Genomic DNA, 144,179 nt, shown 5'->3' on the forward strand with positions numbered 1-144,179 from the left:
CTACACTTCAAGCCAGATACTCAGTCCCACATAAATCCGCCACATAGGTGCAGCTTTCATGCCAAACCAAAACCGCAGGCCAAGCTGAAAAGGACTGAGAAAGGCTGGGTCATACGAAAAGTCTCCCATCACACGGCGGACGGGTGCAGCTCTATCACAGTTAAAGACGGCCCGTTCAGGATGTGTCCGGATCCCAAGCAGCTAAGCACATAATGTTTTCTAAAGATCCCCACTCTTGAGGAGCTCAAGCCAGAATTTGCACTGGAAAGGTTCTCCTCCAAGCTAGACGTCAACAGCAGAGTATTGGTCTGCTCACCTAGGGCAGTCTGAAAAAACTGACAACATACAATTTGGTTGTTAACAGCTTTCGTCGCCCATTCATCGGCTTATCAGTAAGCCAAGATAATGGTCCCAAAAAATATTGATGGCAAAATAAGCTAGATGCCTTGATGCATTGGAACAATCACCGGGACGACATTGCAGTGTTCGGTCTCCCTTGAAGAGCATGACGAGCGGGCCGAATGTCTCATAGCCCTGATGGAAACTGCTGGTTCCTTAGCATAGTCAACAATGTCTCACACTGTACACCCCAAATTGCGCAGACAAAGTTACTCCCTTCAGCGATCTTCTTCGAAAAGATGTACCATTTCTCTGGGAAGAGGACCATCAAGCTTCTTTTACAACCTTAAACACTCCATCTGAACTCAGTCCTGGCTACGATTCTCCCGACACACAGGTATAGAAACAATCCTCAAAGTAGATGCATCTGAAAGAGGATTGGGCAACACCCAGGAAAGTAAACCCATCACATTTTCCTCGAAGAGCCTATAGATCCTCTTCCCAGAGCATATTCTCGAATATCGAGAGGGAAGCTGTGGCACTGCTGCAACTTCATTCGGCTCCAACTTCATTGTTGTCACTGACCATTAAAACCATTGGTTACGATCTGGCGCAAAATCCTAGCCAGTACACCACACCGCTTGCAGCGTCTTAAGCTACAAGGATACAACTTCGACGATGTCTACAAACCTGGTGCTATGATGGTGATCGCAGATGCACCCGGCAGATTGCCCAACCCCTCCAAGCTCGACAACGAGACATGTGATGAATCTGTAACTGAGATCCACTGGAATGGGCACCCGACTGTAACTTATGTTACATTTTTTTGTCCACCTATCTTTGGAATAAGTTTAAACATTTAAGATACCAATAATCAATTACGAAAACTCTTTTGGCATAGTATTTGAACCATTCTCTCTGACTTAAGAACCAAAACTCACAATACCACTTACGGTTTGCATGTTAAAACAAGGTGCCAAAATGATTACCCCAAATCCATGATTTAAGCACCAATTTTGTTTTTGTTTTACCAAAAAGGGTACTTTTGGGCAAAAAAACACCCTGTACTACATTCCATCCCACTGACATACCACTCAAATGAAAGATCTTGTTGTTCCCTTTAATTTGATACCACATTTGTTGTTGTAATGCTTGTCGTTCTGAAGATATTATCAATTTATATGTTTTTCAAGTGTACGCATTTAAGATACTAATAATCAATTAAAAAAATAATAATCAATTGCAAAAACTCTTTTTGCATAGAATTTGAACCTTTTCCTCTGACTTCAAAACAAAATCTCACAATAACACATACGGTTTGCATGTTAAACAAGGTGCCAAACAAAAATACATGAATTTAGCCAAAATCAGGGTTTTTTTACCAAAAAAGTGCTTTTTGGCCCCCAAAACCACCCTTTACTACATTCCACACCCCTGACATACCACTCAAATGAAAGATCTTGTTGTTCCCTTTTATTTGATGCGACTTTTGTTGTTGTGATGGTTGTAGTTCAGAAGATATTATCAATTTATATATATTTTCATGTAATAATTAGCTGATGAAGTCATAATGACGTCATACATGCCCTTCCCATCATCCAATTTTTTGCGTCCGTCTTTTTTTCGATAAGGTATACCATGGAGATGCTTTGGTGAAAAAAATGGTGCTTTTGTCCACCGTGTCACGATCCTTGGCATTTTTGTCACTAAGGTACCTCACTAAACCCACAATGCTACAAACTCACCAAGACGAACAATTATCGTTGACGGTATGAATAATAGCTATAATAGTTAAAGTCGTACTTTAACCACCATAAAACAACTATAATTACAACTATAACTCCAACTAACTATAATTACAATAACAATAATGCTAACTAGACATATGTGGCAAACACAGGGCTGTTTCAGTTAACTTTTTGTGACAGGTCACCAGTAAAGTTTCAAGTATAAGTTCCATCCAGGAAGGATATGTACTTCTGTTTTTAATAACTGGTAGCATATAATATGTGATTACATTCTCATAGGGCTTTGAATTATGACATCATAATGACATCAATATCAATTTTCATCTATAATTATTTTTGTTGTTGTTAAATAACAACTTTAAGCATACATCGTTGAAAGCAAGTTCACATCTTTCACCAATTTTTAATTATAAGGCACTTCCGGTTTCAACCGGAAGCAAGGGTCACATGATTTTACACATATCAAAAATGAAAACCCTGGATTATTCTATCAATTCCCGCAAAAATCATGTGCAAGTCTCTCACGGTTGATTTATATTGATTTTTAAAGATTAAATCTATTAATCATTAACCTGATGTCACGTAACCCATGATGCCGTCATCATGGTGCACTTCTATTTTCATCTATAACACATCCCAGTCTAGGTACATACCAACTTTCAACCCAATCAGACCTGTAGTTTTGTAGATATTGGCCGTTAGAATGTGCACATTAAATATGACGTCACTTGTCAACTGATGACGTCATCGTGACGTCACGTAAATTTTCATCTATAACACATCCCGGTTTACGTACATGTACATACCAAGTTTCAACCCAATCGAACCTGTAGTTATGAAAATATCAGCCTTCAAAATATGCACCTATATTGTGACGCTTGAGTTACCTGATGACGTCATGATGACGTCAATGTTCAGCGCACATCTTCAGATGCTGGTGTAAGTGTGTGCCGAGTATAAAGTCAACCGGATTGAATTTAGTGCCCAAAGTGCCTTCTACTGTGAAAACATGTACGAATGCTATGGGGAATGGCTGAAAAAGAAGAATAAAATTTTTTTAAAAATTAACGAAAACAAAGAAGGCTGTTTCGGCTGGTTGCTGAAACAGCCAATAATTACCCTGGATTGGACATTTGGGAGACATCCCCATAGACTTGTGCACAAAATTTTTCAAACTTAAATGTGCCCTAACCCAATATTCCCTTGTCCTTTTCCATGAATTTCGGTATTTTTACTAAACAATATAACCTAATTGCAACGATAAATTTGTGCCTCTAAAGGGGGCTGTGACATTAGGGAGATGAGATTTGAAGGTTTGCATGTTGGAAAGATACTAAGACGAGATAAGTTTGCGTTAGCACCATGTGAATAAATCTCTTTTGTGAGTATATGTGGTTCTGAAGAGAACCGGAGGAACTCAACGTTTCGAACAGTATGCTCTGCCCGTCGTCAGGAGAATGAGGGATTGGAACGATGATGCGATGTTATAAGGATGGGTGTGGTGAGGCGTGGGAAGGATGCAAACTGGTGAAGCTCGAAACCGGTAAAGCTGAGAAGGATGCAAGTTGACTGAGGGATGCTGGATGATCATTGGAGCGTGTCAGTACACAGTGAGGGGGCAAAGGGAAGGAGCTCAGCATATAGGTGACCCATAGGCGAGAACTGAAACTAAGTTGTCCTAGGGTATAGGAGACCCATCGGACTTGGACTTCAGGATGGGCCGCCAGATGGGAAACCGATGTGTTGGGGAACATGAGGAACATATGCTTGATGATCTCGATGGCTTCTCTAATGCATCGGGGGTACCAGTTCTGCTTGGCTCCAGTTGATCGGGTGGTCCTCAGTGTGGGAGTGTTTGACGATGGAAGATTTCTCGAAGTCTCCCTTCCTGCCATGGACTTTGTGCTCATTGAGTATGGTGGGGAGGTCCCTGCCAGTCACGCCGATATACACTTTGCCACATTGACATGGAATCTTGTACACCCCTGGTCTGCATTCTGGGTCACACCGATCCTTGTGTGAAGTCAGCAGGTTCTACGTCTTCAGAGGGGCTGTGTGGAATTCCATGCTTTTGGAGGATGTGTTGGATGTGATAAGAAGTGGTGCCTAAGTAGGGAGGGTGATGGAACTATGGGCCCTAACTAACATCAAGAAATGAGATGTTGCCATCTCTTTCTTGTTCCATGGTGAACTGGATCCTGCTGTGAAGAAGTGGTGCCCGCCCGACGCTCACACAGAGACGCTATGGCTTTGTGCATATTAACAAATATACATGTATATATACGTGTTTGAACCAGTACGTACACATGGTGTGTCCCATCCACGGGGCTTTCAAAAGTGGTAAAAAAGCACCCTCTCTTGCTGGCACACAGAGACCATAGACCTTATTCATGAGGAAGCCTTTTATAACTATTTTACTATTTTAATTGGAGTGCATTCCAAACCTCACTTTCAATATTTTTTAACTGTGGCTTAAAACATTAGGTATGTTTAATCACAAATTTAAGTTATTCGTCAAAGCAGACTGGTACATGTATTAATGTGTACTGAACTTTTATTTCATTGCTTTTGTTTCTTCTCACAAGTTTCAAAAATGAAGACTTTACCGCGTTTTCAATTTGATATGGCTGATCCGTAAATGAAGTCTATATTAACATCTAATTCTGAAAAGTCCTCGGGCAAAATTTTGAGTGTTTTTCTGCATGAAAACCAAATCCTGACACTTAAAGAATATTTACAGAATATTTTGCTTTTAAAACTTCAAACAATGTTGAAATAAATTTCGCAAATGGTGACCCTCATGAAAAGAGGGTCGAAATTGTGCCCTCAAGTGTCCGCTTTCCGGTTATGAAAGAATTATTGCTGTAATAAACCAGTCTCTAGCGACTGGTTAGCGCACAGAAGGGTTGATTGTCACTGTTTGTGCTTGTCATAGGCTGTCACTGCAATTATCTGGTATTCGATTCATATCAAGATGGCATAAATTATTTCTCTTTTACATGGATTCAACAGGGATGCATTCTTCATGGGAGCAGACATGGAGATAGAGTCTCTCCAAGACGATACAGAAAACAGACAGGTAAAAAGTTGATTTTCTATTTATTTATATACATTTACATTTTTTGTTTCTCTTGCCATTTAAAAAAAAAAAAATACCCAGAGGGAAGAAATTGCATGCATAAATTGGTATGCATGATAATTAGTATACATTTTCTGAAGTAGGGGATGGTATTAGAATTAGTTGGCCCTCTAAAAACCAATGGTAATTGTATGTTCCATTTTTAGGTCCCTTACAATTGGTCTTAAAACAAAACTATTACTTCAAGTCATAAAAGATGTACTGTACATGCTATTTTTAACTTTTAATTCAAAGAAATAGATAATGGGTCGTATGTATAAAAACTAGCGAATGCTAGGAAGTTAAAGCAAAAAGTAAAAGCATTTACTGTGGAGTATAAGCATTAAGTAAAAATCAATGCTTGATTCTGTATGAATAAAACTTTTCCTTTAGTGTTCAGCATTTACTAGACAACAGGTAGCACATGCTTCTTACTGTAGGATTGCTTTCATGGACGAATGGTTGTCAACAATAGGGTCTCTTTTTTTTTGAAGGAACTGCCACACACACGTAGGGTTTACATGCAGGGTAATAGTCCAATTCAAGGTGATGCATACAGTACATGTAGTATAGGTTTTCCCGCACATTTTAAAACTGTTTTCATTCAAATTCATAAACGGTTTACTTCAAATTCGTCTTGAAAATTCATGATCTTACATACCCCATGTTCAATTTTGTCTTTGGTCGCTCATTTTAGACAATTCAGTTTCGTCGTCTGCAGTTGTCGAACGTACGAATCAATTTCGTCGTTTTGCAATCAATGTTATATACATTTCATTCAAATTCGTCTCATGATTGTATGCTATCAATTTTAGAGGGGGGTGGGGGTTATTGGTAATGGGCAAATGATGATTCTTTGAGTCAAAACAATTAATACATATATTTCTTGGAAATAACAGATTTCCTTTCTCAATATTACTCCAGATTCTCCTGGTGAGGTGATTCATTTGGACTTTTCCCCCTTTGGTTTGCCATGTTTTTTGGTAGGTATATATCAGAAGAGCTTTTTAATACCACTTTTACTAACTGTTTTCCTGTGGAGGAGATTTTATGTGGTGTACGATACGTAAAAAGTAATATATGTAATGTATGGATAGACAAAAAAATGGTAGTACAGGTAGTCATTACCTCAGCCGAGAGGCTCGAAGGGTATTGTCATCACCTACGGCGTCTGTCCGTATGTCTGTCCGTTCTGACCAGACCACCCTTGTGGGGTGATGTTCCTTTCAGAACACATCACCCCACTTTTTTACACAATGGAAAAACATCACCCCAGAAGGGAATCTTTAGAAAAAGGGACAATGGGAACACAATGCTATCACCCCACAAGTCCGTCTGGCTAGAACGCCCGTCCTGACCATACCACCCTTGTGGGATGATGTTCCTTTCAGGACACATCACCCCACTATTTTTAAAATAGAAAAACATCACCCCAGAAGAGAATCTTTAGAAAAAGGGATAATGGGAACACAATGCTATCACCCCACAATTCCGTCTGGCTAGACCGTCCGTCCGTCCGTCCGTCCGTCCGGGCAGCTTAGTTTGCGGATGATAACTTAAGTTAGAAATGTTGTTTGGGATTGTAACTTCGGTAGGGGGTTGCCCTTAGGAGTAGGCAAGTTGGGAATGGTTTTGAGGTCAAAAGGTCAAAGTTCAAGGTCACCGTGGTGAGTTAAAGGTAAATGGTTTCCGGATGATAACTTGAGTTAGAAATGAGATTTTGGTGTCTAACATTGGTAGGGGTTGCCCTTGGGAGTAGGCAAGTTGGGATTGGTTTTGGGGTCAAAGGGTCAAAGGTCAAGGTCACCGTGGTGAGTTAAAGGTAAATGGTTTCCGGATGATAACTTGAGTTAGAATTGAGATTTTGGTGTTTAACTTTGGTAGGGGGTTGCCCATTGCTACAGGCATGTTGGGATTGGTTCTGGGGTCAAAGGTCAAGGTCACCATGTTGAGTTAAAGGTTAATGGTTTCCGGATGATAACTTGACACTCTGGTTGAGGGGTTTCAACAGCAATGCTGTTATTTTCTGATTTTTATTTTTGGCTTTTTCACATAGTTGAGAAAAAGCCTTTGCTTTTGTTAAGATTTTCTTTTACTTCTTCTTTTGTTCATTCCAAATCCCATAGAATGTATACACTTTTTTCTGATCAGGACTTGGGACATAAAACACAGTCATGTCTTTGCCTTAATGTAAAAACAATTCTTATCCCTCTGGCTGTAAGCCAGAGGGGGATATTGCGATAGCAGATTTCTTCTGTGTGTATGTATAGTGGTGTTCCCCAGGCGCGGTTCTACGGGGGGGCTTTAGCCCCCCCAAAATAAATTCCGTAAAAAAAAAAAATTGCATTAGCAAAAAGAAGGATTGTGATGTACATGCGAACGGTCTCCCTAAAAAAAATAGTCGTGACAAGGGTGCATTAGTTAATATAGTGTCAATGATTTTAGGATTTTATGGGCGCTCCCCATTGAAAATGGCATGAGGCCTCTCCCCCCCCCCCCCCCCCCAAGTGTCTGGAAAAAATAACCGGTCTACATTTCAGCACGCCTCCCTGAAAAAAATTCTGGATCCACCCTGCTAGCCCCCCCAAAATATTGGTTCTAGAACCGTGCCTGGTGTTCCCTAACATGGCGCACTTCGACATTTACACTGACATTTCTCATGTACTGCTGCAAAACTTCATTGACAAACTTAAAATTCATGCAGTGAAATACTGGTACTTTTACCTTATTAATGCTTGTTATTTAGTCTCTGTCGGCTGAGTGTTCCCCAACGTGGCGCACTTGAATAAATCTCGGAAAATTCCAAATTAACATTTGAGAATTTCTGTAAAGTTGATAAATTCTGATGAACCAATACCTCTTCTTACATGACCAACTAGAAGTTTGTCAGAAAATTATTTGCTTATTTTTGGGGGACGTTTTTAAAGGGTTCACTGTGCACTTCGAAATAAAATTGGAAAATCACGCCGAAATATATTTTTGAAACGGATATGATATATATGATATATATATGAAACGGATAGATAAACTCGTGATTTGTGAACGGGAGTGTTTAGAAATTGAAATGTCACTTTCTGTGAAATTTTAGTTCAAACTTTTGCTGTAGGTAGGCGCTACAGGGGAAAAATCAAAGTGCGCCACGTTAGGGGCCGTGCCAAGTTAGGGTACATTAACAATATGTTACTGTGTATGGGTGTCTGTATGCATGTATGTGTTCATCTTTTCAAACCGCGGACGACAAATACCAGAGAACAAAAGAGAACAATATCGTTCACGATTCCCAGCATACGTCCACGATTAGGGTCTTGTACAAACAAAAGAGGGACAATAGGACGTCCACGATCAATGGTGAATACACATTTGTGTGTATACATGTTCTACATAACCTCCGAGGACAGACACACAAAGGGAGAAGAAAGGATCCTTTCAGTCTTCGGGTGTTAGGTCTTTGGTTTTAAACGGTCCTCTGTTGTAGGTTCGTGTGCTTAGTCTATGTTACAGGGTTATATTAAAGGGACAAAGGGAAACACAAAGCATTGTCCTCAGGAGAATAGTTTTCAAGAGTAAGTTTGGGTGGGTGAGTTTGTCTTACATACGCAGTGTGGACTTCCGAACAAAAGACGTCCACATAATGTAGGTAGCACCGACGTTGTGTGGACTTGCCCCACGTCCACACAGTGTTTCCCCATTTCTGGAAAACAGGTTTAGAGGCATTTTTGGGTTAGGTTTATCTGTAGCAGAATGAAGAGAAACACTAAAGGAATCATAGAAAAAAATTGGGTTGAAAGAGTTTTCACAGTTTGAGAAAAATGAGTTTTTTCACTGGTTTTTCTTAACTACACGAAAGCAATGGAAAGTCCACACTAGTCATGTGAAACAAGTATGGGTGAGTTTGTGTGAGTTTGTCTTACATTCCCTATGTGGACTTGTGAACAAAAGATGTCCACATAATGCAGGTTGTGTTAACGTTATGTGGACTATGCCGTGTCCACATAACGTTTTGCCCTTTTCTGGAAAACAGTTTAGAGGCATTTTTGGGTTAGGTTTATCGGTAGCAGAATGAAGAGAAACACTATAGGGAATCATAGAAAAAAAATTGGGTTAAAAGAGTTTTCACAGTTTAAGTAAAGTTATTTTTTGTACCGAGTTTTCTTAACTACACGAAAACAAAGGAATGTCCACATAGCGTATGTAAAACAAGTGTGTGTGGGGGCTCTTGTATTGTATTACAGACAACAAAAGGACAGACAACAAAAGGAGCACAAAGGAGCCTTTGACCCTCGGACGACGGTGCCTATTGTTAAAACCGGTCCTCGATCGTACGGTTATGTGCTTAGTCTATGGGAATGTGTTATATTAGAGGGACAAAGGAAAACACAATAGTTGACCTCAGGCGTATAGTAAAAAAAAGACTGGGGGTGGGTGTGTGTTCCTGCATGGCATTACGCCTGAGGACAGACAACAAAAGGAGCACAAAGGGGCCATTGATCCTTGAAGGAAGGTGCCTATTGTCCTCGAACGCAGGTTTGTGTGCTTAGTCTATGGGAGAGTGTTATATTACAGGGACAAAGGAAAACACAAAGCCAATCCTCGGAAGCATAGCAAAAAACGACTGGGTGTGTGTGTGTGTGTGTGTCCGGACAAATCTTGTCAGCGCGATAACTTGAGAAATACTTAACATATGAACTTCAAATTTGGTTTGTGTATTGTTCTTGGTAATCCTAAGAAGCCTATTGCATTTGGGGCCAAAACGTCAAGGGTCAACGTCACAGTGGCTGAAACGATAATTTTGTCAGCGCGATAACTTGAGAAATACTTTACATATGAACTTCAAATTTGGTTTGTGGATTGTTCTTGGCAATCCTAAGAAGCCTATTTCACTTGGGGCCAAAAGGTCAAGAGTCAAGGTGACAGTGGCTAAAACAAAAGAAATTTTGTCAGCGTGATAACTTGAGAAATACTTTACATGTGAACTTCAAATTTGGTTTGTGGATCGTTCTTGGTAATCCAAATAGGCCTATTGCATTGGGGGTCGAAAGGTCAAGGGTCAAGGTCACAGTGGCTAAAACAATAGAAATCTTGTATTTTTTCTAAGATCACAGGGATTAATTCATATAAACCCTACAGAAGACACTAATGCTGTCAATGAACGTTCCATGTGACCAAGGTATACATGTAAGTTGATGTTAAAAGAGTGGTGTTATGTCATGGGAACAGTCACGGTTGCAGGGCATTTGTGTTTGTAAACACACCTGACTTGTTTCCAATAGGTTTTGTACACGTTTTTCTTCAAACCATACACTTTGGCACTTTCATATGCCTGAAACTTCAGATATATAACTTCAGACTTGGGACACACTAAGACCAGCAGCCGAAGATGGTCCTTGATGATGTGTTACAGATGGAAATTGAAGTAACGTCATCATGACGTCATCACATTTCATTTGACATCACATTGAAAGAGCATTTTCTAAGGCCTATATCTACAGAACCATAGGTCTGATTGGATTGTTACCCATACCTGGATGTGTGACAGATGAAAATTCAAGTGATGGCATCATCAAATGTCATGTGACGTCCATTAAATGGGCACTTTTCTATTAAAGGCCTACCAGTATATCTACAGAACTATAATGCTTGATTTGGTTGTAACTTGATATGTACGTATAATGTGCTGTTATAGATGACATTTGTAGTGACGTCACTAATTGTTCATCATGTGCACGGAATATTTCAAATATCCGAAACAGCTTGTGTTTGTCCACAAACACATTTCTAGTTTTGTTTGTTTGTTTTTTTGCTGCGTGGCAACCCGTGGTCCGAATGTTATGTTTTGGGTATTAAAAGATGCGCAAGACTCAAGGCTAAAAAAAGTCAGAACAGCTCAGGTCGCAAAACAAATCTACAGTTTGTGTGGGAATGAGAAAATCTGGGATAAAAACTCCAAAAATTCTGCATGAGAAAAAAAACATAAGAAACAGCCCCCTCTATTGACACAGTCAGCAACCTTTTCGTACTCAATGATTCGCTCGTACCCCCACCCTGCAAACAGGTTGAAACACAAGGAGTGCTTGCCAGATGATACTTCTTTCAAGCTTCATATTACATGCATGTATTATATTTTTGTCATTATTTCTCATCCGGGTGTCAAAACCTTTCATTACAGTTTGTCCGAATTGAAATGATCAAGTTTTAAGATCGAATGTTATTAACTAAATTAAAACATAGTTAAACCGTACTCCAGATGAGAATCTCATGGTTCATCACATCTTTCAGTTTGTCTTAAAGAAAAATTGTCATAAGTGAAGTTTTTTTTAAACAGACTCCCTCTCCCCCCTTAAGTAGCAGCGACGCAGAATTTTAATAAGGGATTATGTACATGTATCAGATAAGTTGAAGCCTCTTATTACAAAACCACTCAAAAATGATACTCAAGTTCTCATACAGGTCAGGTTGGTTATATTTTTTATTACACTTTCCTATTAAAAAAAAATGACTCAAAAAATAAAGACGGCAATAACTGCAAAAACTGTTTTGGTGATTTTTTTTTATATTCCAGGTGCAATGTGGTTTAAGTAATCACCAAAAAATTTCAAATTTATTTAATATAATATTTTTGTTTCATTTATTTATTAATTTATTTTTGTGGGGGCCCGGCAAGTTTAACCTTCACAGTTTTTGTCCACACAAGAAGAATGGTATTTAGATGACATAAGTTTGTTCAATCTGTACTGAACGAAGTTACTCGTTTATTTTCAACTGACAAAACGAGCTAAGCGCCTGTTTGCATAATTGTTGTAACATGCATTGAAAGTCTCATCAAATTGAAGGACCCACTTTCTGTTTGCTAACTTTTTCAAGAAGAGAAAAATAATTTATATTCCCCTATTTGGAAGCTATGAGTGGCAACATTACAACTGCAATTTGTTTCAGCCGAAACCGTCTTACCGTTTTTATTATTTTGAATATTGTTTTAAGAACTGATTCATGTTTTGTCCATCCATTCCGTGAAAACCACCAATAAACCGCAACGGCCCACCCGCTTCCTTTTTTGAGGCTGCATCAAATTTGTATTACTTTCTTTTTTTTTAATTCAGGCAAAACATTTTTTAAAAGATGTTTCAGAAGTTTAGATGCTTTACCAGATGCTATGCGTGCACTTCTATTATTATTGAAAATATGTTACTCTGAGATTCAAAATTATTTACAAAATTAGTTCACAAAATTATACTGATCTGGGGATTAAGGGAATGTACATCGTTTGCCTTTGCTGTAATTTTCAGAAATGGATGGAATTGGGGGGTTGGAAATATATAGCAAATATAGTTACACTGACTTTTTTGAGGTTTTGGGTTCGAAAATGCTATAAAAACCAAGAAAAACCAAGAAAAACGATCATTTTCCTGTAGTCTGGTTCCCTGACTCCATATAAGAAGAATCCATTGATCTCCATATACACATATATGGAGATCAATGGAAGAATCAGAGCAGTTTACATACATTGGGGAATTGTAAGGTCAGGGAACCAGTCTAGCTGGCTCGTACCCGTTCATAAGTTTGTAATCGATTCAAACAAGTGCGATGGTCAATTGGGGCCAGTATTTGAAAAAAAAGCCAGTTGTTTCCAACGCTGATCGGCCGATCAGCATTGGAAATTGATACAAAAATACCACTTTTCTTGAAAATGACAGTATACCAGGTGCCATGATTTTACAGGATGCTTTACACTGTCATTCACTAACAGTCCAGCAAGGTATTTCAAAATGCTTTGGTAGTTTTATTTTTTGATGTTTGCAAATGTTGTATTTTCCCTTTAATATACCAATCGATGAATATGTAGCTAATCTTAAATTGAAAACTTAATCATTTCATGTTCAACAAAATTATAACAAAGATATTTTGGCATTCCGATGAGAAATAACAAAAAAATCTAGAATATAATATGAAAGAAGTATCATCTAGCAACTAGCAAGCACTCATTGGCCGAGTTCGGGCTGGTCTTGTTCTTGACACGGGTATATCATTTTTGCACAAACCCCAACGGGAAGGTGGTGTGAGATCCTGTTCCGAGTGCAGTGTTCGTGAGTCGTGTTCCCGCCGTTCGAGCGCGAGAACAATGAAAATACTCGTGTCAAGAACAGACCGCCCGGACTCAGACAAACGTGAGAAAAGGTTTCTGACTATGTCAATAGAGGGCGCTGTTTCTTATGTTTGTTTCTCATGTAGAATTTTCGGCAATTTAATCCCTGATTTTCTCATTCTCAAACAAACTGTGGATCGGGGAACAAAGTTTTTTCGATATGGTACACCATAATCTACATGTTTGTGAAGTTTTATAAAATTTGGCGAACCAGATGTCCCACGGACTAAGTTCTGCATCATCTGTCATAAACAGTTGATGACATGCAAAAGTTATTTTTCCCTGAAATCTCAGGATAGACTCTCTTTAGTTGAGGAGGTTGGAAACATAACAAGGCATGTTCCTGCAGTTGAGGGAGTAGTCGTGTCAATAAGTGCACAGTGAATACTTAGTCAGGATTGTGTCCATCCTTTAATTTTTGGAAGATGTTCATAAGAAGACACAAAATCATTTATGTGATGCTGAAGTTGGCATAAGTAGAAAGGATGATCAGGTCTTGATCCCAAGACAAAAAAAAAAAACAACTATGGCACAACCCGACCACTGTCTGGAATTGTTCTCATAAATCTTCTTTCTTTCCTTTTTTTTCCGGACAATACTTCTCCGCGGGTTTTCTCCTAAACGGTATATGGTATGAACTTGTAAGTTTCAGCATATATCAACCCTCATCCATAGTGGTGCATATTACTCTGACGTCATGATGACGTCATCGGGTGTCAATTACACTCGATTTTAGCTGAAAAAAGTGACCAAATACTTTCACCTATAACTATAGAACAAAATAGTCATTGATGTTTGTATTCTGTAATCAGATAGACCATTAATTGATAAACATTTTTTGTCGTGTACGTGAACTCGCTTGGCCTTTACTTCCGGGTCTACCGGAAGGTCAAATCAGGTGAATTCAAAATGAAGACTTTAGCCTAAAATCAAAACAAAGCAAAATTTCTTCCAAACGGTATGATCATAAAACCTAGTGTGAACATATACCATGGTACAAAAATGTCATAAATTTTGTTACGTCATCATGACGTCATCAAGTATCAAATTACAAGCAATTTAAGGGCAAATTTTGACAAAATAGTTTGTGCTATATCTTTTGAACCAAATAGAGTATCGTGTTCATTTTTTTTGATGCTGTAGACTATGCCGTGAGAAACATTTCTTGTTCCCGGACACAAAACTGCTTGACCTTCACTTGCGGTGTTACCGGAAGTGCAATAAAAACGGCATATAACTGAAAAGCGGGAGCATCTTACTACACACATATAAATTATGAAAGTGTTAAGTGAGGAATATCAGACACACAAAAAAAACAGTGTGATGACGTCATCATTCGAAAGGGCGCCCTCTAGCGGCACATAAAATAGTGTTTTCTTTTTTAATTTGAAAACGATTGGTTCAAATTTTTGCAAATCGCCCCTTGATATTCTTTGATTAGCCACAGATAATTTGGCAAGGTTCCAAATTCATGACGTCATCGGACCGGAAGTTACTTCTATGACAATTTGAAAATATTAATATAATATTTTAGATTTAATTCTATCATTTGATTCATGTCGTATATCTTTGTAGCCCATATAACGATATCCCTTACAATGTTCACGTTTTGCTTCCAAATACTGTGACGTCATCAAACCGGAAGTTAGGTGTTATGAATACATACAGTTATATTTTCCATATTTTCATACGTTATTTAACTTCTCAGCGAACATTTATCCACTCCGAACTAAATCGATATCCACTTCCCATTTTTTGAATAATGACGCCATCAAGCCAGAAATAACTTGTATGAGTACAGAGAATGTTTACTAAAATGTATCACACTGTTAAAGATGCATTTTTTGAAACAAAATAATTGATTGTACTGGAAAGGATTTACTTCGCGATCCTTTGTTCTTACATGAACATATTCATAACTCAACGTGTTTGTAACAACAAACGAGAACCTCTAGTTGTAATTAATCTTTGTTTGTTTGTTTCTTTCTTTTGTTATCGACAATATTTCTCTGTGGGTTTTCTCCTCAATAGTTTATGGTATGAACTTGTAGCTTTCAACGTATAACGATCCTCATCCCAAGTGGTGCATATTGACATGATGACATAATCGGGTGTCAAATTACAAGCGATTTTTGCTTAATAAAATGACCAACTTCTTTCACTTATATCTCTTGAACAAAAATGATCAATTGTTTTCAAACTGTGTAATTAGATATTAAAGATATAGTCCATCATTTGTAATTTGTGCATTTTGTTAGTTTGAAGCAACAAAAGTGCTCAAAATCTAAAGACGGGTACTGAATAACTAACTTGATGAAGTTTCAGCTCAGCTTCAGCTGTATAATCAGAGAAAAACAGCATTCTAGGATCTCAATTTCAAATCAAAAGTTGCTGAATCATGTTTTGAATTGGGCCTGAATTCAGCGTCTGAGACACGTTCTCACTTAGCCAATTGCAGCTGCGCAATGTCACGCACTGATCCGACGAATTACAGCAACCGAGCGTGCGTGTGCGTCATGCCAATGCTTGCGTGCGTTTCGCCGAATATCAAAACAAACTACTAATTTAAATTTCCTACGGTGCGTCTTAAGAAGCACCGTTAGAAAAAGACCTTCTTTCGTTGATTACTTCTAAGTGATAGCTTGCCAAAAAGAATAATTTCACAGGGAGTTTGGTCCCCTTACTATCTTTCAACCAAGTATATTTTTCAACAATAATTACTCCAGTTACTTTTAGCTGCAAATGATGGACTATAGCTTTAATAGATAAACATTTTTTGTCATGTACGTGAACTCGCTTGACCTTTAATTCCAGGTCTACTATAAGGCCAAAGATTGGTGAATATAAAATACAGATAGAATCCTAAAAAATAACAAACCAAATTTCTTCCAAACAATTTTACAGGATTATGATAAAACCTAGTATGAACTTGGAACCCGGTACGAAAATGTTAACAATTTTGTGATGTCATCATGACGTCACCAGGTATTTAAAGGCGAAATTTGACAAAATAGTTTCAGCTATATCTTTTGAACCAAATAAAGTATTATGTTCACTTTTTTTGTGAGGTTGTAGCAGATGCCTTGAGCAACATTTCTTATTCCTGGGCACAAAACTGACCTTTACTTCCGGTGTTACCGGAAGTGCAGTAGAAGTTGAATTTAATTTTAAAACGGAAGCATTTCACTGCAGCCAAATCATTATGGAAGTGTTAATTGAGGAATGCCCAACTTGAAAAATAAAGGGCGCCCTCTAAGCGGCATGCAAAAGAATGTGTTTTTTTTTTATTATTATTTTGAAATCAGAGGTCTTTTGTTTTTAGCAAAGTGCCCATTAATATTCTTCAGACAATAAGTTGTCTTTGTTTCAGGAGAATTCTGAAATGCCTTATTTTTTTAGTGAAAAACCCAAATGTACTTTTTGAACTCGTGGTGATATGATCTCTGCTGCAATAATATCAGTCACAGTTGTCGATGCTTTTGTCTGGGTACGGTAATTATCTAACACGAAGTGATGGTGTAATCAATCCGTAGACTTTTATCTTGTTGTATTTTGTTTATAATTGGAAGTCTGTGTGACCCGGTAAAGTGCAGCATCATTTGACGTAACAGGAAATGATGTGCCTATAATGGAAGTTTGGAACATAAAACAGATACATTGTTATTACTTAACTATTGGCAAGTTCATGGGAAAGAATATCCAGTGAAATACTGTATATAGTTTCATTCTTAATCATCCTGCATTGTTGCTGCAGGCGCATTTATGCATGTTTAATCGATCTACATACTCTCTGAAGCAGAATGCTGATGAGTATTAAATCATTCATATCATAACAGTAAATCATTCATAAAATCCAGGTGTGAAAAACATCATTGTTGGTGTTATTATATTGAGCAGATGAACTGTTGTTCATAAAACATGGACACCAACATTTCAGTTGTGACAGGGATGCAATTATTTTTTTGTGACTTGAGAAATGTATAGCTATAGTGTTTTACTTTATCACATTAAGATGCATGTCTAGAAAACTGCTGTTGAAGTTGAAAAATAAAAAGACCACAAAAAATTGTATATGTACACCATGGATTATTAACAACAGATGAAATGAATTACAACAGCTTAAAAATATTCATCACATGGTATGACAGCCTCATCTTTGAAAGTAACGGAAGGGTTGGAGGTCCAATTATGAGTTTTTACTACATTATTGGAATTCTTTCATAGGGTAATAAGGCCCCCCAAAAAAGGCTCCGGTTTCTGGTATAAAGCTTGCCCAAAAAGTGGTGTGGTTTTTTTTGTACCTGATTTTTTTGCTTCAAATGTCGGGTGATGACTGCAAATGGTGCCCGACTAAACTTAGTGCAAATATATGGGAGTCCAGAGGCCACATAAAGCTTATTCTCGACCATAACCCGATCTAAAAACACGTTAAAATTGTGCAGCAGCAGGATTCCAGTCAAACCAGTGAGTTTGGCGGTTTTGAGACATCATCTTTCATTGAAAAAAAAACTTTTTCATTTTGCCGGTGCGCGCATACCAGAAACCGGAGACTTTTTTTTTTTGGCCTAAACAATTTAAATTTGTGTATGCATGTGTATAAAATTTAAAATCTTAAATTTTTTTCATGTTTTTTCCCCAAAATCCCACTGAAACAGCAAAAGTATTGTGCTATGCCTAGAGCTTCTGCGACATTTACATGTACACAATGTACGCATAATTTTGAAACAACAGATCTGAAACTTACACAAATTTTAATCCTTAAACATTTTCAACAATTAAGATCAAACTAATAACCATCCTTAATCTATGATAATTAAGTGAAAACATGACAATAAAAATATCAACCTTTGAACATACCTCTGACAGAATAACACGGCTGTCTTGGCTAACCCTTCTGCCTTTACCCAAGTTGATCCGGGTGAGCTACTTGAACGCACCTTTAATTGAGTGCACTGCCAACAGCGCCCTCTAGCTCTGTTATCCTGGCAACATTCATAACATTTTAACTTCATTCAAGAAAAAAAATCCTGAAAATGAGAATATTTTTTTTGTATTGGACAATGCATCAACGATGAACATTTGGCAAGAACAATTTTTAAATATTTAAAGAACAATATTTCTGGCCATAATCAAATTTTCTTGATTAATTTCTTTTAAAAACAATTATATTAGGCATCTTTTAAAAATTAGAAATTGTGCTTTTGAAACAGGAAAAGTTTTCTTGTGCTAAGAAAAACCTTACACAAGAAAATCATTTTTGGCATTGCTTGAAATTGTGTTCTCACTATAGAAAAATATTCTTAAAATAAGAAAAATATTCTTGCAATTGGAATTTGACTAAAAAAAATAGAACTCACGCAAGAACAATTTTCTTATATCTAAAATTTTAGGCACATGTACCTTTCCAAAACAAAACTTGACATGTTTCTCAGAACAAGAATTATTTTGTTTACTCAAGAATATTTTTCTTGCTTAAGAAAGTCATTTTTGGCTGGGCAGAATGAATACAGAGGAATTGTTACACAAATTATTATTAATACACCATGAACAGGGACAAATTGGTTGACCTTATTATAAATAAGCATCATATAGGCAACTGGAGACTTCCAGTGAAATACAGAATTAGGTGGCATTGAGTTATCAAGTGCGTGTATTCAGTGCCAACTTGATCAGGGTAATAGAGCACTATATGACAAGGCCACCAGTGCAGTATACTTCAACGGCAGCACAGGGGACTGGTTCAGGACGAGAGTTATTCAGTGCTGTGGTCCAATGGTTACGGTGTTCGAATCGTGTGCCGTGGTACATGGGTTCGAATCCTGACCGTGGGAACATGGTGCTTGTGCTCTTGAGCAAGGCACCTTACCATTATTGCTTCGTCCTTTGGATGGGACGTAAAGCCGTAGGTCCCGTGTGTTGTGTAATGCACGTTAAAGAACCCAGTAACACTCATCGCTAAGAGAAGGGGTTTGCCCCGGTGACTACAAATTCGTATCCTTGTGGAGACACACACAATAGGGAACAAAACATTGTAAAGGTCTCCACAGGGCAATTTCTATAGATGAATAGGTCTCCACAAGGTTTTCACGAAATAGATATATGGGTTTTACTCAAAAACTAGGAATTTCCAAGGTGGGTTGATCTGTCGCAAATGGAAGAGTTTTAGAAAAGGGATATTAAGTCCAAATTTCAGCCAAGGAAACTAATTCTGGTTAAAATAAGAGCATTTTGAAACTTCACTTTCAAAATTGAACACTTTACTACACGAGAACAAAGGAATGTCTCCACAAGGATACAAATTTGAGAATGGGTGTTCCTGGCAGTGGCTGCAATGTGCGCCGCAGCACCTTGTAAACCCTTATAAGGTGCTACATAATGGGTCTCATATTTCTCATGAACTTTATTTACCTTTCCTTAATAATAGACATATCTCCAGTGCCTTGAGTACCTAATAGTTGGTAGATACGTGCGCTATATAAGACTCCGATATTATTATTATAATACAGCCAGTCCCATTTTACTCAGGTAGGATGACCATTTAAATCATCCAGAAAGTAACCAACCAAGTTATTGTAAAAAAAAACTAACTTGGTTTAGAGATGTTAATGGCACTAAAACTCCCTGTGAAATTGTCCTTCTGGCATGCTGTCATTTAAAAAAATAATAATAATAATAAAAGGCCATTCCAAAGTTTTGTCAAGTGAAGAACTTTTTGAAATTTCGATTGACAGTTACAGTTTGTAAATGGGCAATTCCGTGAATGGGTGGATTGCAATTATTAGCGAGAATTGTTGGTTCAGTGTGTGACATCACATAGCTACAATGGGCTGATTGAGAATCATGTCTCAAATGCTGATTTTGGGATTGTGTCATGACTCATCTACTGTTGAATTGAGATCAAGAACCAAAATATTGTGTTTTCTCGAAATATACAGCCTTCATAGAGCTAATGTGTCATTAGGTTAGTTGTTAAACACCCCGTCTTTAGATTTTGAGCACTCTCGACGCTTCAAACGATATAAACGCACTAGTGACTAATGGTCTACTGTATTTTTCTCCCGTGAGGATTGGATTACTCGGGCATCATATTAAACGAGAGTTGCTCAGCAGAATTAAAAGATCTGGATCTGCGGTGGCGGCAACTATCTTAATGTAGGGGGATTTCCCCCAATATTGGACACTTATTGTTATAAAGACACCAAGCAGGTCACACATGGAATGCTCATGGGATGGAAACATTATCATTTGAAGTGGTTTTGGCACCTTTATAGCTCAAAATTTGTATCAAGTTAAAAAAAATTTATCTGCAAACAAGTACAATTAAATTGATGATTTGAAAATCTATTGAACTGGATGACATTTGCTATTAAGAAATGTACCAAGAAGTGAAGGGATTGGTGGGTGGCAGTTTAAACAACTAACACTCAGACAACAGATTAAAAGATGAGATTAAAACCTTCAATTATCAAGACCTTAACAATGCTGAAAGTGTTCTTAAATGATGCAACAATCAGATCTGTTCCAAATCCAAACCACAATCACTTTACAGTAATTTTGAAATGAAACAAGTTGGCATTGTGTTTTCTTCTCTTAACTGTTGAATTGGTTGTTTTTTTTCCATTTGTGTGTGTTTAGGCAGGAAGCAGTGATGGTTCCATATGCTTGTACGGCCTGACTCAAGGTAAGGGTCCATTTCACTAAACCTTGTAAGTGTATATATCTGGTGACATAAATTTCACGTACTTCGTCCATACTTAGCTACAACCAGTTTGATTTTCTACATTAATTGCTTCGATATGTCGACCAAGAAAGGGAAAGTCAACGATAAGCAGGCTAAAGACATGCCTGCTCACCTGAGAGCTTCGTCCACAGCCTCGGGATTGTCTGCCTGGTACACTTCGCCTAGGGTTGAACAAGTGCAAATAAGTCACAGGCCCCAGCCTCGCCTTGAGCTGATGTGCCATGTGCAGAAAAAATTGAAAGTGGGCTGCCTTGCTCAATTTCCGTCACCAACAAGGGAGTGTCTTCTCACCACATTTCGAAGAAAATACCGCAAGTATCCAGAGCACCACAGGCTGTACATGTGGTAGAAAATGAGCCCTGACAGACCTCACCAAGGTCAGCAGTCAGCAAGGGCCGTCTTTCTTCCCTGGTCAACAATGGAATTTCCCCTCTACAGCAAGCGATGCAAGCAGGCAGCAGTCATTCAATATGAAGGCGCCCATGGCTCCACCGTATGGGTCATTTCCGTGGTTTCAATCTGCACTGCAGGGGCCTTCTAACGCTACCCAGCAGATGTATCATCAACATTGGGGAAATCAACCCCAAGACAACTCTCACTTCCTCTGCCAGCGAGTCCGATCATTTGGGGCAGTAAATTCTGGCCCTGGTGAGAGCACGAATTTGCACTATCGGAGATTGGCAGCAATGCAGAAACTGAATTGGATTTCCTCAATCCGAGTGGATTTTGTAACTCCATGGCAAGGGATCAGTTTTTCCAGTGACGGATCTTAAGTCTTTTAAAAGACTCTCATAATCGCCTGCTCAAAGCAGTTTTGCATCTGACCAAAAGTCGATTTTGGTTACTTGCTCCCCAAGTCCTTTCATCCCACAAAGTATGAACAAATTCGATTTTTTGAGCGTGGACACTTATATGAAGTATTTACACGAAACGACTCTTAAGACTCTCATAATCGCCTGCTCAAAGCAGTTTTGCCTCTGACCCATCTTTTTGATGCTTTGGCGGATTCTTCCTGCCGAGAGACAGTCGACACTCAGTATAGTTAAAGATCATGTCACCTCGGCATTGATAAGCCAGAGTCTGGCTCTGTCAAGACAACATGCCTTTGATGAGCTGCTTGACAAAAGATATTGAAAGCTTCAAATGAAGTTCACCATTGATGAGGTCATCTTTTTTTGTGGAAATTTAGTCAAGGACATAGAGGATGCAGAGAAAGGAAATAAACTGGCAAACAAAGTGACCAAGACTGCAACATCTACTGCAGGGCCATACAAGGGGAATAAGTTTTCTCATTATTCTGCTCTAAACAGAAGATTTTGGGGCAACAAATCTTTTCAAGGGTGATCATCTGGCTATGCTACCGAGCAAAAGTATGCAGCCTATAAATCTGCATCCTCAAGTCATGGTAAATTCAGATTGGAGCAAGGTTTGTTTGATCAGAAAACAAAAAAGTGGATACTACATGTATTCCTTTCAGTTTCAAGACAAGTTGTCCTGAATATTTTGTTTGCAACTGGAAACCCCTTACAAGAGACAGGTGGATACTTCAGTCAGTTGTTCATAAAATAAAATTTGTAGAAGTTCCATTTCAATTATAGCACAGAATACCTCTAACAGAAATGAATTCTTAATCTCAAGTGGAGATTGTTCAGAAGGAAGTTCAAAAGCTAGTTATTAAAGGGGCAGTCACCGTGGAAGAACCGGTGATTGGACAATTTATTTCATCTTTGTTTTCGGTCCCAAAAAAGTTGGGAGAGCTCCCCCAGTGATAAATCTTCGTTCCTTGAATAAGTTTGTTTAAATACAGTAAAGTCTGGCTAAGTGGGCACTCTCGGGACCCCAGAATTTGTGACGACTTACGCCAATGCCGACATCTGCTGTAAGTCGTCATTTTGCCGACTTATGAATGGCTTTTTGGACACATGATTCATTGCACTAATTGGCTTTGATTTACCCTGGTTTATCTCATTAATGCTTGAGTTGAATCCAGCAAATTAATCCTCGAATTGTATCATGACGTTTGATAGTGGAGACCACGTGTACAAAAAAGTAATACAGATGTACATGCACAGTAGGGAATTAAATGCGTGCGTGGTCTGCGCGCACGCATTGACTGCAGCGCTAGTGCTAGTCATTCAATAAGACGACCCCCAAAATGGACAGAGCACATGCGAACAGACGAGAGGGGGTACTGGTATTGATATGCTCACGATGCATATGCAATGTATGCAGTATGACACTCTTTTGAGACACCGGTGCATGCAGCAATCACGTGCGTGCCAAACCACTTTTCACTCGACACTTCTTGCCAACTGCAGTACAGGAAGTCGATGCCTATGCGTGATTTTTTTGAATGCCGACTTACACAAAGGATTTTGTAATGCTTTTTATGGAAAGGGGACCGAGAGTAACATGACGACTTGAGTGAAATGGCGACTTATAAAAAGCCGACTTTGAAATAAAAAATTTAATGGAAATGCGTTACGGACAATCGGGACTTTAGTCAGACGGCTGACTTGAGTGATTTAACGAGTTGTACGATGTCGATTTAGCCGGAGTTTACTGTATCAACACTTCAAGATGGAAGGAATACAATTAGTAAAACATTTACTCATACCAGGAGATTTTTTTAGGTTCCATTGATTTCAAAGATGCTTATTTTATGATTCCTATTTATCAGGGTCATCAGAAGTATCTTTGTTTCATATTTGCATGCCTCCCATTTGGGCTGTCAAGCCAGTGGCATCGCTGCTCCGAGCAAAGGGAATTCGTTGCGTGTTTTATCTAGACGATATAAACTCATACTGGGCAGGTCTGCGGAAGAGTGCACCAAAAATCTCCAGTTCACGGCAACTACACTTCAGGAACTAGAATTCAGTATGAATCAGGAAAAAAATCATAATTCCAACCTAGACAGCAAATCACATACTTCTGGTTTCACATCGCTATTGGTACATAATCTACACATCAACCACCTAGAACTGTTGTTTAGTGGACTATACCCTTGGGGCATTGCTGAACCATCGACGCAATCCGACTACAGAAAGACAACATGACAGTCATGTCATACATCAGCCACAAAGAGGGGACTCATTCTTGGGAACTGTCATCCTTTGTAGAAAAGGTCTGGACATGGTGACTGCACAGACAAATAACATTGTCATAAAGTACCTTGACCGGGATATGTTATGGATGAAAATTGAAGGGACGTGTTGATGACACCATCACATGACGTGAGACTTCACATTAAAAGTGCCTTTTTCTCTACAGACCTGTATGCCTGTTTTGGTCATAACTTGGTGTGTACCTAGATAGGGATTTTTTTTATAAGATTGGAGTGACATTATGATGACGTAATCGATTGTCACATGATGTCGCATTAAATTGGCAATTTTGAAAGTCCTATCTCCAATACACCAAGCCGCATTGGCTTTTGACTTTGCATGTACACAGACAGGGATCTGTTAGGAACATTTTAGTGATGTCATGATCAATTGTCATGGAACATCACATCAGAGGTGCCATTTTATAGGCTTGCTTATTTTAATGCCGTGTTTACAAATCCTTGTCTCATCTTCATGTAGCTTCACACAAGTCCACAAATCAAAACAACCCTGTTTGTAACATGACAAAGGCATATCTAGTCTGTATTTTATCATGTTCAATGGGATTATAAACTGTTGACTTTTTTACTCTTTCCTTACTCCCTTTCCCCTTTTCCTTTTCTTTTTCTCTCCAAGTGCCTTGTGTCATTATAATAATGATTATTATAGCTATAAATAAAGGGTATTTCAATTTAATTTTTATTTATCATGTTTGGACATCACAGAAGCACCATTATTCACTTGGAATAATTCCACCAGCAACATGCCCATTGTGTCCATGATGTGGTCACGCAGTCGGCCTTCTGTTTTCTATGTAGCTGATGTGACATCCAAAGTGTATGTGTGGGAGCTGTTGACTAGTCAGGAAGGGCCAGTGGACATTGAACACTTTACAGATGGCAGGTAATTGTAGTGTGTTTTAATTTTGTCTTAATATCCTAACTCCCAAAGGGGGTATGCAAAATCGTTAATATTTGGAGGATTCAGGACTGTTCGGGCTATCAAGGAATTATTGAAAGTTGGAGGAGTTGCACGTGCATACCCCACGTCCATCCACTTGTCCAAGATTTTGGTAGGTAATTAGTTTTAAGTAAATACCAGTGTTGTAGTCAAGTGCTTTTTTCCGAGTACCAAGTACTGCCTAGTACTTAAGTTACTGAGTACAAGTACTTGGTACTTCCGAGTACAAGTACTTGGTACTTCCGAGTACAAGTACAGGTCTCCGAGTACGAATACTTCCGAGTATGAGTACGAGTACTTGTATTACGAGTACGAGTATGAGTATTTCCTTTTCAGAATACGGCCATATGGCAAATGGTTCATTGTGCGTAACTGGCCCAGGCCCAGTCAGAACTGATATGCAGACCCACTCACGGCTAACTGTTAAATGTGTTTGTAAGGGCATGCACAGGGGAAAATCAGGAAACTTTTATTTCTCCGCAAGCCAATCAACCATTTCAAACTGAAAGTATCAATAAAATAAGGCCATGGTAAGTCAAGCTATTCGAGTACTGCTATTCCAGTAAAAGTAGCTTTGATGATCGAGCACAATTTTGACATGTTGAGTACGAGTTCTTTGCTGCCCGATTACGAGTACTTTGCTGCCCAATACGAGTACCGTCATTTTGAGTATAAATACGAGTACTCTAACACTGAGTCCAGTTGTCAATGAATTTTGTTTGGAAAAGTCTCCATTAAGATTGTGTAATGGTATGTTGATAAAAGGGTTGTGAAGGGTACTATTTCAAATCCCAATTAGAGGTTGTAGGAACAACCACACGGTGTTGGGCTAACATGTTTGAGTTGATGGCAAAAAGCAAACCAAAAGTTTGCCAAAAACACTGACAGTCCAGAATGACAGATATTGTCAAAGGCAAGTGTGTAGTGAAAGTGTACCCATGTAGATCAAAAACACAAAATACTTTTTGGGGGGATAGTCTCAGCTCTCTCAGGTGATAAACGAGTACTGTTGAGTATATAAATGTTCAAAATTATATCTCTCCGGGTTGATTTTCCCGGAATTTTCAAAGGAATTAAGTCTTTTTATTTTAACTTCCGGTCTGATGACGTCATCAATTTGTTTTTGTGCACAGGTTTTGTCTGCTTAAAGGTCATCATATGTATTCATTTTGAAGCAATTACCCCAAACTTCGCCACACACATCAACTGAAAATTCATTTTTGACATTTTTTAACCTGCCGCTAGAGGGCGCTCTAACATTTTATGACATCGGTATTTTTTGTAAAGTATAACCTCGCCGGGAACCAGTGTTGTAGTACTTGTACTCGAGTACTACTTGAGTACTTTTTTTGGAGTACTCATACTCGTACTCGTACTCGAATGTCAAAGTACTTGTACTCGAAATGACGGTACTCGTACTCGGGCAGCAAAGTACTCGTACTTGACATGTCGAAATTGTACTCGTTCATCAAAGTACTCGTACTCGAATAGCAGTACTCGGAGGAAAAATGGTATAGCTTGACTTCATATACCACGGCCTTATTTTATGGATACTTTCAGTTTGAAATAGTTGATTGGCTTGAGGAGAAATCGAGTTTCCTGATATTCCTCTGTGCACATCTGGACAAGCACATTTAACAGCTAGCCATGAGTGGGTCTGTATATCGGTCTGACTGGGCCTGGGTTTGGGCCAATTACACACAATGAACCATTTGCCGTATGGTTGTATTTGGAAAAACAAGTACTCCTACTCGTACTCGTACTCAGAAGTACAGCAGGGGTGTGATTTTTCCGGATTTTTCCAGATTTCCGGATTTTTAATCTAACGTCTGCGGACTTTTTTTGCGGACTCCGGATTTTTAACGTTTTATGTTTCCGTAATAATATCGCCCAAAAACCTCCGGCGAAATATAGGCTCTAATTTACGATAATGGATAATGGACTGGTGACAAGTCTAATGCAGTGCGGTCAAGAACCTAATAGACATTAATGCAGTATGCGCAGTGGAGTACTTGAGGACCAGACTAAAAATAATTTTCAATGGGTTTGCAGCACCTCGTGTTTGTATATCGCGTGTGGATGTGTGTGTGTACGTGTATTGTGCATGTATTGTGCAGTGACGATCGTGTGCTAGCAATTCGCAAACACATTGGTGTCAATATTGCCGCGATTTTGTTAAGGAATTCAAGAGTATGGCTGGAAGAACTGGTAATAAAGTGTCACTGTGGATGGAAATCAGTTTGAGCTGCAGTAGTGCTTTGAAAAATAGCCACCACCAACACAAAATTTCTAAAATGTTTTGGAAGCCTAGCTTGGACTGGAGTTTTAAGTAAGATTAAACTTTTCAGCACCGTTCATATTGTTTTGTGTGAATCGTTTCTCTCTGCAACATGCAAAAGTAATAACATCACACACAGAAAAAGCCTTTATGAATCAATCACATATGGATTATATTATTTAATGACCAGACGTTTTTTCTTATTTTTTCCCCCATTGTTTTCTTTACTGAAGTGACAAAATTTGCTAACATTACAGAAATTACAGTACAAAAAATGTACATGCCCGCCCCTAGGCCTATATATGGACATACGTGCATGCATATGTATACATGTACATCTATAAAAGTACATGTACAATAATACATGTACATGTTCATGTACATGTACATATACATGTACATGAACATGTACATGTACATGTATATTACATGTCAACCGAAGTTCATGGATTTTTCATTTTTGTCCAATCACACCCCTGGTACAGTACTTGTACTCGTACTCGTACTCGGAAGTACAAGTACTGGTACTCGGAGACCTTTTCTTGTACTCGGAGGTACAAGTACAAGTACAAGTACTCGTACTCGGCAACCTAAGTACTCGGCAGTACTCGGTTCTCGGAAAAAAGTACTCGACCCACAACACTGCCGGGAACTAACATTATTGAAAGCAAGTTCACATCTTTTTCCACTTTCAAATTATAAGGCACTTCCAGTTTGGAGTGAAAGGAAGGGTCACGTGATTTGGCATGCATGAGATACAATGACGGTCCTGGATTATTCTCACAGTTGATTTTATATTGATTTCAAAAGATTAATCACGTGGTCTCAACATAATATGCATGGCTATGCCACTGTATTGTAAATTTATCAAGTACAATCGTTAAAAACAAGTATTCAAAAAGCTCATATCTCTAAAAGTAAAGGTCACACACCATTGCAATACAAAATATTGCTCGCCATACCATTTCACCCCAATGCGCATGTTTTTAGAGAGGAAAAAAAAACAATTAATAGTCGGGGACTAGAATGCCAAATTTGCTTTAAAAAAGTTTGACCCTACACCATCTCCTCCCCTTAATTTCTTGTTTGTATACGATTTTTGTATTTTGTCTTATTAACAACTGGGATGGTGGAAGAAAAATAAGCCCAGCGAAAGTGTTGTTTTAGGGCAATATTGTTGTAAAAATCCAACGTAAAATATCAGGAAATAAATTGGTCTGGTACCCCTCTCACGAGGCTTGTTTAAAAAAGCTTATTTTTGGGTACCAGTACATCTCTTTAAGGCATGCGGCCAACCTCGTTGCCATGGTCAGCTTGGAGAGCGCACCGCACGTATCACTTCCCAACTGAGTAGCGTAGTGGAGTAAAACGAGTATGGGACAGAGGTTAATTTGTAAAATGGCGTTGAAGCAGAAGCAGAAACAGGCGAATCGCGAGCAGACAGTCAAGAGAATTTTAAATTTTTACTTGTTTTTTTTAGAGTAAGTTGAACCAGTGTTATGTCACATGAATGTTGCCAGAATAAATGAAATTAAATCTTCAAAAAATATCCTTTGTATGTAAACTGTGTCGAGAATACACAACAGATGAATAAAAATTGATCCGCGTACGGTCTTCTGACCGTGAATCCGTCAATTCTGGTCGGGATTTCCGTAGCAACAATCGGTATGGTTATGCGTGTTAACACAGCATGTGCAGAGCTAGTGTCGCACTTTGAATCATATCATCTTGTGATTGCCGAACTCAACTTTTTGTCTCAAGTGTTAACACAACTTCCTTTGAAGAGTGAAGGACGGCTGAACAACAAACGTGGTAAGAAATTATTTTCACTTTTTACTCAAACATGTCAAAGCCTTCGGTAACTAGCAGGCCTAGATTCTCGAGGTGAGTCTGTAGGACTTACGGGAGTGACAAGCATTTGGGTGAGACTTCTTTTCCACAAATTTAAAATAAAATAAAATAAAACTAGAGGTTGTAGGAACAACCACACGGTGTTGGGCCATGGATTACAGCAAACTTTGCCACACACATCAACTCAAAATATGCATGTTTAAATCCATGTTTGACTTTTTCAACATTCCGCCAGAGGGCGCTCTAACATTTGATGACGTCACCTGTAAAATTTTTGTACAGTACTGCGTAGGCAGACACTCAAAAAAAAAAAAAATTTGTTTTTTTCATGTTTTTTAACCTGCCGCTAGAAGGCGCTCCAACTCTTCATAGCGTCACCCATTATTTTTATTATTATTAGGCACTTCCGGTTTCGACCGGAAGGAAGGGTCACGTGATTTGACGCACACAGGATAAAAGGAAGAGCATGTATTATCATGTCGATTCCTGCAAAATTCAAGTTCCGGTCTCTCACGGTTGATTTTATATTGAATTCCACAGATTAAATTTATTATATTTTGAAGTGACGTCACGTACGTGACCCCACGTACGTGACCCATGATGACGTCATGATGACGTAATTACAAAAAAAATACATCTGCAGTGGGTTGGGCATTCGTGTATTGACAATTGAAGTTCATATCACTTTTCTTTTTGACAAACAGTTCCGGAGAAGAATGTGTCTAGGAGAAATAACAAAAATATTGATTTTCAAAGATTAAATCTAAAATTCTTTGGTTACTTGTAATATGATACTTGACGACGTCTAAGTGGTGTCATTACCAGAAAGCTCAAGAGCTATGTTAACTGTGCTATATAATACTGATAGCCAAATCTTGATTTTATCTATCATGGTTAATTTTTTAGCAATTTTTTAAGGTTTAAAGGTCTTTTTATTGTAAATTCTGGTCTGATGACGTAATCTTTTTTTTTTCGCGCACAGGTCCGTCTGCATTATGGTCATGATGTACATTAATTTTGAAGAGGGCGCTCCAACACTTCATGGCGTCACCGATCATTTTTTTGTAAGGTCAATCCAAGCAGACACTAACAGCGTTGAAAGCAAGTTCATATCTTTTTCCACTTTCAAATTATTAGGCACTTCTGGTTTTGACCGGAAGGAAGGGTCATGTGATTTGACGCGCACGTTGGATTTTATATTGAATTTCAGAGATTAAACTTGCTATTTTTTGGAGTGACGTCACGTGACCCACGATGACGTCATGATGACGTAATTGCAAAAAACTACATCTTCAGTGGGTTGTGCATTTATGCATTGACAATTGAAGTTCATATATATTTACATTTTGACAAACAGTTTTGGAAAAGAATTTGTCTTGAAGAATAAATAAAACAAAAACAAGAATATTGAATTCATAGAATAACAGTAGGTTTTGGGCTAAAGCCCAAAACCTAATAAGAAGTTGTAAGCCAGCCTTTACATTAATGTGTACAGTGTAAGTTTGACAATATATGACTGATTTTTTTTTTCATTGCTCCATCAATCCAATAATGGTAGTCCCTTATTTCAGAACAATTCTTTTGGCAAATAGGGACCTGATTTAAAAAAACAAAATGAACATAATGGTTGAGTACTAAAAAGGGTTTCACCTATCATTCTCACTAAGACTGAGTGGGGGAGGGGGGTAGATAGATTGTGGTTTAATTTTCGTTATTCAGGTCTTTGTTGTTAGTGGGTTAATCGCCCACAGAGGAATGCCTGGCCATTTTTTTCATGGTGATGTACACGCATGCAAAAATCTATCTCAGTGAAAGAGGCCTTCGTTTTTGTGTATTTTGCGAAAATAAATACATCGCATTTAAAATATTCAATGTAGATGCTAAGGATATATAGTTTTTAACCTTCTTTGGGACAAATCTGTTGGCTTCAATACATATTTCGTGCATTTATGAGCAGTTTTTTGTAAGGCCGTTCTCAGCGACTTGTTTTTATGAACGAGCTCATGAATATCCATTTTACAGCACAGCCTGGAAAAACTGGTGCATGCGCATAAACCTCATGTCGCCCTGTGAGCCTCTGGAACAGCGGTGACCCATAACCCCTGGCCATTTTTTTTTATGGTAATGTAAACAGTAGCCTTATCTCTATTTTTCAACTGGTACGGTCATAACAAGTAATACCTGAGATGCAAGAAGCTAACATAGGTCTCGTACTAGCTATTTGTAAAATAAACACAGAAGAAACGCAGAAACCAAACACAGGTATAGTAAGTCATAATCACGTTTTACCCTGCCAATATTAGCTTTTGTCCTTCTCCTACCTCCCAAGTGAAATAAAAAATACGATGTTAATTAGATTGTGCAAGAGGATACCCACAATTTTGTGATTCTATTAACATGGTATCCTAGAGGTTTGTTTTTAGTTAGGTCAGAGGCAGTTAAATATAGGTAGAGGCATTGTTTTTACCTTGCAGCGACTAGTTACCCATTCCAAATCTATTCACACTGTGAACAGAATACAGATTATATATGGCTTGTTTTGTTTCAGTGTAAGGTGCTGGCTCTTCCATACTTTCCTCTGTTGCCCACACCTTGAGTGGCCTTTGGCCTTGTGATGGGCGATTTGCATAAAGCACAAAGCGGTATAATGTTCAACTTATGAATGTTATCAGTCTTACTGTTGTTATTGTCCTAGAGATTAAAAAAATGCCATCTTTTCTTTTCAATTTATGTTTTTAAATCATGCACAGGTTTTAAGTAGCTATTATTTTTCGTTTTTATCTTTCAGGTATGAAGTCAAACTGCGGGGTAACCTGAAAAAATGAATGTCAACAATGGCCAAGTCTATCAAGCTTTTGCAAAGTCCCTCGGAAAAACCATGAGTAGAAACAGACTTTAATAAATGTATCATATGCCAAGAGGAAACCAATGAAATTCCGAACAATTTTACTGAGGCCAGTTTTGAAACCATATCTACTGTGACAGATGTTAGATTAGACTCGACATCTTATCGTTTACGGACAGAGATTGACTCCAAAGAGGATTTCCTCAAGAAGCAACCAAAATGGCATCGTTCATGTTGTGGCAAATGGACAAGAATCAGTATTCTCAATAGGGCCAACAACACTAGTTCAACATCACCTTCATCTGTATCGACAAGACAATCAGTGCCATATTTTGGCATACAGCAGATGTACGTAATATGTGAAAGAGAGGGTTTGACAGGTAAAAGAAAGCATGAGAAACTAAGACGAGTGGAAAGTGGCTCAGTCCATCAACTGATTTACACACAAGTGGTTGATGCTGATGATCAACTCCTACTACTACGCATACATGGTGCAGAGAAAGGAAAGCCCCTTGACATGATTTCAGCAAAAGTAAGATACCACAAGCATTGCTGTGATACTCTAAGACTGCGCCAAGATAAGATGGGTCCTTATGATGATTATTATTATAATTATTATTATTATTATTTGGGTTTATTATCACCATTTAGCAGCCTAACAGCTGAATTGCACAGTGATTTACAATAAAAAGTTAAATGAATTAAAAATAAACGCATTTCACGAGAAATTAAAACACATGCAAAATCCACAACAATCCATTATTCTGACAAAAAAAACATGCTTGGATAATAGTAATTAAAAATTTATACATTTAAAAATCCTATCAGGGTCCCGGGCTGTTTCTAAATCCTGTGGATGAACTGGGATACTCCTCAAGTGTTCTACTCGATCTAAGATTCATAGTGTGTGAACTTTTTGATTTAGGGAACCACTCATTGAATCTACCGGATTAAAAAGCACTTAGAGCAAAGTTTGTACACATAGCGGTTCTTCTATCATAAAGGTGATCCAAACACAGAGTAGATAGAGCATGTTCGTAATCAATGTATTGACTTTCTAGAATAATACGGCAAACTTGTTTTTGGAACGACTCAATTTGATTGGTCTGTTTGAGTGTAATGCTTGAGTGCCAAACTGGCGATGCGTATTCTAGGACTGGTCTAACATAGCATATATGATCCTTAATGTAGAGTAGTACACCACCGCCACTCCTGTTCATTCGACATTGTAGCCCTCTACATGATACTGCTCGGGTGCTGTATTGGGTGTTATCTGGGATTCTGTGATTACAGCTACCCCCGTTTGTTGATTGGTGAGGAGCAATTTCAGTTCGTCCAGTTTGTTAAGTACCGAGCAAGCATTGGTCAACAGGAATCTCGGCAAGGCAGGAGTCTTCGAAGTTCGATGATTAACACAGGGGTGTGTGGGGAGATCCATAATATTTGTTCTAGGCAGCTGTTGGAGAACTGAATGTAGTCATGGTTGGATGGGACAGGTACTCAGTCCTCTTCTTCCAATTACCACTTGAATAGTGCAGGTTTGCATCATCATCTGTACCGGTATGCTACACTCAGCAGTAAGAGTTGATTTCTTGCTTCTTCTGCCTGATCTTCTGCCTCTGAATTCAAACAAGCCATTCAGTTTGATAGAGTTGGCTTGTTGTGGCTCAAGCTGGTAGGATGTTGAACGTAAGGCAACGAGCTGGTCCTGTGTGAACTTAATGTAGACTGGTTTAGCAGGGAATACAGACTGTGTTGTTACATTCACGTCATTCACATTAGTCAATTCATCATGCAGCTCATGGAAATTGGTGTCATCATTGGGGCCTGGATTAATTGATACATCCACATATATAGTTATGTCAACTGGAGGATCATGTCCTGGTACAAAGATGCATGTTGCCCCACGTTTCTCCCATTTAACAAGTGCAAATTTCGATGACCACCAGCAATAACCACGCTTAGGCCTAATTGTGATAGCAGCTACAATCGTCCTCATTACTGGAACAGTTAAATGGCTTACGTGGGGTTTTTGCAGGCATCCGAATCATGTATGTTTTAGTTCAACTGTTTGAAGGAATGACTGAATAATAAGAAGAACAACCAACATCGAAGTACAGGCAACGGCAGCCATGTTGAAATGATTTGGCTATCCAGACTAGATTAAAAGATCGTCTACAGTTTCGCAATTAGTTGTTAAAAACACTAGGAAAACGAAGACTAAGACGTATACTTGATAAGAAGACAGATCACATGAAGAAATCAAACTAGATTTATGTTTGTGGACAAATACAGGGCTGTTTCGGTAACACTGTGACATTTTGTGACATATATGTGACATAGTTTCAAGTATAGGTTCCATCCAGGAAGGATGTGTAGTTTATGTATATATTAAATGGTGGCATATAAATATGTGATTACATTCTCATAGGGCTTTGAATTATGACGTCCCATGTCATATAAGGCTGATAGGACAACATGTGCGGTAGAGTGGACCAATTCCAATACAGTTCTGTAGATATTGGCCTTCAAAATATGCACTTTCAATATGACGTCATATGTCATGTGATGATGTCATCATGACGTCACTTCAATTTTCATCTTTAACACATCCCGGTCTAGGTACGTTAGTTTCAACCCAATCGGACCTGTAGTTCTGTAGATATTGGCTTTCAAAATATGCACTATTAATATGACGTCACATGTCACGTGATTACGTCATCGTGACGTCACTTCAATTTTCATCTATAACACATCCTGGTTTAATAGCATACCAAGTTTCAACCAAATCAGACCTGTAGTTCTGTAGATATATGCCTTCAAAATATGCTCTTTCAATATGATGTCACATGTCACGTGATGGCGTCATCGTGACGTCACTTCAATTTTCATCTATAACACATCCCGGTCTAGGTATGTACCAAGTTTCAACCCAATCAGACCTGTAGTTATGGAGATGTAGGCCTTCAAGATATGCACCTATATTGTGATGTCAATGGTCACATGATGATGTCATTGGACGTCACTAAAATTGTCATCTATAACACATCCTGGTCTAGGTACATACCAAGTTTCAACCCAATCGGGTATGTAGTTATGGAGATATTGGCCTTCAAAATATGCACCTATAATGTGACGTCACGGGTCACGTGAAGACGTCACGATGACGTCAATATTCGGCGCACATGCTGGTCTAAGTGTGTGCCAAGTATAAGTCAATCGGATTTATTTTAATTTTCAAAGTGCCTTCCATGATGAAAAGGTGTACAAATGCTATGGGGAATGGCTGAAAAAGAAGAAAAACTAGAGCTGTATGTCTGTTTGAAAACAGAACACAGGGCTTTTTCGCAGTTAACAAATTGTTGGTCATTTCGCATTTACTTTTTAGAGTGCTTCATGTAGTTAAAGGTTGTTCAAAATGCTTAGAATAATTCCTAAAATGTAAATTCATCACATGACGCCAAAAGCCCTGCAATGACGTCATCTTGACAACACTTGTCAATGCACATTTTGTCATTGAGGTCTTGGTTTGAACCAAGTTTAAAGTCAATCCAATAGAAGGGAAGTGTGCGATTTTGGAAGCAGAATAAAATTATAAATATTAAAAAAAAAATAGAAAATCAAACGATGACGTCATCGTGACGTCATTTCTACCCATTATCTACCTATCACCATTATCTACCTACCCACAAAGTTTCATGACGATCGGACCCTTCCTTATATGTGTTTTGAAAAATCGCATTTTTGATGATGTCAAGATGACGTCACACTTTTTTTCTTTTTTTGTGTGCAAATACCTATTAACTAACGAACCAAATACAAAAAGAATTTCGAATTTTGCATGTTGCGTTCATGAGATATGGCTAAAAGGTCCAAAATTTCAAATATTCATATAAAATCGCATGATGACGTCATCATGACGTCACCATTTCTTACCTACAACACATCCCGGTCTACCCACATACCAAGTTTCAACCCAATCAAACTTGCAGTTCTGTAGATATAGGACTTCAAAATATGCACGTTTGTGATGACGTCACGTGACCCCTGATGACGTAATCATGACGTCACTCTTCGGGACACAACTTTGCCATAAGGACAATGCATTTGCTTAATTTGAATGATGTATGACAAAGTTCAATGCCAAAACTGTCGTGTACTAAAATCGTGCACAAAGTCTATGGGTTTTTTGGAACAAAAAGAAGGGAGAAAAAAAAAAAATTAGAACAAAAACAAGACTTTTTAGCAAATTTGCGAAAAGCCAAACTAGATTTATGTTTGTGGACAAACACAGGGCTGTTTCGATATTTTTTTGTGACGTGTGACATATAAAGTTTTAAGCATAAGTTCCATCAAGGAAGGATGTGTAGCTATGTTTATAATAAATGGTGGCATATTATATGTGATTACATTCTCATAGGGCTTTGAATTATGATGTCACATACACGTGATGACGTCATGATGACGTCACATCAATTTTATGTATGACTGTAATTTTATAGTAAAGAACAACTTAGCCAGAGCATACATCGTTGAAAGCAAGTTCACATCTTTCACCAATTTTAAATTACGAGGCACTTCCGGTTTCAATCGGAAGGAAGGGTCACGTGATTTTGCACATAATATAAAAAAATTAAGACCCTGGATTATTCTATCCATTCCTGCAATCGTCAAGTTCAGGTCGCTCACGTTTGATTTTATAGTGATTTTGAAAGATTAAATCTAATCATCTTTAACATGAAGACACGTGACCCATGATGACGTCATCGTGACGTCACTTCAATTTTCATCCATAACACATCCCTGTCTAGGTACATACCAACTTTCAACCCAATCGGACCTGAAGTTCTGTAGATATAGGTCTCAAAAATCTGCACTTTCAATGTGACGTCACATGTCGCGTGATGACATCATTGTGACGTCACTTCAATTTTCATCTATAACACATCCCGGCTTAGGTACATACCAACTTTCAACCCAATCGGACCTGAAGTTCTGTAGATATAGGTCTTAAAAATCTGCACTTTCAATGTGACGTCACATGTCGTGTGATGACATCATCGTGACGTCACTTCAATTTTCATCTATAACACATCCCGGTCTAGGTACGTACCATTTTTCCACCCAATCGGACCTGTAGTTCTGGAGATATAGCCCAATCTGTCAGATCTAGCCGAATTCTGCTAGAAAATGGTCACAATGAAAAATTGCATATATTGTGACGTCACGTGACTCGTGATGAAGTCATGATCAAGGGCGGATCCAGAACACACTTTTGGAGGGGGCCAAAAAAAATTTGGTCCCCCAAAAAAGTGGGTCAAAAAAATTACGGCGTGGGGTTCGGGGCCCGCTTAAGGGCCCCGAAAAAAATTTGGATTCTAGATGCTCTGTGGTGCGATCTGAGGCAATTTCTGACCACTTTAACCAATGTTTTTTGAGGAAAAGATGGTGGTGTACTCATTGCCTGCCTTTATTGCGATGTCACATAAAAAAAAAAAAAAATTGATTTCGTTTTGGGGGGGGGCCATGGCCCCCATTGGCCCCCCCCTGGATCCGCCCTTGGTCATGATAACGTCAATGTTCGGCACACAACTTCAGATGCTGGTCTAAGTGTGTTCCAAGTGTAAAGTCAATCGGATTGATTTTATTGCCCATAGTGCCTTCCACTGTAAAAACGTGTACAAATGCTATGAGGAATGGCTGAAAAGAAGAAAAAAAACAACAACTAGAGCTATGTCTGTTTGATAAACAGAACATAGGGCTTTTCCGTATTTCTTTTTTCTTGTGTCCATATGCAAGAACATACCGTAGTTACAGAACTATCTTCTCCACATATAGGATTTTAAAATATACACCTTTTAACCTGATCCACGTCACATGTCCCGCGATGACGTCATCGTAACAAAACTTGTCAATGCACGTTTTCATTGTGGTCTTGATGTGCACCAAGTGACGTCAATCCCATGAAAGAAAGTGTAAAATTTTGTAAGCGGAATAAAATATTAAATATTAAAAAAATCATAAAATATCAACCAATCACGTCAGGGTGACATCATTTCAAATTCTGCATACTTGTGACATTATCTACCTATCCACAAAGTTTCATAACGAAGGGACCTTCTGTTATATGTGTTTGGGAAAATCGCGTTTTTGATGACGTCATCGTGACGTCACACATTTTAAAAAATTTGTGCACATATCTATTACCTGACAAACCTACTACAAAAGCATTTTTGAAATTTGCATGTTGCGTTCGTGAGATACGGCTTAAAGGTCCAAACATTCAAAAATTCATATAAAATCACACGATTACGTCATCATGACGTCATCTCAATTTTTACCTTTAAAAATGGGGGGGGGGCCCTCATGCCATATTTTCAATGGGGAGCGTCAATAAAATCCTAAAATCATTCACACTATATTAACTACAAATGCACCCTTGTCATGACTATTTCTTTAGGGGGAGACCGTTTGCATGTACATCACAATCCTTCTTTTGCTAATGCAATTTTTTTTTAACGGAATTTATTTTGGAGGGGGGCTTGACAAAATTTGGGGGGCTAAAGTCCCCCCTAGCAGCCCCCCCCCCCCCCCCCCCCCCGTAGAACCGCGCCTCAACGTCACATACGACAGAGCTTTGTCAATGGTGCCATCAAGCCTTTACAATATCCTGGCTTGTGTACTGTCTGACAATGCAGCCTTTGATAAAAGAGATGAAAAGGGCAGAATTCTCCTGGATGAAGATGGCACCAGAATGAATTTGCAAATGAGCACTCATAAGAAGGTTTTGAATCATGCCCAAGATATTCTATTCACAGCGACAGGCTTGCAAACTCCACAACATGTTGGTTTGGCAGTCTATGTGTACCATAAGACAAGAAGTAAAGATATTATCAACGTACTAAACAGGCTTGGCTTGTGCATCAGTTAGGCTGAACTGCAACATCTTTTAACCTCAGTTGCAAATCAGATCACTGACGAAGCCAGAGATGACAACGTGTTCATTCCCTCCAACATAATACCCAGGAATTTCACACAGTTCGCCATTGATAACCTTGACTTCTCAGAATCAACATTGGATGGATCAAGTATGCATGTAACAAGCATGGTGATGTACCAGCCATCGTCACGAGACACAGTACGAGAAGCATTATTTGGTGCAATTCCAGCGTGCATTGGCAGGGAAACAAGTCTCCGTGGTAACAAGTAGAACAACTTCAATCTGAAGATAGTCACCAGAGTCCTTACATGAAAACGCAGAATGCACTCTGGCGACGAGCTTCACATTGACTCATTGCTACAGATGGATGCTTTTGAATGGGAATGAAATAGTCCTTTATTTGCACATACAGTTCCTGGCAACCTTCATCGGCAAGTCTTTGATAGAAATACACTGCCATCACCACAGTATCTGTATCAGATGCTCTTATAACAACCCGTGTATTTTTACACACCGCCGCTTGCATACACAGAGGATGTACTCGGGTTGTTATAAGAGCATCTGATACCGATATTGTGGTGATGGCGGTGTATTTCTATCAAAGACTTGCTGATGAAGGTTGCCAGGAACTGTATGTATGTGCAAACAAAGGACTATTTCATTCCCATTATGATGGTGTCACCTCTTTCAGTGTGAATGAAGCAAAGATGTTGCCTCTTCTTCATGCAATCAGCGGCTGTGACACAAACAGCTTTTTCTTTGGTAAAGGCAAATTAAAATTTGTCAAGGCTTCACCCAGTGTCGCTGCTGACTTCGTTAACATATGTGACCAGCTGGAACAGCAGAGCAATGTTTCTGAGGACTTTGTTGTGCACATTACAACAGTTGCTACCGATCTTCTAACTAAGGTGTATGGGCATAGTGATTTCTCCAGTTTGGACATGTTAAGACGCCACCTTTACGCAAGGGTCCAAGACATAAAGTCATTGCCTCCGACAAATGATGCCTTCCAATAACATGTCCTACGTGCCATTTTCCAAACGAGTGTATGGGTTAAGGCTATGCAGGCAAGACCGTCCCTTCCTGACCCCTTCAAATTCCGATAGAGAGCAACATCTTCTGGGGTTGAACCTGTGCTGATGCAATGTAGTTATCTTCCACCCCACCTTCGAAACAAGCTATTCTGCATCTGGGTCATTCCATGTCAGACCAACGCACTTTTTTACCTCATGTCTTCCGATTTTGATAAAAATTGCTGTGCTTGTAGGTCCTGATGAGCAATGAATTGCACACCAATTTTTAGCCCGATCCGACCTACCATGTGGTCTGGGCAGAAACCACAAAAAACAGACATTTTTAGAGTAAAATACCACCCTTTTGGTAGAAATATGTCAAAACCGTGTCAATTTTCATCAAATATATGCAAATTTGGTATTAAAATAATAAGCATGCATGCTCAAATCAACTCTTTTGTCAAAATTAAATTTTGTGAAAAGGAGGTCATGTGACCTTTAATATGTTATTGTGACCTTTGACCCAATTTATGTAATAATGTATCATTTCGAAAATCAACGAATTAAAAATGACTTGATAGAGCATGTCTTCCTCTATCAGAATCCACTAAAAATCAATTGGGGTCTTTAAAATTTACAACTTTATGACTATTTTTGTACAGTTGTTAGGTTACAAATTAGTCAATTTATAGACTTTACATTAGAAATCCACCCACCCAACTTACTATTCTGTTTGTAAAGGTACTTAAATTAATCTTGGTTTGGGAATTTCTCATTTTTAGAGCTGATGAGGTATAACCAGACTCATAATATAAATTATCAGCAGTGGCGCACCCAGGATTTTGCTTTGGGGGGGGGGGGGGGGGGCTCAAAGCTTTTTGTTGTCAAATTTCTGTAGAAGATTGAAAAAAAAATCAAACAAACAAATTGACAACCTTGGAGGGGGGTGGGTTCAATTAAGCCCCTCGATCCACCCCCCCCCATCCCCCCCCCCCCCCCCCCCCGGTGCCACTGATAATTAGTTATCCCACGAGTGTGCTTGGAAAATTGGAATATGGAACAATGCAATGCTGCTGTGACCCATATGCCACCCGACGCACTACATTATTCCGTGTTCCACGAGCCATAACGAATTTATCTTCAAGGAAACTTGACGTCGAATGCGTACATTGCACGTGGCGAGGGATGTAGTTGCATAGTAGATCGGACCGTTCACCAGCAAATAAAAAGAACACAATAGATACATGTACATGTACATTCGATATCTGGGGCGAAATATAGCTGTGCAGTATTATATCAAATCAAACTGTTGTTGCTATAGATGGACTAATCAGGATCTAGGATTCAAAGTTACCTTACTCATTCATCACTACGCTTCTTGAAATTTAATGAGTCTCACAGAATTTCAACTGGATGTGTGTCCACTGTACTGGGTCCGGGTAGAAAGCATAGAGCTGTTGCGTACCCTAAACAGTAACGGGGGGGGGGGGGGGGGGGGGGGGGGGGGGGGGGGGGGGGGGGGGGGGGGGGGGGGGAATCCACCACCCCCCCCCAATCTTTTACAGAAATTTGAAAACAAACAAATTATGAGCCCCCCTCCCCCACACAAAAAAGCAAAATCCTGGGTGCGCCACTGCTGATGATTTATATTATGAGTCTACTCATCAGCCCTCAACATGAGAAATTCCAAAACCAAGATTAATTTAAGTACCTTTAGAAACAGAATAGTAAGCTGTGTGGGTGGATTTCTAATGTAAAGTCTATAAATTGACTAATTTGTAACCTACCAACTGTACAAAAATAGTCATAAAGTTGTAAATTTTAAAGACCCCAATTGCTTTTTAGTGGATTCTGATAGAAGAAGACATGCTCTATTAAGTCATTTTCATTTCGTTGATTTTCGGAATGATACATTAGTACATAAATTGGGTCAAATGTCACGATAACATATTAAAGGTCACATGACCTCCTTTTCACAAAATTTAATTTTGACAAAAGAGTTGATTTTAGCATGCAATTCTTATTATTTTAATACCAAATTCGCATATATTCGATGAAAATTGACACGGTTTTGACATGTTTCTACCGCACAATCATGCATTCTCACACACAATCATGGGTTGGGGATAACCTGAATTAACTGACACAACACTCTTTGTTTAGTGAACTGGGATATTATATTTTTAAAAAAAACCTGGGATATTCCAATACAAATGCTATGAAGCCAACATAGGCGCATAACAAACTAGTCAGTGAACTGCCGGTTTAGCTGCCACTTGGGCAACATTCATCAAATTATCCTATTCTTTCTAAAATAAGTCAAGACTGTACTTGAGGAGGGTTTGCAATGTAGACTTAATTCACTATTGGCCACATTTCACTTAAATATGCGGTGAACCCCGAAATCATTAAATGTTATTAAGCAAAAAATAAACATATTTGCTTTTTTTAAAATAACATTTGGACAGTGAATACAGAAAATTATGTTTGAGCAAAATGGGAAAGAAGTATTGGATTTTACAAATTTTGTTGTGGCCATTATGTAGATTTTGGTGAAAGAAACATGCAGGCAAAAATTTAGGAAAATCAGCCGTAAACATTAAAAATACATAGGGGTTTCTCCTACCTTCTTAGCTATGAGACAAAGCCATAATGCGGTTAAGATTTAAATAGGAGTGTTTTTTCCCTTGTGTAAAGGGGGGGGGGCAATGTTAATATCTGAAAATCATTTGGGGCCAAGTTTGAAAAAAAAATATACCGTTTATGAAAAGAAAAATAATTAAAACTATGTTTTCTCGTTTTTATTACGCAAAAATGGCCGCCATTTTGGATTTTGTCGAAATCGTAAAATAGCCCGAATGTGAACTTTTGCTCACATGCTTATCTATCGCCAGTCACATTCTGAGCCAAATTTCGGTTCAAACGGTCGATTAATGTTGAATTTATTCAAAAGTTCATAGTTAATATGTTTTTTTGGGGGGGAAAATGGCGGCCATTTTGGATTTTGACCTAAAAATGCATTTTCGCCGGGTTAAATTTTAATCCACCGTCCAGATTCTGAATCAGCAGGTCTTACTGCGTAAAAAAATGTAAAAATTTTGTGGGGAGGGAATTGTGTAGGGTTAACTCATTTTTAGGGGTCTGGATCCCAGACTATAAAAAAAAAAGCCCATTTGGGCTCTTTTGCCAGCCCAACTGTTGAGTCTCATATGACATCATCCAAAATCAAAAATGTGCTTCCGTCAACAAGTTGTCATATGTACAAAACACTAGTAAACACTTAATAATTTGATTGGTTCATCAAACAGCCGTTACATGCGACTCAAAAGTAAATATGAAACAGTCGTAAAACCAGACACACACAATAGGCACTTCCTGTTTCGACCAGAAGGAAGGGTCTTGTGATTTTGCACTTAATACCAAAAATGAAGACCCTGCAATATTGTATCGATTGCCATACAAAACAACAACAAAGCTTTAAAAACAGTTGATTTTATATTGATTTTCAAAGATGAAATCTAGAAATCTTTGGTTGCTTGTATTATGATACTTGATGACGTCATCATGACGGCATTGCCAGAAAGCTCAAGATCCATGTTAAATGTGCTATTTATAGCCAAACCTTCATTACATCTGTCAGGGTTGATTTTCAGCAATTTGTTTAAGTTGAAAGGGTCTTTTTATTATAACTTTTGGTCTGATGACTTCATCAAGTTTTTTTGCGCTCAGGTGTTGTCTGCATTAAGGTCATCATATATACGAATTGGAAGCAATAACCGCAAATTTCGCCACACACATCAACTGAAAATGTGTTTTTGACATTTGTAACCTGTCGCTAGAGGGCGCTCGAACATCTCATAATCGATAATGTTTTGGTGAATTTCAACATTGGCAGAGACTAACATTGTTGAAAGCAAGTTCACGTCTTTTTACAATTTTAAATTATTATGCACTTCCGGTTTCGACCAGAAGGACGTGTCACATGATTTGATGCGCACAAGATAAAATGAAGATAATGTATTATCATATTAATTCCATTAAATTCAAGTTCCGGCCTCTCATGGTTGATTTTATATTGAATTTCAGTGATTAAATCTAGAAATCTTTAATTGCTTGTAATTTGATACTTGATGACGTTGTCATGACGTTATAACAAAAAAGTACATCTTAAGTGGGCTGTGCATTCATGTATTGACAATTAAAGTTCATAGGTTTTTATTTTGACAAACAGTTCTGGAGAAGAATTTGTCTTGAAGAATAACAAAAACAAACTAGAGGTCTATGTCTGTTTCCAACAGAATATACGGCTTTTTCCGCATTATGTTTTTTTTTTAAACTGAGGTCATGTTTTTCTGTTTTGTGCAAAACTGTGTGCATTTACCTTTTGTCTAACAAACCTAATCCAAAAAGAATTTTAATTTTGGAATATTGCGTTTGTGAGATACGACAAAAGTCTTAAAAATTTTAAAATATATATATATAGCCAATGTATATAAAATCACAAGATGACGTCATGATGATGTCACGTCAATATTTATTTGTAACACATCCCAGCGTACCCCCATACCAAGTTTCAACCAAATCTGACTGTTCATGAGATATATAAGAACTTAAAATATACAAGTTAACAATGACGCCTTATGTCTAATGATGACGTCATCGTAACAATACTTGGCAGTGCTCATTATTTTAGTGTGGTTTTAGTCTGTACCAAGTTTGTAAACAATCGGATTGATAAAGTGTTAAATTTTGTAAGCAGAAAAAAATTGGCAATATTAAAAAAATCGTAAAAAAATCTACCGATGACGTCATTATGACGTCATTCAAGATTTTGTGTACTAGTATTATTATCTACCCACCCACCAAGTCTAATGACGATCAGACGTTCCCTTATATGTTTCAAAAAAGCGCATTTATGATGACGTCATCATGACGTCAGACATTTTTCAAAATGTTGTACATATCCCTGTTACCTAAAAAACCTAATACAAAAAGAATTTTGAATTTAACATATTGGGTTCGTGAGATATGGCTTAAAGATCCAAAGCTTCAAAAAATCTATATAAAATCACACAATGACGTCATGATGACGTCACCTCAATTTTCGTCTATAACACATCCCGGTCTACCTACCGAGTTTCAACCCAATTGGACTTACGGTTCTCTAGATATAGGGTCTTAAAGTTTGCACATTTAAGATGACGTCACGTGACCCATGATGACGTCATCGTTATGTCACTCTTTGGGACACAATGTCACTATGGGGTCTTTACATGGGACAAGTTTCATTAGAATACGAGTTTGTTTTAGGTCCAAAATGCCGCAGTGAATAAACGTGTACAAAGTCTATGGGATTTGGGGTAGGAACAAAAGGTAAAAAAAAGAAGAAAAAAAAATCAGAACAAGAACAATGCTTTTCCGCTTTTAAGTGGAAAAGCAATTAGTAAATTCGTACAATAGCAATAGGTGCCCAATAGCAATAGCCCAACACCTAATTATAGACAGTCAAAATTGGGAAGTGTTAATTGTTAAAGGCAATATACAACATTTGCAAATCTAAAAATTAATGTGGCCTGACGTTGCAAACTTAGCAAGTTCTTCTTCAGAGGCTAAAACAGAAATGACAGAGGTACCTACATTAACATGGGGGTGTACTCAAATATGCAGGGCTGAAAGAAGAAACACAAAAGGAGGATTAGGTGGGAAAGGTGTGGAAAGATGCAGGGGCCACTCTTCTGTCACTACCCACAGAACCATTGGTAACATCACTTGTAACACCTCTAATGTCATATATCTCATTTCTTGCAGGGTCTGTGGAGTGCAGTATGTAGGTGAGACTAAGAATACGCTCAAGAAGCGTTTCTATGCCCACCGGTCAACGGTCAACACCAAGAAACTAGACACCCCTGTTGGTCATCACTTCAACCTGCCTAACCACTTCATTTCTTATATGATTTTGCAGGGCATTGAATCTCTTGGCCATCGCAAGGACTCAATTCGCCTCAGCAGAGAGAAAGTGTGGATGAATCGTCTTCGAACTATTCAACCACATGGTCTCAACATCCAACTTGGAAATGATTAATCCTTTTCTTCCTCCATTGTCTTCTGTTACAGATAATCCTCCTGGTCTTCCTTGTTTGTGTTTACCCATCTTCCCCCACCTTTCATCCCTTTCCACCTCCATACTGTTCCCCCCCCCCCCCCCCCCCCCCGCATCATCCCCTTCACTCTCACACTCTTTTGTCCGTTCCCACTCCATGTGACCTTTGATCCTTCCCCTTTCTGGTCCCTCCCCTGTCTATACCAGACCCCTTGTGGTTTGCCATCTCCCTTTGTTTCTTTGTTCTCTCATCCACCCTCCCCTGCATCTTTCCACACCTTTCCCAACTAATCCTCCTTTTGTGTTTCTTCTTTCAGCCCTGCATGTTTGTGTACACCCCCATGTTAATGTATGTACCTCTGTCATTTCTGTTTTAGCCTCTGAAGAAGAACTTGCTTAGTTCGCAACGTCAGGCCACATTAATTTTAAGATTTATATATTTCAGGTCCATCCAGTCAGTAAGCAGTTTGCAGTAGTCTTACTTTTTTCATTTTTAACATTGGCAAATGTTAAAAAATACACACCAAATCATTGTGAAATAACCTTACTGGACTGTTAGTGAATGACAGTCTGAAGCATCCAGTTAAATCATGGCACCAGGTGTGCTGTCATTTTCACGAAAGGTGACATTTTTGTATCAATTTCAAATGATGGTCAGTCGACCAGTGTTGGATAAAGGTGGCTTTTTTTTCAAATACTGCCTCCAATTAACCAAATTTAGTCCACATTTTGTCTACCATCAGTTTTGTATTTGTTTTGTATTTGTATGTGCCAGCTAGACCGGTTCCCTAACTTTACAATTTTCCTGCGTCCACAAGACAACTTTTACAAGAACATAAGTTTTGTTCTTGGTTTTTCTAGCATCTACGAACACAAAACTTTAAACAGGTCAGTGTAAAAATATTTGCTGTAAGAATACTAACCCCAAAATCCATGAATTTCTGAAAATTACAGCAAAAGTAAATGTTGTATCTTCCCTAAATACAGCATCTGCTAGTTTTTGTTTGTACTCATTAAAACCCTTTTAATGTTGTCATTTTGTTCCTTCAAGGCTAATGACAATGCATTTGTCACATGATCACACAACGTCACGCAGTGGATTGCAAGGGAGACCACCAGAAATGGTAAGTTTGCTCTTGAGAAAACCTTCAATGTATTCCGAAGGACTATGAAATCAAACTTAAATGTTTGGGTATTGTGGTAGTAGACTAAGGACTTTGTGCCTGGATGATATGATATATACACACTTTCAAGGCAATTCTTAGCTTTGTTGCAAAAGGTCCAAATACCTTTTCTATTGCACTTGTCTCACCCGTACAGAATTACTACATATGCATTATTCCCTTGAGGGTGTTAACCATTTGCTAAGATTTAATTACCACAGTACAGGGTTCTCCCTAGGATTTTTTCAAACCTGTGGGGGAAGTTTTGTTGTGATTCACCAACCTGCGAAGCCACGGCGTGGGGTTCGGGCCCGCTTAAGGGCCCCGAAAAATTTTGAACTTTAGAGGCTCTCTGGTGCATTTTAGAGCAAATCTGGGGAGTCTTTAAGGAATATTTTTCCTTAAAATTTAGAGGAGATCTTGTGATATTTTTTGTAATTAGAGAAAAAAAAATCAACGTTTTTAACTTAAAAAAAAAAATCAACATTTCAAAACCTGTGTTAAACCTTCTTGATCTAGAAAGTATGGATTATATTTACAAGCAAGTTTCAAATTAAGAAATTAAGGTGAAGAAAAAAATCACTTTTGCTTCCGACTACATGGCTTTCAAAATAGCGTCGGTAGGTCGGAAAAATTATTTCGCCATTTTTTTGGGCTGCTGATTGAATCATGGAGGAATAAAAACACATGATTGAATGGAGCATATTGAACAAGGAATCATGTAGTTTTGTGCATGGATTATTTTCCTTTGCACCACGAAAATTATCAAGACTGACCATCAGAAGTGATTAAAACTTGCCTCACCTAATTAAAAATATATTTGAGGAGGTTGATTCCACTATGCTTAACGTACATCGATCACGGCCCCTGGCACTGCCAACATTCAGTCTGGCCGGCCGTGCATCGCGCAGTATCAGTGTGAATTACTGCACTGTGTACGGCCCTACTGCTTCTAAGAAGCACGCTACGATGTTTCGCCACAAGTTTGAGCTTTGCAATCTCGTCATTTTAATGGAAAATACATACACAGAAAATAAAGATCACGTTCTGTGAATTAATTTGCAGAAATTCTCTTTCTCCATCGATGTTTGTTTGGTGTTTTTACGATCCAACTTCGGCCGACATCATCATCATGTATGCACGCACGAGGCAGTAGTCACTGGTTCCGGTCCTTCATCATAGCATTGATACTGTTAGCACGCGAAGGGAACCAGTGTACCGTGCTGTATGCGCTAATATATAGCTGGCGGTTGACGCGAAAGACCCGTCATCGTGTGCATTTTGATCACGCATGCATCAGAAATGCGGGATTTTTGTCAAGATTTTGCATGTCAAGATGAAATAATGGTGTATGAAACGATTATGTTGTGCATTTTAATGGCTTGTATAATAATTATATTGTGCGTATCGGGGGCTGAAAAATGTGATCGGCATTTTTGTCGGCGTGTCGGGCCGCAATTCCAGCGTATCGGGCCGATACGCACGTTTGTACGTGGGGAGAACCCTGACAGTACCTTGCTAGCCATTAATTTTTGGTCAGATTTTATTTCCCACAGTATAATGGTGGGCAGGCCGCCCACCATTATACTCCCAATTTCTCTCAGCCTGCACTACAGGAAAAATATGTGTTTTTCTCTGCTAAGTTCTACTAATAAAACTACCATCTGTTTGTTTCCCCAATTTGCTGAGTTTTGGTTGGTTGTCAGTACTTACGGCTCTAGCTGAGTGAGGTTTTGCCCAGACTGCAAATTGCAGACTTCCGTTACGTGGCTATTTACCCAGCCGTTTGCATGAGGCTTTGCACAGGCTGCAAGTAACTCACGCCATACCGAACAAGTGGGGATTGGCATTTGCTGCAGGCTGCTAGCACCCAAACACAACTATAACATGGCTATGAGAAAGTGACTTGTGCCGTACCGAGCGAGTGACACTTTGCACTGGCTGCAAATTGATCACTCCTTATGTTAGAATTTACCTGTCCGCTAGTGTGACACTTCGCATGGGTTGCAAGTAGATCACGCACAAGTTCGCATTGACTGCATGTTGCTAACGTATGGAGGACCAAAAGTGGACAACTCATTTTCTCAAAAATCTGCTAGAACAAAAACAGAATTATGGTTGAAATGGAGTCCTCTTTCTGAATTTTCATTTTTCCGTTATCAACGAATAAGATTTGGATTTTTATTTTTGTTGTACAAAGGTGGTCAAGAAGTGTACAAACTGTGAATTTCTACTAGCAGAAAACTGGAATTACGTTAACGACTAAACCAAAATTTCGAATTTATCCTAGTAGAATATATGGAACTAGAGGTTCGCGTTTGTTGTTACAAATGCAGAGTGGTCGGGTAGACAACCATTTCATTAGACATTGTCCAGTTAAGTTATGAGTATGTTTATGTCAGAAAAAAAAGGACCAAGAACTTCAACATTTCCAGTACCAATTATTTTGTACAAAAAGAATGCGTCTTTTAAGGTATGATAAATTTCAGTAAACAGTTGGGTACACGTACAAGTTATTTCCGGTTTGATGGCGTCATCAGTCAAAACAGGGAAGGGAGGACACTTGTTTATCATTAAGTAAAAATAACGCATGGAAATATGGAAATTAAGTGTATGTAATAAAAACAGCTAACTTCCAGTTTGATGACGTCACAGTATTTGGAAGCAAAAGGTCAATATTAAGTGTAGCAGATGTCATTTTGGGGGGGCAAAAAACAAACTCATGTGATAGGGATCAAATGATGGATTGAAATTAAAAAATAAAATGGTCATTGTTGAATTCTCCCTACAGTAACTTCCGGTCTGATGAAGTCATGATTATGAAACCGTACAAATTCATTTGTGGTTACTCACGGGATAGATAAGGGCAATATATCATACAAATTTGATTGAGGGCTTTAACATTAAAAACAAATTCAACTGTTTTCTATGTGCTGCTGGAGGGCGCCCTTTTGTGGATGATGTCAAAATAATGTTTTTGTGATTGGCATTCCTCCATAATGTATTTGTCTGTAGTAAAATGCTTCCGTTTAAGAGTTAGATTCAGTTTCTATTGTACTTCCGGTAACACCAGAAGTAAAGGTCAAGCAGTTTTGTGCCCGGGAATAAGAAATGTTGCTTTAGGCACCGTCTACAACCTCACGAAAAAACGAACACGATACTCTATTTAGTTCAAGAGATATAGGTCAAAGTATTTTGTCAAATCGTGCAATCAAATCGCTTGTAATTTGATACCTGATGACGTCATGATAACGTAACAACAGTTATAACATCTTCGTAACATGGTACATGTTCACACTAGGTGTTATGATCATACCGTAAACAGTTTGGAAGAAATTGTGCTTTGTTTCAATTTCAGGCTAATGTATTCATTTGAATTCACCTAAATTTGACCTTCTGGTAGACCCATAAGTAAAGGTCAAGCGAGATTACGTACACGACAAAAAATGTTTATCAATTTATGGTCTATCTGATTACAACGTTGGAGCTTAATTGATCATTTTGTTGAAGAGTTATAGATGAAAGGAGATCGTCATTTTTTCAACGAAAATCGCTTGTAATTTGACACCCGATGACGTCATAATGACGTCAGTGTAACATGCACCACTCGGAATGAGGGTCAATATATGTTAAAAGTTACAAGTTCATATCATATACCGTTTAGGAGAAAACCCGCGAACGTGCTATGCAGAAGAAGAAAAAAAGAAAGAAAGAAAGAAAGATTAATCGCAACAAATCCAAAGAGTGGTCGGGTTGTGCCCGACCACTCAATTTAAGGTTTGATATCCAACAACATTGGAATCATTGGCATGTGTTTTCGTGTTCCGGAACTCCTGTATTGGAAGTTGGGTGTAGAATGGATCATAACTTCCCATATAACTGATGCTGCTTTGTGTGTCTGTGGGCTGGTCGATTGATTGTGTATAATGTGCCAACATTATGGTTCAGTGTTTCTATGGCTCCATGCACAAGTACCCCATCTCTGGCCAGAAAAGGAGAGGCGGGGGTGACCTAGACTGGTTCCTGATCCATCCACTGCATATTTTGAATGTATCCAAAGTTATTGGCGGCAGGGATTAGTCTCAGCGACCATCTCAAGTTGAATTCGAACGCATTCACGCACCAACAACGCCTGACGCTCATGCGAAGACGCGGTGGCTATTACTTTTGCACATACAGGAAATTGTGCGTACTTCACACGCAAACCAGGACAGTACAGTGTGCGTACGCTGTGTGTCCCATGCAAGGCATACAAAATAAAACCTAGACACGACATTAATTGACCTATCGCCGTTCGCGAATGGGTCACGCCCCTTAGACAACCCTATGGAGTTTTTGTACACTATATTAAAGTTTTGTCTGTCTCAGATGTTGCGCGTTCCGCGTCCATTTTGTATATCATGTAATTGGACAATATTTCACAAACCGCGTTGACGCAATTCTAATGCGATTGTACCGCGATAGGTCAATTGCTTTATGTTGTAAATTCTGTGAACAAAACGGGCTGCGTCATGCGGCCTGGCCAGATGCGCGAATGTCATGTGGCTTTGTTTTACGCGCAAACTTTATACATTTTCCATATATGTTCATGCCAGTGTAGCGTGAATATGCGACTCCATCAAATATTGACTCATTGGTAGTATTGCGCATGCGTAAGTACGATAATATGCTATTTTTAGGATCATAATGGGAGAGTGACCTGTCACATGTGAGGGATTAACCAATAAAAGGGAAAAGAGTCAGATTTTCATAGGAGTTGTATTTTCATTTGACACCGGTGTCTATCTATCTATCTATCTATCAGGCTACGTCCATCCGCTGTCGAATGAAGCCCTCCTCATGACGTTTCCAATCACTTCTGTTTCTGGCTGTCCTAGTCCAAGTCGCTGTTCCCATATATGTAGTTATATCATCTCTCCATCTTTTCTTTGGTCTTCCTCTCCTTCGCTTTCCCATTCGTGGTTGCCAATCTGTTAATCTGCATGTCCATCTATTATCCTGAATTCTTGCTATATGCCCTGCCCATCTCCATTTTGCTTCGCTGACTTTTTCTATGACATCTTTCACCCCAGTTTTCTGCCAAATTACTTAATGTTTTACTCTATCTCGTAGGGATAAGTGAAGCATCTGTCTTTCCATAGCTCTCTGTGCTGTTGTGAGTTTCTGTTCAAGTTCTTTAGTTAATGACCAAGTTCCTGATCCATAAGTCATAGTGGATAACACACACTGATTGAATAGTCTCTTCCTTAGTGATATTGGTAATTTGTTGTCTGTTAGCATGTCTTTGTGTTGACCAAATTTCATCCACCCTGCTTTGATTCTCATCATCACCTCTTCTCTCGTGGTGTCCTCCATTTTCAGTGTCTGTCCAAGGTACTTATAGTTGTTCACCTTCTCTAGTTTCCGTCCCTCTATTTCAATATCTTCCTGGGTCTCAAAGTTTGTCATGTACTTTGTTTTGTCTTTATGCATGGTTAAGCCAATTAGCTTGCTCTCTTTGTTTAAGCTGGATAGCTGCTCATCCATACCTTTAACAGTTGTTGAAATCATTGCCACATCATCAGCGAATCGCAGGTCTGTGAGAGGTTCTCCGTCAATATTAACACCATTATCCAAGTCTGTCTTTCTAAACACTTCCTCTATAGTTGTAGTAAATATCTTTGGAGAAAGGGTGTCGCCCTGCCTTACGCCTCTCTGGATGTTGACAGTCCTGGATACATCGTTGTCAATATAAATACGGGCAGTTGCATCAGTATAAATGTCTTCTAGAATTCGGACATATCCTTCATCAACATTCACCTTTCTCAAGGCCTCGAACATGGCAGAATGTTCGACAGAGTCGAATGCCTTCTGGTAGTCGACAAATCCTAGGCACAGTTGGAGTTGGTATTCACAAGCCTTTTCAATCAGTTGATTGATTGCATGTAGGTGATCTGTTGTTGAGAAGCCAGCTCTGAAACCAGCTTGTTCTCTTGGTTGGTTGTCGTCGAGCGCATCTTTGATTCTGTTCTGGATTATTTTTGTGAAGAGCTTATATAGATGAGACAGAAGGCTGATTGGACGATAGTTTTTGACATCTGCTTTATCTCCTTTCTTGAACAGAAGAATCATCTTTGCTTCTTTCCATGATGTTGGTATTTTCTGGGTTTCAAATATCTGGTTGAATAGTTGGGTTAATTGTTGTAAAATCTCATCTCCTCCTTGTTTAATGATGTCGCTAGTGATTTCATCAATGCCCGGTGCTTTGTTGTCTTTCATTGAATTAAGTGCCTCTTCTACTTCTCTTGTAGAATTGATGGAATATCTGTGTTCCTTATTGAGTTGTTTGGAGCTACTTGATGTTGTAGACTCCATGAAATATGGATTCATTAGTAGTATTGCGCATGCGTAAGTATGATAATATGCTATTTTTAGGATCATATATGGGAGAGTGACCTGTCACATGTGAGGGATTAACCAATATTAGGGAAAAGGAGTCCGAGTTTCATATGACACCTGCGCCAATGTTGTGCATCACTTATTATTTTCCCGCATGCGTATGGGACCAAAAGATTTCAAATAACACTTGCGTAGTGAGACTGCTCTCTTGCGCTACGTGTCACGCCCATGAAGGGCGTTTGCGTAATACACACAGCATTTTGCTCACAGGCGCAATAGCAAATGTCGTGTCTAGGTTTTATTGTAGTAGTGCAGTGGTCGTTGAAAATGTGCCTGTTCGGAAAGGGCAAATTGCTTTGCTGCTGGTATTAGTTGCTTGTAGCATTTTTGAGAACTGCTCATTTCACATGTTAAACGCACACTCACGTCACAGGTTGAACGCACATTTTTTACATGTGGTCAGACATACAGAGATTCTTCGAAATATAGTAACAAAACATGAGAAAGAAAAGTGCAATTGTTTATTTACCCATTGTTGATAATGGATTCCCCCCCCCCCCCGCGAAGCGCCCATTGGTGATAATGCAATAGCTCCCCAGTGAAGGTCAGCTGTGATGATGTACGTGCACTCTCACACAGGCCAAATCTTTTATGAGACAATGGAGCCAGCTACGCGTCTCTTTGTTTACCAAACTTTACGCACGTTGTGACATCAGTGGCGCCATACTCTTGCGAACACAGGCAAAAATCTTTCATTAAGGGGCCAATTTGCGGTTTTTGCAGCTTTTTTCGAAAAGAATCTCTGTGTGTCTGTCTGTCTGTACTCTAATTATCTCCAGAACCAGGCACTGTATGAAGTAGAAACTTGGCGGGTGTATTGCTCGGGACACCAGAATGTGCAGTGTCAAGTTTGAAGTTGTTTGGATGGAGTGTCAAACTTGACACTGCACATTCTGGTTTATGATATTGGTTTATGGTATCAAACGTTCATATTTCTGCTAGAGGAAATTTGCTTTTGTCCTTTTCGTAGAGCAATACTACTTATGCATTTTACTTATACCGGCAGGTATTTCACGCTAAGAGTTTTATATACTAGCGCCCTCTGGTGTCCTACCCATCATGCGTGCCTCATGAGCATCCTCTTTTCTCTTAGTGGCAGGTCGGGTAGGACGTGTGTAAAATAGCTCCTGTTTTTCCTCGTCAATTTACTACCCTTTTTCGCTTAAGAGAAGTTTATAATTAAAAGAGTTAATCAACAGTTTGTAGAGTTTCTCATCATCTTCTTGTTTTGGGAGAACCAATCTGTCACTAACCGGGGAGAATTGCTCTCGTACCGGACAGACCGAGTTCTCGGGGGACTCTGCCGTTAATGCTGCGTTGTTACCATGGCAGCAATCCCTCGTCCAGCACCCTCAGCCACTGCTGGCTGGGGGCGTTGGCAGTTTCGTTGACCAGTTAAAGGGACCTCGGTCTCCTTCTCCGGTCAATGCAAACAGAACACCCATACAAAATGCATGCTCTGGCAAGGTTTCTATAAAACATACTTCATGTACCGGAGCAAAACCTAAAAAAGGGCCGACAGGGCAGGCGTGGCTCAGGTACGAGCGCCGCTAAAGCCCACGGCCCTTCCTCGAGCACCCGGCAGCCTGAGGGGACTAACCGCCACCCTTAAGTGGGCTCTAGTCAGCCGTACCCTCCCGACACAGTGCCGAGTACCACTGGTTGCCGGGACAGGCTTTTTGCACGGGCTATCGGACCGACCAGCGCTCGCTCAGCCTACGGGGCCTGAGGCGCTTTCGGCCGAGTATGATATGAGCGACACAGCAGGTTGCCCGGGGGTACCCCAGCCCGACGGCCCCATTCTATCTCGCTCTGAGGGACCATTCTGGGCATCGGATTTGGTCACAGTTGGGTGGTCCAAGCACAACAAGATATATTTTTTGTACAATATACATGTACAATGTATACCATACGTGGTTGGTCGTACACCGGGAGGCCCAGCCTACAACGAGCGCTTCACATGCATCGGCCGTAGGCCACGGTTGGGTGGACCAGAGATAACGGGACCTACTGCACACAGTTACCCGTGCGTCATGATCCCGCCTGTGTTGAGTCTTCACCCATTGATGTCTCTTGTCTCCGAGGGAGTTGTCCAGCCATAGCCGCGTGGTTCTGTACAACTCGCCCCTCCAGACGGCTCTCGTTCACCGAAGTCAACTCGGCCCTTACAATCGGCTGATTGATGCGATGATGAGGAATAACCAGACCAATTACAGCGGCTGTCCATCGCCCAAACGGAACTCCGTTTGGTGCAGAGGGACATGATACGGTAATTACCCTCCGCCGATGAGCCCCCTCCGCCCCATCATAAATCTTTCAAGCGCAGGACGGGCTCCACATTTAACAGTGACAAAGTGTTCCTCATACTCAAGGATGTGTTGGATCAAGTATGTGTGGAACACATCAACAGCAGTATGACAGCGGAAAATATGCGTCCATTTCTCAGGAGGGAACAGGATTACTATCATCGGCCCGCTTCGTTTTTCTCATTTTAATTCGGGCGATTTATTTTTAAAAAGAAGGAAAAAAAAGAAGCATGATCCCACCGTGGAAAATGCTACCGGGATGAGGACTCGGCTTTTTTAGCCCACTCATTGCAAGCCTTGCAATTGTTATCGGCTTCATTGTCGACCCTATGTGCCGATTATATCTGTCGGGCACCGTTGATGAAACGGCCGGTCAGTTGAGTTACAAGCCGTGCTCTGTACAGTAGACACGGTTGGGTGGCTCGAGGACAAAGGGACATGCCGCACAATGCTTAGCCGTGCATCGATGTTTCTGCCTGCAAAGGTACAGTGTACGGTGTACATTTGCATGTAATGTCCATTGTCTCCGAGGGAGTTGTTCAACCACTGACTGTGGCTGTGTGCAACTCGTCCCTCTAGATGTGCTAGACAATTCTCGTTTACAGAGTCAATTCGGTCATTAGATGGCAGCTGCTCTTCACAATGAACCCCAGCCTAAACACAACTTCCATTCCATAGCCTCCATCTTTATCCTGATGAAGTACAGTTGTACGTTAGGTTTAATCTTTTAATCCCAACTCGACAGTATCAGCAGACGTGTTGACCGCTATTTTCACTGTCAATTCCACGGGTTGTACACGGTACTCTTTTAGTTTTCATGAATGCAGACCCTAACGGCCTCGGCCCGCCATTCCACATGCTTGATGAACTGTTTCTCCCGTCGAAGGGCGCCTGCCAAGGATTTGAGTCCCACCTTCTAACGGACAAAAGAATCTTTTTTTTTGCGGGGGATGTCGATGTTTCCATCCATATTGATCGATGACGACTACTCAGATGGTCAATCTCAGAAAGTCGTGAACCCCATGGTCAGGCTAGTGCAGGTGAAGAACAAACTGCTATTTTTTTTCTCAGCTGCATACCTCTTGAAGTTTACCGTGGTGATTTTGTGTGGTCGAGCTATCAACAATTTCCGTGCGCCACATAGACTTGTGCCTTTGCTGGTGTAACCGGCGTAACCGGCGAGTGCCGTGCTCGGTTTGTAAGAAGTGGGGGTCAGCAGAGTGGGAGGCCGTAGCAGCATGGATGCGTTCCCGGTCTCCCTCGGGTGATTCGGCAGCCAGTGTGTCTTCCGGGGCACCGAGCAAGGCGACATCGGCGGGACAATCACCGCTTTCTGGGGTCATGACTAAAGGGTCTCTGGCCACAAGTAAAGCATTGGGCAATACTACTAAATCCGTGCCGGTGAGGCCTCCGGAATTTAGTTTAGTCACTGGCACCGAGAGTCCGAGCCTTACCACTCAATCGGGGGACATGCCCGAAGCAGGTTTGAGTGTGGGATCCGACACGGCGCCCCCAGCCGGGCAGCCCGTGCTCGCTTCCAAACGTAAGCCGGGGAAGAAAAAGGATAATTCCCGGGCCGAAGCTATGCCGGCGGGGCATATAGCGACGGGCCACGTTAGCCCCGGTGTGACCAGAACAGCCCCCGAAACCGGTGTGGTTCCCGGTGGGTCCGAGGCAGGGACCGGTGCGACCGACACCGGAGCCCGCCCGAAGATGGCATTGACAATCGTTTAAGCGCCGGACCGCGCCGGTCGAACCGAAGGAATTTTTTCCGGTTCTTCCGTTTGATCGGCTGTGCGTCGATCGCATGAACACACTTTCGGAGGTAAAAAAAATACGTCCGTTCGTGCGCCGTGAAACTCGCCCGTTCAGAGTACCTCAGGCGGACTTCGATAAATTTTTATCAGTACCGCCCATGCCCGCTACGGTACGTGATAAAATCGCGGCGGATTCGGGTGGCCGAAGTTCGGCTAAATCACCTTTTCCATCAAAAGATAAGAATATTTTTGAAGAGTCATTACTGAAGATTGACACAGCTTCACGTGCAGGAATTCGAGTGGCATGTTTTCTGACTCCTGTCAGAATACTTGGTGTGTTCTTGTGAGGCAGACTCGCCGGTGTCACCAGAGGCAACTGAGACAGCATTTCGTTGCCTTGACGACGGGCTACGGCTGTGCATGGACCAGTTTATGCGGGTGTCCTTGATGACGTGTTGGATACAATCTTTGTTCCCTCTGATGGTTTGAGGTCCAGCCTGGAATCCCTCCCCCGACTGAGTTCCAACTTGTTTGGAGGGAAATTCCAAGAGATCATGCAAGCTGAAGCGAAGCGGATAAAAGCTATGAACAAGATCAATCTCAATAGACAGGGTCCAAAGGGCAGCACTCGTCCGGCCAGAGGTGGCAGTGCAACGACTAAGGGCAAGACATTCCCCCGTAAACCGTTGAAGCCATTTGCCTCCAACCCATCGGGCTCGTCTTACAAGGCCATTACAACAGTGGGACAGAGTCAGGCCTTTGGGTCGCATACCCGGGGTAGAGTTGGCTTCACCCCCCGCTCCAAAGCTTCGCGCGGAGGTTACCGGGGCGGTGGTTGGCGCCGGTGACGGCACCCTTCCCACGGCCCCCTATCCAGGGCCCGTAGGGGGTCGACTCATTGCAAGGACTTGGGCCCTTTTGTGCAACGACGGTTGGGTACTCAAAACAGTAACTTCCGGCTATGAAATAGAGTTCACAAGTACTCCCTCGTCTGCGTACCTACCGAGAGTAACACCGATTCCATCTGACAAGACCAAGCGTCACGCTCCGGAGTCGGAGATATCTGCCCTCTTAAAGAAAGGGCAATACGCAGAGTGCCAACAGAGGATGCGGCTTGAGGATTTTTCTCGACATTCTTTCTAGCGCCAAAGAAAAAAACGGGAGAATGGCAACCGATTTTGAACCTTCGGCCGTTAAACAAATATGTCCGACCCAAACGGTTCCGGATGGAGTCGCTGAGGACAGTTTTGGATTCATAACCCATTTCAACTTGGGCGGTGTCGATCGATCTCAAAGACGCCTATCTACATGTACCGCTGTGGAACGAACATCGGGCATCCCTTCGTTTTCGTTACAATCAGCAGACTTACGAGTTCCTCACGCTACCCTTCGGCCTTTCCACTGCCCCGAGGGTATTCACACGACTGGTGAAGGTCGTAGCTGGAATCCTCCAACAACGTCAGATGCAAATCTTTGTTTACCTGGACGATTGGCTCATTGTGGGGGAGACAAAGGAGGAAACGAGTTGGGCACTCGAAGTCACCTGCAACATCATTTCAGAGTTGGGGTTCCTGGTCAACGTCAAAAAATCCCAACCAAACCCAATGATGCACCCAGTTTTCTTAGGAGCAAAGTTGGACCTCCAGCGAGGGCTGGCTTTCCCAACCGAGGAGCGAGTCCAAAATCTTGTGGACTGCATCGCCCTGTTCCAGACTGCCAGCGTGGCCCCGGCAATAGCCTGGCTTCGGCTATTGGGCCTAATGGCAAGCATGGTGGATGTACTTCCATGGTGCAGGATGCGGATGAGCCCACTACAATTACATCTACTTGCCCACTACCGACTGTGCATTTACCAAATCCAACGGCCAGTGCCAATCCCAAACATGATTCGCCCCCATCTGGACTGGTGGTCTCAGCGAACAAACGTCAAGGCGGGACTGATTTTTCCACAACCACAGCCTTCTGTGACTCTGGTGACGGATGCCTCCAACACAGGTTGGGGGACACATATTGGAATAGAATCAGCAGCAGGGTCTTGGTCCCAGGCGGACAGACAGTGCCACATCAATATCCTGGAACTGCTTGCGGTCTTTCGGGCTCTGAAGCACTTTGTCGGACGGGTGACAGGGGAAGTAGTCCTCATAAAATCGGACAACTCCACCATTGTGTCTTACATAAACTGCCAGGGCGGGACACGGTCCCCGCAGTTGTGCATGCACACGTGGGAGCTCCTGCTGTGGTGTCAAGCGAAACAGGTTACGCTTACAGCGGTCCACCTGGCGGGGAAACTGAATATCATGGCGGACGCTCTGTCCCGGGGGAAGGTCCTTCCAACGGAGTGGACTCTTCGCCCGACAGTAGTTCAGTCGATCTTCCAAGTATGGGATCATCCTCACATCGATCTTTTTGCATCGGCACTGAACCATCAGTTACCGGTGGATTGCGCACGCAACCAGGACCCAAAGGCATGGGCTGCAGACGCGTTTTCCATCAGTTGGAAGGGCATGCTGGCATACGCTTTTCCACCAATCTCACTCCTGCCAAGAGTATTGACAAAGGTTGAGAAAGAGGAGTGCAGAGTCATTTTCATCGCTTCCTTTTGGCCGTGCCAGCCTTGGTTTCAGAAAATCGTTCGGATGTTGTGCAACCCACCGATAATTCTTCTGGGGCGACCAGACCTACTGCGTCAGCCGTGGTCTCTGATCCCAAGCAAGCAAGAATCGAGCTTCATAAATTTTGCTTTGTGGAGTTCTACCCCTCGATAACGGAAAAGCTTCTCCTGAAGGCCCTAGGGTTCGCAGAAAACTACGAGAACATTAGCAGCAAGGAGAAAGATATCATCATCCACGCGGAACAGACAGTGGTATTCAACGACCAGGTACCGTGGAAAAAGCGTAATGTAGACAGCAAATTCGATGTCACGATGGGCAGTTTCGACGGCGCGGAGTCATGCGAGCTGGTCGTAGCATGTATGCTGTCGATCCTGAATCCAAAGTACAGAAATAGAGTGGGACTATACAGGGACGACGGTCTGGCAGTATTCAAAGAGACCCCCAGAAAATAGAAAACATCACTTTACTTACATGTCCTATCTCTGATTTGGTTGGGCTGATCAGTCGACATGATGGTTTGTTACCGAAGTTGTCCTTGTGGTCCTTCAAAGTAATGAAGACTTCCCTCTCGGCCAATTTATCTATGCGGTCGCCCAGTCCAAGACTTTTAGCAATTCTTTTCACTTCGCGATTTATTTCCGCTACTTCGTTTTGCTCGGTTTTCTTGAACGTTTTGGTGACATTCGCCCTGACAAGATTTACATAGTCATCTTTTTCCATTTTGTAATAATTTGTAGTCTTATCAGCCTTGACGGTAAGCTTATCATCGTTCCTAATCGTATTGATGTCTTCGTTCAATTTGTGTTGAAACTGGCTAGTGGTCTTCTCAAATTCGACGTTTTGAATCAGACTCACCAAATTGTCTTCGAATTCTCTCAGTTCCGGGATGACTGGTGGTGTTCTCCGCGACTTAAATCCATATGTTTCCTCCTTCTCCGCCTTTTCTTTGTTCAGCTCCGGATTCAGAAAGAAGAATGATCTCCATCTAATCCTTTTGATGAACATTTCCGTTTTCTCGATCAGGCGCTTGAGGTATGTTGTTCTCGATGCTACTGGAATATTCTTCGTCGAATATTCAATGTTCACTCTTTCCATTTTGAAGTGCGACGTCAGGAGAGTGCTCAACTATAAAAAATAGGAGCTAGTATATCCAATGAAATCGTCTTCTATCACAATTCACAGTGCTCGATACATCTCTGTAGAGCTATAACCATGCAATAAATTCAGAATATGAGTTAAACAAACAAAGTGCTCAACCGGAACACAGTAAAGTTATCGTACAGCTGCATGCCAAACATGAAGGCAACGATCCAGTCAATCAACAAACGAAAGGTAAAACAAGAGGACGACGTCGGTGGTAGAACATGCAGTTGCCCCTGCAATGCCGAATGCCCGCTGAACGGGGAGTGCCTCAGCAAGAACATCGTGTACCAGGCCACCGTCACGAGCGAAGGCAGGAAGGAGGCATACGTCGGGCTGACATCCACAACCTTCAAGGCGAGACTGGCGAACCACAAGCAGTCATTCAGATTCGAGAGCAAGAGGGCGCAAACAGAGCTAAGTAAACATATATGGGACTTAAAGGACGAGGGGAAAGACTATGAAATTAATTGGGACATTGTTCTGAAAGCACTGCCATACTCTAACGTAAACAAGAGATGCAATTTGTGTATAGCAGAGAAGTACATAATCATATGTAGGCCAGATCTAGGTACACTGAATAAGAGAAGCGAAATCGTCTCCAAGTGCCGGCATCGAGACATATGTGTTCTTACTTCAGTGACGTAAACGCGTACTAACTTCAATGACATAACGCGTGCGCGCGCGCTTGATTCGAAATAAGGTAAGATGCTACTTGTATTCTATTTTTCGTCATTCTGCTGATGAGTGCCTTATGGTACGAAACAGTCTGTCCAGAAGAGAGATATGCCAAAGTTTGTTTAACTCATATTCTGAATTTATTGCATATATATAAATATATATATATATATTTATATGTATATGAATAACACAAAGAAAATATGGCAATGAAATGGGAACAAAAAATGAAGCATTGCAAACTTATATGAAAACAACAAAAAGCAAAAAAAATTACTGTAAATTAAAGCGAAATAAATTAAAGCAAAGCCAAGCACAGATGATGATACCGAGACGAAACGGAGGCATAATACAGGAACAATGCTGAACATAGAGATGGCCATGGTGAGATAGCGGTTAGTAGGACTTATACCACCCGCTCAGGATAGGTAGAACTCAGCGAGGGCCCCGGTGTTATTCCGCCACTTACCGGCTACTTACCGTCTTGATAGCAGCGTCTCACTCGTGCAATATTTTCAATGGGGAGCGCTGATAAAATCCTACAATCAGGCACACTATATTAGCTAAAAGTGTACAAATGCACCCTTCTCACGACTATATATTTAGGGGGAGACCGTTCGCATGTACATCACATTCTTACATTTGGCTTGTGCAATTTTTTTTTATGGAATGTGTTTGGGGGGCTAGACAAAATTGGGGGGGGGGGGGGCTACAGCCCCCCCCCCCCCCAGCCCACCCCCCTGTAGAACCTCCTACCCCACCCTTCTCGGTGCCATGAGTATTTGACTTAACGCTTGAGAAAAGAGGATGCTCACGAGGCACGTATGCCGCGGGATATTATGGGTAGGACACCAGAGGGCGCTACTATATAAAACTCTTAGCGGGAAATACCTGCAGGTATAGGGAATATACATAAGTAATATTCTACAGGTAAGTATTCGCTCGTAGACCCAAATCACACTGCTGTGGGGGGGGGGGGGAGAGATTTGGTTTGTACACTTTTCAACTGCCCATATACAAGAGAATTAAAAATCCAATTTTGTGATAATATCCAAAATGTATATATGCATGCTTTTTCTTACAAGATGTCCTCAAACGTTTGATAAGATGATTTGGTCATCCAAGTCTCTGTCAATAGGCAACTCATCTGATGAGAAGGGTTCTGGATAGGTAGATCCTTTCAATTTTTTTTTTTTTTTGACTTTGTGGGGCAAGGGGGGGGGGTTCATTATTACAAACCGTTAAAACATACCGCAAAACTTGTTTTTCCATTCCTCTAATTGGAATGCTTTGACGAAGACAAAGCAAGTCTTCCTCAGAACCTCTGACTTTTTGCGGGTATTTCCAAGTCAAAAGGATTGCTACACTCAAACAACAAAACAAAAAAGTCCTTTTACAATGTAGTACATTTTGGTGTAACTCCAAAATAAAATACTGAGCACCTCTGGATCAATTAACGACATAAATTTGCTCAGGCATCCAACAATACTCTTTTTTGGGGTCCAAAACGATGAAAACATGTACAAAAATCATGCAACTTATGAAAAATTATGCCGAAAAAAGTTGTATTTATGTGTGTGAACATCTCGTTTTTTAAGCAATCTTCCAACAACAAAAAATCTCAAAAATAATATTTCTTTTTCTTTAACCTTTTCCCTTACTGTATACTTTTCATGTTCTTTTAAAGGTTCAGTGAACAAATAAAAGGTTTTTAGCTAATGTCTTCATTTTGAATTCACCTAACTTTGACCTCCGGTAGACCCAGAAGTAAAGGTCAAGCAAATTCACGTACAAGACAAAAATGTTCAGCAATTAATGGTCTATCTGATTACAGGGTTGGAACATAATTGATCATTTTGTTCAAGAGTTACAGATGAAAGAAGATCGTCATTTTTTAAACGAAAATCGCTTGTAATTTGACACCCGATGACGTCATAATGAAGTCAGAGTAATATGCACCACTTATGATGAGGGTCGATATATATTGAAAGTTACAAGTTCCTATCATAAACCGTTTAGGAGAAAACCCGCGGAAACGTGCTGTACGGAAAAGTGGTCGGGTTGTTCCCGACCACTCAATAATAGATTGGTCCATCCTCTTCGCTCATACTGTTTGTCAAGATGCTGTCCACATTTGACCGAGAGTAGTTTTTGAGTTACACTAAAATGGTATACGGAGGCTGCCTTTATTGCGACACCAAAAAAAAAAAATTGGGGTTTTTTTTGGGGGGGGGGCATGGCCCCCATTCCCCCCCCCCCCCCGATCCTCCCTTGGGAAGGCCCTTCTTTTAAAGAAAAAGAAAACCAGAGTTGTTAATTGAGATATTGTGTACTACATTTCGATTTGCAGTAACACCATGTGGTAATAACTACCGTAATTTCCTGCGGATAAGGCGCGCGGCGGATAAGGCTCGCGGCGGATAAGGCGCAGGTCCCTAAAATCACCACAAAAAAATTCAAACGCCAACAGATTAGGCGCACCGCCGCATAAGACGCATGTTTGACCGTACACAGAAGAACACCAGCATCACCCGGTGTCGGTACATCGCCACAAAGGGGCCATTGTGTTGCCTTAGAACGATCACACTGTTCGGAGGATGAATTAAACCGTAACCACATTGGCTGGTCACATGTAGAGCCATGAAGAAAAGACCAATGTAAATTGATACCGACCTTCATCCATTCAGCCAACGCGCGCTGTGCATGCTTGCTTGCGGTTTCCGATCCTGGCCTTCCTTGGCCTTTTGTTAATGCAGTGCGGCCCAATCAGCGGCCAGAAATGATGGTCCACGCGCTGTCTGAAGATATTGCAACACGCACGCTGGCTCAGATTCGTAGACTTGCCCAGTCCCTCCGAGCCAGATGTTGCGCCCTCTACCGGTGACTAATACAAAAACTTGCGTCGCCTATATGTATATACCATACGAAAATAATCCCGTCACACCGGGGGAGACGTAACAAAAATGTTTTATTATATTTTTTAAAAATTGTTGTAATGTTTTTTTGTATTTAAAGTTCTTTTCCTTTATTTCAAACCTATAATTTGTTAATCACGTTCATAAGATATTTGTTTAATACATCGCTTCTCTTAGTGTTAGTTTTGTTTTCAAGATCATTAAACTTATTTGATATCTTAAAACAAACGAAAGTGCAACAAATAAACATTAGTACTTCATATTATCCTAAGTCTAAAGCAGACTTCGAAGATATCCTGTACAATAAACACCCTCAACGTTCACACAATAGAACTTGAGTGAATGCGATTTCCAAACGTTTAAGTAATGGGAGACTTTTGACTAGTTCTAATTTATCGCAAGAGGGCGTGCTTCAACGGTCCCGGAAGTAAAGAGTTCGTATTTTGTTGTCCTTGATTCGTGCACAAGCAGTGCACCTCATTCAAAGAAACCTTGCACCAAATGCCTGGATCTTGCTGTGCCGTGTTCGGATGTTGCCACCGCGGAGGGCACACATTTCCCAAGGACAAAAAAATACGAAACCAGTGGAGACGGGCCATCAAAAGGGATAGTTTCAAACCCATACGACCGTGGTGGCCAACGGCTAGCAGTCTTGTGTGCAAGGCGCACTTTTTGGACTCCGATTACGAAGAGAAGTCAGTGCTGGGTAAGTTTAAAACAAAAACTATTCATAATTTCCCCCGATTTTTCAGCAATATTCAATGATGATCATGGCATGGTATGAACAGGACGACAGTGTAGTACTAGTAGCTAAGACGATATTTCTCTTATGTCCGCGTCTGCAATTGTAAAGTTGCACTGTGTTTCTTTGCTGGACATGATGGATATCCATGCATAAATTTGTACTGGCAAAGACAAAGTGGCATAAATGTTGCAAATACTGCCTGGTTGATTTTCCACTAATGGTCGAAATGAATTGTGGGAAGGAAAAAGGAACACTGTCTGTTTGTTCCTGTTTCCTTCCCATGGTGCCTTTTGTCCATTGTGCAAAATCAACCAACCAGGCAGAATTTGCGATAAGTGTTAGGGAATGTTCATATTAAAAACAATAACAAAGAAACACAGAGTCTCATTGCTTGCTCAGATCTCTCTTTTGCAACATCAACAACATCTCATTCAATGGGAGACTTTGAGACGCTTGGTGGTAGCAAACATACAACATGGTCCAACACGACTGGTCCGCTATTGTTAGCATTGTTTTGAGTACCCGTACCTTTACACTGCACATGTAGTACGACAATACTCGGAATTGAACTTCTAAGAGGGATTGTACTTTCTGGAAGAAGAAGCGCACATTAACTCAAACATGATAAAAACAATAGTGGACAATTGACATGTACGTGGAACCATTACATGTATGTTTGCTGCCACCAAGCATCTCAAAAGTCTACCATTGAATTTGCACAGATTTTTTTAAAAACTTTGCAATGTTATTACACATGTTAAGAGTCCTTAATTAATCAACACAGAATACAATAGGGCCTAATTAAACAGAGATACCTTTACACCCACTTGAAACGCTGAAAACATAAATGTACAGGGATGAGATTACCAAGCCAATTAGAACAAGAGGGCTGAAACTTAGATGAAAGGTCTGAAAGATAAATTGTATTTCAGACAAAAGTCTGTAAAATCTCTTCTATGAATGTTCATGATTAGTTTGAGAGGAAGCTCTTGCCAACCAACCACTTTTGCATTAATGCAACTTATCTAAGTACTTTTATCATGATGTTTCAATTGTTAATTGCAGGTTTCAAAGTGAACAAGAAAAAACTAAAGAAAACAGCTGTCCCAAGCCAGTTTGCATGGAGTAAAGTAGAACCCTCTTCACCAGCACTGTCAAGAGAAAAACGACTGAAGGAACGGAATGAAAAGAGAAGGCTTGAGAAAGAAGAAGTGAAACAGGATGAATGCAGAAAAGGGGAATCAGCTGAGAATGATGCCGTCGTGCAAGATCTTAATCTTGCCATGCAGGTTGACATCGAGAGTGTTCCAGTCATTCAGGAGGTACACATTCAAACTGATCCCCTGCCCAACTATTCTACGTGCACTTCCGAAACACAGACAGAGTCTAATCGTGGGTTTACGATAGAGGATTTCAAGACTGATTCAGCAGGAGTGCATTATTACACAGGTCTTCAAGATTACCTCACATTTTCTGATGTTTTAGCTTCATTGGGGCCGAGTGCATTTAAGTTGACATACTTACACGGTGTACGACCCAGCATCTGTGTACCAGATCAGTTTTTTCTAACTGTTATAAAATGCAGAAGATACACGCCAAACTTTGAACTAAGTCGTATGTTCAAAATAAGTGAGTCAGAAGTTTACTGTATCTTTGTAACCTGGATGAGATTTATGAGTCTTCAGTGGAGAGAGGTGGATATATGGCCCAGCAGAGACTGTGTTAGTTTTTATGCTCCATCAGATTTTAAGAGGAACTTCCCCACTACACGGACTATCCTTGATGGGTTTGAATTTCCTGTAAAGAAACCCAAAGCTCCCACTGCTCAGCAAGTCACCTTTTCTACATACAAAAATCGCAATACAGCAAAGTCAGTTGTTGGAGTGACCCCAGGGGGTCTTGTCAGTTATATGTCTTGTGCTTATGGAGGTTCAACTAGCGACCGACAAATAGCAGAACGCAGTGGACTGACTAGGAGAACAGATCCAGGAGACGCCATCATGGTAGACAAGGGATTTGATATCCAGGACACTTTTGCACCAGTAGATGTCACCATAAACATCCCAACATTCTTCAGGAAGAAGAATAGAATGTCAGGAAAGAGTGTTTTAAGGGATAGGAAAATTTCCAGTAAGCGAGTCCATGTTGAGAGAATTATTGGTCTTGGCAAAACGTACAAAATTCTCACACAGCCACTCAATCAGACAGAGATGACTCTAGCATCTAACATCGCATTCGTTTGTTTCATGCTGCTTAACTTCAGAAAATGCATCATTCCAAGCAGTGCCTAAGGAGGTTTTCCTCAGTAGATTTTGGTAGTCGTACCACCATGGCATCCGCATTTCTCTAATTGGGCGATTCCATGAAAAAGGGGACATGGTTGTAAAATGGAAATTTACTTATATCTTCAGAACTACAAACATCACAACAACAAGTGTGGTATTAAATTAATGGGGACAACAAGATCTTTCATTTGAGTGGCATGCCAGTGGGATGGAATGTAGTTCAGTGTGATTTTTGTCCAAAAAATTGTTTTGGGGCTAAAATGGTGGATTTTTGTGGTCATTTTTGCACCTTGTTTTAACATATGAAACACGCATGTTTAATATTGTGATTTTTTTATTTTAAGTCAGAGAGAAAGCTAGTAGGTGAGTTTTACCAAGACAAATCGCAATTATTCCAACCTAATTTTCCATTGGCAGTGTAGCAAACATTGATGTTTCACAGAGTGTAACGTTTGTCACGGAAATTGTAACGTCCGTCACAGGCTTAAATGGCGGATTTCTTCTAAAACCATGTGATTTTAAAAATTGAATATTTTGTGCAGGCTACCTCAGACCAGCACACACTGATGGAAATACTAGGATTTTTCGCAAGTGTGTAAAATTCACAGGGATTTGAACTGAGTGTCAAGAGTCAAAGGTGCTTGTCTTTTAAATGTAACATCCGTCACAAAAATGTTTTGAAGTTTAATGAAGGTTGACAGAAACTCAATATCTTGCGTTCCATGTAGTTAGTGACTTGTTGTGCTATCATACTGTAACTATTAACTATGGTTAAAAATATGCAAGACAAACTGTTGGCTATTTTCAGTGCGAATGTAACATTCGTCACAATTTGAAAATGAATGTAAATTTTGAAGTGGTTTTTAAATGCTGGCTGGGAACTCATTAATTTTGTCTTGTGCAGATTTAAGCTAGACTTTGCCCAAGTCTTTGTTTTGATGCCTTCAAGTAGAAAAAAGTCAAAATTTTACATTTTTCCCAACAATTGTGTTCATCATATTCACCTTGTGATATGTGATATGTGAAACACCCCTCTAGCCTTATTATTAATGGTATGAGTCTCATGTGTACAGTACTAAAATCCTCAAATGTATGGAAATTGGCATGTGTGAAATGAAATGTTGATTCTATGGAATACGGACTCATTGATTGTATTGCGCATGTCTATGTCATGTGACGATGAATACTGCCTTGTATGATTGTTAGAGTTGATAAAACAGGAGTCAAAATTTCTTATAAAATTATGAAGGTGTTTAAAACAAGTTGGTACCTTTATCATCTTTTGACCAATAGAATTGGTAAACTGTCTGAGGTATTTATGACTAGACTTTATACAAATCTGACATGCTGACAAAAAAACAAGGAGTTTCTGACTTTGAAATACATTTAAATTTATTATAATTTACTATGCACACGTTAGAAGAACATAAGTTATTGACATACATATTTTTTCATTAAATAAAAATACTAACTTTGTATCCCAGAGCATCTAATGTACATACATGTATGTATGTATTGAACTATAATTTATTGTGCACACATGGCAGAAGAAAAAAGTTAGTGACATAGAGATATTTTTTCACCAAATAGAAACACTGTAAGTCTGTATTCCAGAGCATACATATGTATGTATTGCATTATAATTTATTTTGCACAGGTTCGAAGAAAATAAGTTATTGACATACACAATTTTTTATTAAATAAAAACACTAAGTTTGTATCTCAGAGCATCTACTGTACATATGTATACATGTATTGAATTATAGTTTATTGAGCACACGTGGCAGAAGAAAAAAGTTATTGACATACATATTTTTAAATTAAATATAAACACTGTAGGTTTGTATTCCAGAGCATACATATGTATGTATTGCATTATAATTTATTGTGCACAGGTTCGAAGAAAAAAAGGTATTGACATACATAATATTATTTTAAATAAAAACACTAAGTTTGTACCCCAGAGCATCTAATGTACATATGTATGTATTGAATTATAATTTATTGTGCACACATGGCAGGAGAAAAAGTTATCAACATAAGATATAGTTTTTCACCAAATAGAAACACTGTAAGTTTGTACCCAGAGCATCTAATGTACATGTACATGTATTGCAACAGTTTTGTGAGCTAAAACATGTCACTAGTCAAGTTGACATACATTTCGTAAATAATTTTCAATATATTTATCTTCTATTAATTTCTAGTTAATAGGGCCCTTTGCAGACGATTCATGTACATGTATCTACAGGGTTCCTGGCCATGCTGGAAATCAGGGAAAACCTGGAAAATGAGTTTCCCTTTTTCCAGATAGGGAATTTGAGAAAAAATGCCTCAAATCAGGGAAAGGTCAGGGAATTTGATTGGCCCAAAATAGAAAGTGGTCAGTTTGTTATATTATGTCTCATGTCCAAACAGCCAATCCACTGAATGATTGGCTATGGTGGCTTTTTGGTGTGGAAATAGGTCAAAATAAGTATTCTAGAATTGTGAAAATTCATCAGATAAAACACAGGGGAAAATCAGGGAATTTTGTTTTCATGAAATGCTAGGAACCCTGACTTATAACAGGCCATCAAAGGCATTTACATATATAGAATGTTTGATGCCATGCACTTTAGATAAAATATAATACTGTTACATGTACATGACAGTTATATATCAAACACTAAAAAAGGGATGGTCTCAAAAGTTTTCCATTGAATCCAAGTAAAAGAAAAACAGTTCTTGCGTTTGGTCTGGTTAACGAATTTTGTTTGTCATTAGCAGAGAATAAATGAAAGTGTGACAACTACAGTACATGTACATGTATGTCCACTCCATGACTAAAACATTTGAAGCTCAAGAAACCAGGACTTCTTTTCTGTGATGTTTTCTTTTGCCTTTGTCTTAGGAAAAGTCATACTTGTCAGTAACTCTGTACAGAAAAGTTTCAAGCAATGCTGCCTTGAAAAACTGTTCGAAGAAATCCCGGAGTCTGATTTTGAGTTCGTTTATAAACTCATCATCTCGGGGGATGTGCATGATCTTCATATCTTTCGTTGTCCACACAACAAAATCACACCATTTCCTTTTTGTACACAACAAATTCCCCTGTACCTGGTAATAATAGTTGTGACTGTGTTTTAATGCCATTTTTCCAGAGCTGTCCATAAATAAATAGGGCACACTTGTTGGAGTTACTGCACTGTCTTTACATGTGTAAGGACACTTCACTTCAATAATCCTATCATCATCAACAAGGCCATCTGGTGAACATGCCAAATATGGGATTTCCATGCACACATGGATTCCACAACTTTTCACCAAATTACCTGTCTTACTGCTGTAAGCCTCCACAGCTACAGATTCATACTTCATCCCATGATCTGTGGGTTTACTGGAAAACTCTGAGATAGTTGTCAATGACCTAGCCATTTTTTCAAAGTCTGTTCTAACCCCTGACTTACATATTCGGCCAAAGTTGGAGGCATGAAGTCGTTTTCTTCTTTCTTCCTTCCAAAACTTGTTTGTGCTTTGTCCCCTTGTAGCTTCTTCAACCTGTTCTAGATCGTTCTCTGTGATGTTGGTAACATTAAGACTCTTAAGAAAGTATTCTTCATGAGTTAGTTCCAGGTAATCATGAGTCACTGCAAAGATATTTGCAGGTGCATATAACTGCCGAATTGGCAGATCTTTTGCTTGTGAATTTATCCACACATTTCTGAAGTGATCATTATACTCTCGTGTATTTCTATATTGAGCAGGTCTTGGGTCAAAATTATTAAGTCGTTGAAGCCCCTCAGATTTACGAAGTTTAATTTGAGACATCTGCAAAGGGGAGCCATCATATTTCTTGCTCTGATGATGGGTTTGCAGGACTTCTGTACAAGTTTGCATTGTCAAAACCCCTTCTTTTTGTTTATTTAGTAAGGGCAAACAGAGCCAGACCGACATGCTTACAGTGAGCATTAGGGCCAATACCAACAGAACACTCACACTGAGTTTCCTGCACTACCCCATACTTGTCTAACTTTACATCTACTTTGTATACCAACGTCTTCTTCATTTCTGCTGCAACTCTAGCTGCTATGTATATATGGTCACCCTCGCTGCTGTGACGCAATGAGAGAAGAAACCTGTCCCGATACATCGCCTCTGGCTTGCCATCTTCAGACTTCCCAAACTGTTGTATGAAGGCCTTCAGGGTGTCATTTGTTACATGTGGAATCTAAATAAAAGAAGAAAATCCTTAGTAACTTGTGAAAATGTCATCCAAACATATCCAAATTCACTGACACAGTGCTTTTGGGGGTGGGTATAATAATAGCGAGAGTCCTGTAGCCTGTTGAACAGGTACATGTATGCAAGAAAGAAAGAAAAACAAACCCTTGCAAACTCTTTTGAGCTATTCATTTATGTACATAATGATGAATGGGACCAACAATGTCTGAAAGACTCCCAGAAATGTCTCTTGCTAAAATAGTATCTTGGCTGAGTTTGAATTACCTAGACTCAATTGTATGCAAGACTCTGTGGAGACATCAGCAGACCTGAGAAAGTAATTTGATTTCATAGTGGATAGATCACTATGATAATTTCCGAAATTCAAGTGACCTACACACAAGAGCACACATACATGTACATGCACAGCAGGCAAAAACTCTGACACATGGCTACCCAGCACATTTCCTGCTGTGATTTTCATTTTTATCTGTTGATTAAATAAGTCTACTAACCTGGCTGTCTCTATTTACGTCCTTGTATGTTGACAAGTTGGGCATAGAAAAAGTATACACCTCCTCGGACTCCTCCAAATCACATCCTTGGCCGAAATTAAAATTTCTGTCGTAGCACTCAAGTCTGAAAATAAGAACAAATTTAAGAACATTTTAGAGACTCTAAATATTACTAGGCTCTAGCCTATCTAGGTCCGTGTTATAAAAAAACGCAGTGGCTATAGTTACGGTACCCATAACGCAACCCTCAACGGCTATCATTACGGAAGCTGTCTAGTTCCCCAACGTACTGGTATTCAACATCACAATGTTTGCTTTTGGGAACCAGACTATCAACCAAATGGTTCTCGGACTTTATTCCCCTTAAAAAACAAAACCGAAACCACAGAAGTTAGGGAAGAAAATTGAATCTACTTAAATAAAAATCATCATTTGATCAACAACTTACACTTATGAAATCTTTTTGAAAAAAAAAGAGGGAAAAAATTGTCAAAGGCACACCTTGGTCTTCTACCAACCGAGCTATCGACACACTCGAGCAAAATGGGGAGTTGTAGGCTAGGCCTAATTTATACGTTCGCCTTGTTTTTTTACAATGCTGTACCGATAGCATTTTTGAAGGCTGCGTTATGTTTACCGTTTACCGTAACTATAGCCACTAGGCCTACGTATAAAAAAAAATAATGGAATTGATTTTTTTAAAAAATCCAAGAGCGCTTTAATTTGAGGAAAATAGGCTAACATAAAAATATTGGCAAAGTAAATACATGCATTATAAATTGCAATTGACAGGGGAACATGTAGACCGGCCGTTTATGCCATGGGCGGAGAAAATCGTACCGCTGTACTTCACACAAAGTTGCAGTGCATGGAGCGACCGACCGCCATGTTTACCGGCCACCACGCAAGCCTGAGCCTGCCGCGCCGGCGGTGGCCATTTCGGACAATCACGCTCACAAAATTGACCTTCGACTTTGACGGTCTACTCAGGACCTTCTGATGGGCCATTATTTCTTCAAAATAACTAGGGCCTAATTTTCTTTGTACGTGTGCTCGAAAGACTTTAAATGTCAAAAGAAATGGTAGGCCTAGCTGACAATAACTGTTGACAAAATAGGAAGCGCTATCTGCACTAGTAAGTAGTATAAAGCCAAGGTTAACAAAGGCTAAGCCTGGCCTAACGTTAGTCCTCGACTTACCTCTCGACGAGTTCCTTTTTTCTGCCAGATGTTTTGGCGTTTCGCCTCCTTAGTTCCTCCTTCAAGAGAGCTATTGTCATAGATCCATAGGCACGGGCTGCACCCTGCATATTTATATATTGGTACGAACCTCGTTAATAAGAGGCTAAATAAAATACTCGAGCAAGATTAGCGCAGCTGCGCCAGCGGCTGATTATTGCAATGAAACTGCAACATTTTCTTCCTCGCGCCAAAAATTGCCTGGGACCGCTATGTTTGCTGCCCTCTACGACACTGTCCGTCAAAAGTCTCCCATTCTGATTGCAGCATTTTCGGAATGAAAAAACGGCCACAAAGAAAAATGTTTGTAAGACGGCATTGTTGAAATGAAAGCACGATCACTAAGGGGGATCAATGCATTGCGGCATTGTTGGAATGAAAGCACGATCATGGGGGATCAACACATCGCGGCATTGTTGGAATGAAAATACGGTCACAATGTCTGGAGAGTTGAGCCTTGGTTGACCGCATTATTGATTGCGGCATTGAAAGAATTCTTCACACAAAGACCGTCACTTTGAACTCAAGTGACACCAGATAAGGCGCACCTGTAGATAAGGCGCAGCGATGTTTTTGTGGTCTAGAAAGTCAGATAAGACAAGTCTTATCTGCAGGAAATTACGGTACTGCTTAGAAGATATTAGTTCTGAGAAGAACTTGTCCTGCTTATTATCAACTTTGCTAAGTAGTTTTGTTCTGTTAAGAACAGTCCTGCTGTAAGTTCTATAAGAACTACCGCAAACCGAAACGATACCGATACCCCACCATGCAAAGCCTCAAATCTTATATTGTGTACTACAGTTGTTGACAATTGTTGAAACAAGTATTCTGTGTCATTATCTTGTTGTTCCAAACAGATAAAACTACAAAATAAACTGTTAATTTTATGTGTTCATGTACACTTTAACTACATCAAACAGCAAAGAACCATGTCACTTATGTTGGTAATTAAAGCTATAGTCCATCATTTGCAGCCATCTGAAAAAATAACTGGCGTATTATTGTTGAAAAACATACTTGGTTGAAAGATAGTAAGTGGACTAAACTCCCTGTGAAATTAACCTTTCTAGCAAGCTATCATTTTGAAGTAATCAACGAAAGAAGGCCTTTTGCAACGGTGTGTCTTAAGACGCACTGTAGGAAAATTTAAATTAGTAGTTCGTTTTGTTATTCGGCGCAGCTTGCGCAAGCATTGGCACGATGCACAGGAGGGCGCAGTTGCTATAATTCGTCGGATCAGTGCGCGACATCGCGTATAGCTGCGATTCAAAACAATTCAAAACATGATTCAGCAACTTTTGATTTGAAATTGAGATCCTAGAATGCTTTTTTTCTCGGAATATACAGCTGAAGCGCACTGAGCTGAAACTTAATCAGGTTAGTTGTTCAGTATCCTTCATTAGATTTGAACACTTTTGTTGCAAAAACAAAATGCACAAATGATGGACTATATCTTTAAGTAATTTGAGTGTCAAAAAAAATAAGTTTTAATGTCAAACATTACCAATGAGGACATTTAGAAATGACAGTGCTGGTGCACAAAAAGAGTCATGAAAATAAGCTTCTCGTTGATTGAAGGTAAAACAAAAGGTCCAATTCTAATCATTGGTGGCTTACTGACATCTTTGGTAATAACCCTCCCCCCTCCCCTATTTACAGGTAGTAACGGATGACAATGGTGCTGTTGATGTGCACATTATTAATAAGCGCTTCACAGTCTGCAGCATCGATGAGATCCAGCAAATGACAGAGTTATTAAACAAATAGATTGGCTTCTACATGTATGTTCAGTTGACCAGCTGCACATCACAGTGAAGTTTTGCGAAGTCAAACAAATGGCTTGTTTAATTTAAATTTGTAAAATGTTATTTTTAAAACGTTCCGACAAAGTTTATAGTTGATAGAGAATAAAAGATATTTTTTCAACATAAAGAGCCAGCAGCCGATTTCACAGAACATTACGTAATGGCGCAACTCCACTTGCGCCACATTTCACACTGATGCGCAGCATTTCATGCTGCGCAACATTTCACTCATGACACATTTCCTAAAGTCCTCGACTTGTAGGGTAGCGACTGCAAATGACCTATTTTACCAGCAAATCGTGATCGTCGTGAAGCCCGTTATCGTTTGAAGTAAAAGAATTTTTATTTTACCAGTGACAATAATATTTTGAGTTGCTGCACGATTCTGAAGAAAGTTTTTTTTTTCCTAGGAGAGTGGGGCCAAGTCATGCATAATTCAGTTTTTCATTTGAATCATTGTAAGGAAACTTAGGTTCTCATTCTCTCTTTTCCCTTCAATTAAAATTTCCTAAACGATAAATTTAGATCAGAAAAATAGTCACATTGAAAATGAGCAGTGACAACATGGATTCAAACCAGGGATCTTTGTATCCATAGCTCATCTCGCTATCCACTAGGGTACTAGGTTACATTATACAACACCTGAATAAATCCCCGTCATCTGATTGGTGAATTGTAGATCACGTGACATATTATTATTCGGTATAATGCACGGTGCGACCATGCGTTATACCCATGCGTTATACCGTTTCACTTTGCGCTTGTTCCGTGACGCGGTATTTGCGTGCAAAATGCATGCTGGTGTGCGCGTTCAGCGTAGCGCGTATTGTTCCAAAGAGCCAGCGCTTACAGCGTTGGGTTCAAACATTTTCGTGAAGGGGTAGTTCAACATCTTTAAAATCAAAATAAATTGTAGTTTATAATTTACCAATCAAATGACGAGAATTTATTCAGGTGTTGTATAAAACAAATAACGAATGTTTTACGTTCGTGCGATGGAAAGAATAATTTCATTCGGTGACAGATTGAATGTTCTATTCCACTCGGCTTCGCCTCGTGGAATAGAACATTCAATCTGTCAACTCATGAAATTATTCTTACCATCGCACTCACAAACATTCGTTATTTGTATATTAACGCATTTTAAAGTACATGTATGAAATTGCGTTTATGTAACTGGTTGATTAATAACAACGATGCTTTTAATATCATTGTTCTGTTCTCATGAATAAACACACTGACCCGATCACTGAATAATTCATGACCTGCTGAATTATTTATTACTTGGCCCCAACCGTCCTGGGAATAAAAAATAGGCTGGTGGGCTGAAGTGATTCAACGACTGTTTCGTGAACAAACTGCTGTTATCCTTGTCCAAGATGTTTAGATTTTTTAAAACGTTGTGCAGCTACGCCACGTTTCGTTAAAAAAAGATCGTAAATTTTTTGCCCATTTGCACTATAAAATTGCACGAGCTACGCAATTTTTCGTGAAATCGGCTACTGACTTTCAAATCCAGACTTTCAAACCGATTAAAGAGACTAAGCATAATTTCAAGTTCAATAAAAGTCAGTGGCAGATAAACAAAATATTATTCCTTATTAGCAGCCAGATTTTCAAAAATAGACTTTCAAATCAAGTGCATGTGTTTTCCAAAAAGTGTTATAGAAATAAATAAAATTCTGTATGAAATGATGTTTATTATGTAAATATAGGTTTTCCTGGACAATTTCGGAAAATGTGTACACGAATTTGTAAAAGAAGCATTCGTTTTTGTGCGAAATAGAATGAACGTTCCAAATCTCTGCTTCTATTTAACAAATGATAATTCTTTTTCCGTGAAAGTGCATTCAGTCGTAAAAAATCAGCGTACGATTTCCCGAATGTGCTCTGCATTTAGTGTATTGACAATTCATTTTAGCGCGAAATCGAAGGCACATCCGCAATCCTGTTTTCCTTTTAATTTATCATCAATCTTTTTCGCTAAATGTGCAGCCGATTTCCCTCGCAGTGTTATTTAACATATGCCTGGTCAAGCATTGGAATTCATTTATGCATTAAATTAACAGTTGTGGAATGGTTGATTGAATGATTGAATTTTTGAACATTCAAAAAGTCCCCATGCAGATCCCATGTAACGTGACACGTGATGTGTCCCTTTACCGTCTCAATAATATGGCTACGGTACAAGATTATTTTGAGTGATTTCATATTGGCCATGTTATATATCATATTCACATTTCATTTGCCTACATTTCACATAGGCGTGTATATAAGAACAAACACATTAATGATCAATAAGGCATACATTGATTAATTAATGAATCAAAAATGTATCATGATTTGTATAGGCCTGTATAATTTATTTAAATTGAATGCAGAAAATGCGAATTTAAATTGTAACAAATGAAAAAGAATGTTCAATTCAGCCTGTGTCACAATAGACAATCGATTTTCTGCGAATTGGATTGCACATTCGTAATAATCGGCAACACATACGTCAAACCGAAAGCCTAATCCCGTATTTGTAATCCCTTAAATGAAACGTTATGCACATTCGTTCATTTGATTGATGCAAAATGAAATTGAATGCTAGTTATTGCGAAAATGAAACCAGGATGTACGTCGTTCTCAAACTCGGCGCCAAATTGAATTTATGTTTCACAAATTTAATCACACATTTTCCGAAATTGTTCCGGGAAAACCTATACTAATGACCATCAGTAATTGGCTTGCAAAACGGAAAAAAAATAAAATAAAAGTAAGTCACTTGTTAAACTCATTATTTGTTAAATTAATCTACTCTTTTCAACGTTGTCCCCCCCCCCCAAAAAAAAAGTGCCCCCAAATCGGCAAATACTGCATGCAGCAGTACAGCTTGTGTATACAAGTATGCAGTTCTTCACAACCACATGCACCCAGCCCTACTTCAGTTAACTGTACAAAATACGGTAAATTTGTAAGATGCCGAATTGCGCACAATAAGGAGTTTATTGTGCCAAATTAGGGTATTTTTTTAGACATTTGGGTATTTAAACCATCTTTTGAAGTGACACCCCCCCCCCCCCCAAAAAAGACCGTAGATTTTCAGATTTGTGTGCCTTATTGTGCGCCATTCAGCATCTTACGAATGGCGTGCTGCAGGCATAATTTTTTTACATTTACATGTGATCTGTAATTTCATTTTTTTTTTTTTATTAATGAAAATTAAGTTGTACTAGAATATTTATCTAGTACAAGTTAATTTTTTCCATTTTTTTACCAAGTAAGGTTAACTTGGACAAGAAAGCTTATTTTCCCTTTATGGTGAACAAACTTATTTTCCCTTTATGGTGAATTCAGCCTATTGTATGTACATATTAATTTATTAGCTTAATTTGTAATTATGGGTTCCAGGTCTTGTACAAGCATATGCTTTTTACCTGGATCCCTCATATCATTGTTTGTCATTCTTTATATAGTTTCCTGTTTATTATGTTGTTTGTGCTATGATATGAAAAATATAAACCATAACCATAACCATAACAATATTCCCAAAACGCCTGTCTCTCAAGATTTTTTTTTTTATGCCCTGCCGGCGAAGCCGAAGGGGCATACTGTTTTCGCCTTGTCCGTCCGTGTGAGCTTGTCTTACATACGCAGTGTGGACTTCCGAACAAAAGACGTCCACATAATGTAGGTAGCACCGACGTTGTGTGGACTTGCCCCACGTCCACACAGTGTTTCCCCATTTCTGGAAAACAGGTTTAGAGGCATTTTTGGGTTAGGTTTATCTGTAGCAGAATGAAGAGAAACACTAAAGGGAATCATAGAAAAAAAATTGGGTTGAAAGAGTTTTCACAGTTTCAGAAAAATGAGTTTTTTCACTGGTTTTTCTTAACTACACGAAAGCAATGGAAAGTCCACACTAGTCATCTGAAACAAGTATGGGTGTGTGCGTGTGTGTGTGTGTGAGCTCAAATTTGTATCCTTGTGGAGACATTTCCACAATAGGGAAAGATTGTATAGGTCTCCACAGGGCAATTTCTATAGATGGGTGTGTGTGTGCGTGCATATTGTAACAAAATTTGATTTTATCATGGTCCCAATTGCACCTTTAAACTAAATAGAGAGCGCTTTGGCCACAGTAATCCATAGCAGTCATGTATTACATCTGTTCTCAAGTCAGATTAATGCCACAAAACTATTTCAGAGCTTACTTTGTTCAACTTAAGTCTTAACCTACTTTACACCACAATAGAATAGTATTTGGGTTGCAGTCAAACCACAGATGGAGCTCTCATGGCAGTCTTTATTGTTTACCCTCACAATACTGGGATATAAGTTCCTTGCCCCCATACCTCTGTACTTAGTGTTTATGCAAATATCCCCCAGTACCAAAGACACACTGCATTAGTATGCCTAATCTTGAAATTCTTATGCATATTTTTACCCAGCACTATAAAACCCCTTTGAAAGCCCAGTAGGGCGTGGACTTGCGACTGGGGCATGGTGGTGGATGGTGGTGTGCATTTTAGTTCCATATTTTCTAAGTTCCTGTACATGTATGGCTGACGGTGGAAGCCTAGTTTAATTTGGCCTTCGTTTTTGGGCAAGACGCTGTGTTCTTTAATTTGCATCACCACCACCACCATTACACCAAAGGGTTCAGTGGTCTGCATAGTCTTGTGAGTATGTTCCAATATTACCCCCCTTGCCCCCAGTAGTTTTTACATGGCCTGCTTGTGGACTACGGTGTTGTATCGTAGTGGTGCCAGTCTGAACTCTGCTCTGTCAGTAACTATTTAAATTCTATCATTTATATTTACAACGTACATGCTCTCCCCTGGTTAATTATTTTGTAAGCGAAGACGCGCTAATTAAATTTTCATTATTTCTATTTTCTGATATTGCATATACTTGTCCCTTTGTCGGTTATTTTGTGATCAACACCCATGTATATTTGATTAATTAGTTAATCCCCCCAACTGACGGTTGGCCTCTTTGGGTCGCCGTTACAGTTTTTGGTGGAAGATCCGGGTATAACATTGTATACCCTTACAATTTTTAGGATACGGGCCAGGTGCCATGACAATGTTTTCTCTCTTTTCTTTTCTTTTTTTTAAAAACAAAATGTATTACCAGAGAGCATAAGTAGTTGCTTAGATATGGCTTCCAGACGTGAAGCAGTGTACGAACAAATAAATCGTACTATAGGTTTGTTACAGACAGAGCTAGATGAAAGATTGGTAGAAGTAGGCATGGAAAATATGGGCGTGTCTGCTCCGTCCATGGGGTATGAGGATAGGTTTCCTGACCCTAGTCGTAGGTCCACCCCCATGGACGACTATGGGCAGAGGCAAGGTAGGCTCACAGACTTGCACAATACTGAACCCTACATAACTGATACACCAGCTCCTGGTGTATCAAATCCGGTATGTGATATTGGCTTATCCTTTCCCAATACACCTGTAGTAGTGACTGCTCCTCCAGAATTTTCTGATGCTCCCGTTAAGAAACCAGTAGTAGTTCCTGACACGTTTGATGGTAAAACACAACTAGATGATTGGTTAACGCACCTTAATCTCTGTAGTGAAATTAACTCCTGGACAGAAGCGCAGAAAACACATTTTTTGGCTGTTAAGCTGAGGGGTCCTGCTTTACAAGTATACACAGACTTACCTGAGGCGAAGAAAACAAACTATGCAGAGCTTGTGAAGTCGTTGCGAGAACGCTTTAGTCCACCAGGGCAGACAGATCTCTATCGAGCCAAACTAAAAGCTAGGGTTCGAAGAAAAGGTGAACCACTCCCAGAACTCGCAAGTGATATTCGTAGATTAGTTCTTAAGGCATACCCAGATGTTTCTTCAGAGTTTAGAGACGAGTTGGGTCGTGATTGCTTTTTAGATGCCTTAGACTCGGCAGACGTTCGAGTACAGGTTAGGAGACTTAAGCCTAAATCATTAGGATCAGCACTTACCTTAGCGTCAGAGGAGGAAGCCTTCCTTCACCTTGAATTCAATAAGGAAACACTGCCCAAACAGGTGATAGCTAGTGCAAATCCGAAACCTAGTCATGGTAGTTCTGAGACAAAGTCAAAAGATGATTTGGAGGAAAAAGTCAAACAATTAGAACAACAGCTCCAACAGTTACGGTCCCAGGTGAAGTTCCGCTATCCAAAAAAGAGAGGCCCCATTGTTTGTTGGAATTGTAAGGAGATAGGACACAAGAAATCAGAGTGCCCCAACATGGAGTCAAACTCTCCTAATCCTGCTTCTGTAGGGTCGAATAATCCTCACCAGGAAAACGATACTCGGCTGAGTATGGGGTCAGTACCCAGCCCTCAGTAGATAGTAAGGCCCAGTCTCCAGCCTGTTTTGTACATGGTACAATTAATGGCGTCGGTGTAAAATTCTTACTTGATACAGGTTCGTCTGTTACCATTTTACACCCACATACTTGGGAACTGTTACCACATGATGTACGACAAGGTCTTCAGTCATATAATCAGTCGGTAGTAGCTGTAGAAGGCAGTGCCTTGCAGGTTGAGGGTTGTGCCCAAGTAATCATTGGATTTGGTAAATTGCATAGACGACATAGAGTCCTAATAGCGCCGATAACACATGCAGGCATTCTAGGGTTGGATTTCTTGACAGAGTATGGTGGTATTTTAAATATCCCCCGGCACAAGCTTCAATTTGGTGATGTAATTGTTCCACTGACCACAGAAGTGACCTCTTTTTCATGTTGTCGAATTTCGGTGGCGGAGACAGTTGTAATTCCCGGTAATCAGGAGATAATTGTCACTGGCAGAGTACACATGCGTGGTAAGATAACCCATGGAGTTGTAGAGTCTTGTAACAAATTGATAGCTAAGGACAATGGTGTATTAATTGGACGAGTGTTTGCCAACCCTGACAAAAATCTCATTCCAGTTAGGGTTCTTAATGTGCAACCAGAAACGTCAGTTTTGCAGAAAGGAACAACTATAGGAATGTTTCATTCAGGTGAAGTAGTGGAGAATGAACAAGAGGGTAAAACAGAAAACACACTTAGCCCAGCTATGAGAGACCTTTTAGATCGCAGTTCTGTTAATTTAGATGAAGAGCAGAAGCATAAGTTGACAGATTTGTTACTTGAACAAACCACTTGTTTTTCTCAGACTGGTGAACTTGGTCAGACCAAAGTCACATATCATGACATTGATACAGGTAATGCTAAACCTCGCCGTCTTCCGGCTCGGCGATTACCTTATCATCAAAGGCAGGAGGCACAGAAACAAGTAGATGACATGCTCGAGTCGGGTGTAATAACTTCATCCTCCAGTCCCTGGGCAAGCCCAGTAGTATTGGTCAAAAAGAAAGATGGCTCTACGCGATTTTGCGTAGATTATAGGAAACTTAACGAAGTGACACTTAAAGATGCCTATCCATTGCCACGTATAGATGACAGTCTTGATGCTCTCTCTGGTTCTCGATGGTTTTCATCGGTAGATCTCGCTAGTGGTTATTGGCAGGTCACGGTCAACCCAAAAGACAAATCAAAAACAGCTTTTACCACAGGTAGCGGCCTTTACGAATTTAACGTCATGCCTTTCGGCCTGTGCAACGCCCCCAGTACTTTTGAAAGGCTGATGGAGTTAGTTCTGAGTGGCCTCCATTGGAAAACTTGTCTTGTGTATTTAGATGATATTCTCATTTTTGCATCAACTTTTGAAGAGCACACAGCCCGTTTGGGTGAAGTTCTCACTCGATTATCCCAAGCAGGTCTGAAACTAAAACCCAAAAAGTGTTCTTTGTTTCAAACAGAAGTTTGTTATCTGGGTCATATTGTTTCGAGTACAGGAGTATCGACTGATCCGGAAAAGACAGTCAAGGTTCGTGATTGGCCGACTCCCCGACATCTTAAAGATGTTCGGAGTTTTCTTGGATTATGTTCATATTATAGGCGTTTTGTGAGAAATTTTGCGTTGATTGCTGCTCCGTTGCACAGACTTACCCAGAAAGAGGTTAAATTTAAATGGACACAAGAGTGTGATGTAGCTTTTCAGTTGCTGAAGGAGAAATTAACCTCTGCTCCCATTTTGACTTTTCCAGATTTTTCATTGCCATTCATTCTTGATACAGACGCCAGTGGAGCTAGCATTGGTGCAGTTCTTTCACAACATCAAAATGGTCAGGAAAAGGTAATAGCATATGCGAGTCGCAAGCTGAGTAAAACAGAGATCAACTATAGTGTCACCAGACGAGAACTTTTGGCCGCTGTTCATTTTGTCAAGTATTTCAGGCATTATTTGTATGGCAGGAGGTTCACTCTGAGAACCGATCATGGGTCTTTGCCATGGCTGTTTAATTTCAAGAACATTCAGGGCCAGCTTGCACGATGGTTAGAGACATTGAGCTCATTTGATTTTGATATATGTCACAGACCTGGTACTCAACATAGAAATGCAGATGCATTATCAAGGTTAGATGAACAGCCACAAATCGATCAAAAAGAAGATGACAGTGAATTTCAAGTGATATGTGGATCTCTGAGTCAGACTTTTGCAGGTTGGGATGAGGATGATTTTCGGAAGGCTCAACGCTGTGACCCATGTCTGGCCCCCATCATCAAGTGGAAGGAGAAAAGTCAAGTTAGACCAGCAGGCAGAGAAGTGTCTAGTTTTGGTAGGAAGACAAAAGGATATTGGTATCAATGGGACCAGCTGGAACTTAGCAACGGTATGTTGTACAGAAGATTTGAGGGGAATCCCTCTCTTTTACAACTTGTGGTTCCTGCTGTCAAGGTCAGAACAGTTTTTGCACAAGCTCATAGTTCGAAAACTGGTGGTCATCTAGGTCGGTTGAGAACATTTAAAAAGATTCAACGATTGTTCTACTGGATTGGGTATCGGAGTGAGATAGAGCAGTTGGTTAAACAGTGCGATGCTTGTGCAAGAAGAAAGTCACCGGCTCCAAAACCACGAGCCCCTCTTCAAACTTCGTCAGTTGGTGCCCCACTAGAGAGATTAGGCATAGACATTTTTGGTCCGTTGCCACGTTCAAAACGTGGCAACAGATACATTTTGGTAGTCATGGATTATTTTACGAAATGGGCGGAAGCATACCCATTACGTAACCAAGAAGCACGAACAGTTGCTACAGTGTTGGTCGAACAATTTATTTGTCGCTTCGGGGTACCTTTAAGCATACATTCCGACCAAGGTTCCAATTTTGAGAGTCAACTTTTTCAATCCATCTGTCAGTTGTTAGGGATAAATAAAACGCGCACGACCCCATATCATCCCCAATCAGACGGTCTTGTCGAACGATTTAATCGTACGATACAGACTATTCTCAGTATGTACATCAGAGAAGACCAGTCGGACTGGGATGTACATTTACCATACGCCATGATGGCGTATAGAGCGAGTGAGCAAGAAACTACAGGAGTAAGTCCAAACAGAATGATGTTTGGAAGAGAAGTGTCATTGCCATTAGACTTGCTTGTTAGTCATCCCCAAAGTCAAGGGAACAAAAGTTCTGATGAATATGCATCTGAACTTTACCATAGAATGCAGAAATCTTTCGAAGTAGCTAGAGAAAAGATTCAAGGAGAGCAGAAAAGACAGAAACGGTTGTACGATGCCAAGTTAAAAGGCAAACCATACTCTCCAGGTGACAAAGTATGGTTGTATAGCTATGTCCGAAAGATTGGTCTAAGTCCTAAACTCCAATCTCATTGGAAAGGTCCATACCGTGTTGTTAAACGCATATCAGATGCAGTTTATCGTATACAACATGAGCAGACAGGACAAAGAAAAGTTGTCCATTTTGATAGATTAAAACCATGCGTTTCAAGTTCTGTTACACAGAGAGTTTCTGAAGATTTCATTGGTGAACAGCCGGAAGAGACTACCGGAGATGTTACTGGACAGCTGGAGGAACTGAGCACCATAGACAAGTCTACTAGTGATGAGCATGGCAGTGGGAGTGACGGGGAACTGGGACAGTCAGGAACGCCTTGGATCAGCGATTCGGACCTCCATACCAGGGAAGCAATCATAGCGGCTGGTGATGGAGAGAAGGATGACCAAAGAGGCTTCGGACAAGATGGAGACATCAGGGAGATGGAGGACGCCATTGCCGCATCCAACAGGGACTACCCAGAATCAAAGTCGGATGAGGAGGAACAACATGAGGCATCGTCAAGTCATGGAGACGTGGAATCCGGCCGGACACGTCCCCGACGACGACATCGACAGCTGCCGATGTGGCTTCGCACAGGAGATTTTGTGACATGAACTCAAATAAGATTTAAGCCTGCGTGTGATTGCACCAGAACACTTGTGCCTTGTTTGGGCTGCAGACCAAATAATTTGGACACTAATAAGTGAAAAAGAAAAGTGCAAATATCAAATTACATAAATTCACATGCTTTTAAATCTCAGAGGAAAGCAGGCTCATAATTCTAATAATAAAGGAAATTGTTTAAAATTTACAAATAAATCCTGTATTTTATGAGACTGGTCACAAACTTGCCTATACCATGTGCTGAAACATGTTAAATTACCATCTTTTCAAACTCCGATTTTTGAGAAACCTGAGATGCTATACTAATACCGGAATGTTGTAAATAATTATTTTTATTAATTCAAATTTTGATTAATAACTTCAAATATGAAATTTGTATTTTTTTTATATAGGCGCAGAGACGCGCCTTTTTCACAGGGGAGGGCATTGTAACAAAATTTGATTTTATCATGGTCCCAATTGCACCTTTAAACTAAATAGAGAGCGCTTTGGCCACAGTAATCCATAGCAGTCATGTATTACATCTGTTCTCAAGTCAGATTAATGCCACAAAACTATTTCAGAGCTTACTTTGTTCAACTTAAGTCTTAACCTACTTTACACCACAATAGAATAGTATTTGGGTTGCAGTCAAACCACAGATGGAGCTCTCATGGCAGTCTTTATTGTTTACCCTCACAATACTGGGATATAAGTTCCTTGCCCCCATACCTCTGTACTTAGTGTTTATGCAAATATCCCCCAGTACCAAAGACACACTGCATTAGTATGCCTAATCTTGAAATTCTTATGCATATTTTTACCCAGCACTATAAAACCCCTTTGAAAGCCCAGTAGGGCGTGGACTTGCGACTGGGGCATGGTGGTGGATGGTGGTGTGCATTTTAGTTCCATATTTTCTAAGTTCCTGTACATGTATGGCTGACGGTGGAAGCCTAGTTTAATTTGGCCTTCGTTTTTGGGCAAGACGCTGTGTTCTTTAATTTGCATCACCACCACCACCATTACACCAAAGGGTTCAGTGGTCTGCATAGTCTTGTGAGTATGTTCCAATATTACCCCCCTTGCCCCCAGTAGTTTTTACATGGCCTGCTTGTGGACTACGGTGTTGTATCGTAGTGGTGCCAGTCTGAACTCTGCTCTGTCAGTAACTATTTAAATTCTATCATTTATATTTACAACGTACATGCTCTCCCCTGGTTAATTATTTTGTAAGCGAAGACGCGCTAATTAAATTTTCATTATTTCTATTTTCTGATATTGCATATACTTGTCCCTTTGTCGGTTATTTTGTGATCAACACCCATGTATATTTGATTAATTAGTTAATCCCCCCAACTGACGGTTGGCCTCTTTGGGTCGCCGTTACAATATGCCTATTGCAGTACTATGTATGGGTTGTGCGTGTGTGTGTGTGACTGGGCGTGTTGGCATTGCAGACCTTGTGTGGACTTGCAAAAGCTTGCACACCAACGTACTGTAGACAAGCCGTTCTTGTGTGGACTTGCACACGTCCACACAGATTTACTGCATATTTTCCAATGAGACTCTATGTAGAGATGAATTAACTGTCCAAAATGAGGTCCACACTTTGAAGCTTAGTTCGCATGAAGTGTTTGGTACAATGTGGACTCTGATAGTTATAAGAAATGTCGCCCTCTATCATCTTATGAGAGAGTGTGGTCCTGTGACCTTCATTGCTGGGCATGCTCAGTGCATAGGTTTGAGGAGGCAGCCATTTTGTTGTCAACACAACTCCAGGGGTAAGTCTCTAGCTCATGTTATCTTTCAAACTCGAAGCATGGCAGGACCTGCTTATTCAGCAAATAGTGTTAGAATTCAAGTGCTACAAACTTATGTGCGAAGACTAATTCTCTCACTTATTTTTCTTTATGTTTTGGTTTTCACTATGACTTTGTATCTGGGATTAGAGGCATTGTTTTTTCATGCATGTGACTGCCATTCTGATCTGGTGAAACTGATTGATGCTACCGGTAGGCCTTTTGGTTAGCAATTTTTTTATGGTTTTTGTAGGATTTTTGGTGAGAATTCCTTGAGTTTGTACTGAAAATGTTTACAATGTAAGCGCAGAACTTGCGGTTTATTTGTGGTAAACATGCTGCCCACGGACACATTTGCCTTTTCTAAACCCAGAGCATGCACAGTTGTGGACACAAGGAGTATGTTAACGGAATTTCCGCTTCCTCCATCACTTGAAAATATGAAAAAAATGTTTTACAATTTGTTTTGCTTTGGTAGTAGAATTAATACCCTGGACGTCAGTTGTAATGCTATGAAGATGTGATCCAACCTGGGCTAACTGCTGGCATATATTTATTCAGTGGCTATCGTTACGGCGATCGTGTATCTACGGGCCTGGTTCCTAAAAGGGAATAAAATCCACTGTTAAATTATTTGACCTACCAAACTAGTTGGCGACATTAAGAACATACAGGTAGCCCTGTGTCATAGATAAGGGCAGGGTTTGAATTTTTGAGGAAGTTTGGCGGTGAAGTGACGATGACAACGACAAAACGCAACACGAAAATAAAGATGGTGATCACCTACTAGCCATGCTAACAATGTATGTCAAACGGGCATCGCCATCATGATCCTAAGAATTGAAACTAGCAACACAGAAGGGGACACGTTTACTTAAAAGTTGGAGAGAAAAAAAAAAATCCTATGAAGGTTGATTTTTTTCTTTCAATATCTTTCATTAATGGCCGTCACAAAATTCACAACATAGCTAAACTGACATCATGCATGACTGTTTGAATATCCTCCTCTATTCAAATGTTATGCAAATCTGCCCCATTGACAGAGGATCGTATGTTTATGAATATATCTACTCAATTGGTGAGGTGAGTTTCATTTTTGAAAGACTAGAGAAAATGGTACAAAACTGGATGGGTACTGGATATAGTATGTCGAAAATGCCCCCCCCCCCCCCCCCCCGCTATGTTTTGAATGCGTTATGTCCTCGACATAAGTACGACTTACGACAAGATACATTTTAATGAATCCAAATACAAAGTAGGCTATATAAAAACTTGAACTTTTTTTATTTCTGAAGTTTAGCAGGTATGACTTATCGGAATTTACGTAGCTCAAAGAAATGCCTTCCACCACTGGAAGTGGCGCAGAAACATATTGAACTTAAAACTGACCAAGAAGGACTGGAATGTCATTTCATCAATGAGGCTATTGGTAAGAAACACTTTGCTATTTATGTTCAATCGTGTACATGTATGTATGTATGTATGTATGTATACTTTAAAAATGAAGCATTATTGGAAAGATTGCCTTACCTGGACATCACTTCACACCCCTTGTTCAAAATCTATGAGATGTGCCAAACAAATTCTAAGTTTAACCTGCATGCATGTAAAAGTGTCACATATTTTTCTCATCTAAATTTGCATTTGATGCTTGGGAAAAGGTAAAAATTAGAAATGTCCAGGCGAGAAAGTCTTACCGCTTTAGTCAATAAATCACTGACATATGTTGTTTCCAATAAACTTTTTCATCAGTCACATGCAAATTTGCATCCATTCATAAATTTATTTCCAAAAAAGAAGAAGCTAGAACATGTTACATCTGTAGATAAAGTTCAAAAGTTCAACCACTTATTTGGCAATACTCCACTAATGGTAGCTGAACTCGAACTGAACTAATGTGCGGAAGGCTTTTGCAGAACTGATCCCAAACTTGCCATCTTTATAACAGCACAACATAGGCAATACAGCATAAAAAAAAGTTATTTTATCTTTTGTTTCAGGCCGAGGTGTTTTCACTCATCGACAATTCAAGAGAGGGGATTTTCTACTTGAATATTGTGGTGAAAACATTGGACTTAAAGAGGCAACCCACAGAGAGGCAAGCTACGCGACGAAGGATGGAAACTTCATGTTTTTCTATAAGGATGGGAGAAATACACGATGGTAAAAATCTCTTATTCACTAGGCCAAAAACAGGAAAAAAATACTTCTGCTTCCGATTGCATGGCATTTGAAAAAAGGGTAGGTACAATGTAGGTAGGGAATTTTTTTTGGCCAATATTGTTTGTGTGTACGATCATATGGAGGCGTCTGCGTGAAGTCAAGGGTAAAACGTAGAAATTAATGGTTTTAGTTGGGTTTTTTTTTCTCATTTTTCCCATAAAGAAATTAGGGTAGGGGCTGTCAGAATAGGGTAGGTAGGGAAACCGGAAGCAAAAGTATTTTTTGTTTAGCCTCACTCCTCTCACCACCAGAACAGATGATGGAGAGTGGACTTGGCTTTCTTTTTAGTGATTTGTTGTGTCATTTCATGGCAGTAAGCTAATGAGCAAACTTTTTTTCACAAATGTTTTCAATGAGCAAGATTTCTCGGGTTCACAATTTCAGAAGAATGAACATCTTACTTCAATGACATCATGGCACCATCACTCCTCGGAAAAAGCATGGCAAATTGTAAATGTTTAAACAAATGCAATTTTCAGTAAAATTAATCAAAAAGGGATTTCAATTATTTCATAAACTTAAGAAGATTACAAAGTATCACAAAATAAGTTCCTTAGAAATATTCACTCCATGGGCCCTTTAAGTAAAAAGAAAATGTAAAAGACTAATGGGCAGTCACACTGGCCTATCAATTCTGAATTAGCTGAGCTGACTTAGATTTGTTGTAACTCGATAACAAATCTGACTCAACCTCATGACTTTTTCACTGGGAACTCTCTGTTTTTTTTCTCAAACTTATGAAACTGCATCTTGCTCGTCATCTCGATTTAAATAAAATGTAACGAGTTGAAGCTATTAAAGTTTATATAAGCGACATAAAGATCCTTGTCATTTGATTAGTGGAACTCACATCCCGTGACATTCGTTATTGCTCCCATTCATGCCGGGCTCAAAAGTCCCATTTGCCCATGGGGAATGGGAAATACTATTCAACAATTAGGAGTCATTCTTGTTCCATGACGCGGTATTTGTGTGTAAATGCGTAGCGCATATTGTTCCAAAGAGCCAGCCCTACAGAGTTGGGTTCAAACATTTTCGTGAAGGGGTGGTTTGGAAGAGAGAAATACATTTTCCACCAGTTTTATGTTGAAATAAAAGTTCAAATATATCAAATGACAAGGACCTATATGTCAGGTATATTATACAAATATTGCGTGGCTCAGAGTGAAACAGGAGGAATATTATCGCAAGGTTAAATCTGGACTTTCCATTTCACGAGGCAAAGCCGAGTGAACTGGAAAAGTCCAGATTTTACAGAGCAATAAAATCCCTCCCATTTCACAATTTAAAGCCACTCAATATTTGTTTTATATACATGACATATAGATCCTTGTTATTCAATATATTTGAATTTTTATTTCACTACAAAATTGATGGGAAATGTATTTCTCTCTTCCAAACCACACCTTCATGAAAAGGTTTGAACCCCACTCTGTAGCGCTGGCTCTTTGGAACAATACTCGCTACGCTGAACATGCGCACCAACATGCCTTTGCACACAAATACCATGTCTTGGAACAAGAATGATCCTGGTGACTTCCCCATGGACGGATAGTACTTTTTGAGACCCCACGTGAATGGGAGTAATAACGAATGTCACGTGATGTGAGTTCCACTAATCAAATGACAAGGATATGTATGTCGATTATATACAAAACAAATATTGAGTGGCTTCAAATTGTGAAATGGGAGGAATATTATAGCTCGGAACACTCTGGACTTTTCCATTTCACTCGATTTCATCTTATGATAATGTTCCTCCCATTTCACTTGAGCCACTTAATATTTGTATAATAAGACTGTACATGTACATTTTGAACAGTTGCAACTTATGAGCTATGTACCTACCTTGCATTCAAGGGTGTAGAAAATGGAGATCAAACCTGAAGAGCCTGTTGCTTTTGTTCATCTGGACATTTCTTTCAATGTTATTATTATTTAAATTGAGCAAAGAAATGTTGACCTAATCAGGATCATTGTTATTTTTCTTATTCAGCGTGGATGCTACAAAATCAAGAGGGCTTGGGAGAATGGTAAATGATGGGTGTGGGAGAGAAATTAACTGCAAAGCCCAGTTAGTTGATGACCATCTGTGCTTATTTGCCACAGAAGATCTGCCCATTGGCGCAGAGCTGCGATATGATTACGGGATCCCCAATCTACCATGGAGAAAGGTTTGAAGTTAATTGGTTTATTTGTTGTACGTATTTCCAATACAACGTAGGTTTGTTTGCAATTCTTTGGCCTGTTCAAATATCAGATGAATTGAATTAGGCATGGAGTTGGCTTCAACAGCATATCAACGTTTGAAGCAAAACCCCATCTCCTCATAAAGACAAAGTTACCCTGTTGCCAAAAACAGGTTTGAACAAATCCTGGCAACAGTAAAGGTAATGGTATTATAATGTTACCAAATGTACATGTGTAGGTGTTTACACTATGAACATTCCCATCCCTTAAATTCACATTAAAAGACCACTTTGACATGAAGTTAATCCCTTGGGCTTTTTTATAGGAATATTCCTGTGAGGAGTTTTTCACGTTTATTTTAATACCTTGTATCTGTATTCGCTAATCCCTTCTATTGAGCCCTGCTAGTATGCCAGCAATGCAGTCTATTCACCCTGCACCAGGTAGCGGACAAAGCAATGTATCCTCTTAAATCATTTCAGCTTCAATCCTCACAAATCCTCCAAAACGCCTGGAGGATTGAGGAAGGTTAGGGTTAATAGACAACATAACATTTTGATTCTTTCAGTTTATTGTATACATGTATTGTAACACATGTCCACTACAAAATAAAACACTGTTAAAATCTGTGACTAATTTTTCGTAGTGGAGCACCACACAATCTCTTGATTGCTCATGTATGTATTTTATCTACAGAAAACTGTGAGTACCAAGTCCAAAGATCTAGAGGACCCCTTTCCTCAACTCACATTTTGTGGGTTGATAAAGGTATGTTTTATTGTGAATAAAGTAAACTGAGTAAAGTTTAGGTTGAAAATTAGTTTTTAAAAGTTTGTGGCTCTGAAATCATCTGTCTCACAGCACTTTTTGTAGTTTTTCATGAAGCCTGGTTTGATTTTTCTATTTACATGGGCTACTGCATCTTTGATATCTGTGAAAAATTAGCCTATCATTTGTTCAGCTTTTTATATCGTTTAAGAACTTCAGTGAAGGGCATAACTGTCATTATACCTTTCAACTTACATTTGTTTTGCATCAGTATTGCTGGGGCCTGTAGACCGTGTCTTTCGGTCAGATGCCTGTCACTTAAGATCTGCACATTAGGAAGTGATTCTTCTTTATTCCTTGTGAAATGACTTACATAAATAAGCTGGCAAACTTTGTCTAATGTCTTTGTACTTTTCTTTTCAGGATCATGAGGATGTGATGTCAGGTACCTCAATAGCAACAGGTAATTGTGTGATGATGATGATGGTTTTCACATTCATGTTATTCCAAAGAAAATATGGTTCTGTTTGTTAGGAAAAAAACTTGCAAAAGAACTTTGTATTGTTTAGGAATTAACATTAAATGTACTGGGGGTATTAGACATTATTTAGGGAACAATATTTAGTGGTTATTTGTTTTTCTTCTAAAAGTGGTGTTTTGTTGTTGTGATATGATTTTCTCAAATGCCATATTAAAATTAAATAAACAGGCATTTATGGCAGCTGTGTTCTATTTTTAGAATGCATGAATATTTCAAAGAACAAAAGACAACAAATATTGATTGCTGCCTTAAATCCCTTGAATATTCCCTCAGTAGTCTTTACAGTCCTTGAATACAGTCTTGTGAGTCAAAAAAAGCGGAACCCGAACCCAGAAAATATATTTTGTATTTAAAACGAATATGTAGCACCAAAAATAATAACGACTGGGAAGCCAAATCCAGAAGCTAATTTTAGATGGAAAAAATAATTGAAATTGCTCAATCCGTTCAAAGAATATCACGATTTAAATGCAATGACCCTTTAACGTTTAGAATTGTGACAACGATTCTTGAAATCACATTTTTTGGACGAGATAGGATTTAGGGTCATTTTGTTTAAATGGTGTTATTCCTTAAACGGATTGACAAATTTCAGTAATTTTTTCATCTAAAAGTAGCTTATGAAATTGGCTTTCCAGTCATTATTAATTGGGTGCTACATATTTTTTTGAATATGAAATATCATTTTTGGGGTTTGTGTTCCGCTTTTTTTGACTCACCCCGTAGATGTAAAACAAAAATGAACCTTGGTACATAGTGTTGGATGTGATTCTTTAAAGGAATGTGTTTTATATTGTCCTTGTGCAAAAGCAGACCTCCAAGTTCAGTACGTTATAGTTGACAGATAATGGGTCAATAGTTGACAGGCCACGGGCCAATGACAGCCAAAACTCTCTGAGAGTTGTAGCATTTTTGGCGAGCTGCGAAGCAGATGCGAGCCTATGTAATACCAATTTCCGTCCGTCTGTCCGGGCGCCCGTCCGGACGTCCGGCCGTCCGCGTTCAGATAAAAATGTTGAAGTTTTTGGTTCTAGTTAACTTGGGGAAAAAAATTAAATGCAGTTGTCAGGTATCATCTCTAGGCCTATAACTTCAGTTAGGTTCATATCATTGCAGTAAATTTTATGATTTTATTGAGGAACTTTAATTCAAGGAAATGTTAAAGTTTTTAATTGTTACATGTACACGTATACTGGTATAACATGTACATGTGTGTATACCGGTATAACATGTACATGTACACTATGCATTTTGGGGATGTGCATGAGCTTCTGGTTTGATCTTTTAGTTTATGGGGTTGGAGTAGGGATGGGGTAGGGGAGGGTGGGGTGGGGTGGGTCGGGGGATAGGGTTGGAGTTAGGGTTTGTGTGAGTAGGATGAGTAGGGGAGCTAGGATGGGCGGGGCGGGGCAGGTTGGGGTGGGGTGGGGTGGGGAGAGGAGAGGGGTTGGAATACTGGGTTTGGGTGGGGTGGGGATTTGTAGGGGTGGGGTGGGAACAGGTAGGGAGAGACAGGTAGGGGGAGACAGGTAGGGAGAGGATGGGCATGGATGAAGGGGTTGGGTTAGGAGGGGGTTGGGCAGGGGGCGGGATATAGGATCGGAGTAGGGGTTGGGTTGGGGATGTGTAGGGATGGGTTGTAGGGGTTGGATAAAGGGAGGGGGCAGTATATAGGGATCAGAGTAGGGGTTGCATGGGGTCAGGTGGGGATGTATGGGTGGGGGAATGGGGTGGGCGGGATATTGGAATCGAGTAAGGGTTAGGGTGGGGATGTGTAGAAGTGGGTAAGGACAGATAGGGGAAGATAGGGTAGGTGGGTGTAGGGGGTTGGGGTTGGGGAGGGTACGGGTCAGGGGAGGGGGAAGGAGATAGGGATTGGAGTTTGGGTGGGGTTTGGATGTGTAGGTGATAGGGTGGGGATGATTAGGGGAGGATGGAATGGGTGTGGGTAGGGGGTTGGGTGGGGGAGGGGGGGGTGGGGATGGGGTAAGGTTTTGGGATGGGGTAAGGTTTGGGGGAGGTGGTGATGGTGCTGTGTCTACATGTACATGTATACCCATTCTTGTTCTGCATTTGTGGCGACTACACAAGAGTTTTCCCATGGTAATACAAGTATGGGGAGCAGAAGACACTGATGGGGATGCAAAAATCCACAACTGGGTCCTAATTACTCTAACAATGGAAAACTCCCCCATAATACAGTGACGGCTAACCTATATTCACATGTATTTATTAGGTAATCTGTTGACTTTTTATGTTGACATTTAAAAACTGACCCCTACACCTAGGCACATCAACAAGAATCCTGATCCCCTTCCGTCATGCCCATCCCCAACCCTACCTTCAGCCTCCCTTCCTGCCTTGGACAGCGAGCCATGGCGGCTTCGCCGTTCTAGTTTTGTTTGCTTTATGCATGTTGAGGACAGCTACTTACTGTAAGTGATGAAAAAAATCATGCAGTTAGAAAGCATCTTGGAAAATAATAGTGCAGCATTTTATAAATCCTGATTCTCATTTCTGTGTTATTTTTGTACCGTAATCAATTCCAGCTGAAATGATAGGTGAAGAAACTGTACAGTAAGTGAATTTAATATTCACCATGATGCCATATCCTGCACTGCATGTAGACTCAGTTTGTGCTCTTCAGAGTTTGCACTCTCCATAGTTTGCACTCTTCTCTTTAAGATTGCTGTCTCTCTTACATTCCACCAAATGTAGCATCAACATGTATCATATATCCACTCTTACACTGAAACATTTGACACTTAACTTGTCCATCTTGTTAGTGTCGGTTTTGTCCTTATTCGTCTAATAATTTGTGACCTGCTGCAGCAAAATCAGGAATGCCATCATTACAATTGCGTTAACTGGTCTTGGTATCAATAGAAAGCTGAATAATCACTTCTATTTAGGGTTTAGATTTTTAAAAAGTCCTCTCAATCATTCCTCATGTTGCTATGGAAGTCCCGCTTTGAGCGAGCTCAAATGAGGGAAATTCACCCTCTTGTTGCAATCGTGTCCTGAATCTGTTTTCATAGCCTGCTTCCCACTTGCATTCATCTTGCATGCATTTGATACCCTTTCACTTGTAGTGCCCTTTCTTTCACTCCACATTGTAACTGTGTATCTGTTTAGAAACCATATTTAGAAATTAGAATTTAAAGAGCTAACTGATCCCACAATCTAATTTCTTGTTTTATAGTGTCATCTTTGACAACACTTACCAAATTTATTTCTCCAACAGCTCCTGGTCTACCAGTGCCAAATCTGAAGGAACAGGTTAGTGCTTGTAACGTTGTTAACTGCATAATACAGTCAGGTCTGATTGAAAAGAGTTGTGCTGTAAATGCATTTGCTAGTTACAGCTTATGGTTGCACAATGAAGGAAAACACTAAATGCATGCTTCTGCAATCTGATAATTCGGTTAAGGGAAGTCCTTTTTCAGATATGTTGCATTAAGATTAATGGAAACTTATCACTGGATCTTCAAAGTGTACCAAGTCCCTAGCTCAGAAATGAGATAAAACAGAATAACAAACAGTTAACTCTCACCCTAATTGTTTGTCATGTAACGTTATCTTTGACATTCATAATAGGTTTCCGTCACTACCCGGTCGAACTCTAATTCCTAGGTTTCTTTCAGTATGCAATTGAGCCCTTTGTATTATTTTTAACTTGATCATCTAAGAAAAATGGAATTATATGTAACACAAGCAGGATCAACTTCACGGTGAAGGCCCTATGGCTAAGCGCTCCAAACTGTTATTGGCATATGTCTTACTACATGGGTCCACACAGTGATGGTCCTGTGACTGATCACACACCTGTCTGTTATTGGCATATGTCTTACTACATGGTTCCACACAATGATGGTCCTGTAACTGGTCACACACCTGTCTGTTATTGGCATTTGTCTTACTACATGGGTCCACACGGTGATGGTCCTGTGACTGGTCACACACCTGTCTGTTATTGGCATTTGTCTTACTACATGGGCCACACAGTGATGGTCCTGTAACTGGTCACACACCTGTCTGTTATTGGCATATGTCTTACTACATGGGTCCACACAGTGATGGTCCTGTAACTGGTCACACACCTGTCTGTTATTGGCATATGTCTTACTAGATGGGTCCACACAGTGATGGTCCTGTGACTGATCACACACCTGTCTGTTATTGGCGTATGTCTTACTACATGGGTCCACACAGTGATGGTCCTGTGACTGGTCACACACCTGTCTGTTATTGGCGTATGTCTTACTACATGGGTCCACACAGTGATGGTCCTGTGACTGATCACACACCTGTCTGTTATTGGCGTTTGTCTTACTACATGGGTCCACACAGTGATGGTCCTGTGACTGGTCACACACCTGTCTGTTATTGGCATATGTCTTACTACATGGGTCCACACAGTGATGGTCCTGTGACTGGTCACACACCTGTCTGTTATTGGCGTATGTCTTACTACATGGGTCCACACAGTGATGGTCCTGTGACTGGTCACACACCTGTCTGTTATTGGCATATGTCTTACTACATGGGTCCACACAGTGATGGTCCTGTAACTGGTAACACACCTGTCTGTTATTGGCGTATGTCTTACTACATGGGTCCACACAGTGATGGTCCTGTGACTGATCACACACCTGTCTGTTTTTGGCATATGTCTTACTACATGGTTCCACACGGTGATGGTCCTGTGACTGGTCACACACCTGTCTGTTATTGGCATTTGTCTTACTACATGGGCCACACAGTGATGGTCCTGTAACTGGTCACACACCTGTCTGTTATTGGCATATGTCTTACTACATGGGTCCACACAGTGCTGGTCCTGTAACTGGTCACACACCTGTCTGTTATTGGCATATGTCTTACTACATGGGTCCACACAGTGCTGGTCCTGTAACTGGTCACACACCTGTCTGTTATTGGCATATGTCTTACTACATGGGTCCACACAGTGATGGTCCTGTGACTGGTCACACACCTGTCTGTTATTGGCATATGTCTTACTACATGGGTCCACACAGTGATGGTCCTGTCACTGGTCACACACCTGTCTGTTATTGGCATATGTCTTACTACATGGGTCCACACAGTGATGGTCCTGTAACTGATCACACACCTGTCTGTTATTGGCATATGTCTTACTACATGGGTCCACACAGTGATGGTCCTGTAACTGGTCACACACCTGTCTGTTATTGGCATTTGTCTTACTACATGGGTCCACACAGTGATGGTCCTGTAACTGGTCACACACCTGTCTGTTATTGGCATATGTCTTACTACATGGGTCCACACAGTGATGGTCCAGTAACTGGTCACACACCTGTCTGTTATTGGCATATGTCTTACTACATGGGTCCACACAGTGATGGTCCTGTAACTGGTCACACACCTGTCTGTTATTGGCGTATGTCTGACTACATGGGTCCACACAGTGATGGTCCTGTGACTGGTCACACACCTGTCTGTTATTGGCATATTTCTTACTACATGGTTCCACACAGTGATGGTCCTGTGACTGGTCACACACCTGTCTGTTATTGGCATATTTCTTACTACATGGGTCCACACAGTGATGGTCCTGTGACTGGTCACACACCTGTCTGTTATTGGCATATGTCTTACTACATGGGTCCACACAGTGATGGTCCTGTAACTGGTCACTAACCATTTGTTATTGACATACATGTCTCACTGTTACTACAATAAACAACAACAACTCCGAAGACTTCATGCTTTTTGTTGTTGGTTGTTTGTATAGATGAGCTCAACAAGGCACCGAAGGGCAGGCTAGAATATACGAGAAGCGGCAAGCATGCCTTTTTTGTGGCAGTATGGTTTCCAAGGCAGCCAGGCACATGAAAGATATGCACGCTGATGAGTCTGAGGTGAAACATGCCAAGGCCAAGGAGCCCAAGTCAACTAACAGGCGACCTACTGTTGAATTTGAGAGGCTCCGTTTGAAAGGGAATTTCTACCATAAATATGGAGGTGCTGTCATCTGGTGTGGGTCAGATCATCGTTGCCAGAAATCCTCCCTTCGGTCAAGAGGTCCAATCTTCAGATAACCTGCCATGCCCATTTTGCATGTTCTGTCGGCAATGGTCCATCATCAGATATCCATGGTGGTAAGGGGTGACAAGTTAATACTGGCCTTCGGTAGGAATCTGATTGCAAAGGTTTGACCTGGGAAAGCTCAGTACGTATTAATTGTATTGGACAGTTTGAAACATGGGAATGTTTCTTTTTTGGGGGAGTAGCTGAATTAAACCTAAATGTTACAGGCATTTTTAGTTTAATTTGGCAATATTCATGTGTATGTTATCCCATTGTATTGAAGGGGATAAGAGTTTCTTTGGGTTTACCAGAATTTGGAACTATCCTCTAGTTAACGGATGTATTGCTTATTGTATCATATTTGTTTAGTCATTCAACTAAGTCATTCTTTTTCTGGTGCCATTTGATTTGTTTCTGGTGCCATTTGATTTGTATACAGACTCGACCTGGTACAGATAAGGGGAAAGAGAGGTCGCGCAGTGCCTGTGCTTCTGACCAGTGGAAGTCTTGATGGAAAACCGTGAAGCAGTTGGGGCGCATAATTCGAATCCCTATATATTTGCTCGCACCCGAAACTCCTTGAAACAAGTGAGAGGATGGGATTGCCTAACTGCTGTTGCCAAGCAGGCTAATCTGCAAGAGCCTCCTGCAGAAACGAGCACAAAGCTGAGAAAGTATGTTGCAACGGTGTCTCAGATTATTAGACCTAAACAGCAATGCGCTCGACTGGCTAGCAAGGCACCTTTGCCACGACATAACTGTCCACAGGGACTTCTACCGCCAACACGAGTCGACACTAGAGCTTGCGAAAGTCAGCAAGCTACTTCTTGCTGTAGACAAAGGCAAGATAGCAAAACTGTCTGGCCGAAAACTTGATGATATTGATTTGGAAGGTAAAGAACCATTAGGTGCATTAATTAGGATTCTCGTACTGTGACCTGGGACTTTTCTGGGAATATGGATGGACCTGAGATATTTGCATATTATTGCAAATATGTTAATTTCCTTTTAAATTGTGGTTTCATTTTGAAATATGACAAAAGTGTTCAAAAGCCCAAATTGACACTAAAGTTTGTAGTCCAGAGTGACGATAAGATTCAACAATCTGAATAGGCAATAAAAAGTGATATTTTAAATTTCTATTTATTGGCCCTAATTCATTTTAGAATAATTAGTCTTTGGACAGTAGAAACCTTGTTTTCCATTTGGACAATCAGTCCTTCAGGTAATTAATTGGACTAAATTTGGACTACCAAAGCTTTTGACTGTAATGAAATTTAGGACTAAAGAACCTTAAACACTGTTGTATCAAATGATGAAATAAAAGAACCCTAGTTTATTTTTGGACCAATAACCCCCGGTAGATTGGGGCTTTGGACTATTTGGCAGACCACTACACAAATGTATGGTGTTTACCTTGGAATAATTTCGGGAAGAATGCTGTTTTGAAGTTCATGTCCTGTTGAAAATTTGAAAACAGAGAAAGTGCCAGTTTTAGAAGAGCAAATGTCCACAAAGGGACCTTATATCTGAACAAATCGTCGAAGATACTTTATTATAGTTATATTAATATGTTCTGGATTTAAAAATCATCAAGTTAAAAATTAGCCCACAGCATTTTGGGCCCTTTTTCCATTCAACCTGTACCAAGGTGCATCATCTTTTGTACGAGAAGGTCACATTTTACTTCCTTCGAATGATTCTTTCCAATGCCCACTGTCTATTCCTACATTATGTTTAATAAGAGCCTTCAAAGGGTATTATATGCCACTAATACCAAAGGACAACTTTTATTCTATTTCAAGGTGTTTTGGCTGATGAATCATCAAGTGAAGAGGAGGATGCAGGTACGTAAAATAATTTTGTTATCAGATTGAGATTGCAGATTAATTTTCATAGAATAATTGAGGTATGTGTGGGGGGGGGGCGCATTATACATTTAAAGTTGCAGGTTTATACATGTCCACATTCTCTTGTGTTTAAAAACATCATAAATACATAGCCATAAACTAATACCTGGGACAGTTTAGCGGTTCCTATTAGTCGAGAGGCTGCCATGTGCGGGTGTTTTCAGCAAGGTTTTAAAACACTCTGCCTAGTGTCTCGCTAAATGTGGAATTTTGTGGGAAAATGCCCATACGGATTTATTGGTTGAAATTTGACACGCACCAGTAGTACGCATGGGAGATGTTACCAGTGAATCCTTTTATGTATGAGTCATATTCACAAGTCACTATCGCTGCTGCCTATCGCCTAACATCACACCACATCACGTGTCAATTCCATAATTATGAGTAAATAGTTAGTGCTACTCAGTACTCACATGAGGTGCAAACCATTAATAGCTGGAATCAAGTTTGAAAAAAAATTAAAGTTTCAAACAAAATCACTGGAAAATTGAAATTATATATATGTTTTGACACTTGACCGAAAACAGTATTTATTTGATTTATTCCTGAGAGAGTGATATATTTTGGAAACGTGATGATTTCTTCACTAATAGATCAGACATGTTTCCGAAAATGTAAAAAAAACTTTGCGATTCATAAATTCTTGCCTTAATTTGTTTCAATTTACGCAGATGTTTGCAAAGACCCGTCATCAGGTGGCAGGAAGCTGGGCACTCAGCAGGTAAGGTTCTGCTTATTTTCTTTCCTTTGGATCTGTCACTGATCTTCCTTTTTTCACAAGTAGATGAGTTCACTTTATAAAATTGAATTGAATGGGGTAGTTGTTTAAATAAGTGGGGGGAGTGGAATAAATTAACATTAAAAAGTGTCGACTCGACGAAATTCTAAATTTCCAGTGTGAAAAACAGTAGCTTCCATTTCACAATTTAAAGCCGTTTAATATTGTTTTATATATACAGATCCTTGTGCTTATTCAAATAGCTCCTTCATGAATGTGACGTTACCGCAAGACAGGTGCAGTGCGCAAATTCCTTGCGCGCTTTGTCACGTAACTCTTTGTGACGCCATTTCTTATAAACGCCAAGTTGCCTATTCAACTTCATTCTCGGTTGAGCAACCTTATCTCGCTGACATACGCATTTTGTTCTCCGTGCAATATGAATCCTAACCTGATAATGCAAATCAAGAGATACTATCGGCCATCAGATCGTTGGCTAACTCGATAGACAGTAAAGTAGATTCAGCCTTTAAGAGGCAGCGTACCCTTGCCGACAGTCCACCAGACTTTAAAAGCGACGGTAACAAGGACCAGTTTCGCCACGAAGAAAAGCTCTCCAGCCTAATTGACTCGGCCTTAGCATCGTTAGACGCCGGAGACGTCAACGCAGCCAGAGAGGCCCTCAAGCAAGCCAGCACAGAAATCAAACAGCGGCAGAAGCTGATCAGGTTGGCCGATCGTTCTTCCCAAGGTTGGGCCACGGTTAAAGAATACGTCACCGACAATTAAGCCGACGACTCGGACGATGAGAAACGACTTAGAAAGGCGGAGAAAATGGCGACCAGCAAGAAATCAGAAGCCGCTAAGAAGTCCAAGGCCAAGGCTCGCAATCCTGTACGTCCTTACCCTGCTGCGAGTTCTTTTCGTACCTACAGCCGGTACACATATCGTCAAGATTTCCGGTCCTGTTTCCAGTGCGGAATCGCAGGACATATCCGATCCAACTGCCCCTCTCTTCGGGCCCTCCAACAGCCTCAGCGCCGGTCACAACCTTCAGCCACTGATACCACCACAGCATAGGGACTGGGAAGAGCAGGTCTCAACTACTCCTGTCCCATCCGGTGTAAAGGGTAAGCTGAAACCTCGCTTCTTATTTTGGCGAGACATACTTAAGTGTAGTATTTTTGTACAAGAGGTTATTTCAGATGGATACAAGATTCCATTTTATGTCACTCCTCCTCTTGCTGTTTTGTCAAACAATAAGTCAAGTCTATCCCATGCACAATTTGTGGAAACTGCCATCGCGGATTTGCTCGCAAAGAATTGTATCACGCAATGCACTGTTACCCCATACTGCTGCAATCCTTTGACTGTCGCAGAAGGTAAAAAGTTGCGATTAGTGCTTGACCTACGACACCGGAATAAGTACATTTGGAAAGAGAAATTCAAGTACGAAGATCCCACCACATCGCTCCGTCACTCGATTACAATCAGTACTACTTTTCTTTTGATCTTGAGTTGGGTTACCATCATGTCGATATCTTCCCATCTCATCAAAAATATCTCGGTTTCTCTTGGCATCATAACGATTCAGTCACCCGATATTATACCTTTACTGTTCTTCTTTTCGGTTTAAGTAGCGCCTGTCACTTATTCACCAAATTAAACAGGCCTATAGTTGCACCATTGCCGTCAAAACGGTATCGTGGCCTTTATGTACATCGACGACGGACTCATTGTCTCCCCCGACTTTGAGTCAGCTTCAGCCAATGTTTCCTTTGTGCGCAACCTCATAACCTGCAGCGGATTCGTTCCTAGCAAAACAAAATGTGTCTGGTCACCCACTAAAACAATTCAGTACTTGGGTCTTACCATCAACTCCGACGCATTTCGCTTTCAGGTACCACAAAGCAAAATTCACAAGATTCTCACGTTCATTTCATCCGTGCTGGATTCCCACCAGTCCAACCAAGCCATTCCCGTACGAGACTTAGCGCGATTTACCGGTCACATAATTTCATCCTCATTAGCACTCGGTCCAGTCGCTAGATTTAAGACACGTTGTTGCTACCACGCCATTGATTCGCGTCACTCTTGGTCCGATTAATTTGTTCTCCCTGCTGACGCCGTTTCGGAACTCAGATTATTCTGGCTCACGCAATTACAGTCCCTGAATGGTTTTACCATACGAGGCAGGCTTAGTCCACTCTTTGACTATCTATTCCGATGCAAGCGACACGGGCTACGGTGGTTACGTCGAAGGTCACCCTTACTTTTAAGTACACGGTACCTGGTCCCCAGTAGAGCAACGAAAAAGTTCTACTTGGCGCGAACTAGCCGCAGTAAGTCACGTACTTAAGCAGTTGCAAAAAGCAGTGACAGGCCAGAACGTCAAATGGTTTACCGACAATTCCAGTGTCCCAATTATCATTCAGTGTGGCAGCCCCAAACCCAACTTGCATGAACTCGCAAAATCAATATTTCACATGGCCTTGTTACCTGAGTGGGTACCTAGAAACGAGAACAAACTCGCCGATGAAATCAGTCGATTTCGAGACTTCGACGACTGGTCTATCGACCGGGGATCATTTCGGTTTATAGATAGTCTATGGGGTCCTCGCACTATTGACCGTTTCGCCATCACCTCATAACGCTAAATTCACGCGGTTTAACTCCAGGTTTTGGTGTAAAGGCGTGGCTGAAGTCGATGCATTCTCTCAGAATTGGTTGGGCGAAAATAATTATTTTTGTCCTCCAGTATCCTTGATTATACAGGTCTTCAAAAGAATTCTCTCTGACAATGCCACCGGCACATAAGTCGTACCACACTGGCCCACGTCTTCCTTCTGGCCAATCATTTGCCCAGATGGCATACATTTCCATAGTAGGGTGGTCGATTGGAGATGGATGAATATTTCATTCAGTCCGTCTTCCTTGGGTACAAGTTCAGTGTTTTGCCAAACCCCATCATTCGCTTCCATAGCAATTCATTTTGATCCCTCATTAGCGCCACACACATGGTTAAGACTAGGCACTTGCCCTCAGCGCGACTCTCACCCGTGAGTACTGTTTGCGTATTTAAGCGGACTTCGTTCCGCAATTTTGTACCCGGCCATTCCTGGTCGATGCCAATTTGCGAGCATGAAGTGTAAAAGTATGGTTTATCGTTGTTGGTACAGTAAAACATGATACTGCGACCCGTTTAGTGGTCTGATTGCATACTTAATGCATTTTGTGTAGTATATTACATTTTTGTATTGTTTTGAGATTCCCATATCGTTTTTCCTTTCCCCCTTTTTTGGCGTTCTCAGTGTGGTAGGCGGCTCTTTCTACCAATAGTACTCCAAAATTGTGTACTTGTGTTCTTATTACTCTTCACATGATGAAGATACATGTATAGTAAAAAAAAGAATTTTCTTTCGGAAGAATGAAGAAAGAAAATGTATTTTTTTTAACTTCCATTGCCAAAACTCACAAGCATTATTTGCACACAAAAATGGTTTGGATTAGCCAAATTGTTTACTGTCCTTCAGGTAATTAATTGGACTAAATTTGGACTACCAAAACCAAAACACTGTTGTATCAAATGATGAAATAAAAGAACCCTAGTTTATTTTTGGACCAATAACCCCCGGTAGATTGGGGCTTTGGACTATTTGGCAGACCACTACACAAACCTATTGCGTTTACCTTGAAATAATTTCGTGAAGGATGCTATTTTGAAGTTCATGTCCTGTTGAAAAGTGGAAAACAGACATAGTGGCAGTTTTAAAATATCAAATGTCAACAAAGGAACCTGATATCTGAACAAATCGTCGAAGATACTTTATTATAGTTATATTTATATGTTCTGGATTTAAAAATCATCAAGTTAAAAATTAGCCCACAGCATTTTGGGCCCTTTTCCCATTCAACCAAGGTGCATCATCTTTTGTACGAGCAGGTCACATTTTACTTCCTTTGAATGATTCTTCCAATGCCCACTGATATCTTTGCTGGATTTGATAACTTTCCTAAATCCCCTTGTTCCCACAACAAAGATCAATCCCATTATGAGTTCAATTTTCTCAATTTTGAAAAAGAGTCAAAGGCATCGCCAATAACACTGTCTATTCCTACATTATGTTTAATAAGAGCGTTCAAAGGGTATTATATGCCACTAATACGAAGGACAACTTTTATTAGCTGTTCCCAATTTCAATTGGGAACAGCTATTGTTTTCGTTAAAGTTTTTTTTTTTCCTTTTTTTTTTTTTTTTTTTTTTTTTTTTTTTTTTTCTTTTTCCACTTTTCCCCATAGGTTTTGTACACGTTTTTATTCTACAAGCCACTTTGGCAATTATTTTAAATCCGATCAACTTTAAACTCAGCATAGTTATTAATCATCATCTGAGGATGTGTGCCGAAACTTTTCGTCATGCTGACGTCATCACGTGATTTATTATAGAATTTTGAATATTTAATTTTTCCCATAGACTTTGTACACAGAATTTTTTTTTAAAATGTCAATTTTCAGAGGGCATTTTCGACTCTTTGCCAGTAATTCATTTACACCAATCTTTGTCCAAGCAAAGACCCTAATTCAAACAACATTGTGTAATGATGACGTCATGATGACGTCATCCGGTGTTTATTTATAGGCAATTAAATTGTGACACTTTTAATATTTAAAAATGCATAAGAAATCAACCGTACGCGTCCGCAGCATTTTGTTGCCGGCAAGTGGTAGAGTAGGTTGAGGTCTTTATTTCATTCAGTGTGCGTGAAATCACGTGACCCCTGCTTCCGGTCGAAAAAGGCCAAAACCGGAAGTGGCTTATTATTTAAAAGTGGTAATAGATATGAACTTGCTTTTAACGGTGTTAGTCTCTTGGCTAAAAGTATTCTTCAAATCATTTACCGTTGACGTCATGCAATCTTCGAGCGCCCTCTAGCGACAGGTTGAAAATTTGCAAAAATGTATTTTGAATAGATGTCTGTGGCGAAGTTTGTCGGAATTGCCTAAATATTGGTGTATATGATGACCTTGACCCACTTAAGACGTGTGCGAAGTTTTAGGCGTATGACGTCATCAGACCGGAAGTTATAATGAAAAGACCCTTTTTCCTTAGAAAATTCCTGAAAAATCAACCATGGCAGTTTTTATATTAGTTTTTACTTTAATTGTCTATTGAAGGGTAGGTCTAAAACAGTTCAAAGCTTCAAGGCAATAAGCAAACTCGGACATGCCCTGCGCACGCTTAAAACTTCAGGTTGACAATACCTCTGCTTTAAAACATGCACAGGACGTCCACAATGTACATGTACATGTACATGCACGTACGTTGTTCATATCGTATGTCAGTCGGCCCGCGCGCAGCGCACGTGTTGCTGAGGTCAAATCCTGTCCACAGTGACCGTTTTAGCCGATTTTCGGCTAGCTTTGACAGATTTTATGTTCATGCATAGTCAGGGACGTATTATTGATAAAAACAAATCATAATGCGGAAAAGCCGCATCTTCTGTTGCAAACAGACATAGATCTCTACTTATATGTCTATATCTCGTACAAACAGACCTGTTCCCAAAAATATATTTTTAATTTTATGTTTTCAGAACCCAACCAGCTTCTCTTCGGAAAATGTGTCCCGAACAAGACCATCACCGATTCATATTATAATTTCAATTTAAGAGTAAAATTTGTTTAGAACAAATCATTGAATCATTTTGTACTGTGCAATAGACAATCAAAAACATGTTGGGAACAGCTCTGTGGTTGTTCACTCACAACCACATAGTTCTAGTTCTATTTCAAGGTGTTTTGGCTGATGAATCATCAAGTGAAGAGGAGGATGCAGGTACGTAAAATAATTTTGTTATCAGATTGAGATTGCAGATTAATTTTCATAGAATAATTGAGGTATGTGTGGGGCGCATTATACATTTACAGTTGCAGGTTTATACATGTCCACATTCTCTTGTGTTTAAAAACATCAAAAATACATTGTCATAAACTGGAAAATTGAAATTATATATATGTTTTGACACTTGACCGAAAACGGTATTTATTTGATTTATTCCTGAGAGAGTGATATATTTTGGAAATGTGATGATTTCTTCACTAATAGATCAGACATGTTTCCGAAAACGTAAAAAAAACTTTGTGATTCAAAATTTCTTGCCTTAATTTGTTTCAATTTACTCAGATATTGCAAAGACCCGTCATCAGGTGGCAGGAAGCTGGGCGCCCAGCAGGTAAGGTTCTGCTTATTTTCTTTCCTTTGGTTCTGTTACTGATCTTCATTTTTCACAAGTAGATGAGTTCACTTTTATAAAATTGAATTGAATACCCATTCAATTCAAATTGAATGGGTATTCAATTAAACTTTTACAAAAACTTTTTAAACAATTTATTCACTTCTTCCCCCCCCCCCTGCTTATTTAAACAACTAAGTGGGGGGAAGAAGTGAATAAATTTACATTAAAAAGTGTTTTTTAAAGGGCAAGCGAGGCACGTCAACTGCGGGTACGGTATTTTTGGAATTTTTTTTTTTTTTAAAAATTAATGTTAAGCAAACAATTTAAAATCATGAAAGCATGTTACCAATGAAGGATCTGGGGGCAAAAGGGACCAACCTCCCAGCCCTCCCCCTGCCAAGAATGAAAGAAAAAAAAGCAAAAACACAGGAAAAAAAGAAATGCTTTGGAAATTTCACGAAAAAGAGACATTTTCATTTCCCATCCTTCAAAGCCACAAAGCTCAGATATAGAAATTTCAGATCCCCCCCCCCCAAAAAAAACCAAAACACAATGAAAAAAACAAAATCTAAAATTGATGCCCAAACACCCAAAATAAGTGTGCTGGTTTCCCCTTGATTTCCATGTATTTCCTCCCCCAATCCAGCAATTTATTTTCATGTCATTCCTTTGACAGCTAAAAAGTTACAAATGGAGCCCAAAAAGCCTAGTAGTCATGGTCGCACAAAGGTCATGGCTACTACATTTTTAAAAAATGACTTGAAGATTTACAAATATTTGAGTCAAAGCAATTAGTTTGCAAATTACTGATGGTTTCAATATCCCAGAGCACTACGCATGTATGTCGTGTGAAACCTATTGTACCTTTCATTTCCTGTTTGTATTGATGTAATAACGGTACCGTGTGCACACTTCACAACACTGGTCTTTCTACGTTGTTGTTTTTTAAGGGGAAGCCAAGCACATCAACTGCAGGTCTTTCATTTTTCATTTTTATTTTTTATAACATTAAACAAAATTTCAAAAGCACAAAGCAATGTTGTAGGGATGGGGGCGCAGCAGGGGCCATGAAACCTCCTCCTTCAACCTTCCCTTTTGCTGAGAAAAAAAAATCAAGAATCAAAAACACAGACAAAATGAAAAAAGCATGACTGGGTGGGGATAATTTTAATTTCCCATCCTTTTGTGTGCAGTCCAATCCTCAGATTGCTCCAATCCTCAGAAAGCCCACAAAATAAGAAAAGAATTGTTCAAATCCCCCCCCCTAAAAAAAAAAAAAAGGACATAAAGTACCCAATTTTTTGGCCCCACCCAATTTCAAGTGGATTTGAATGCTCCAAAAGGCGTGTATTTGATTGCAGTGCAGAAACGTCTGTCTGTTTTGAATTTTAAACAGTGCGTCTGAAAATACGTAAGCCATGGACAGGAGAAGAGAAACAGGCGATCTACCAGCACCTCGAGGGACACATACGGAAAAATCAACTGCCAGGTAAAGCAGTCTGCGAAAGTGTGATAGCAGCACATCCCCGAACATTCCCGATTTTTTTTTTTTTTTTTTTTTTTTTTATACTTTCCAATGGCCTCCTGTGAATGTGATAAAATCTGATGCCCCAGTATGAGTTTTCTTTTACTTTGTGGATCATTCATAAGAGAAGAATGAGTAGTTACTGGTCTTTTTAAGTCTCCAGTTGGAGGTTTAGTGATTTGTGACAAGAAACTTCATAGGTTTACGCTTTTTCGATCAGTCTTAAGAGAGGAATTTTTTAAGTAGTGCCTGATCTCTCTAAGTCTGCAGATGGATATTTATGTAGGTGCGACAACTCCGATACCCCCAGAACATGAGTTTTCTTTTACACTCCTGTCTGTTATTGGCATATGTCTCACTACATGGGTCCACACAGTCATGGTCCTGTGACTGGTCACACACCTGTCTGTTATTGGCATATGTCTTACTACATGGGCCCACACAAGGATGGTCTTTTAACTGGTCACACACCTGTCTGTTATTGGCATTTGTCTTACTACATGGGTCCACACAGTGATGGTCCTGTAACTGGTCACACACCTGTCTGTTATTGGCGTATGTCTTACTACATGGGTCCACACAGTGATGGTCCTGTAACTGGTCACACACCTGTCTGTTATTGGCGTATGTCTTACTACATGGGTCCACACAGTGATGGTCCTGTAACTGGTCACACACCTGTCTGTTATTGGCGTATGTCTTACTACATGGGTCCACACAGTGATGGTCCTGTAACTGGTCACACACCTGTCTGTTATTGGCATATGTCTTACTACATGGGTCCACACAGTGATGGTCCTGTAACTGGTCACACACCTGTCTGTTATTGGCGTATGTCTTACTACATGGGTCCACACAGTGATGGTCCTGTAACTGGTCACACACCTGTCTGTTATTGGCATTTGTTTTACTACATGGGCCACACACTGATGGTCCTAGCTGTAACTGGTCACACACCTGTCTGTTATTGGCATTTGTCTTACTACATGGGTCCACTCAGTGATGGTCCTGTAACTGGTCACACACCTGTCTGTTATTGGCATTTGTCTTAATACATGGGTCCACACAGTGATGGTCCAGTATCTGGTCACACACCTGTCTGTTATTGGCATACATGGGTCCACACAGTGATGGTCCAGTAACTGGTCACACACCTGTCTGTTATTGGCATTTGTCTTAATACATGGGTCCACACAGTGATGGTCCAGTATCTGGTCACACACCTGTCTGTTATTGGCATACATGGGTCCACACAGTGATGGTCCAGTAACTGGTCACACACCTGTCTGTTATTGGCAAATGTCTTACTACATGGGTCCACACAGTGATGGTCCTGTAACTGGTCACACACCTGTATGTTATTGGCATATGTCATACTACATGGTTCCACACAGTGATGGTCCTGTAACTGGTCACACACCTGTATGTTATTGGCATATGTCATACTACATGGTTCCACACAGTGATGGTCCTGTAACTGGTCACACACCTGTATGTTATTGGCATATGTCATACTACATGGTTCCACACAGTGATGGTCCTGTAACTGGTCACACACCTGTCTGTTATTGGCATATGTCTTACTACATGGGTCCACACAGTGATGGTCCTGTAACTGGTCACACACCTGTCTGTTATTGGCATATGTCTTACTACATGGGTCCACACAGTGATGGTCCTGTAACTGGTCACTAACCATTTGTTATTGACATACATGTCTCACTGTTACTACAATAAACTACAACAACTCAAAAGACTTCATGCTTTTTTGTTGTTGGTTGTTTGTATAGATGAGCTCAACAAGGCACCGAAGGGCAGGCTAGAATATACGAGAAGCGGCAAGCATGCCTTTTTTGTGGCAGTATGGTTTCCAAGGCAGCCAGGCACATGAAAGATATGCACGCTGATGAGTCTGAGGTAAAACATGCCAAGGCCAAGGAGCCCAAGTCAACTAACAGGCGACCTACTGTTGAATTTGAGAGGCTCCGTTTGAAAGGGAATTTCTACCATAATATGGAGGTGCTGTCAACTGGTGTGGGTCAGATCATCGTTGCCAGAAATCCTCCCTTCGGTCAAGAGGTCCAATCTTCAGATAACCTGCCATGCCCATTTTGCATGTTCGGTCGGCAATGGTCCATCATCAGATATCCATGGTGGTAAGGGGTGACAAGTTAATACTGGCCTTCGGTAGGAATCTGATTGCAAAGGTTTGACCTGGGAAAGCTCAGTACGTATTAATTGTATTGGACAGTTTGAAACATGGGAATGTTTCTTTTTTGGGGGAGTAGCTGAATTAAACCTAAATGTTACAGGCATTTTTAGTTTAATTTGGCAATATTCATGTGTATGTTATCCTATTGTATTGAAGGGGATAAGAGTTTCTTTGGGTTTACCAGAATTTGGAACTATCCTCTAGTTAACGGATGTATTGCTTATTGTATCATATTTGTTTAGTCATTCAACTAAGTCATTCTTTTTCTGGTGCCATTTGATTTGTTTCTGGTGCCATTTGATTTGTATACAGACTCGACCTGGTACAGATAAGGGGAAAGAGAGGTCGCGCAGTGCCTGTGCTTCTGACCAGTGGAAGTCTTGATGGAAAACCGTGAAGCAGTTGGGGCGCATAATGCGAATCCCTATATATTTGCTCGCCCCCGAAACTCCTTGAAACAAGTGAGAGGATGGGATTGCCTAACTGCTGTTGCCAAGCAGGCTAATCTGCAAGAGCCTCCTGCAGAAACGAGCACAAAGCTGAGAAAGTATGTTGCAACGGTGTCTCAGATTATAGACCTAAACAGCAATGCGCTCGACTGGCTAGCAAGGCACCTGTGCCACGACATAACTGTCCACAGGGACTTCTACCGCCAACACGAGTCGACACTAGAGCTTGCGAAAGTCAGCAAGCTACTTCTTGCTGAAGACAAAGGCAAGATAGCAAAACTGTCTGGCCGAAAACTTGATGATATTGATTTGGAAGGTAAGGAACCATTAGGTGCATTAATTAGGATTCTCGTACTGTGACCTGGGACTTTTCTGGGAATATGGATGGACCTGAGATATTTGCATATTATTGCAAATATGTTAATTTCCTTTTAAATTGTGGTTTCATTTTGAAATATGACAAAAGTGTTCAAAAGCCCAAATTGACACTAAAGTTTGTAGTCTAGAGTGACGATAAGATTCAACAATCTGAATAGGCAATAAAGAGTGATATTTTAAATTTCTATTTATTGGCCCTAATTCATTTTAGAATAATTAGTCTTTGGACAGTAGAAACCTTGTTTTCCATTTGGACAATCGGTCCTTCAGGTAATTAATTGGACTAAATTTGGACTACCAAAGCTTTTGACTGTAATGAAATTTAGGACTAAAGAACCTTAAACACTGTTGTATCAAATGATCAGATAAAAGAACCCTAGTTTATTTTTGGACCAATAACCCCCGGTAGATTGGGGCTTTGGACTATTTGGCAGACCACTACACAAATGTATGGTGTTTACCTTGGAATAATTTCGGGAAGAATGCTGTTTTGAAGTTCATGTCCTGTTGAAAAGTGGAAAACAGAGAAAGTGCCAGTTTTAGAAGAGCAAATGTCCACAAAGGGACCTAATATCTGAACAAATCGTCGAAGATACTTTATTATAGTTATATTAATATGTTCTGGATTTAAAAATCATCAAGTTAAAAATTAGCCCACAGCATTTTGGGCCCTTTTTCCATTCAACCTGTTCCAAGGTGCATCATCTTTTGTACGAGAAGGTCACATTTTACCTCCTTCGAATGATTCTTTCCAATGCCCACTGTCTATTCCTACATTATGTTTAATAAGAGCGTTCAAAGGGTATTATATGCCACTAATACCGAAGGACAACTTTTATTCTATTTCAAGGTGTTTGGCTGATGAATCATCAAGTGAAGAGGAGGATGCAGGTACGTAAAATAATTTTGTTATCAGATTGAGATTGCAGATTAATTTTCATAGAATAATTGAGGTATGTGTGGGGCGCATTATACATTTACAGTTGCAGGTTTATACATGTCCACATTCTCTTGTGTTTAAAAACATCAAAAATACATAGTCATAAACTAATACCTGGGACAATTTAGTGGTTCTTACGCATGGGAGATGTTACCAGTGAACCCTTTATGTATGAGTCATATTCACAAGTCACTATCGCTGCTGCCTATCGCCTAACATCACACCACATCACGTGTCAATTCCATAATTATGAGGAAATAGTTAGTGCTACTCACACGAGGTGCAAACCATTAATAGCTGGAATCAAGTTTGAAAGAAAATAAAAGTTTCAAACAAAATCACTGGAAAATTGAAATTATATATATGTTTTGACACTTGACCGAAAACAGTATTTATTTGATTTATTCCTGAGAGAGTGATATATTTTGGAAACGTGATGATTTCTCTTCTAATAGATCAGACATGTTTCCGAAAACGTAAAAAAAACTTTGCGATTCAAAATTTCTTGCCTTCATTTGTTTCAATTTACTCAGATGTTTGCAAAGACCCGTCATCAGGTGGCAGGAAGTCGGGGCCCCAGCAGGTAATGTTCTGCTTATTTTCTTTCCTTTGGATCTGTTACTGATCTTCATTTTTCACAAGTAGATGAGTTCACTTTTATAAAATTGAATTGAATACCCATTCAATTCAAATTGAATGGGTATTCAAATAAACTTTTACAAAAACTTTTTAAACAATTTATTCACCTCCCCCCCCCTGCTTATTTAAACAACTAAGTGGGGGGAAGAAGTGAATAAATTTACATTAAAAAGTGTTTTTTAAAGGGCAAGGCCAGGCACGTCAACTGCGGGTACGGTATTTTTGGAATTTTTTATTTTTTTTTAAATTAATGTTAAGCAAACAATTTAAAATCATGAAAGCATGTTACCAATGAAGGATCTGGGGGCAAAAGGGACCAACCTCCCAGCCCTCCCCCTGCCAAGAATGAAAGAAAAAAAAAGCAAAAACACAGGAAAAAAAGAAATGCTTTGGAAATTTCACGAAAAAGAGACATTTTCATTTCCCATCCTTCAAAGCCACAAAAGCTCAGATATAGAAATTTCAGATCCCCCCCCCAAAAAAAACCCAAAACACAATGAAAAAAACAAAATCTAAAATGATGCCCAAACACCCAAAATAAGTGTGCTGGTTTCCCCTTTATTTCCATGTATTTCCTCCCCCAATCCAGCAATTTATTTTCATGTCATTCCTTTGACAGCTAAAAAGTTACAAATGGAGCCCAAAAAGCCTAGTAGTCATGGTCGCACAAAGGTCATGGTCGCACAAAGGTCATGGCTACTACATTTTTAAAAAATGACTTGAAGATTTACAAATATTTTAGTCAAAGCAATTAGTTTGCAAATTACTGATGGTTTCAATATCCCAGAGCACTACGCGTGTATGTGTATGTCGTGTGAAACCTATTGTGCCTTTCATTTCCTGTTTGTATTGATGTAATACTGTACCATGTGCACACTTCACAACACTGGTCTTTCTACGTTGTTGTTTTTTAAGGGGAAGCCAAGCACATCAACTGCAGGTCTTTCATTTTTCATTTTTATTTTTTATAACATTCAACAAAATTTCAAAAGCACAAAGCAGTGTTGTAGGGATGGGGGCGCAACAGGGGCCATGAAGCCTCCTCCTTCCACCTTCCCTTTTGCTGAGAAAAAAAAATCAAGAATCAAAAACACAGACAAAATAAGAAACTTTAATGAAAAAAGCATGACTGGGTGGGGATAATTTTAATTTCCCATCCTTTTGTGTGCAGTCCAATCCTCAGATTGCTCCAATCCTCAGAAAGCCCACAAAATAAGAAAAGAATTGTTCAAATCCCCCCCCCCTAAAAAAAAAAAAAAGGACATAAAGTACCCAATTTTTTGGCCCCACCCAATTTCAAGTGGATTTGAATGCTCCGAAAGGCGTGTATTTGATTGCAGTGCAGAAACGTCTGTCTGTTTTGAATTTTAAACAGTGCGTCTGAAAATACGTAAGCCATGGACAGGAGAAGAGAAACAGGCGATCTACCAGCACCTCGGGGGACACATACGGAAAAATCAACTGCCAGGTAAAGCAGTCTGCGAAAGTGTGATAGCAGCACATCCCCGAACATCCCCGAGATTTTTTTTTTAATTTTTTTTTTTATACACTTTCCAATGGCCTCCTGTGAATGTGATAAAATCTGATGCCCCAGTATGAGTTTTCTTTTACTTTGTGGATCATTCATAAGAGAAGAATGAGTAGTTACTGGTCTTTTTAAGTCTCCAGTTGGAGGTTTAGTGATTTGTGACAAGAAACTTCATAGGTTTATGCTTTTTCGATCAGTCTTAAGAGAGGAATTTTTTAAGTAGTGCCTGATCTCTCTTAGTCTGCAGATGGAGATTTATGTAGGTGCGACAACTCCGATACCCCCAGAACATGAGTTTTCTTTTACTTTTGGATCATTCATAAGAGAAGAACAAGTAGTATGGTCTATCTAATTCTGTGATTGGTTTATTGGAAGTAGCTAACTGCCTTGTCCCTACATTTAAGTCTATAGTTGAAGTTTCAACTAATATCTGATAGCCAGGAATGTGATATCTTTTTTGGGACCTTTTGATCACTCATCATAAGAGAAGAACCTGAGGAGTAGCTAATGGCCTGCTGAGTCTGCTCTTGAAGGTTATTATTGATTAATGACAGAAATCTTGAATGCCCAGAACTTGATTTGCTTTTTGACTGTTTGGATCAATCATAAGAGAGTAGTGCTTCTTGTTCCCTCTAATTCTTCGGTTTGAGATTAAGTGATGTGTGATCTATCTGATTCCCCAGAACATGAGTTTTCATAAAAGAAAAATATTCCGCTTGGAAGTCTTTTGATTTGTGACATGTTTTGATGGCCCAGAACTTGAATTTGTCATTTCTTTTATATCATAAATACGAGAAGAAACGTATTGTTAGGTAACAGTTTTGTCTCTACATGTAAGTTTATTGTTCTATAGTTGGCGTTCAACTGATAGCTTAGAAATCTGATAGCCAGGGACATGATTGGTTTTGGACTTTTTGGATCAATCTTAGGAGAACCGTATGAGTAGCTAATAACCTGTTAAGTATGTAGTTGGAGGTTTAGTGATTTGTGATACAAATTTTAATAACCCAGAGCTTGATTTGCTTTGTGCCTGTTTCAACCAATCATAAGAGAGGAATCTTATGAGTAGTGCCTGGTGTTCTAAGACTGCAGTTGGAGATTTAGTGATGTGTGACAAATATCCTGATACATAATAGCCAAGAACATGATTCACTTACACTTTATCAATCACAAGAGAAGAATGAGTAGTTGTTGTCATTTTCTCCAAGTAATTTGGGTGATATGTGAAAGATCTCATTATAGCCCAAAACTTGATTTCTTTCTTTTTTGCAGTACTCGGACGTATTTGAGTAGGGCTGTGAAATTGTTTGAGAAATTTGTTAATAACTATTGTTGCAGATTTTTCTTTGAATTGCTCATAAACGAAATATCTTCAATTTAACGCCTGGTTCATTCGATTTAGGTTGAAATTGAAGATCACGCAGATCGGCATTCGACAATCAAAATGATTCATTCTATTTCACTATACAAGCATTCTAACGCATTTTAGCTTCACTCGTCCCTATCAAAGATGCATTCATATTAAAAGTATCGAGTTGTTCATTCAATTCAAGATGATCGGGCATTCGTTTTCATTAATGGGCAAATATATTTCACATTTTGTCAAACATCTTTTAAGACTTCATACGTGTCTGTATTCCTAAGCTTAAATCATTTGATGACTTCAAACCGTAGACTGACTTTCTTTCTTACTTGAAGGGTATGTGCAATGAATTTTTCTGAGGAATTCTTTTGCGCAACTTTGTGAAATGTAGGAAAACTACACATTTAATAACACTCTTTGTGTTAATCTGATTTTGCAAATGTGCACTTCTTTAAATTTAAAAGTTTCCATGCTTTTCCGGACTAACGCTGTTAATGTGATGTCATTTCAGGAAGACACTGTTTCAGTTAAGGGTTTTTTCTTTCAAATTATTCATACAAAATTTGCTAATTGAAAACATTTGTGGGAAAGGGTTGGTCATTGTCTTACTGCCATGTACTGACACATCATTATAATCATCACAGGTTTTCTAATGAATATGAAACTTTGCATTAGCATAAAAACGGAGAAGGCACCAAAACCTCAAAATAGAAAATAAAACTTGCAAATAAGGTTAAATGTGACAAAAAGATGTATTTTCAAGGTCAATCAAAGTTGACCTATCAAAGAATTATGTCAAGGTTTCCTTATTGATAAAGTTGTTGCGAAGTAGTAGTTTTTGCAGTTTTGAAAACGGAGATACTTTTGCAAGTAATTTTACGTCAAATGTTACATATCTGTAAAACTAAGTACACTGATTATGTGTAGAATATTATTGAAATGAAGAAGACTCCGTATTGTTCAAAAACTGTGCAAATGCATTCTCGTTTTTTATTCAACGTTCAGCCAATTTTGCAATGTACATTTTTTGACTCGCTTGCTTGTTGGGTTCGATGTGTATATAAGTGAAACAATTGTTCGTTAAAGAGAAAAATAAATGAAATAAAAATCTTTCCCAATAATTTTTTTTGTTGTTTGGTAGTCCCGTTATTTTTCAATTGTTTTAATAATTCTTTAAATAAATATAAATGAAATATCTGAAGAATTTTTGTAATACACTTTAACGATATTCAGAATTTATTTAAAGTTCAAGTTCATCACCAAGTCTTAATAGTGATATTTTTTTTTTAATTGTGCATTTCTGAAGTTTTTTTGATACACATCAAGAAATCTTAACGATTTGTTTAAATTTACTCAAGTTCAAGTTCATCACCAGTTCTTGACGGTGATTTTCTTTTTTAAATTTTATGTGCATTTTTAAAATATTTTTTTTATCACAAATTCCGATTTCTTTTTTTGTTCAAGTTCAAGTTCATCACCAAGTCTTAACGGTGTTTTTTTTTTTAAATTGTGCATTTCTGAAGATTTTTTATTCACGTCACGAATTTCTGAACGATTTGTTTAAATTGATTCAAGTTCAAGACGGTGATTTTTTTTTTTAATTTTATGTGCATTTTTAAAATATGTTTTCATCACAAATTTTTCTCCGATTTCTTTTTTTTTCAAGTTCAAGTACCAAAATAATTGTCTGAATTTCTGAAGAAAATTCGAAATTTTAACGGATTTTTTGTGTGTTTTATCCCTATAGCTACGGTTGATTTTAGATAGACTACTGTTTTCGAGGTGTATGAGGCGTAGGGTATCACATCCTAACCATCGTTATCATAGCGCAATCTCATTGCCTGAGCCTCGCACAAGAAACATACGATCCATTTCTGCCTCAATCGTCTTGAATTCCGTCAGATTTGGTTACATTCTTCAAGTTCAAGTTCAGAAACTATTCTCTAAATTTCTGAAGAAAATTCGAAATTTTAGCAGATTTTTTGTGTGTTATCCCCTAAAGCTACGGTTGATTTTTAGATAGACTACAGTTTTCGAGGTGTATGAAGCGTAGGGTATCACATCCTAACCATCGTTATCATAACGCAATCTCATTGCCTGAGCCTCGCACAAGAAACATCCAAGCACCGATCCATTTCTGCCTCAATCGTCTCGAATTCTGTCAGATTTGGTTACATTCTTCAAGTTCAAGTTCAGAAACTATTCTCCAAATTTCTGAAGAAAATTCGATTTTTTAGCAGATTTTTGTGTGTTATCCCCTATAGCTACGGTTAAATGTGACCTGGCAGTTGAAGAAATTCCTCACCACCAGTCCAATCCTGGCCTACCCAGACTTCAGCAAGCCTTTCTTATTGGACACTGATGCCTGTGACGAGGGGAAACGGAGCCGTTCTTTTGCAGGCTTATAATGGCATGAAAGAGGAGTCTGTTATTGCCTGCTGAACTCTCAGCAAGGTAGAAAGACGATACGGTGTCACTCGGAATGAAGAACTTCTTGCTTTTGTCACTTACCTGCGTCAATTCAAACACTACCTTTATGGGAAAAACTACTTCCCCCCTTCATCCAACGAAGTAATACTGTCCATATACCTTGCTGGAATACAGACGAGTTGAGGAAGGCTCAACATACCGATCCATTGCTGGCCTCTGTCATGATGTGGAAGGAAACCGGTCAAAAAAAGAGAGCTGTCAACAGTGAGTGCTGTGGACGTTGTGACAAAAGAATACTGGTTCCAGTGGGATCAGTTGGAGCTGCACAATGGTGTTTTCTACAGACGATGGAAAGACTGCTGTTGGTTCCTACGGCACTGCAAGATGAGGTAATGGAACTAGCACATGATGGACCTGATGGTGGTCATTTGGACAGCAATAAAACATTTCAGAAGGTCTGGAGCAAGTATTTATGGATAGGATGCGCTAGTGATGTCAAGGTATATGGGTCCGTCAGTGTCCAAAGTGCCCTATAAAGAAGTCACCAAATCCCAAGCGTTTTTTTTTTATGTTTTCGCCTATAGCTGCAGTTGGTTCAAGTTATCGGCGGAACGAGCGTCATTCATGCTTAAATGCTGGGCTCTGGCTACATTTCTGCACGCATTTCACATCTGAAGCACGTGAAACAGAGCTGCGACAACACGGAAAGCGTTATCAGCAGAAATGGATCGTTGTTTGGATGTTTCTTGTGCGACGAGCTGATTATTAATTTGCGCTATGATAACAACATCGAAAACATTAATCGATGTCAAACTTACCGCAGGCTATAGGCAATTACAAAAAAAATCGGCTAAAATTTCGAATTTTCTTCTGAAATTCAGAAAATATTTTCTGAACTTGAAGAATGTAACCAAATCTGACAGAATTCGAGACGATTGAGGCAGAAAATGGATCGTTGCTTGGATGTTTCTTGTGCGAGGCTCAGGCAATGAAATTGCGCTATGATAACGATGGTTAGGATGTGATACCCTACGCCTCATACACCTCGAAAACAGTAGCCTATCTAAAATCGACCGTAGCTATAGGGGATAACACACAAAAAATCTGCTAAAATTTCAAATTTTCTTCAGAAATTTAGAGAATAGTTTCTGAACTTGAACTTGAAGAATGTAACCAAATCTGACAGAATTCGAGACGATTGAGTCAGAAATGGATCGTTTGCTTGGATGTTTCTTGTGCGAGGCTCAGGCAATGAGATTGCGCTATGATAACGATGGTTAGGATGTGATACCCTACGCCTCATACACCTCGAAAACAGTAGCCTATCTAAAATCGACCGTAGCTATAGGGGATAACACACAAAAAATCTGCTAAAATTTCAAATTTTCTTCAGAAATTTAGAGAATAGTTTCTGAACTTGAACTTGAAGAATGTAACCAAATCTGACAGAATTCGAGACGTTTGAGTCAGAAATGGATCGTTGCTTGGATGTTTTCTTGTGCGAGGCTCAGGCAATGAGATTGCGCTATGATAACGATGGTTAGGATGTGATACCCTACGCCTCATACACCTCGAAAACAGTAGCCTATCTAAAATCGACCGTAGCTATAGGGGATAACACACAAAAAATCTGCTAAAATTTCAAATTTTCTTCAGAAATTTAGAGAATAGTTTCTGAACTTGAACTTGAAGAATGTAACCAAATCTGACAGAATTCGAGACGTTTGAGTCAGAAATGGATCGTTGCTTGGATGTTTTCTTGTGCGAGGCTCAGGCAATGAGATTGCGCTATGATAACGATGGTTAGGATGTGATACCCTACGCCTCATACACCTCAAAAACAGTAGCCTATCTAAAATCGACCGTAGCTATAGGGGATAACACACAAAAAATCTGCTAAAATTTCAAATTTTCTTCAGAAATTTAGAGAATAGTTTCTGAACTTGAACTTGAAGAATGTAACCAAATCTGACAGAATTCGAGACGTTTGAGTCAGAAATGGATCGTTGCTTGGATGTTTCTTGTGCGAGGCTCAGGTAATGAGATTGCGCTATGATAACGATGGTTAGGATGTGATACCCTACGCCTCATACACCTCGAAAACAGTAGCCTATCTAAAAATCGACCGTAGCTATAGGGGATAACACACAAAAAAATCTGCTAAAATTTCAAATTTTCTTCAGAAATTTAGAGAATAGTTTCTGAACTTGAACTTGAAGAATGTAACCAAATCTGACAGAATTCGAGACGTTTGAGTCAGAAATGGATCGTTGCTTGGATGTTTCTTGTGCGAGGCTCAGGCAATGAGATTGCGCTATGATAACGATGGTTAGGATGTGATACCCTACGCCTCATACACCTCGAAAACAGTAGCCTATCTAAAATCGACCGTAGCTATAGGGGATAACACACAAAAAATCTGCTAAAATTTCAAATTTTCTTCAGAAATTTAGAGAATAGTTTCTGAACTTGAACTTGAAGAATGTAACCAAATCTGACAGAATTCGAGACGTTTGAGTCAGAAATGGATCGTTGCTTGGATGTTTCTTGTGCGAGGCTCAGGCAATGAGATTGCGCTATGATAACGATTGGTTAGGATGTGATACCCTACGCCTCATACACCTCGAAAACAGTAGCCTATCTAAAATCGACCGTAGCTATTAGGGGATAACACACAAAAAATCTGCTAAAATTATGAATTTTCTTCAGAAATTTAGAGAATAGTTTCTGAACTTGAACTTGAAGAATGTAACCAAATCTGACAGAATTCGAGACGTTTGAGTCAGAAATGGATCGTTGCTTGGATGTTTCTTGTGCGAGGCTCAGGCAATGAGATTGCGCTATGATAACGATGGTTAGGATGTGATACCCTACGCCTCATACACCTCGAAAACAGTAGCCTATCTAAAATCGACCGTAGCTATAGGGGATAACACACAAAAAATCTGCTAAAATTTCAAATTTTCTTCAGAAATTTAGAGAATAGTTTCTGAACTTGAACTTGAAGAATGTAACCAAATCTGACAGAATTCGAGACGTTTGAGTCAGAAATGGATCGTTGCTTGGATGTTTCTTGTGCGAGGCTCAGGCAATGAGATTGCGCTATGATAACGATTGGTTAGGATGTGATACCCTACGCCTCATACACCTCTAAAACAGTAGCCTATCTAAAATCGACCGTAGCTATTAGGGGATAACACACAAAAAATCTGCTAAAATTATGAATTTTCTTCAGAAATTTAGAGAATAGTTTCTGAACTTGAACTTGAAGAATGTAACCAAATCTGACAGAATTCGAGACGTTTGAGTCAGAAATGGATCGTTGCTTGGATGTTTCTTGTGCGAGGCTCAGGCAATGAGATTGCGCTATGATAACGATGGTTAGGATGTGATACCCTACGCCTCATACACCTCGAAAACAGTAGCCTATCTAAAATCGACCGTAGCTATTAGGGGATAACACACAAAAAATCTGCTAAAATTATGAATTTTCTTCAGAAATTTAGAGAATAGTTTCTGAACTTGAACTTGAAGAATGTAACCAAATCTGACAGAATTCGAGACGTTTGAGTCAGAAATGGATCGTTGCTTGGATGTTTCTTGTGCGAGGCTCAGGCAATGAGATTGCGCTATGATAACGATGGTTAGGATGTGATACCCTACGCCTCATACACCTCGAAAACAGTAGCCTATCTAAAATCGACCGTAGCTATAGGGGATAACACACAAAAAATCTGCTAAAATTTCAAATTTTCTTCAGAAATTTAGAGAATAGTTTCTGAACTTGAACTTGAAGAATGTAACCAAATCTGACAGAATTCGAGACGATTGAGTCAGAAATGGATCGTTTGCTTGGATGTTTCTTGTGCGAGGCTCAGGCAATGAGATTGCGCTATGATAACGATGGTTAGGATGTGATACCCTACGCCTCATACACCTCGAAAACAGTAGCCTATCTAAAATCGACCGTAGCTATAGGGGATAACACACAAAAAAATCTGCTAAAATTTCAAATTTTCTTCAGAAATTTAGAGAATAGTTTCTGAACTTGAACTTGAAGAATGTAACAAAATCTGACAGAATTCGAGACGTTTGAGTCAGAAATGGATCGTTGCTTGGATGTTTCTTGTGCGAGGCTCAGGCAATGAGATTGCGCTATGATAACGATGGTTAGGATGTGATACCCTACGCCTCATACACCTCGAAAACAGTAGCCTATCTAAAATCGACCGTAGCTATAGGGGATAACACACAAAAAATCTGCTAAAATTTCAAATTTTCTTCAGAAATTTAGAGAATAGTTTCTGAACTTGAACTTGAAGAATGTAACCAAATCTGACAGAATTCGAGACGTTTGAGTCAGAAATGGATCGTTGCTTGGATGTTTCTTGTGCGAGGCTCAGGCAATGAGATTGCGCTATGATAACGATTGGTTAGGATGTGATACCCTACGCCTCATACACCTCTAAAACAGTAGCCTATCTAAAATCGACCGTAGCTATTAGGGGATAACACACAAAAAATCTGCTAAAATTATGAATTTTCTTCAGAAATTTAGAGAATAGTTTCTGAACTTGAACTTGAAGAATGTAACCAAATCTGACAGAATTCGAGACGTTTGAGTCAGAAATGGATCGTTGCTTGGATGTTTCTTGTGCGAGGCTCAGGCAATGAGATTGCGCTATGATAACGATGGTTAGGATGTGATACCCTACGCCTCATACACCTCGAAAACAGTAGCCTATCTAAAATCGACCGTAGCTATTAGGGGATAACACACAAAAAATCTGCTAAAATTATGAATTTTCTTCAGAAATTTAGAGAATAGTTTCTGAACTTGAACTTGAAGAATGTAACCAAATCTGACAGAATTCGAGACGTTTGAGTCAGAAATGGATCGTTGCTTGGATGTTTCTTGTGCGAGGCTCAGGCAATGAGATTGCGCTATGATAACGATGATTGGATGTGATACCCTACGCCTCATACACCTCGAAAACAGTAGCCTATCTAAAATCGACCGTAGCTATAGGGGATAACACACAAAAAAATCTGCTAAAATTTCGAATTTTCTTCAGAAATTTAGAGAATAGTTTCTGAACTTGAACTTGTAGAATGTAACCAAATCTGACGGAATTCGAGACGATTGAGGCAGAAATGGATCGTTGCTTGGATGTTTCTTGTGCGAGGCTCAGGCCCAATGAGATTGCCCCATGATAACGATGGTTAGGATACCTCATACACCTCGAAAACAGTAGTCTATCTAAAATCAACCGTAGCTATAGGGATTAAACACACAAAAAATCCGTTAAAATTTCGAATTTTCTTCAGAAATTCAGACAATTATTTTTGAACTTGAACTTGAAAAAAAAAAAACAAATCGGAGAAAAATTCGTGATGAAAAAATATTTAAAGAATGCACATACAATTTAAAAAAAAAATCACCGTCAAGAACTGGTGATGAACTTGAACTTGAATCAATTTAAACAAATCGTTAAGATTTCTTGATGTGTATCAAAAAAACTTTAGAAATGCACAATTAAAAAAAAAAATCACTATTAAGACTTGGTGATGAACTTGAACTTTAAAAAAATTCTGAATATCGTTAAAGTGTATTACAAAAATTCTTCAGATATTTCATTTATATTTATTTAAAGAATTATTAAAACAATTGAAAAATAACGGGACTACCAAACAACAAAAAAATTATTGGGAAAGATTTTTATTTCATTTGTTTTTCTCTTTAACGAACAATTGTTTCACTTATATACACATCGAACCCAACAAGCAAGCAAGTCAAAAAATGTACATTGCAAAATTGGCTGAACGTTGAATAAAAAACGAGAATGCATTTGCACAGTTTTTGAACAATACGGAGTCTTCTTCATTTCAATAATATTCTACACATAATCAGTGTACTTAGTTTTACAGATATGTAACATTTGACGTAAAATTACTTGCAAAAGTATCTCCGTTTTCAAAACTGCAAAAACTACTACTTCGCAACAACTTTATCAATAAGGAAACCTTGACATAATTCTTTGATAGGTCAACTTTGATTGACCTTGAAAATACATCTTTTTGTCACATTTAACCTTATTTGCAAGTTTTATTTTCTATTTTGAGGTTTTGGTGCCTTCTCCGTTTTTATGCTAATGCAAAGTTTCATATTCATTAGAAAACCTGTGATGATTATAATGATGTGTCAGTACATGGCAGTAAGACAATGACCAACCCTTTCCCACAAATGTTTTCAATTAGCAAATTTTGTATGAATAATTTGAAAGAAAAAACCCTTAACTGAACAGTGTCTTCCTGAAATGACATCACATTTAACAGCGTTAGTCCGGAAAAGCATGGAAACTTTTAAATTTAAAGAAGTGCACATTTGCAAAATCAGATTAACACAAAGAGTGTTATTAAATGTGTAGTTTTCCTACATTTCACAAAGTTGCGCAAAAGAATTCCTCAGAAAAATTCATTGCACATACCCTTTAAGTAAGAAAGAAAGTCAGTCTACGGTTTGAAGTCATCAAATGATTTAAGCTTAGGAATACAGACACGTATGAAGTCTTAAAAGATGTTTGACAAAATGTGAAATATGTTTGCCCATTAATGAAAACGAATGCCCGATCAACTCCTTACTAATGGTTTAGATGAAATTGAATGAACAACTCGATACTTTTAATATGAATGCATCTTTGATAGGGACGAGTGAAGCTAAAATGCGTTAGAATGCTTGTATAGTGAAATAGAATGAATCATTTTGATTGTCGAATGCCGATCTGCGTGATCTTCAATTTCAACCTAAATCGAATGAACCAGGCGTTAAATTGAAGATATTTCGTTTATGAGCAATTCAAAGAAAAATCTGCAACAATAGTTATTAACAATTTTCTCAAACAATTTCACAGCCCTACTCAAATACGTCCGAGTACTGCAAAAAAGAAAGAAATCAAGTTTTGGCTATAATGAGATCTTTCACATATCACCCAAATACTTGGAGAAAATGACAACAACTACTCATTCTTCTCTTGTGATTGATAAAGTGTAAGTGAATCATGTTCTTGGCTATTATGTATCAGGATATTTGTCACACATCACTAAATCTCCAACTGCAGTCTTAGAACACCAGGCACTACTCATAAGATTCCTCTCTTATGATTGGTTGAAACAGTCACAAAGCAAATCAAGTTCTGGGTTATTAAAATTTGTATCACAAATCACTAAACCTCCAACTACATACTTAACAGGTTATTAGCTACTCATACGGTTCTCCTAAGATTGATCCAAAAAGTCCAAAACCAATCATGTCCCTGGCTATCAGATTTCTAAGCTATCAGTTGAACGCCAACTATAGAACAATAAACTTACATGTCGAGACGAAACTGTTACCTAACAATACGTTTCTTCTCGTATTTATGATATAAAAGAAAGGACAAATTCAAGTTCTGGGCCATCAAAACATGTCACAAATCAAAAGACTTCCAAGCGGAATATTTTTCTTTTATGAAAACTCATGTTCTGGGGAATCAGATGATCACACATCACTTAATCTCAAACCGAAGAATTAGAGGGAACAAGAAGCACTACTCTCTTATGATTGATCCAAACAGTCAAAAAGCAAATCAAGTTCTGGGCATTCAAGATTTCTGTCATTAATCAATAATAACCTTCAAGAGCAGACTCAGCAGGCCATTAGCTACTCCTCAGGTTCTTCTCTTATGATGAGTGATCAAAAAGTCCCAAAAAAGATATCACATTCCTGGCTATCAGATATTAGTTGAAACTTCAACTATAGACTTAAATGTAGGGACAAGGCAGTTAGCTACTTCCAATAAACCAATCACAGAATTAGATAGACCATACTACTTGTTCTTCTCTTATGAATGATCCAAAAGTAAAAGAAAACTCATGTTCTGGGGGTATCGGAGTTGTCGCACCTACATAAATCTCCATCTGCAGACTTAGAGAGATCAGGCACTACTTAAAAAATTCCTCTCTTAAGACTGATCGAAAAAGCATAAACCTATCAAGTTTCTTGTCACAAATCACTAAACCTCCAACTGGAGACTTAAAAAGACCAGTAACTACTCATTCTTCTCTTATGAATGATCCACAAAGTAAAAGAAAACTCATACTGGGGCATCAGATTTTATCACATTCACAGGAGGCCATTGGAAAGTGTATAAAAAAAAATATTAAAAAAAAATCTCGGGGATGTTCGGGGATGTGCTGCTATCACACTTTCGCAGACTGCTTTACCTGGCAGTTGATTTTTCCGTATGTGTCCCCCGAGGTGCTGGTAGATCGCCTGTTTCTCTTCTCCTTGTCCATGGGCTTACGTATTTTCAGACGCACTGTTTAAAATTCAAAACAGACAGACGTTTCTGCACTGCAATCAAATACACGCCTTTCGGAGCATTCAAATCCACTTGAAATTGGGTGGGCCAAAAAATTGGGTACTTTATGTCCTGTTTTTTTTTTTTTAGGGGGGGGGGGGATTTGAACAATTCTTTTCTTATTTTGTGGGCTTTCTGAGGATTGGAGCAATCTGAGGATTGGACTGCACACAAAAGGATGGGAAATTAAAATTATCCCCACCCAGTCATGCTTTTTTCATTAAAGTTTCTTATTTTGTCTGTGTTTTTGATTCTTGATTTTTTTTTCTCAGCAAAAGGGAAGGTGGAAGGAAGAGGCTTCATGGCCCCTGTTGCTTCATGGCCCCTGTTGCGCCCCATCCCTACAACATTGCTTTGTGCTTTTGAAATTTTGTTGAATGTTATAAAAAATAAAAATGAAAAATGAAAGACCTGCAGTTGATGTGCTTGGCTTCCCCTTAAAAAACAACAACGTAGAAAGACCAGTGTTGTGAAGTGTGCACATGGTACCGTATTACATCAATACAAACAGGAAATGAAAGGTACAATAGGTTTCACACGACATACACGCGTAGTGCTCTGGGATATTGAAACCATCAGTAATTTGCAAACTAATTGCTTTGACTAAAATATTTGTAAATCTTCAAGTCATTTTTTAAAAATGTAGTAGCCATGACCTTTGTGCGACCATGACTACTAGGCTTTTTGGGCTCCATTTGTAACTTTTTAGCTGTCAAAGGAATGACATGAAAATAAATTGCTGGATTGGGGGAGGAAATACATGGAAATAAAGGGGAAACCAGCACACTTATTTTGGGTGTTTGGGCATCAATTTTAGATTTTGTTTTTTTCATTGTGTTTTGGGTTTTTTTTGGGGGGGGGGGAATCTGAAATTTCTATATCTGAGCTTGTGTGGCTTTGAAGGATGGGAAATGAAAATGTCTCTTTTTCGTGAAATTTCCAAAGCATTTCTTTTTTTCCTGTGTTTTTGCTTTTTTTTTCTTTCATTCTTGGCAGGGGGAGGGCTGGGAGGTTTGGTCCCTTTTGCCCCCAGATCCTTCATTGGTAACATGCTTTCATGATTTTAAATTGTTTGCTTAACATTAATTAAAAAAAAAAAAAAAAATTCCAAAAATACCGTGCCCGCAGTTGACGTGCCTGGCTTGCCCTTTAAAAAACACTTTTTAATGTAAATTTATTCACTTCTTCCCCCCACTTAGTTGTTTAAATAAGCAGGGGGGGGGGGGGGGGGGAGAGGTAAAATAAATTGTTTAAAAAGTTTTTGTAAAAGTTTATTTGAATACCCATTCAATTTGAATTGAATGGGTATTCAATTCAATTTTATAAAAGTGAACTCATCTACTTGTGAAAAATGAAGATCAGTAACAGATCCAAAGGAAAGAAAATAAGCAGAACCTTACCTGCTGGGCGCCCAGCTTCCTGCCACCTGATGACGGGTCTTTGCAAACATCTGAGTAAATTGAAACAAATTTAGGCAAGAAATTTTGAATTGCAAAGTTTTTTTTACGTTTTCGGAAACATGTCTGATCTATTAGAAGAGAAATCATCACGTTTCCAAAATATATCACTCTCTCAGGAATAAATCAAATAAATACTGTTTTCGGTCAAGTGTCAAAACATATATATAATTTCAATTTTCCAGTGATTTTGTTTGAAACTTTTATTTTCTTTCAAACTTGATTCCAGCTATTAATGGTTTGCACCTCGTGTGAGTAGCACTAACTATTTCCTCATAATAATGGAATTGACACGTGATGTGGTGTGATGTTAGGCGATAGGCAGCAGCGATAGTGACTTGTGAATATGACTCATACATAAAGGGTTCACTGGTAACATCTCCCATGCGTACTACTGGTGCGTGTCAAATTTCAACCAGTAAATCGGTTTGGGCATTTTCCCACAAAATTCCACATTTAGCGAGACACTAGGCAGAGTGTTTTAAAACCTTGCAGAAAACACCCGCACATGGCAGCCTCCTTCCCGAAATTATTTCAAGGTAAACGCAATAGGTTTGTGTAGTGGTCTGCCAAATAGTCCAAAGCCCCAATCTACCGGGGGTTATTGGTCCAAAAATAAACTAGGGTTCTTTTATTTCATCATTTGATACAACAGTGTTTGAAGTTCTTTAGTCCTAAATTTCATTACAGTCAAAAGCTTTGGTAGTCCAAATTTAGTCCAATTTATTACCTGAAGGACAGTAAACAATTCGGCTAATCCAAACCATTTTTGTGTGCAAATAATGCTTGTAAGTTTTGGCAATGGAAGTTAAAAAAATATATTTTCTTTCTTCATTCTTCCGAAAGAAAATTCTTTTTTTTTTACTATATCTTCATCATGTGAAGAGTAATAAGAACACAAGTACACAATTTTGGAGTACTATTGGTAGAAAGAGCCGCCTACCACGCTGAGAACGCCAAAAAAGGTGGAAAGGAAAAACGATATGGGAATCTCAAAACAATACAAAAATGTAATATACTACACAAAATGCATTAAGTATGCAATCAGACCAATAAACGGGTCGCAGTATCATGTTTTACTGTACCAACAACGATAAACCATACTTTTACACTTGATGCTCGCAAATTGGCATCGACCAGGAATGGCCGTGTAGAAAATTGCGGAACGAAGTCCGCTTAAATACGCAAACAGTACTCACGGGCGAGAGTCGCGCTGAGGGCAAGTGCCTAGTCTTAACCATGTGTGTCGCGCTAATGAGGGATCAAAATGAATCGCTATGGAAGCGAATGATGGGGTTTGGCAAAACACTGAACTTGTCCCCAAGGAAGACGGACTGAATGAAATATTCATCCATCTCCAATCGACCACCCTACTATGGAAATGTATGCCATCTGGGCAAATGATTGGCCAGAAGGAAGACGTGGGCCAGTGTGGTACGACTTATGTGCCGGTGGCATTGTCAGAGAGAATTCTTTTGAAGACCTGTATAATCAAGGATACTGGAGGACAAAAATAATTAATTTCGCCCGACCAATTCTGAGAGAATGCATCGACTTCAGCCACGCCTTTACACCAAAACCTTGAGTTAAACCGCGTGAATTTAGCGTTATGGTTGATGGCGCAACGGTCAATAGTGCGAGGACCCCATAGACTATCTATAAACCGAAATGATCCCCGGTCGATAGACCAGTCGTCGAAGTCTTGAAATCGAATGATTTCATCGGCGAGTTTGTTCTCGTTTCAAGGTAGCCACTCGGGTAACAAGACGCAATTGAATTCGTCGGCCATGTGAAATATTGATTTTGCGAGTTCATGCAAGTTGGGTTTGGGGCTGCCACACTGAATGATAATTGGGACACTGGAATTGTCGGTAAACCATTTGACGTTCTGGCCCGTCACTGCTTTTTGCAACTGCTTAAGTACGTGACTTACTGCGGCTAGTTCGCGCCAAGTAGAACTTTTTCGTTGCTCTACTGGGGACCAGGGTGCTTATTCACAAAGCACCCGTAAATGTTTGCGTTGCGGGGACCCGTAAGTGGAAGTTAAGGGCACGTAAGACTTGCGTTAAGTGGTATTCACGAAGCACCCTTAGAGTTCCCTTAGTGGACCCGCATGTTGCGGGCACTCGCAACTAATTGGTTGAACATAAAAAAAACACATGCCAAGACATTTTATCCCATTTCAGAGTTCTTGCTCGTTGTAAAAATTACAGGCAGAGTCGATTAAAGATTAACTTGTCTTTGTTTTCTTAGCAAACAATCAACACCAATCAAGCATGTCTTTAAGAGCATGTTCTTCCACTCATTTAAAGAAAATTAAAAATGAATCACTAAAATTTACCAATGCTTTCAGAAGTTATGCATGTGTTACAAACGTAGCCCATTTTTATAGCTGTCCTTGAATGTCATTGGAAGCTATTGAGTTTAGTGAGAATCATATTACAGACAAACTTTAAAATGCCAACAAGACTTTAAAGGAAACACGCAGTGGAAATTCAGCTCATCTTGTTCTCTTGCACATTATTATGTGTCACAACAATACATACAAGATCGTAATACTTGTTTTCGTTGGAAGTGACAAGAAAGTGGTAGTTTTTCAATTGTTAGCAAATCCTTTCATCAAATACAATCGCATGTAATGGGCGCCATTTTGCTTTTGTCGCACAAGAAACTCCTTGTCAAAAGTGCATATGAACAGTACAAACATAATTCCTTCAAAGTTACCCACAAAAAAAAAGCTTCGAAAAAACTAGTGGCAACTGCTAGTGTCCAAACAAGCTGTTTAACATGATAAGCAAGTAAAAAGTGGAACTTACTGCAAGAAAATAAAGAAAGTTTGATAGATACACAAAGCTGTAGAGACACTTTTGTTCTGCTTTGAATGATATCACGCTGTGGCTCATGAATATGGACATTTTCAATAGCATAAAAATTGAAATGTTGAAATTTCTCCCTTTTACTACTACAAAAGAAGGTTGAAAGTCATAGTAACATGGCAAGAAATTTGTTTTAAATCTATTTAAGTCATACAAATCTTTTTGCAGGTTCCCTTTAATAATTGAACTCAAGACAGAAACCACTGTCAGAATGTGTGCTTTCAATATATAAGAAACAAGTTAGCTCTATTTTTTTTTTTATTGATGGTGATTTTTGTATCCTTTCCCATGCTCTCGTTCATTCAGTGGAGGTGGGAAAGTCCACGTTTCATTGTACTCAATGGGTGTTCAGTTTGCATCACGTGATGAATGGTAAACAAGTTTGTGATCGTTTTATTGAAACAGACATAACTTAGGATTAGACTGTGCAATTTAAGTGAAATGTTCACACTTAAAATCCCATAAGATGTATTTCGTCCCATAAAAAAATACAAAGGGCGGCAGTCGCTTCCCAAAAGTGGAGGACATACCTATTACGGCATGGAGCGGGCCCCGAAAGTTTTTGGATTCTAGATGCTTGCTCTGTGGTGCGATCTGAGGCAATTTCTGAGCACTCAAACCACTTTTGTGGGCAAAAGATAATCTTTTAAACATCATTTTTTGAGTTTGGAGTCATTGAATCAGCTACTATAGAATCATTAAGGAAGGCTACAACTTTTATTCGGGGATAGAAAAAGTGGGGGGGGGGGGGGGGGGCAACGATATGATATCCGCCACTTAAAAAAAAAAAAGTGGGGGAGGACTTGTCCCCCACCGATTGACGCCCATGAAAATGGAACGCGCCAAATATTTTGAACACATTTTCCAAATTCGGTCACTTTCTTTTTAACTCATCCTATAGTTGGTTCAACCGGTCATGGAAGATGAACCGGCACGTCGATTCAGTTCGTAGATCCAAAATACATGCCAAGAGTGCCGCCATTGTGACAATCGAGATGATCCACGCAAGTTATGGTGTGCTTGTGGGACGTCTGGAGGTCCCGCAAATTTACGGGTGGTTTACGGGCACACGCAGATTTAAGGGGGCTTCGTGAATAACCCGCAAGTGCTTAAGTGAGGGTTGCGGGGAAGTTGCGCGCCCGCAAGCATTTACGGGTGCTTTGTGAATAAGGACCCAGGTACCGTGTACTTAAAAGTAAGGGTGACCTTCGACGTAACCACCGTAGCCCGTGTCGCTTGCATCGGAATAGATAGTCAAAGAGTGGACTAGCCTGCCTCGTATGGTAAAACCATTCAGGGACTGTAATTGCTGAGTTCCGAAACGGCGTCAGCAGGGAGAACAAATGAATCGGACCAAGAGTGACGCGAATCAATGGCGCGGTAGCAACAAACGTGTCTTAAATCTAGCGACTGGACCGAGTGCTAATGAGGATGAAATTATGTGACCGGTAAATCGCGCTAAGTCTCGTACGGGAATGGCTTGGTTGGACTGGTGGGAATCCAGCACGGATGAAATGAACGTGAGAATCTTGTGAATTTTGCTTTGTGGTACCTGAAAGCGAAATGCGTCGGAGTTGATGGTATGAACCAAGTACTGAATTGTTTTAGTGGGTGACCAGACACATTTTGTTTTGCTAGGAACGAATCCGCTGCAGGTTATGAGGTTGCGCACAAAGGAAACATTGGCAGAAGCTGACTCAAAGTCGGGGGAGACAATGAGTCCGTCGTCGATGTACATATGGGCCACGATACCGTTTTGATGGCAATGGTGCACTATAGGCCTGTTTAATTTGGTGAATAAGTGACAGGCGCTACTTAAACCGAAAAGAAGAACAGTAAAGGTATAATATCGGGTGACTGAATCGTTATGATGCCAAGAGAAACCAAGATATTTTTGATGAGATGGGAAGATATCGACGTGATGGTAACCCAACTCAAGATCAAAAGAAAAGTAGTACTGATTGTAATCGAGTGACGGAGCGATGTGGTGGGATCTTCGTACTTGAATTTCTCTTTCCAAATGTACTTATTCCGGTGTCGTAGGTCAAGCACTAATCGCAACTTTTTACCTTCTGCGACAGTCAAAGGATTGCAGCAGTATGGGGTAACAGTGCATTGCGTGATACAATTCTTTGCGAGCAAATCCGCGATGGCAGTTTCCACAAATTGTGCATGGGATAGACTTGACTTATTGTTTGACAAAACAGCAAGAGGAGGAGTGACATAAAATGGAATCTTGTATCCATCTGAAATAACCTCTTGTACAAAAATACTACACTTAAGTATGTCTCGCCAAAATAAGAAGCGAGGTTTCAGCTTACCCTTTACACCGGATGGGACAGGAGTAGTTGAGTCCTGCTCTTCCCAGTCCCTATGCTGTGGTGGTATCAGTGGCTGAAGGTTGTGACCGGCACTGAGGCTGTTGGAGGGCCCGAAGAGAGGGGCAGTTGGATCGGATATGTCCTGCGATTCCGCACTGGAAACAGGACCGGAAATCTTGACGATATGTGTACCGGCTGTAGGTACGAAAAGAACTCGCAGCAGGGTAAGGACGTACAGGATTGCGAGCCTTGGCCTTGGACTTCTTAGCGGCTTCTGATTTCTTGCTGGTCGCCATTTTCTCCGCCTTTCTGAGTCGTTTCTCATCGTCCGAGTCGTCGGCTTAATTGTCGGTGACGTATTCTTTAACCGTGGCCCAACCTTGGGAAGAACGATCGGCCAACCTGATCAGCTTCTGCCGCTGTTTGATTTCAATGCTGGCTTGCTTGAGGGCCTCTCTGGCTGCGTTGACGTCTCCGGCGTCTAACGATGCTAAGGCCGAGTCAATTAGGCTGGAGAGCTTTTCTTCGTGGCGAAACTGGTCCTTGTTACCGTCGCTTTTAAAGTCTGGTGGACTGTCGGGCAAGGGTACGCTGCCTCTTAAAGGCTGAATCTACTTTACTGTCTATCGAGTTAGCCAACGATCTGATGGCCGATAGTATCTCTTGATTTGCATTATCAGGTTAGGATTCATATTGCACGGAGAACAAAATGCGCATGTCAGCGAGATAAGGTTGCTCAACCGAGAATGAAGTTGAATAGGCAACTTGGCGTTTATAAGAAATGGCGTCACAAAGAGTTACGTGACAAAGCGCGCAAGGAATTTGCGCACTGCACCTGTCTTGCGGTAACGTCACATTCATGAAGGGGCTATTTGAATAAGCACAAGGATCTGTATATATAAAACAATATTAAACGGCTTTAAATTGTGAAATGGAAGCTACTGTTTTTCACACTGGAAATTTAGAATTTCGTCGAGTCGACACTTTTTAATGTTAATTTATTCCACTCCCCCCACTTATTTAAACAACTATCCCATTCAATTCAATTTTATAAAGTGAACTCATCTACTTGTGAAAAATGAAGATCAGTAACAGATCCAGAGGAAAGAAAATAAGCAGAACCTTACCTGCTGGGCGCCCAGCTTCCTGCCACCTGATGACGGGTCTTTGCAAACATTTGCGTCAATTGAAACAAATTAAGGCAAGAAATCATGAATCGCAAAGTTTTTTTTACATTTTCCAAAATATATCACTCTCTCAGGAATAAATAAAATAAATACTGTCTTCGGTCAAGTGTCAAAACATATATATAATTTCAATTTTCCAGTGATTTTGTTTGAAACTTTTATTTTCTTTCAAACTTGATTCCAGCTATTAATGGTTTGCACCTCGTGTGAGTAGCACTAACTATTTACTCATGATTATGGAATTGACACGTGATGTGGTGTGATGTTAGGCGATAGGCAGCAGCGATAGTGACTTGTGAATATGACTCATACATAAAGGGTTCACTGGTAACATCTCCCATGCGTACTACTGGTGCGTGTCAAATTTCAACCAATAAATCCGCATGGGCATTTTCCCACAAAATTCCACATTTAGCGAGACACTAGCAGAGTGTTTTAAAACCTTGCTGAAAACACCCGCACATGGCAGCCTCTCGACTAATAGGAACCGCTAAACTGTCCCAGGTATTAGTTTATGGCTATGTATTTATGATGTTTTTAAACACAAGAGAATGTGGACATGTATAAACCTGCAACTGTAAATGTATAATGCGCCCCCCCCCCACACATACCTCAATTATTCTATGAAAATTAATCTGCAATCTCAATCTGATAACAAAATTATTTTACGTACCTGCATCCTCCTCTTCACTTGATGATTCATCAGCCAAAACACCTTGAAATAGAATAAAAGTTGTCCTTTGGTATTAGTGGCATATAATACCCTTTGAAGGCTCTTATTAAACATAATGTAGGAATAGACAGTGGGCATTGGAAAGAATCATTCGAAGGAGGTAAAATGTGACCTTCTCGTACAAAAGATGATGCACCTTGGAACAGGTTGAATGGAAAAAGGGCCCAAAATGCTGTGGGCTAATTTTTAACTTGATGATTTTTAAATCCAGAACATATTAATATAACTATAATAAAGTATCTTCGACGATTTGTTCAGATATTAGGTCCCTTTGTGGACATTTGCTCTTCTAAAACTGGCACTTTCTCTGTTTTCCACTTTTCAACAGGACATGAACTTCAAAACAGCATTCTTCCCGAAATTATTCCAAGGTAAACACCATACATTTGTGTAGTGGTCTGCCAAATAGTCCAAAGCCCCAATCTACCGGGGGGGTTATTGGTCCAAAAATAAACTAAGGTTCTTTTATCTGATCATTTGATACAACAGTGTTTAAGGTTCTTTAGTCCTAAATTTCATTACAGTCAAAAGCTTTGGTAGTCCAAATTTAGTCCAATTAATTACCTGAAGGACCGATTGTCCAAATGGAAAACAAGGTTTCTACTGTCCAAAGACTAATTATTCTAAAATGAATTAGGGCCAATAAATAGAAATTTAAAATATCACTTTTTATTGCCTATTCAGATTGTTGAATCTTATCGTCACTCTGGACTACAAACTTTAGTGTCAATTTGGGCTTTTGAACACTTTTGTCATATTTCAAAATGAAACCACAATTTAAAAGGAAAAACATATTTGCAATAATATGCAAATATCTCAGGTCCATCCATATTCCCAGAAAAGTCCCAGGTCACAGTATGGGAATCCTAATTAATGCACCTAATGGTTCCTTACCTTCCAAATCAATATCATCAAGTTTTCGGCCAGACAGTTTTGCTATCTTGCCTTTGTCTACAGCAAGAAGTAGCTTGCTGACTTTCGCAAGCTCTAGTGTCGACTCGTGTTGGCGGTAGAAGTCCCTGTGGACAGTTATGTCGTGGCACAGGTGCCTTGCTAGCCAGTCGAGCGCATTGCTGTTTAGGTCTATAATCTGAGACACCGTTGCAACATACTTTCTCAGCTTTGTGCTCGTTTCTGCAGGAGGCTCTTGCAGATTAGCCTGCTTGGCAACAGCAGTTAGGCAATCCCATCCTCTCACTTGTTTCAAGGAGTTTCGGGGGCGAGCAAATATATAGGGATTCGCATTATGCGCCCCAACTGCTTCACGGTTTTCCATCAAGACTTCCACTGGTCAGAAGCACAGGCACTGCGCGACCTCTCTTTCCCCTTATCTGTACCAGGTCGAGTCTGTATACAAATCAAATGGCACCAGAAACAAATCAAATGGCACCAGAAAAAGAATGACTTAGTTGAATGACTAAACAAATATGATACAATAAGCAATACATCCGTTAACTAGAGGATAGTTCCAAATTCTGGTAAACCCAAAGAAACTCTTATCCCCTTCAATACAATAGGATAACATACACATGAATATTGCCAAATTAAACTAAAAATGCCTGTAACATTTAGGTTTAATTCAGCTACTCCCCCAAAAAAGAAACATTCCCATGTTTCAAACTGTCCAATACAATTAATACGTACTGAGCTTTCCCAGGTCAAACCTTTGCCATCAGATTCCTACCGAAGGCCAGTATTAACTTGTCACCCCTTACCACCATGGATATCTGATGATGGACCATTGCCGACGGAACATGCAAAATGGGCATGGCAGGTTATCTGAAGATTGGACCTCTTGACCGAAGGGAGGATTTCTGGCAACGATGATCTGACCCACACCAGTTGACAGCACCTCCATATTATGGTAGAAATTCCCTTTCAAACGGAGCCTCTCAAATTCAACAGTAGGTCGCCTGTTAGTTGACTTGGGCTCCTTGGCCTTGGCATGTTTTACCTCAGACTCATCAGCGTGCATATCTTTCATGTGCCTGGCTGCCTTGGAAACCAAACAGACAGGTCTGTGACCAGTCACAGGACCATGACTGTGTGGACCCATGTAGTGAGACATATGCCAATAACAGACAGGAGTGTAAAAGAAAACTCATGTTCTGGGGGTATCGGAGTTGTCGCACCTACATAAATCTCCATCTGCAGACTTAGAGAGATCAGGCACTACTTAAAAAATTCCTCTCTTAAGACTGATCGAAAAAGCATAAACCTATCAAGTTTCTTGTCACAAATCACTAAACCTCCAACTGGAGACTTAAAAAGACCAGTAACTACTCATCTCTTATGAATGATCCACAAAATAAAAGAAAACTCATACTGGGGCATCAGATTTTATCACATTCACAGGAGGCCATTGGAAAGTATAAAAAAAAAAAAAAATTTAAAAAAATCGGGGATGTTCGGGGATGTGCTGCTATCACACTTTCGCAGACTGCTTTACCTGGCAGTTGATTTTTCCGTATGTGTCCCCTGAGGTGCTGGTAGATCGCCTGTTTCTCTTCTCCTGTCCATGGCTTACGTATTTTCAGACGCACTGTTTAAAATTCAAAACAGACAGACGTTTCTGCACTGCAATCAAATACACGCCTTTCGGAGCATTCAAATCCACTTGAAATTGGGTGGGGCCAAAAAATTGGGTACTTTATGTCCTTTTTTTTTTTTTAGGGGGGGGATTTGAACAATTCTTTTCTTATTTTGTGGGCTTTCTGAGGATTGGAGCAATCTGAGGATTGGATTTCTGGCAACGATGATCTGACCCACACCAGTTGACAGCACCTCCATATTATGGTAGAAATTCCCTTTCAAACGGAGCCTCTCAAATTCAACAGTATGTCGCCTGTTAGTTGACTTGGGCTCCTTGGCCTTTGCATGTTTCACCTCAGACTCACCAGCGTGCACATCTTTCATGTGCCTGGCTGCCTTGGAAACCATACTGCCACAAAAAAGACATGCTTGCCGCTTCTCGTATATTCTAGCCTGCCCTTTGGTGCCTTGTTGAGCTCATCTATACAAACAACCAACAACAAAAAAGCATGAAGTCTTTTGAGTTGTTGTAGTTTATTGTAGTAACAGTGAGACATGTATGTCAATAAAAAATGGTTAGTGACCAGTTACAGGACCATCACTGTGTGGACCCATGTAGTAAGACATATGCCAAAAACAGACAGGTGTGTGATCAATTACAGGACCATCACTGTGTGGACCCATGTAGTAAGTACTATGCCAAAAACAGACAGGTGTGTGATCAGTTACAGGACCATCACTGTGTGGACCCAAGTAGTAAGACATATGCCAATAACAGACAGGTGTGTGACCAGTAACAGGACCATCACTGTGTGGACCCATGTAGTAAGACAAATGCCAATAACAGACAGGTGTGTGACCAGTTACAGGACCATCACTGTGTGGACCCATGTAGTAAGACATATGCCAATAACAGACAGGTGTGATCAGTTACAGGACCATCACTGTGTGGACCCATGTCGTAAGACATATGCCAATAACAGACAGGTGTGTGACCAGTCACAGGACCATCACTGTGTGGCCCATGTAGTAAGACAAATGCCAATAACAGACAGGTGTGTGACCAGTCACAGGACCATCACTGTGTGGACCCATGTAGTAAGACATATGCCAAAAACAGACAGGTGTGTGATCAGTCACAGGACCATCACTGTGTGGACCCATGTTGTAAGACATATGCCAATAACAGACAGGTGTGTGACCAGTTACAGGACCATCCTTGTGAGGACCCATGTAGTAAGACATATGCCAATAACAGACAGGTGTGTGACCAGTTACAAGACCATCACTGTGTGCATCCATGTAGTAAGACATAAGCCAATAACAGACAGGTGGGTGACCAGTTACAGGACCATCACTGTGTGGACCCATGTAGTAAGACATATGCCAATAACAGATAGTGTGTGACCAGTTACAGGACCATCACTGTGTGGACCCATGTAGTAAGACATATGCCAATAACAGTTTGGAGCGCTTAGCCATAGGGCCTTCACCGTGAAGTTGATCCTGCTTGTGTTACATATAATTCCATTTTTCTAAGATGATCAAGTTAAAAAAAATAGAAAGAGCTCAATTGCATACATTTTGTATGTGGGGAAGAAATGGGACAATAAATCTTCATGTACCTTCAATGATTTCACTGGCTGCCTTGGAAACCATACTGCCACAAAAAAGGCATGCTTGCCGCTTCTCGTATATTCTAGCCTGCCCTTCGGTGCCTTGTTGAGCTCATCTATACAAACAACCAACAACAAAAAAGCATGAAGTCTTCGGAGTTGTAGTTTAATGTAGTAACAGTGAGACATGTATGTCAATAACAAATGGTTAGTGACCAGTTACAGGACCATCACTGTGTGGACCCATGTAGTAAGACATATGCCAATAACAGACAGGTGTGTGACCAGTTACAGGACCATCACTGTGTGGAACCATGTAGTAAGACATATGCCAATAACAGACAGGTGTGTGACCAGTTACAGGACCATTACTGTGTGGACCCAAATTGTAAGACATATGCCAATAACAGACAGGTGTGTGACCAGTTACAGGACCATCACTGTGTGGACCCATGTAGTAAGACATATGCCAATAACAGACAGGTGTGTGACCAGTTACAGGACCATCACTGTGTGGACCCATGTAGTAAGACAAATGCCAATAACAGACAGGTGTGTGACCAGTTAAAAGACCATCCTTGTGTGGACCCATGTAGTAAGACATATGCCAATAACAGACAGGTGTGTGACCAGTTACAAGACCATCACTGTGTGGACCCATGTAGTAAGACATATGCCAATAACAGACAGGTGTGTGACCAGTTACAGGACCATCACTGTGTGGACCCATGTAGTAAGACAAATGCCAATAACAGACAGGTGTGTGACCAGTTACAGGACCATCACTGTGTGGACCCATGTAGTAAGACATATGCCAATAACAGACAGGTGTGTGACCAGTCACAGGACCATCACTGTGTGGACCCATGTAGTAAGACATATGCCAATAACAGACAGGTGTGTGACCAGTTACAGGACCATCACTGTGTGGCCCATGTAGTAAGACAAATGCCAATAACAGACAGGTGTGTGACCAGTTACAGGACCATCCTTGTGTGGACCCATGTAGTAAGACATATGCCAATAACAGACAGGTGTGTGACCAGTTACAAGACCATCACTGTGTGCATCCATGTAGTAAGACATAAGCCAATAACAGACAGGTGTGTGACCAGTTACAGGACCATCACTGTGTGGACCCATGTAGTAAGACATATGCCAATAACAGATAGTGTGTGACCAGTTACAGGACCATCACTGTGTGGACCCATGTAGTAAGACATATGCCAATAACAGTTTGGAGCGCTTAGCCATAGGGCCTTCACCGTGAAGTTGATCCTGCTTGTGTTACATATTATTCCATTTTTCTTAGATGATCAAGTTAAAAATAATAGAAAGAGCTCAATTGCATACATTTTGTATGTGGGGAAGAAATGGGACAATAAATCTTCATGTACCTTCAATGATTTCACTGGCTGCATTGGAAACCATACTGCCACAAAAAAGGCATGCTTGCCGCTTCTCGTATATTCTAGCCTGCCCTTCAGTGCCTTGTTGAGCTCATCTATACAAACAACCAACAACAAAAAAGCATGAAGTCTTCGGAGTTGTTGTAGTTTATTTTAGTAACAGTGAGACATGTATGTCAATAACAAATGGTTAGTGACCAGTTACAGGACCATCACTGTGTGGACCCATGTAGTATGACATACGCCAATAACAGACAGGTGTGTGACCAGTTACAGGACCATCACTGTGTGGACCCATGTAGTAAGACATACGCCAATAACAGACAGGTGTGTGACCAGTTACAGGACCATCACTGTGTGGACCCATGTAGTAAGACATACGCCAATAACAGACAGGTGTGTGACCAGTTACAGGACCATCACTGTGTGGACCCATGTAGTAAGACATATGCCAATAACAGACAGGTGTGTGACCAGTTACAGGACCATCACTGTGTGGAACCATGTAGTAAGACATATGCCAATAACAGACAGGTGTGTGATCAGTCACAGGACCATCACTGTGTGGACCCATTTTGTAAGACATATGCCAATAACAGACAGGTGTTTGACCAGTTACCGGACCATCACTGTGTGGACCCATGTAGTAAGACATATGCCAATAACAGACAGGTGTGTGACCAGTCACAGGACCATCACTGTGTGGACCCATGTAGTAAGACATATGCCAATAACAGACAGGTGTGTGACCAGTTACAGGACCATCACTGTGTGGCCCATGTAGTAAGACAAATGCCAATAACAGACAGGTGTGTGACCAGTCACAGGACCATCACTGTGTGGACCCATGTAGTAAGACATATGCCAAAAACAGACAGGTGTGTGATCAGTCACAGGACCATCACTATGTGGACCCATGTTGTTAGACATATGCCAATAACAGACAGGTGTGTGACCAGTTACAGGACCATCACTGTGTGGACCCATGTAGTAAGACATACGCCAATAACAGACAGACGTGTGACCAGTTACAGGACTATTACTGTGTGGACCCATGTAGTAAGACAAATGCCAATAACAGACAGGTGTGTGACCAGTTACAGGACCATCCTTGTGTGGACCCATGTAGTAAGACATATGCCAATAACAGACAGGTGTGTGACCAGTTACAAGACCATCACTGTGTGCATCCATGTAGTAAGACATAAGCCAATAACAGACAGGTGTGTGACCAGTTACAGGACCATCACTGTGTGGACCCATGTAGTAAGACAAATGCCAATAACAGATAGTGTGTGACCAGTTACAGGACCATCACTGTGTGGACCCATGTAGTAAGACATATGCCAATAACAGTTTGGAGCGCTTAGCCATAGGGCCTTCACCGTGAAGTTGATCCTGCTTGTGTTACATATAATTCCATTTTTCTTAGATGATCAAGTTAAAAATAATAGAAAGAGCTCAATTGCATACATTTTGTATGTGGGGAAGA

At 39.8% G+C, this 144,179-nt stretch overlaps 5 protein-coding genes and 1 pseudogene across 12 annotated transcripts in view; 5 read left to right on the plus strand and 1 right to left on the minus strand.

Annotated features, from left to right (window-relative positions):
- Window positions 1–5,099: 5,099 nt before the first annotated feature.
- On the plus strand, window positions 5,100–76,658 carry LOC119722047 (cytoplasmic dynein 2 intermediate chain 1-like; the record flags this gene model as incomplete). The annotated part of the gene is given in 6 exon segments (XM_038192035.1): window positions 5,100–5,166; window positions 6,130–6,188; window positions 20,981–21,026; window positions 24,916–25,093; window positions 47,229–47,301; window positions 75,832–76,658. Coding segments are annotated over 6 exon segments (531 nt in total), but the record flags the coding sequence as incomplete, so codon positions are not given.
- LOC119722048 lies at window positions 64,806–68,925 on the plus strand. Its single transcript, XM_038192036.1, has 2 exons — window positions 64,806–65,892; window positions 66,997–68,925. The coding sequence occupies exons 1-2, from the start codon at window positions 65,688–65,690 to the stop codon at window positions 68,220–68,222; spliced, it is 1,431 nt and encodes a 476-aa protein (XP_038047964.1). The 5' UTR covers window positions 64,806–65,687; the 3' UTR covers window positions 68,223–68,925.
- Window positions 76,659–89,199: 12,541 nt separating the features above from the next.
- On the plus strand, window positions 89,200–96,826 carry LOC119722050 (N-lysine methyltransferase KMT5A-A-like). The gene is made up of 6 exons (XM_038192037.1): window positions 89,200–89,461; window positions 90,033–90,195; window positions 92,252–92,429; window positions 93,142–93,213; window positions 93,637–93,676; window positions 96,304–96,826. The coding sequence occupies exons 1-6, from the start codon at window positions 89,338–89,340 to the stop codon at window positions 96,333–96,335; spliced, it is 609 nt and encodes a 202-aa protein (XP_038047965.1). The 5' UTR covers window positions 89,200–89,337; the 3' UTR covers window positions 96,336–96,826.
- A 2,780-nt stretch (window positions 96,827–99,606) lies between these two features.
- On the plus strand, window positions 99,607–105,161 carry LOC119721787 (annotated as a pseudogene).
- Window positions 105,162–108,245: 3,084 nt separating this feature from the next.
- LOC119722051 lies at window positions 108,246–113,399 on the plus strand. Its single transcript, XM_038192038.1, has 5 exons — window positions 108,246–108,293; window positions 108,642–108,690; window positions 110,090–110,182; window positions 112,098–112,374; window positions 112,743–113,399. Coding segments are annotated over exons 1-5 (450 nt in total). The 5' UTR covers window positions 108,246–108,263; the 3' UTR covers window positions 112,744–113,399.
- Window positions 113,400–128,492: 15,093 nt separating this feature from the next.
- Window positions 128,493–144,179, minus strand: part of LOC119722053 — a 33,869-nt gene continuing 18,182 nt past the window's right edge. Inside the window, exons 1-9 of one of the 8 annotated variants that reach the window (XR_005270379.1) lie at window positions 140,028–140,111; window positions 139,580–139,672; window positions 138,846–139,122; window positions 138,025–138,477; window positions 137,071–137,112; window positions 136,338–136,375; window positions 135,211–136,100; window positions 129,957–130,006; window positions 128,493–128,514 (exon numbers count right to left, since the gene is read on the minus strand). Coding sequence is in view for 4 of the 8 variants with exons in the window: in XM_038192040.1 (XP_038047968.1) it covers window positions 136,068–136,100; window positions 136,338–136,387; window positions 137,071–137,112; window positions 138,025–138,406 (507 nt within the window). In the remaining 4 variants the exon portion in view is untranslated. Of the gene's footprint in view, window positions 128,515–129,956; window positions 130,007–135,210; window positions 136,101–136,337; window positions 136,388–137,070; window positions 137,113–138,024; window positions 139,127–139,313; window positions 139,673–140,027; window positions 140,144–141,287; window positions 141,395–142,675; window positions 142,783–143,988 lie in introns of those variants that run through there. The other 7 variants (XR_005270380.1, XR_005270381.1, XR_005270378.1 and 4 more) reach the window with 7 other exon arrangements.

This window comes from Patiria miniata, unplaced genomic scaffold, assembly GCF_015706575.1.
Source record: "Patiria miniata isolate m_02_andy unplaced genomic scaffold, ASM1570657v1 HiC_scaffold_14, whole genome shotgun sequence".
Taxonomy (NCBI): Eukaryota; Metazoa; Echinodermata; class Asteroidea; order Valvatida; family Asterinidae; genus Patiria; species Patiria miniata.

Coding starts and splice junctions, on each gene's coding strand:
- LOC119722048 (XM_038192036.1), top strand. CDS start 65,688: ATGCCTGGATCTTGCTGTGCCGTGTTCGGATGTTGCCACCGCGGAGGG. Junction 65,893..66,996: donor CGAAGAGAAGTCAGTGCTGG/GTAAGTTTAAAA, acceptor TGTTAATTGCAG/GTTTCAAAGTGAACAAGAAA.
- LOC119722051 (XM_038192038.1), top strand. CDS start 108,264: ATGAATCATCAAGTGAAGAGGAGGATGCAG. Junction 108,294..108,641: donor AAGTGAAGAGGAGGATGCAG/GTACGTAAAATA, acceptor CAATTTACTCAG/ATATTGCAAAGACCCGTCAT. Junction 110,183..112,097: donor ACGGAAAAATCAACTGCCAG/GTAAAGCAGTCT, acceptor TTTCCAAGGCAG/CCAGGCACATGAAAGATATG.
- LOC119722050 (XM_038192037.1), top strand. CDS start 89,338: ATGACTTATCGGAATTTACGTAGCTCAAAGAAATGCCTTCCACCACTG. Junction 89,462..90,032: donor TTTCATCAATGAGGCTATTG/GTAAGAAACACT, acceptor CTTTTGTTTCAG/GCCGAGGTGTTTTCACTCAT. Junction 93,677..96,303: donor AGGTACCTCAATAGCAACAG/GTAATTGTGTGA, acceptor AATCAATTCCAG/CTGAAATGATAGGTGAAGAA.